This window comes from Ictidomys tridecemlineatus, chromosome 11, assembly GCF_052094955.1.
Source record: "Ictidomys tridecemlineatus isolate mIctTri1 chromosome 11, mIctTri1.hap1, whole genome shotgun sequence".
Taxonomy (NCBI): domain Eukaryota; kingdom Metazoa; phylum Chordata; class Mammalia; order Rodentia; family Sciuridae; genus Ictidomys; species Ictidomys tridecemlineatus.
This window is the reverse complement of record NC_135487.1, coordinates 66,659,781-66,803,959: the sequence shown is the minus strand read 5'-3', so window position 1 is coordinate 66,803,959 and position 144,179 is coordinate 66,659,781. Positions and strand designations below refer to the sequence as shown.

Genomic DNA, 144,179 nt, shown 5'->3' with positions numbered 1-144,179 from the left:
TGAAAGGGACTCTCTTCAAATGAGTCAGTTGATTTCACATCTCTTGAAAAGAGTCATTTTAATTGTTTACTTGTACACTCAAATGATAAGCTGGGGCCTTCTAAGCATCTCTTTCTAAATCTCTCCTTTTGCCCTTCTTTTCCTTTGCCTTGTGTCTCACATGTCACTTTTCCTCTTCTGCTAGGCCTCTGCTTTTGCCTTTGACCTGTCCTGTTGTAATGTGAGCCTTCTCTGTTATGACCTTTAATTCATCAGTTTCCATCTTGGGTGTTATGAAGGTTAAATGGGTGATGACCTCCATTTTGAAACCCAGTTGGATCCACTCAAAACCTAGATGGGGGAGACTCTTGTCAGTCATCAGGCTTGGAAATAAGTATACACTGGTGAATAAACAGCTATGTGCCTTGACGGGCAGTTTGCTTTACGTTGAAGGGAATGTAACATTGTCGGGGAGCTTGGAATGATTGTTCTGTAGTTTTGGAAGTTATAAGCCACTGTGCGCATATATTTTGATATTCATGTGACAAGAAAAAAAATTCAGTAAGAAATATTTTACAACTGTCTTTTTTATCTGTTTCATCTGATACCAACATTTGTTTAATTATTTGACATGCATAATAATATATAAGTGGATGTAAGTTTTATGCAAGTGGCAGTTGGTGACCATAAAAATGCAGAATTGATACTCAATTATAATCCTTCAGTAAACTCATCTTTTCAATCACCATATCGCCCATTTTCTGAAATATGATTGAAGATACTCACAGTACATCTAAATAAATATACTTAGAAAACACTCTTCTGTTTTTTGAACCTTTTACATCATTACCCAATTTTGACAAAAATAATTCTGTGTGTTTTTCAGGGATGGTTTGGTGATCTTTTCTTTTTTCCTTCTTTGATTCTTTCCATGTTAGTAATTAGGTCTGAGGAGTAAGAGAGGAGATTGATGCCTGTCACAATTGCAACATACCATCTGACATTTCACAATTCAGCCACCTTTTGCTAAAAAAGCATAAATTCACAGATGGTTTCAGGTGAGCAAAAAAGAACTTTTATCCCAAATAAGCTCTCATGGACTTCCAAGTTGCTTCAGGTTTATTCTAGATGATACTTTTTCCTGTTATACTTTAAGGTATTCACTTAGTATTTTTTTTTCTTAGTTCCTTCTGCCTGTAAAGGAACTATGCTAAAGGTTAAGACATAATTCTTGCCATTGATGAACAACAGTCTGAGACATGAAATGAAATAAGTGTGAACATTATCATAGCACAAAGTTGACTATGATGCAGCATGCCTTCAGAAAAGAGTGAATGAACCAATATTTGAAGTGGCTAGAATAGTATTCAGCAGAGGGCATGCAGTAGGTGCTGACTCTTTTTTCAAAACCACCTCTGTAGGACATGCCACACTTTGTTGGAAGAATAAATAAAGATCTTATGGAAAAGGTGGCATTTTTGTCTGTATAACATAAGGAACATGTCTGTGGAATGTAAAACAACTGGGCTTGAAAGTAGTTTAAGGAAGTAAGCTGAAATAAATTTATAAAAGTGAGCAAAAATAGTAGCCTGATATGCAGGTCCTTGCATGTTAGAGGGAGAAATTTTAACATAAAATGATGTCAGAAAGCCTCTGAGGGTATTTAATATAAAGAGAATCATATGAGAAAGCTAGGACATCTGTCACCCCATTGGTCACCAAGATTGATTCAGCTGACCTAGCTGGCTGAGTGGGTGTCCTCTTCCTCCTCTTTGCTCCCTGTGCATCCTCTTAAAGCTGGGCACTCCATGGAAGATAACATTCTTTTCTGATAAAAGTGGACCCACCTTCAGTTAAGAGGATGTGAGTAGCTTTGGTTCTCTGAATAAGCTCTGAAGGTCCAGCTGTGGGAGAATGTACAGTAGTCAAGCCTCCAAGATTGCAGACACATCCAAGTGAGGTGCTTCACGCATCCATTTGCCTTTTTTTGTGGCGGGGGGAAGCAAGACATGGGAGTGTTGCCTAGTAGCCTAGCATGTGCAAAATCTGTGGTGTCTATCCCCAGCACAATAACAAAGACAATTCTGTAAGATTTATCATGATGAATCAGAAAGGGTAGTGCTATGATTGGAATGTGTCCACTTCAAAGTTTGTGTTGGACACTTAATCCTTAATCCACACTATTGGGAGGTGGAGCTTAATGAGACGTAGTTAGACTGTGAGGGCTGCTCCACCCTCCTGGAAGTACTATAGCTGCTATTTTGTTCAGTATCACAGGAGTGGGTTTGGTTTATCACAAAGGGTACATTCTATCCTCTTTGTATTTTGCCTTCTTCCCCTCTCTCATCTTCTTCCATAAAATGATACAGCAAGAAGTCTATTGCCAGATGCCAGCACCAGGATCTTGGACTTCCCAGCCTCCAGAGTGAAAAATAAATTTCTTTTTAAATTATCTAGTCTCTGGCAGTCCATTAGGGCAGCACTGACTAAAAGCAGCTGGAATATTGTTTTAGTTTGCATAAAAATACTAATAATTATAATCTTTGCCATCACTGAATGCCTATTTTGGGCCAGATAAATTTGTATCTATGTATTTGTTCATCTTCTTAGCCATCTTAGAAATGGATATCTCCATTTTACTGGTTAATACTATGAAGCTCAGTGACTTAGCCATGGCATAGCTAGGTAGTAGGTATATTGATTTACACAAGGAATAGTTACTAAGTAGTTTATCTAGTTTGTAAAGTCACATTTCTCTGACCTCACAGTCAATAATATAAAGTAGGACCCACATTGCCTTTAATGAAATGTGTGACCTTGGATGGGTCCCTTACTTCTCCCGGGACTCAGTTTCTTCAATGAGGAGACAAATCAAACTTAAGTTCTACAATAAATCTGTGCCATACATGTGATTTTCACAGTGACCAGTGCCATGCATCTGTATGCTAAATGGCCAGAGAATCAAATTGAGGCCAGTAGGAAATTTCATCAAGACTTATTTTCTAACTGAACTAACTGCTTAGGCTGAAGTCAAATGAGTTTGAGGAATTTTTAATGATACCATTTTTATAACTAAAATGCTATTATAGAGAATTTACATTTACAAGTCATACAAATTCTGTAGGAGTAAGATAATATTTAACCATAATTTTATAAGAGGTACATTTAAAAAGATCCAATCAATGATATTTTACTTGCAGATATTCTAAGTTAAAAAGAAAAAGTTTGAGGAAGAATATAAAGGCCCTAAACCCCTTATTACTTCAGTTCAACAAGGAATCAAGAGTAGAATTCGTCAAAGAAATAATTGAAGACACCCTGGGAAGAGGGGACGGAGGTTTTCAAGTTTATCATAAATCATTCAATGCCTTTGGCAAAGCCTTGCTGGAACTTATGATATTATAATGAATATTATAATGTAATTTAAGTTTTCACTAAGGACTTAATTCTGATTGTGATGGGAATTTTACCCAAGAAAGAACTGCAGGACTGAATCCCAAGAGACCGATTCTGTTGATCATGATAATGTTTCGCCTGTAGCAGAAAGGTAAGCTCCTGTTTTTGGACCCAAATGAGAAGCATTTTTAGAAGCACCCTGTCTCTCTCTTTTATACTGGGCAGAGGTAAACCAAGAGAGGACATGAAATCTATGCCTCTTCTGGAAAAAGGATAAGTGATAGTACCTGTATTTGTATAGGACTGAACTCAGAAACCGCCTCTGAAATCTATGCAGTGTTTTTTAAATGGTATAGGCGTGAACATCAGGGATGGCTCAGTAGATCTAAACCTGTCTGAAAATCAGAGCAATTGGAAAATGTTTGTGCTCACTCACCTCCTGACAAAGGAAACAATAACTAACACAGTAGGAAGCTGCAGCTATCTTCTGACACATTACGTTTCCAGCCCCAAAATGTCACCTGAAACTCACAGAATGGAGATGAATGAAAACCAGCGGTGGGCCTGAAACATGCCAAAGGAGAAAGAGCCCAGCTGCAAAAGGAGCCAAGGTTCTTCAAAGCCCAACAAGCTGTTGACTCAGACCTTTGCAAAGTCAAGAGCTTGTATTCTTTGGTAAGGCCGAGGGTCTTATAATTGACCAGGCAGGGAAACTTAAATCTCTAATTTGAGATTTGTAACTGCAATATGCGAATTCTTTGCGAGAAGCCCTTAGAGAGAGAAGCTATGGTAAACCTTAAAATGCTTTTCTTTCTCTCTGTCATTTGAAAATGTAAAGACTCCAGAGTGTATAATGTTTGAAGCAAAGGAGACCTAGGAGCTGCCAGAATTCAAACTTATTCTGCTAAGGCTGATTCTACAAATTTTACATTGAGTACCCTGTGGCACTAACGAAAGAATTCTTTTGAAGGCGTGCAAGTTGAAGACAGCTGATGAGTGAAAGTGCATTATTAACTTTATAGTGATATCCTTCTGGGGGCTTTACATATTACTATTTTTGGAGTGAACATGCCCTTTTTAAAACACAAACATTTCTTAATGAGTTATGTTAGATATGCATGCTCATTAGAAACTAAAGAAGGAAATGAGAAAATGATAGTCATCTCTCATAACTTAAAAAACAAAAAATCTTGGGTTATTTGAACCAGTAGCATATCTGGGACTTCTCTGAGCAAGTTACTACAATCTTGTAAAAAAATGTAACCTAGTTGAACATATGTGCTGGATATTAAAACCTTCCATTTTTCCTAGTCTCTTTCCTGTTTCCTTTGTTTGCTTTGGATTGGCCTGGGTTGAAAACTTGGTTAACTTCCAGTCTGATGCTCTGAATAACAATAGTGTTTTGCATGATCTGAGAGAGATTGATCCTTGCCATTTTCATGAGATTAGCGTGGCACTGAGCTAACATAAAGCACCAACTTTTTTTTTTAACTGTTTTACTGTTTCAGGAAGGGGATGTTAATGCTTTAAATTATTTCTTAAATATTTTTATTACTATTGTTTCAAACTATTATTGTCTTTTCAATAATATTATCAACAAACCCATGATTAAATTGAAGTCACCTTTTGAAAATGTTGTGGATAACTTCAGTAATTTGGGCCAGCACTACTTGAGGCTAGATAAAGGTGAGAGGTCTACATGACAGAAGCAAACTGGCTTCAATCTCCGGCTAGCTAGATTGTCCATGTTGCTCATTTGAATAGGAACATTGCATTTCAAACATAGAGAAAATTGAAAAAACAATGAAACAAGTTTTAGGAATTTCTTATTTTTGTGATAAGACAGGCCATTTTTTTTTACATTTATGCATGAATTTTTAGATCTTTCTCTTCCAAGGAGCTAACATTTTATTTTAAAACATTTTAACCCCATAGTGGAATTTAGATGCTGGTGAAATATGTTCATAGACCAATATGTTGACATTTTAGCAGAAATGAGGCACCAACATTAGGTTAGGTAAATAGAGTCCATTACTCTTCATTGCCAATGTACAGTTCATAATTAGACCATAAATGCATTTTTCTCAGCATTTTAAAACTGTCAGAGCTCAATAATTATTCCATGATTAATAATAAAGTGACTCCTCTTAAAGATGAAGTTACACTGACTTTATTTTCCCAAGCACATGAAATCCCTCTGGCAGGAAACCCAACTGATATATCAAGCTCTCAATTGAAATGTGTATAAAACATTACACATTCACATTTTCTCCCTTAATTCTGCAAAACTTCATTTTTGTCCTGTAGGCATTATTTTCTTATATTTTAGTAGTAGTAGGCAAAATAAATTATGGGAGAAATATGCTAAAAAATGAAAAAAGAGCAAGGTTTTGGACTATTAACATATTAACATCATTCTCTAGCTTTATTTAAAAAAATTGATGCAATAAATGCCATTTTAAATATTTTATCATACATTTAATCTGGTAGAATAGTCTTTGACAATTTATTATTGAACATAATGCTTCTTAATAAGGTTTTATTACATGAAATTCATTAGTGTTTAGGACAAAGAGAATTAAGTGCATTTGTACCCCTCCCCATGCCAGGTTAGGTTTAGGATTTGTTGGTTTACTAAGGTAAATAAATATGGTTTATACATGTGAATTTTAATTCTACATACATTTTGAAACTGTGAATTGTTCAATTTTCATAAGCTTATTTTTTCCTAGTATGTGCCAATTATATGTATATCTAAGAAATTATCTCTCAAATTTTAATCCTGTGAGGTACTAGTTTATAGTGCATTTCATTCTTTGTGTTTTGGGATTTTAAAATGATTTAAGATAACATAAAATGATTGATTGATGATTGATTCATTCATTCATTCATTTATAGATATGCATTGAATACCTAACAGGTACTAATCTATGTCCCCTGGAAACAATGGTAAAAGTCATAGTTCTTACCCTTCAGGGATGGAGCTACCTCAAACATGATTGAAAAACAAACTAGAGGCCTGGCTAAGGTGCAAAGGTAGGACCTGGTAGGGTTGGAATGCTCTTATGGATGTGTGTATAAAACAAAGTAATGGCCCGTATGTGGTGCTGTGATGGCCCCGCTCCATGCCAGGAAACAGAGTCAGGAGTCAAAAGTAGAAGGTTTGGTTCCATTGCTGTCACTTTTACTGACTCATTTTGGAGCTTGTCCTTCTTATCCCTTCAGTTGGGCTCTAACAAATTAGGAGTTTTGGTTTCTATTGGGGCAAGTATGCACTTACAGAAAATACTGTAATTTTTTTTAATACCCTTTCAGCTTGGACTACAGCTTGGTTATTTCCAAAGAAGGAAGTCATTTAGCTAGTGGGCATACCTGAATCTGATTATCCTGAGGAGCCAGTTTCTGCATCATAGTGTTGCCTTTGAATACCACGTTTAGAGCCAAAGAGTTTCCCTGGGGCTCTCCTAGGGATACCAGAAAATGGAATACTGTAAAGTCGATGGTAGGAACTGACATAGTAATTATGCTCTGAGTCATCTCACCAAACAAGTGAATTTAGACCTACTGGTGTGGTGAATAAGAGGATGGCAGAGGCTGAGTGAGTGTGGGTGGAGGAAAAGATACTGCCAGTCATGGCCTGGAGAACAGTTACAACAGTAAAGACTCTATCTAGCTTTTTCCATTAAAAAAAAAAAAAGTCTATTGTAGAAACCACTGCTGGCCTCAATCTTGAATGTTCTTTGAAAGGTCTTAATGATGCAAAAGGTGGCTGAATCAGAAACCTCTTGTGTCCCACCCCATGTCCTCTTCACTGATGTTTTTGTTCCAGCCATTGCTACCCCTACTATCTGATTTCAGGAATAACTGGCTAGGACCTTGCCCCCAACTTTATTCACAGGACTACTCTGTGTGGAACACTGTGGGAACCTACTCAGCTAATCTGAACCTGGACTGACCACACCGTGGAGCTGGAGTGGGAGACAGAGCCTGTGACTTGGGTGGAGAATTCTGAAGTGTATTATACAAGGTTCCACATAGATGCCTTATCATATGAGCCCCAATTACCCACATGGCCCATGAATTTGACAGTGCATGGCAAAGCAGCTTCATTTCTTTCCCTTTTCATTCTTCTCATCTTATTTCTTGGCATATATCTAAAAATAAATTACTCACATGGAAGTTCATTTATCAGGCTCTTCTTTGGCAGAGGCCATGGAATGAGATTGAGAGATGTGAGAAATGATGGTGAGAGATGTTTTAAAGAAAGGTCAAGGAATGGAGTATAAGACCGATGGGGTAGAGAGAGAAGATGTGAGGGAAGGGGAGGGGGGATAGTAGGGGATAGGAAAGGTAGCAGAATACAATTACTAATAGGGCATTATGTAAAATTGTGGATGTGTCACCGACGTGATTCTGCAATCTGCATTTGGGGTAAAATTGGGAGTTCATAACCCACTTCAATCTAATGTATGAAATATGATATGTCAAGAGCTTTGTAATGATGTGAACAACCAATAAAAAAAATAAAAAATTAAATTTAAAAAAAAGACTATCAGGAAGGAGGGAGGAATTGGTGACATTTGAGTGGAGACCTAAGGAAAAAGAGCGAAGCATGTAGATATTCAATGGGAAAACATTGCAGGCAGATGGAACTATAAGTGTAAAGACCTTGTGAAAGTTTGCCTGACACAATTGAGAAACAGCAGGGTGGCCAGTATGGCTGGAGCTGAATGAATGAGGAAGAGAGTAATAGGAAGTAAGTTTACAGAGGCAATTGGGCCAGATGGAATAGAGGCTTTTAGTGTCTATGTCAAGACATTTAGCATCCCTGGGCTCTCGTTTGTAAATGAGGCTAATAATGCTAATCTCACATGGTTTTGGAAAGTAGTCAAGAGAATGCAGTGCCTGGGAAGAATATATATATATATCCATCTACATCTATGAAATCTTTCTATCTGCTATGTATCATTCATCTATCCATCATCAATACCTATTCACACCTTTCTTATTTTCCTCCATCTCCTTCTCTGGTTGCAGCACAGTCTACCATGGACTTTGGCCATACTATGGACATTGGCAGTAATGGAAAGGAACTGGAGGACTATAAGCCTTCAAGGAGTGGGACCTTACAGCACTGTATATGCCATATCATGCTATTTGCCCTCTTTTTCCCTTCCTGTGACTCTCTGTAGTCTGTGGAGCTCTGTCACCATTTGCCTAAAATCATTCTGCTGCCTGGAAAACTCACATCCTGGTTACTTAAAGGGGTGCAGCTTTAATGATGCCTTTCCTCTAAAGGAGCCTATAAAACTTGTGGGGACTTTGACCTGATTGTGTGGTATTAGTAGCAGGAAAGTCCTGAGTTTATTATATCTTTTTTCTATGTTATTCTTTTCATTTAGTCTGTGAAAATGAGTGTGAATTACCACTATTAAAAGAAAAGCAGGTAACAGGATAAGTTGGCTCTCATCAGACTGTGACACTTTCTGGAGTACTGACTTTATAATCTATTATGTTGCTACTTTTATGGCACACTTAGGCCAATCAAACATCAGCTCATTTTGTATCTGATGACATTATTCTGTTCAGTACTATGGATTCTACTGCTAACATACTATGTAAAATCCACTCGTGAACTTATTTGCTAGGTAATCTTTAATTTTGTAGAGTTACAATTATAACTTGGAAGGTTTTCAAGCCTTGTCATCCCTCTCCATGAATTCTTGATGATGTTTTAAATTCTTTTTTTTTTTTTTTTTTTTTTACTAACTAGCCTCTCATTTTTCATTTCAACACGTATCTGAGAATGCCAGGTATGGTGTCCCATACCCTTACAGAATAGCATATCATACTTGAGTTTTTATGGAACTTAGAGTCATAGGGTAAAGGTACTGAGAGGTAGGTATGAATGTGTTTTTCCAGCAAAGGCAAAGTATGAGGACAGAGGTTCCAATATTGGAGGGACTAGCTGGGCATGAGCTGTTCTATGGACTTCTGTGTGTGCTAGTTCTCTACCTACCTGTCTTGATGCTTAAAGTCTACTACAAATAATCAGAAGGAGTCAGAATCTCAAACTGGGAGAAGACATCTCCTTTCTGACACAAGGCAACATGGTCACAGGGCAGCTGGGGAGGAAGTACATTAGAGGGCTTCTCTATGGAAAAACCCAGAGCCTCTTTAAGATGGGCTGTCCAAAAGTTCAACTTGGGTTCTAAGTATGTAGTTAGCCTTACTCAGAAAATAAAATAATGGGATAGTTGTCAAATTATTATTTTTTTACTTAAGTTTTCTGATCTCTCTATATTCCCACCTAAATCCAAACCTGATAAAAATAGAAACACCTTCTCATATAAAACTGGCCTCCTATTTGGTGATACTACTGACAAAACTCCAAAATTGATGCATAAAATAACAGGTAGTAAATGAAGCCCAACTCATAATAAAATGGTTCTTGTGGTCTAAGTTTGGATTTTCAAAAACCATACCAAGAATAGGAATTCCAAAGGTGAAACTTTCAGCATCAGAAAATCTAAAAAACAAAAGCAGATATTGAGCAGGAATTCTCAATTTGGAGAGTTTTAGAGTATCAAGACTTAAAAGCTGGATGGTACCCCAAAGTAAGCACATGTACATGTTCTTAATATTTGATTGATGTTACATATGTATGACCTTGTAAAAGATGAAAAGAATTTGACAATGACTTGTGAAATCTCAGCAAAATTGGCTCCAACTGCTTGAATAATCCTGACAATATAAAAGACAATGAAATATAGATTTGACTACCATTTCTTGAGTGCTTTACATAATGATTATACTACTGTCTTATAACAATAGACTAAGTTATAAAGAAATGAGGTTTATTTTGGCTGGCAGTTCTGGTCCAAGGTTGAGAGGCCACACCTGGTGGTGGTCCTCTTGCTGAGGGAGTAGAAGAGGTGCAGGCCACCTCATGGGTAGACTCAGTGCTCACGTGTTCATAGCTATTCTGGTCTCTCTCTCTCTCATATTATTGAATCACCAGTGTTCAATCATGAAGCCCTACCCTAATGACTCCATCTAATCTTAATCACTTCCAAAGTTTCCCACTTTTAAATGGCATAGTTGAATTAAATTTCCACCCTCTTAACTCTTAATTACTCACTGTGGAGATTAAGCCCCAACATGAGTTTTAAAGGGACAAACCAAATTTAAATCATATCAACCATTGACATAGTTTAGATTCCAGAGTCGAATTTTTGTTTAAATATATTTAAGTATATTCCATGATATATTAAATGCTATGGTGTTTTTGAATGAATAATTGATTTTTATTTCAAAAATGTCTTTTACCATCTCCATTTTTAAAATTCCTTTCTTCATTTGGCTTCTAGGGCATAGCACTTACCTGGTTTGTCTCTTCCCTCATTGATTAGTTCTTCCCAGTCTCCTTTCTGAGATCTCCTCATTTCCCTGTACTCTAAATATTTAATGCCAAAACAACTTGGTTTTAGGGTTTTTTTCCCTCTCCTCTTCTCTGTTAGTGCTCATGTCCTCAAAAATCCCCAAGCTACAGATATCTCTAATGAGGATATCCCAAACTGAAACAGTTCTATGTGCAATTATTTACTCAACCCTTCCTTTTAGGGGACTGAGGTCCAAACTCCTGATTCATCTTCCTCTACCAATCTCGCTTCTTGCAATCTTCTCTCTGTTTAGAAAATGACAACTCTGTCCTTCTGTGTGCTCAGATTTAAAGTTTGAAATCATCCTTGACTTTCTATAACACATATAAATCCAGTTTGTTGGTAGATATTGTCTTCTCTAACCACTTACTACATCAGAATCTCACTGCTTCATTCTACTTCTGTCAATGATACAAGCCCCCATCTTCTCTCATCTGGATTATTTCAGTCATTCCTTTAAGAGTCTGTTTGCTTCCATTAGTCTCTTTACTTTCAAAAGTTTATGCTCCAGTTAGCTTGGGTGCTATCTTCTAAGACACAAGGCTCATCCTGTCACTTTTCTGCTTAGCATACTTTGGCAGTGGCACATCTGACACAGGATGAAAGCCATCCCAGGGACCCCGACCTCCCTCCACACTCTACTACCATAATCTCTGACCTCCTCCATTACAGTTCTCTCTTCCTTGCTTCCTCTGTCTCAGGTACCTGGACTCTCTGGTGTTCTTCAAACTATGCAGAGAGGCTCCTGTCTGGGGGGCCTTTTGCAATTGCTCTCTTCTTTGCCTGAAAAACTCTTTTTAGCCTCCAGATGCATGACTTGCTTCCTCCCTTCTTTCCCTGCCTTTGTCCATCTGTTACCTTTTCAAAGAGGCTTCCCCTAATCCCTCTTTTTCTGCTTCATTTTTCTCTATAACACTTACCATCAGCCAACAGACTATATGTACATGTACTGTGTCTTCCCATTATAATGTCAATATCACTGGTACACAGATTTTTGGCAGATTTTTTCTTCAATGTGACACTGTAATTTTAAAGGAAAAAAAAATAACCACATGCACATACTAAGAAGCACGAAAGTATAAAATCACTAACTGTGTAGGCATGTGGCCTAGTGAGGACCCCCTGTGAATTTAGCTTTGAACACACCAGAGACAGTTAAAGTTCGTAAGATGATCGAAAGATCCTGGCTTTTGCTTAGATACAGTTATTAAAGAGTTTATAGGCATAATATGTAAATAGTCATGAAAAAAAGCTGCATAAATTATTCCTCTTGAAAATATAATTTAAGTTTAAAATATAAGTTACCTATGTTAACATGATTGTCAACAGATTTTAATGTGTTCACAAACCATCAAAAATCTCAAGCAAATGGCAAAAGAAGTTTTGTTTCAGATAGAGTGGATACTGATGATTACAGAAGACGATTCTATAACTCACAGTCCAAGGCGATTTCTCACAAGCGTTAAAAATCTCTATAGAACCCAAGGGACCCAGATGGAAGCAGCCAGACATCTTGGCATCCATGCAAAATTAGGTATGACAATTCATTAGAAGTGTCTTTTTGAGAGAACTGATGTTTCCATTAAATTTGGGGTAACAAAACAAAATAAAAAGCTGAATCCTAATATCAGGTTTAACTGACTGATATTTCTTTTATTTTAAATAAAGGAAGGATTTCAAGTGTCACAACACAATATTCATTGTCAAACACAAGAACAGTCTGTATGAATAGGAAATAAGTAGAGATGAACACAGTGTCCAGATCTATCTCATGAAGTTGTATGCATTAGCAAATTCTTCTGGCCCTGCACTTTGTCTTCCTGGTAATAATAATCTCTGGAATTTAGGACTGTTTGTTTATAATTTAGGAATATAGTGTTTCATTTTTCCTGAAACGAATGGGACTTATTAGTAATGGCATCATCTTATTGTGAACACACGCGTTTCTCAATAAATTCACAGCTTGGTGCTTTGGATAAAAGAAAATACCACTTAAAGGACAGAGCTGGCAAACCGAAATATGAGGCAGAGAAACAGCAGTGAGGAAATTATTGAAAATGAAACTCATCCCACCCCGAGTCGAGTGGAGCAGTATTATTGAGCCAATCAAGATGGCAATTTGGGGACTAATTTCACCTGCTAATGAGGCTCCTTCTCACAGGCACCAAGGTTTTGAACTCAGATTTCCTCTGTTTTATAAAGTTACAAGATAAAGTGAAGAGTTTTCTGCTCTTACCCACTCCTTTCTGCATCCTTAATTTATGCAAAACCTTTGTTAGGCAGACCAGGCGGCAGTCTTTAAGTATTTTAGCTCTCCACTGCTTAGATACAGTCAAATTGCCATGAAGTGATAATTGCTCAGAAATTGAACTATAGGCAGCTCTGTCTATACTGTGTATCATCAGACAAATATTTCAAAGAGAATATTGAAACTTAGAGAAGCAAAAATGATCTTGGCTGTGGAAGTCTTAGGATTTCAACTTCAATCAAAGGGAAGAGGACTTGCTTTAAAAATAGTCATCTCCACACACATACAGCGTGAAGTTAGAGCGGCATAATCATAGACAGTCCCTATCAAGTCCATGGGAGGCTCCCCTTAAAGCAGGAATGCACACATGGCCGGCGAGGCAGCACGTTTGGATGATTTGTGGCAAGGATCAGAAATCGCTTCAACTTGTTTGGAAGGAAAGAGCAACATACTTTAGAAAAGAACACAAAATCCCATGTGATCTTGATTCTTGGAAACACCTATTTTCTTAGTAAATGTAAAGTATGGAGGAATGCTTCTTGTGTTACTTACTCCTGACCAGGAGTGGATGTCAGAGTGGAAGGGCTGTTTTGTGCTGGCATACAGGACTGGAATGAGACAAACGGAGCAACACAAATATTCCATTGTCTGCCTCTGTAGATGGAGGGGCCCGGAAACAAAGGCTCTAGAATGCTGGAAAAGCATTTTTGTAGAAATAGTGGTGAGAATCACCAAATAATCCCCTCCCATCTCCCCAGCTTGATTTCGTTTCTCTGGAGCTGAGACAAAGTAATACAAATTACAAAAAAAAAACAAAAAACAAAACAACAACAACAAAAAAAAACAAAAAACAAAATACGGTTTTGTATTACAAAGTAATACAAAAGTGATATGCTCAGTTACAGATATAAACCAAAAGACCATTGTTATAACAGTTGCAAAAATGAGAACCTACTTGGGTCCCCCCTCATCACCATGCATACATACACCCTCAATTAAAACAATGCCCCTGATAGCAGGCAGTATAATCTGCATTTTATTTCACTCATGAGCAAAATAACAAGTTACTCAGGCCTGCGGCACTCATGAGTGATATGGGGCGTGTAATATCCTTTCCATTGAGTTTCCTATTATTAAGCTTGAAATAAGGAGTTCAGAATTAACTGTGACAATGATTTTATCTAGCGTTGGCATCACCATTAGCTTTTGCAGTTTACTGCTAATAAAACTTTAAATTTGCTATTACTTCTAATAACCTTCTTGCCACCTTAGCTGTAGAAATTAGACAAAGAACCCTGCTGACATGTGGCTAGTGACATTTTCTGGAAGTGTGGAAAACTCTGATGACAACAGTGACTGTTATTTACCAAAGTATAATAAAGCCAGGCCCTGCTGGCCTTGGGCAGCCTAATCTAAAGCACCTGTTCCTGGGGGTTTGAAGAGACCCATAAAAGAACAAAGCATAAAATGTTGCTTTCTGTTACCGTTGTTCCAAGCATCGGAATTTCATTTCATAGCAGTCCAGTAGATTCTAAAGTAGAAGACATAATTTGTGACAAGGCCTAGAAAGACTGAATGAAATCTCTAAGTCAGTCATTATCTGGTTAGCATAGAAACTCATACTCACTTAAGGCATTAAAAAAAAAATGCCTTGATTGACACAACTGTGGACTTTGTCACTCACTTTCTATCGTATTGCTTGTGCTGTTCACCCCTTCCTCTGTGCATGTCCCTAGTTATGAGGATATGAGTGCTCTCAGTTTCCCATACCATGAGCAGAATTAATAGACAAAATTTCCCTAAATAATAAATGTAAATGAGACAATAAGCTTCAGAAAACAAAGAAATACAGAAGTGAGTCATAAAGTATTTTTAAAGTATTTGCTTTTAATTCACAGAGGAAAAGAATTAGTCAGTCCCCAGACTTTGATTTGGGGAACTGTGTCACATCTTGTCAAGATTATGTCTGGCTTGTCAAATCCTCACCGCACATGTTTTCATCTCAGTACAGGCTGTGGCACTAAAAGTTTCACTGTTTCCTCCCTCTCATTGGGCAGGGTGGTTGTTTGCTGAGAAAGCTTGAATGTGGGGATCCAGGTGAAATTTGTCAGCCAGTTACCCACACATTTTGCAATGATTTACTCAACTCTCTTCTCGTTTTGCATATTTCACTTTTATTAAGAAATTTGCAGCAAAGACAGAAAGAAGTCCCTTTACCCCTATCTGCTAGCCATTTCAACCAGGATGTTCTCTTTGCCAGCAAGTAAGATGTCAGCACTTCTAACAATGCTCTGAACAAGACTGACTTCATGTGGCCATAGAGAATCTTAACAAACTCTTGAGGATTTCAGATCTGTGAATGAGTTGTTTTTAGTTGGAGGAACAAGCTTGAACCTTTTGAGCTCTTCCAGCATTGATAATGGCTGCTGCATAGTGTTGCATTTTCTTATGTAAGTGCAGGGTTATTCTCTGTTCCTGGAGTACTATAATCCTGGGGCAGATACCCATTTTCCCTTCCTCTTCATTGTTCATTCTTCTGAATTCAACAGGCACTAAAAACTAGAGATTCTGCTACTACTTTAACTGGACCAGATATTGGGACCAGATAAAGGGCACTTGGGTGCCAACACTGGGTATATCTAGGCGTCTAGAAAGGGGGGGCTGGTGGAGATGGCTAGGAGGGTGAGTGTTAAGGAAGCACATGGAACTGGGCAGGAATCAAATGGTAATTTCTTGTTATGACTTTCTTGGTGACCCAGGAAGTATTCCTTATGGCTTTTGTTAAATCTTTCAACTTCCTCTCAACCCTAGGAAATGCTCTCTCGGCATTCTGAGCCAGAAAAGAATGATATCTTTCCTTTAATGAACCAGGACTTCATTCTCTGTGAATGTAAACTATTCTTCTCACATCTGGGATTCATCTGTTCAACCACAAAATGTCAGTTAAGAAAGAAGGAATTCAATAGAGAAAGTGATATTCAAGACCAGCCCATCTGGGTTGGCTGGGAAATTGGTTAGAAGAGATAGAAAATGACTGAAGATCAGATTAAAGCTACTGAGGGCTATATAATGAAAAAGGAAGCACGTAACTCCTGACCCTCATTGCTCACTGTCTTAGTGAGTTCTTTCACTGTTGTGACCAAACGACCTGAGGAGAACAATTAGAGGAGGAAGAGTTTATTTTGGTGGCTCACAGTTTCAGAGGTCTCAGCTCACAGATGGTGGACTCCATTCCTTGGGGCCTGAGATGAGGCAGAACATCATGACAGAAGAGTGTGGGGGAGAAAAGTGGCTCAGGACATGATGATCACGAAGCAGAGAGAGACAGAGCTTTCCTCGCCAGGACAAAGCCATGGCCCTAGGGACCCATCTCCTCCAGTCATACCCTACCAGCCTACAGTTACCACCAAGTTAATTCCTATCAGGTGATTAATTCACTGATTAGGTTAAAGCTCTCATAACCCAATCATTTTACTTATAAACTTTCTTACATTGTCTCACACATGAGCTTTTGGGGAACATCTAATCTAAACTATAACACTTACCCTCACTTGCATTTGATTCTTCCTCCTTCTACAGCCCCATTCCAAGTTCCTGCTTTGGTCTAAGTACCATATCTCAGGAAACTTCATTTCAGTCCTGTATTTATTTATTTATTTATTATTATTATTATTATTATTATTATTATTATTATTATTATTTTGTGTGTGTGTGCGTGTGTGTGGTCCTGGGGATTGAACCTAGGTCCTTGTACATGCTATGCCCATTTCAATACTTTAAGATTTAGGCATGAGGTATGGGTAAGAAAGAGGTAAGAGGATTGTTTGCTCCTGCTGGATGCTTGCTCCTGACATCCACCCACTGAGAAGTGTTAAGGGATGATTATAATTTCCCAAAGGATCCTTGTTTGAAAGTTGTGCTAATTTCTAGTCAGAAGTATTAAAAGTTAAGTTGTCTTTAGATATAGTATTGTTGATATAAAATATTCCATTTTGTGTTTTGAAAGTGCCTGCTTTCCACAGAGCTTTGGAAAATCAGTTGATTCATAAATTGTTTTTGTAAAAATCCTGGTTGTGCTAATTTTCATAGAAAGACTTGGATTTTATTACTTTTGGATTACTATGAATATTCTGTGTTTGTTGAAATTCTTCTTTCTTTTTATTACATTTTTAAAAAGTTTTTCAAAGTCATTATTTGCTACATAAAACAGTACTAAAATTGTTTGAACTTGTTCTCCAAAATGTTTTCTGTTTCAGTATTTACCGTCTACTTAAACTATTCATCTCAACTGCTGAACCTAAACAACAAAACAAAAGGTATTTTTTTTGTTATATACAATCAGCCTTCAATCCGCTAATTGGGGCTAATGAGAGGGCAATTGAACTTGACTCTTCCTGTGTTGTTCTGTCTTTGAACTGTAGTCTGATGGTATTTTGCAGACTAATGGAATAAGCAGCCTTCCTGAGCCTCATGCTCTTTCCACTGTGTTACTAGCATTGCACATTTCTTGTCAGTGTTGGTGTATAGAAACTCTAGGAGTGCTTCCTACACCTTGGAGGGAAGACTAATTTAAGGTGACCTGCTGGATAGGAGATGACTGGTTCTAAAGAAAAATCTTCAGTGTAGGGCGGGAAAACCGATGGTATAAGGTGATTCCTTAGGATTCACTTGTTCTCTGTTAGTTAGAGATTTTCCTTTTCTCCTAAAAATAAAGATACTAGACTTTTCTATTACTGTGTCCTATAACTAACATGGTTTCTCTTGCTCCTTTTATCAGCCCTGTGGGATAGACAATTTTCTAGATCCATTTCTCTGAGAAACAGTGGCCTAGAGAATTACATAAAGAAGGAACACAGGAAAGAAAGGAAAGCAGGGTTGGAACAGGATTGGACATTGGACAGCCATAATTAAATGGACTAAATGGTGGTGGTAGAAACCTTAGTAGACAGGGCCTGGTGGGAGGAAGTAGGTCACTGGGGGCATGCCCTGGAGGGTTTGTGTTATTCCCACCTCCTTTCTTGCTCTCTATGCTTAATGGTCAGTGTGAGATGTATGGCTCTCCTTTTCCATGCCCTCTCTGCCATGATACTCTGCTTCATCATTGACCCATAGCAATGGAGCCAGTTGACCATGGACTGAAACTTCTGAAACTGTGAGTCAAAATAAATCATTCATTCTATAAGCCCCACCCCCAGGTATTTTGGTTACAGCAATGAAAATCTCCCTAACATTGTAACAGAAAATCACAAGACCATGGAATAGCACTGTTCTAGAGGTGATCTGTATGGAGACGATAGGAGGACAGGAGTTGCCAGACTCAGGTCTGAGGAAGCAATCCTGGAGAAAGTGACAATGTCTCTGAGATTTGAAAGAAGGGACCAGTTAATAAAATCAAATGATTAGTGAAGTCAGGGCCACAATGCTCAGGAAGCAAACTGAGTAGGGGCAGATGTCTGTAAAGAGAATTCAGGGAATTTTATAAGTTTGGGATGAGAACATAGGATTCCTAGTAGCAGCTAGAGAAGTGATTGATAGTATAAAGGTTAGGGTATATTTAAGATCATAATTAAGAAAGAGTGGAGGGGCTGGGGTGGTGGCTTAGTGGTCGAGTGTTTGCCTAGCCTGTGTGAGGCACTGGGTTTAAGTCTCAGCACTGCATATAAATAAATAAAATAAAGGTCCATTGACAAATATATTAAGAAAAGATTTAAATAGTGATTTCCTGACGTCAAATCTTATCCTTTGTCATTAGAATCTTATCCCAGCTTTGCACATGTGTACACGCGTGCATGTGTGTGTATGTGTGTGTCTGTATACTCACATGCTGAAATAAGTCCTTTACAAATATATTTGTCACTTTAAAGCTGGGTCTTTTCTTTACAACCAACATGTGTACATACATTATAAGATGGTTCTAATTGAATTGAAATGTCAACATATTTTGAGAGGTCTTCAGTCATATTTTACCTAGGATTATTGGTACTTTAATAAGAAAAAAAAGAAACAGAACACTTTAAGTCATTGGAAGCTGTTTGGGAAATACTCAAGCTTTGAAAAGTTATCTTTGGAAAAATAGAGTACAAGCAAAGAAGGAAGGCAAAGCACACTTGGGAAGCATATGGTTATCATTTTATTTGAAGTGAGAACAAACCATCCTAATGGACTTGAAGAACTGTAAATATTTCTCCAGTGACTGGCAATTTGTAGAGAGAATTCTGCATGTAAGCTATTTTATTTTCACTTGAGTTGTTGTAAATTCATCTTCAGGAATAAAATGATAATGCATAGATAGACAATTTAACTATTTACAGAAGAAGTTGCTAGTTTTTTTTTATCACAATCAATATGTGTAATGTAAGACCTGGATTATGTATAGAATGTAAATATTCTGGCCAAAGGCATTACTTTCTTAATGAAAACAGGGAAATTTGTATATTTTAAGTGAGATCTGGTGGTATTCTAATTCCTCAATACAAACCATTTGATTGCAGAAGCCACAATGAAACATTTATGAATAAAAAAATAAAAACACAAAATAAATATAATGTAACCCATACCTAATACCTAACAGATTTAAATGTTTACAATAAATGACCTTCTTACAAGGGTGCGATTTAGAAAAAAATAGCCCAGAGTCCATAAACTTTTTAATCTTGTTCTGGAAAACACATGACTCTGATATTTCTCTCTTTATGGATATAATGGTTTATTTTAAACTACAGTTTATGATCAAATGTCTTTAAAGCAAATCCTAGTTTCCCATTGTTTTTCTTATAAATTACAGGATGTATTTCCGCAGTCTGAATTAAAAGACATATTTTTTTTTTTTTTTTTTTTTGCGGAAGGGAAAGGAAATGGAGGAGGTAAGGAAGAGGTTAGTCATTCCCATATCTCTTGGGAATGTTATCACAGTATTTGCAGTTGCTGTAATGTTGTATTTGCTAAAAGTAGAAGACAGAGTTTAAAAGATTCCCATCTCTTTTGTAAGGCTTTGTTTAATCTTGCTTAACTTCTGTTCGTCAAGATCTTGACAATTTCTTTGACGTGTACAGATAGTCTTATTTTATATTCATACTTCTCTTAACTTGGTCAAGGTATGTCACATGTTGAGCAGAAATTTGTATTTTCTGTTTATCATTTTCTTGCTGTAGTTGGAAAACAGCAGTCTGGTAGGAAAGTGAAGGACATGAGGAAAGAAAAGTTGGGGTATTGATTACTGTGACCCTTCCAGTCCTCCTGGTTCATGAGTGGGTGGTGTCTGAGTTCTTTCAAGGGCCATAGCTCTTGTTGGGTGGCTCACCCTTCAGACTAGACCCCCTGGGCTCTCTAAAAATTCCCTCGCTTGTGGCCTCAGACTTGATGGGGAGCTCAGAAAATGCTTGCTTTACCCTGCTTGGTTGGTTTCCCTTAACCCTGCCTACCCTTCGTGCCTTGGCTAAAATGCTTTTTAATAATTTTTTTTGAATGTGCCATCTATTTCTTGCCAGAACACTAACATAACTTCCTAAAGCCAAAAATGAAGAAAACAGTGAAAACAAATACCAAATTTGGGCACAGAATAAGCTGAAATTTAATTTTCTGCATCTCAGCACACTGTATTAAACAAATGTGTGTGAATATAGAGCACAGGATCTCAGTAAAAAGAGTTCCAGTTAGGAATCATGAATTATTAGTATCATGCCATTGTTAGCACTTACTACATATTGATAATCCACAAATAAAGACACAAATAACACCAATTTGCACTGGAAAGTAAACTGCTTTTCTTTTGACCTGAAAACATCACTTTAAAAAAAAAAAAAGATCAATTCTTTTTTTCATGCAAAGAGATGTAGAAAAGATGGAATTTCAGAAGCCAAACAGGTGGAATCCAAATCATTGTATGGAGCATTTTATAGTTTCTTCAAATCTCCTCCTAGCGGTAAGACCCTGCCCATGAATGGGCCTGAGCTTAGGGAATGAGACAAACTTCGTCGTGTAATGACTAACCACTAACTCCATTAACGCAATTTGGGAGGTTTTGTTTTGTTTCATTTCGTGGCCCATTTCTTGCTCCACACTTCTTTGGTCTCCAGTGCTGCTTTCCACCATAAGTTAGAAATGAATTTTTTAAAATAAGCACTTGTACTTTGAACCATAAAACAAAATCTGAAGCTGAAATCAAAGGAAGAAGGTAAATTACTTTTAGTGTTCTGCAAAGAAACTTTCACTTGGCTATTTCCTGTTGTTTTGAAACTCTGAAAATCAATACAGAAACATATCATATTCTGAAGGCAGGTCATCTGTGCACTAGGTGTTTTTAACAGTTGGCTTTGAAGGGGATACTTATGCCCCCTTGACATGAATCTACAGTTCTTTGCACTAAGTGTCCCCATGAAACTACATTTTTGCTCGGGCTATCCATCTCGATGGTTATTACTTTTTACTGTTCCAGGCTCCCATCTTCTATTATAGATTCACTGATAGATCAATATGACAGAGGCAAGATAAAAGTCAGTTAGCTGTACATGTCTATTATGAGCCTGAAAATTCAGACACACATTTCTCCTGACAGAAGCCAGGCACGTAACTGAGCCGTTATGTGTCTGGGTGGTTTTCTAGTCCTTTCTGTACAAACTCACATATCTGGACATCTTTCTTAATTTTGAGGTCCTCATGGCCTGTCAGGGAGTTAGGAGTGAGTGTTTCCCTAGGGGAGAGAGTGATTTTCAAATACAATCTTCACTTTTGAAAGGAGAGAACAAAACACATTTGCTGCTACACTGAGGCAGTTAAAAGGAATGCTGACATGCTCAGTTTCTAAACCACAGGCAAGTGGACTGTAAAACCAAGTGATGGTTCAAAGTCAAGGGAAAAATCTCTGCAGTGCTCTAGTGGGTAATGGGAATGAGGAAACTGGCTTTGGGTTGGTTGGAAAAAACTCAGGTTCCCACTGGGGTTGATCACTTTAGCTATTAATCAGCAACCACTTTAAGAAAGAAGTAAAAATCTATCAAACGTTTAAGTTGTTGTCCACTAGATGGTCTACAATATCTAGAATCAGTAGAAAAAGAATTCTTGAGGGATGCTTTGGGGAAGGAAGAAATGCATAGTGAAAAAGTTGAGATTGAAATGTTCATGTTTTATAAGATTTTCACCGTTATTGCAAGTGCTCATCTTTAGAGTCAAGAGATATGACGCTTGAAAAGTTTACCAGAGGTCATGACAAAGTCAACTACAATTTAGCAGTTTTCCTTTGCCATTTTATTGCTTTATGCATGGATTTGATAAATATTTATTGAGTTAATACTATGTATCAGATGCTGTTCAAGGTGTTAAGGTTGGAAAAAAGGCTAGGTTCTTGCTGTGTTAGTCAGATGGCTGTTGCTGTGACAAAATACCTGATATAAATAGCTTGATAAGATAAATAACTTATTTTAGTTCATGGTTTCAAAGGTTTCAGTCCTTGATTGTTTGGCCCCAGCTCTTTGTCCTGTGACAAAGCGGAACATCATGATGGGAAACATGTAGTGGAGAAAAGCTGTTCACCCCAAGGTATCTGGGAGACAAACAGAGAGAGAGAAAGGGGCTAATGTCACAATATTTCCTTCAATGCTATGCCCCCAACAATTTAATTTCCTCCCATTATGCCCTAAAAGATTCTACCAATTCCCAATAGTTCAATCAGCTGAGGACCTAACCTTCAATACATGAGTCTTTGGGGGTCACTTAAGATCCAAACCATAACAGCTGCTGTCACATAACTTTATGATCCAGTGGCAGAAAAAGCCAGATGACCAGGCAATTATGTAGAAAATATGTACAGACATGACAATGAAATTTCATAAAGATTTATCACAAATCAAGAATGTATACATATTTAAGAGTAAACAAGTCTATAAATCTGATCAGGACTATAGGTTTAAAAAAATTTTACTGTATTTGAGATTTATACTAAATGAGTAGATTTTAGGTGATCTTGCCACAAAGCATAACAGAAAAATGGATAACTATGTAATATGATGGATAATTTATTTTACTATTGTAAACTTTTTACTATCTATAGAACCCAGATCATCATGTTGTATTTCTTAAATACACACAATAACATTATTTTTTAAAAAAATGTTATAGAGTGGATGCTATATATCAGAGGGAATAAGGATGAATGAATGAATGAATGAATGACAGGATGGGAATAAGGATGAATGAATGAATGAATGAATGACAGGAATGAACAAAAGGCATGCTGGGGACTGATCATAATCTGTTATAAGTTAAGGTTAGAAAGTAGAAAACAAAACCTAGAAATTAAAATACTGTGTGATTGTGTGCATACCGTGTTGCAGGCAACACAGAGGAGTGGGTTTTGGAGTTAAGGAAATGTAGCTTATGATGTAGTATTTTCTGATCTCATATATTACAATATGAGACCATTTAAATCTCAGGTATTAAAAAGGCCTCCTTCCAGCAAAGTAGGCACACAATTTTCAGAGGACAAAAGGGGCATGCCAAGTGAAGTCTGTGAAGGTGAATCCATATCTATATGAATATTCATGTATAATTTATTCCTTTTTCATTGTGGTAAGAGATCTACCCTCCTAACAAATTTTTAAGTGGAAACTACAGAATTTGAACTCTAAGCACATTGTTGTACAGGAGGTCTGTGGAACTTTTTCACCACAAATGACTGATACATTTTATGCATTGAGTAGCAGCTCTCCATTTCACCCTCTGGTGTGTTTAATGTATTTTTAATTTTAATCTCTCCCCCTCCACCACCTACAAAGACAAGGGAGCATTTACTGAAGGCCCTTTGGAGAACATCAAATTGCATCAAAAGCGCAAGGGGTTGTGAGATTCATGTGGTCATCTGATCACAAAATTCCAATAACACTGAGGAATTTTGATGTTATCTGGAGTGATGAGAAGTCAATGGAAGTTCTGTGCATAAGGGTATGAAATAATCAACATGTCTATTTCACCATGGGGCAATTAAGAGTGGTGACATCAGAAACAAGTGACCTAGCCTGGAAAAAGCAGTAATTTAGACACACAAAAAAAAATCATGAGACTCTGAACAGAAAGTATGGTGAGAGATAGAGGTGGGATGGACAAAGGGGAGGGACACCAGAAGAGGCAGGGCAGGTGACAATTGGAGATTGTCCCTTTACTCAGTTTCATGTGACAAGGCAAGTTCAACTTCAAACCTGCAGCTTGAGAAGAGGCAGTGAAAGTTAAATCACGGGCTGCTCCAAGTGCCCCTCATGCAGCTGTCAACACACTGAAGCTGGCATCCATGTGCGTACTGAAGAAATGGTAAGTGCTGCCCTTTCCTTTAAACAGATCAATTTCAAGAGCAAGCAGAGCATGAGTGAGTATCACAGAAAGCAAGATAAGGAAAGACAGCTGGAGCCCTGTGAAAAATCAGTGCCTGGGACTGGATGCCAAAAATTCTCCATCGTTTCACTTTTTAATGTGTCAAATACTGTAAATAAGCATGTGGTTCCAAAGAAATAATAGCAAGAGTTTAGTTTTCTCTATAAAGCTCTCCAAATCAATACTCACATTTCTGTGAGCTAAATAAAGAAAAACCAAGGTCCAGAAATTTGAAAGAGAAGAATAAAAAGGAGACTAAAATAAAGACCAAGATGTAATTTGGTTAGAAGATGAAGCAAAAGTGTCTATGTATTTTTAACAGATTATTGAGATATAATTCATATATATATATATATATATATATATATGTGTGTGTGTGTGTGTGTGTGTGTATATATTTATATATATATATATATATTCCTAATGGAAAAATTAACACAAAAATTAACCATTTGATGTTGACAGTCAAATGAGTTTTAGTATATTCAGGAAGTTGTGCTGCCTACCTCATGATCTAATTTTATTTTTTTTAATTATCAACAAAGAAACCCTTTGACTCATTGACAGTTATTTGCCATACCCTCCTCCTTCCTCTCCCCAGCTCTAGGCAATGATCAGTCTATTTCTTTTCTGTATTAGTGTGTCTATTCTGATCATCTTATATAAACATAATCATGCAGCATAGGGTCTTTCGTGACTGATTTACTTTGCTTACTACAATGTTTTCAAGATTCAAATGTTGTCATGCACATTTTTTTCTACTGTTGAATATTTCATTGTTTGGATGTGCCAGGTTTTGTTTATTCACTCATCATTTAATTGATAATGGAACTGTTTCTTTTTATTGGCTGTTTGGGTAACAGTCATTTGAACAGTCTCGTACAAGTTTTTGCATGGACTTTGGTTTTCACTTCTTTTGGGCACATGCCCAGGAGTAGAATTGCTGTGTTTAACATTTTGAGGGTCTGTTAAACTGTTTTCCAAAGTGGTTGCATCATTTTCCATTCCCATCAGCAATGCACAAGCGCTCTAGTTTCTCCACAGCCTTGCTAACATCTGCCATCGTCTGTGTTTGATTATAGTCATTCTAGTGGTTATGAAGTATTATCTCATCGTGGTTTGTTTTGTGCATTCTGATATGTTCATATTTTAAGTCTGGTGAATTAATGAATAAACATTTTTTCGTTATCATGGAGTATATTTCCTTTGCATATTTTAATCTCATAATAAAACTTTGTAAAAACTCTTCAGTCATCTGTTAACAGGCATTGCAAAACTCAGGGAGTTAAAACACGCAGCGCCTATTAACTCTTGAATCTGTGAGACGGTGATCTGGGCTGGGCTCAACTAGGTGGTTCTAACCTGAGGTCACTCAGCTGTCTGGGGGTTGGCTGTTTGTGGACTGACCTATCTTCGCCTTGATAAAACAACTCAGGTCTCTTCCACGTGACTCCTGCCATCAGTGTGCAAAGCCAGACATATTTTACCCAGACAGTGTTTGAGTAGCATACTCAGGTGTGGCTGAATGTTCTTCAGGCACAATACCTTATGTCCCATCTGCTAAAAAGCAAATCAAGTGACCAAACTCAGACTAAGGGGCAAGGAACATATTCCATGGTGTGAAGAACAGCAAAGTCTCATGACAAAGGACGTGGATACCATGGGGTGTGAAGCATCAGGATCATACATAGTATCAACTCACCACATAGGATATACTGTCATTCATAGGAGAGATGGATTAGACTGGTGGGTTTGCAGCCATTAATTCATTGACTTCCTTCACTAAGGACACATTTGCTCTCAGGTTTGCCTGTGTGAAAAACAGGTCTATTAGGTACTATCTAGGATGGAATATTCTCCTAGAAATACTCTTCTATTTTTTTTTAAAGAGGAAAGGTACTTGGGTGGCAAATGAGCATTCTATTGTTTGAAAATCTCTCCAGCACCATAATGAGAACGCAGGACAAATCTGATCAAACAGCAGCAGGTGTTCTGAAATTTTCTGGAAAGTGTTTAAATCTGGGATATGCGACATTATTTAAGTATTTATAAATGTCATCTCATCTGTTTTAGGAAAAGCTAATAGAAAGTCTTGCAGACATTTCAGGTCCAAAAAAATTGCTTCTGTAATCTCTTTCTGTACAATCGGCAAATGTGGAAGCAGACGTATTATGGGTCAATACCAGTGAAAGGACGCTCTGCACAGACATAGGATTCACAGTCCATTAAGCTTCAGGTCTGCCCTGATGTGGATTCCTCTGATGTATTACTATTATATCCTATTTTTGTTGACTCAGTTACTATGTCAGCAAAACCAAACATTTTGGCTTGTGGCCCAGCCTCGAGCTGTCTGTGGAGGATATGTTTTTGCCTTTACCACCATGACAGTAATGAGCAACTGGCATTAGTTTGATTTGCATAATTGTGTGCTTCCAACTTAGACTCTGTGTCAGTAGGAGACAACTTATTGTGATGATACCCACAGCATATTATCTGTTTTGTGCTATCAGCATTTATTTATGTAAATTCCATCATTACAAGGGGTCATTTTCCAACCTTCTACCATGAAATCACATTCTCTGCCAATAAGAAGGGAGGAAAAACATGATAGGAGAAGAGCTGGGCACATTTTGTCATTCACAGCTATTGGTCAAGGAGTTGGAAAGGGTGTTCGTGGCGGGTGCTTGCTTGTTTGCTTTTTGAGGTGAGTTTGCTTTAAGAACTGACAGGCAAGATGACAGTCTGGTAGTCTGTCTCTCTGATTTAAAACTAATGCCATCAAGCAGACACACTCCCTTTGTCTCTCACAAACACATATGCATATACCACAAAGGGTGCCCGACTCATCTAAGATTTTCTTTAAGAATAATTTATGGTGTAAAAAAATATTTTGTGTTCCCTAGATGATGAGTGAATGTTTTCTTTGATAAGAAGCAGAGCTCTGTAATTTATTCATACAGGAGATAAAAAGATAGAATACCTAACTAGGATATTCCACTTGTAAAATACCTGAAAAAGCAGGCAAGAACCATGTGGAAACTGAGATTTCACAGACCAAACTTCACAACTGTTCAGAAAAATATAGCCCAGGTCGATTGTACCTCTATCTTGTCATTAAAGGCAGATGAGCCTGTTGAGCTTGGTGTAACTGGAGCTGTAATTTATGCATTTCTTTGATAGTTATCTCTAGTTAAGCACAAAGGGATGTCAGCATTTAACCCTACTTCAAGACATGACAATGTGGAAAAAAGCAAAAAGAAAGAAAAAAAAAAAACCCAGCAGCCAACCACTTAAATCTAGTTGACACCTGTCAAGAAGAACCCTTAGTAAGAGGCAAATAATTAGGATATTATTCTGCGGCCAGCTTGCAGCTTTCAGTCTGGTCTATATTACTCTTCTGGCTGGTGGGAGAAGAGAAAGACACGAGAAAAAGAAAAATGAATAAAGAAAGAAGCCATAAGGAATCACATTTCTTGTTGTGATCAAACTTGAGCAAAGGCATGCTTGTGAGTTGTCTTTCCAGAGGATCTTTGCAGAAACCTCCACTGGTCATTCAGCTCAAAAGGAACCTAGAAATGCTCGTCTTAGGGCTAAACTCCCCTTGGAGAAAGTTTGTATAGAAGAATAGACATGGACTTTCCCTAGACACCTTTTCAAGCCTGAGTGCTAAATCAGAATACAGCAGAAAAGTATTCCTCGAACCCAAAACTCTTTAGTGCAATAATCCTTTGAAAGAACACCTTGTTAGGTGTGCAGATTTTGTGCTTGTTCCTTTTTAAAAATCCCATTGAGTTTTTGACACTTTGGCATGTGGGGTGGCACGGATTCACAGGTATACAATACATAACAAAAGCATGGACATGCTTTCCTTTGAGAGTTTCAACTCAGAACTGAATTATGTTTCTCATGATTTTTTCCATTATCTCTTTTTCAAATGTCTTTATCAATAATATTATCATTGGGTTTGTGTTTTATGAATGAAACATCTCTCTATAAAACATATGCAATTCGCTGCCACTTTTACTTCTGTTTAGAACACTTAATGGCAAATGAAACTGGGTCAGGAAGCAGTGTTCAAATGAGAGACACTGTGGTGTGCTGTACAAAGCATGTGATTTAGGAGTTAGTGGACAAATTGAATTCCCAGCTGTTTTTCTCGTACATATGTAACACAGGCCAGCCTTTTAACATGTTGAGTCCTCAGTTTCCTCACTCATCAAATGCAATCAAGAGCTATGATGGCCTTGCTAAGGCAATCTTTGAAACAGCACTGTGTTCTGTTACCATTCACTCACCTGTTTGCATTTGGAATAGAAGTAGAAATGGTAAAGTTAGGTCTACTGATGTTATTCCTCATCCAGGACAAGTTCTCAAAGGGAGAGAAGGAAGTGCTCAAAGAAACACAAAGCCAGGCAATCAGAGCGCACGTTCCCTTAGGATACCCACTAACAAAGAGTTCAAATGAGTGACAGAGGAAAAAGGAAGCGCTGGCCATGGAAGAAAGGCGAGGAGAAGCAAAGGTCTGGCCACTGCTTCATCGACAGTGGGGGAGTTACACCACACACATATGTCAAAGGGAAAAAGCAGCATTTCTGAAGAGCCCACTGTGTATTTAGAGAAGTACAAGGTTGAAAGCCAATGTGAAATGTTACCTAAAAAGACAGAGGGGCAGAACCGTAATGCTGGGAAAAAGAATACCCATCCCCCAACGGGGGCAAGACAACTGAAGGCTGTAGTTTAAGGAACTGAGGGAGACCCATGTGAGGCAGCCGAGGAAGAAGGACTGAAGGAATTGACAGTAGCAGTCAGAAGAAAGTGAATACGTTTGGCCACAGGGACTGACAAAGGCATCTGGAAACAATGAAAGGCAGAATTTATTTTTTTTCTTGAGAAGTTTTCTTTGAAAATAACTCTCCAGTGAAACAAAAACCATAATAACAATATCCTGAACATTTCACTTTTTTATGTATTTTAAAAATTGATCTAAGAAACAAACACAAAACTCTGGCTTTGTTCATTAAGGGAAATTATGAGTTACAAAACAATCCTTTGTAGTCCTTCTGATTTCATGAGGTCTGACTTCTCTTAGAAGAAGGCGGAGGCTTAAGAGGGTAACTTAATGAAGGCTTTTCCTATGTTCCCTGTAGCCACCCTTGACTCTGATCACACCCTCTTTTGGACATATGGAAACATAAGGCAAGAAGGGAACAAAAGACTCAAGGATGCCTTTTCTTGGCTAATGACAAAGAAAAAACGCATGCTGATCATTGATAATATGTAATGTACTCATATCAAAGATAACATAATCAGAGGAGAGCGGGTTACAAACTACCCAATTGACTCAGCAGGTATCACCAAAATATTTGCAGGTTGCTTGGTAACCCAATTAAAAGTCTCTATTTAAATCCCAGATCATTAGTGACTGAAAATCACTATCATTTGATGGCTCATCTCAGTCCAGTTCTTAGGGGAGATTTTCCTACATCAAAAAACCACCAACATATTTGGCACTAATTGGCTCCCTTGGTGGCAATCTCAGCCTATAGGCCAGGAATTGAGTGGACCTGGGAGGATAGACTATTCCCCAGCCTGAGAGTTGGTGCTTCTCAGCACAGGCTGAAGGACACTGGTGGGTTAAGATGAGATTTTTACACAGATATTACCTGTCTTTGGATAAATTGAGATGTTCTATTTTTAAGAATATTACATTGGTGGCAAGTACTTTTTTAAAAAGTATTATGTTCTTTCTACGTAGGACTTTCTTATTAAAGCATCTCTCTTTTCCCTCTCTTTTCTCCTTCTGGAGATCCTCCCCACACTTCCAATGTTTAACAGGAATAATATTACATTCTGTCATCTTAAAATTAGGAATCTTAATTAAAGACATGTGATGTGACCCAAAAGATAAACCTAGAGTAAAAAATAAATTGTTTTCCACTTAAATTAGCTGATTGATAGACTTGCTGCTTTATTGGATATGAGAACTTCTGTAGAGATGTAGATTTATATAGCATTCATGTAAATTTATAGGAGCCTTAGTATTATTTGAGCACTTTTCTGTTAAAAATTGATCTGAGGTTGATCTTGGAGTGTTACCTATATATATGGCACTGAAAATAATAGTCAAATTCAAAGTTATCAGTGAGAAGATACAAACATGGAAAATATGTGATTAGAGAACTCTAAGTTTGCATCTAGAAATGATATTTGAACAAAATGATTTTGGACATTTGACCACTTGATATTTGAATGTAGCGTGTTAGTATTATTATAAAAAAATCATCGTATTTATAGTACAGTATTTCACATGCACACAGAAGATAATGAGGACTGAAGATAATAAAAAAGTTATGAACAATGAAATCTAAAACAAGAGAACTGGAATAAGAGAAAGAATGGGCTCCAGTCACATCACTGTTACCATTTTGATTTTTTCCCCCTGTAAAGCTGGAAATGAGGATATAGAAGTTCTCTTTCTAGCTCAGTAATTGTGAGATTCCTTTGGAAGAGATTTCTGTATAATATTTTTTCTACTGATGTCTACTTTGGGTGTACTAGGGATATGAAGAGTCAATTATATTTTATCTTCAAGCTTTTTAATAAAAATTCTAAATGACAAAAACCTGCTGAATTTATTGGACTGCAGCATTTTCTAAAATGAACCTCAGGATCTATATGAGAAAAATTTTAATCATATAAAGATAGTTTTAGTTTCACTTGGCTACAGGGTCATATAAGAAGACAGACCTATTGATTTGCATTCAAAGAAACAATAAGGAAAGCCTCTGATACTGTTATGAAAATTAACTTCTCAACACAGAAGTCAAGATAACACTACAGATGCAGAGTCTGAGTTGATAGATTTTACTAGGTTCCAATCACATAAGAATCAGAAAGATGGAGATTATTTCCTAAATTATTAACTAAGACTAAAGATTACAATATATACATATATATTTAATTTTCTTCTTCTATTGCTAACAGTTTTTGTTGGATTTGGGACTAGTATTTTGCAATGTATTTAATAATGACAATCTTTTATTCAATTATTTGTACTTCAAGGAGGCAAGGTCCTGAGCACTCTTCTCTCACTTGTTTCTATGTGAATGAATATGATCCACTTAAGTCTCATAAGCCTTCAAATAGACAATGCTCATTTTCTAAGGCTTTTGTGTACATGCTCAGCTCATATTGGCCAAGATAATCCAGTTCTAGGAAAGCACCCGAATGTGTCCTGAAATCATGAAAGAGACTGTATTGGTTATATCAACCACTCTCTGATGTATGAATTCCCCATAAAACACAGCGGTTTACCCAGTAAAACTGGTAAAACACCAGTCACAAGGGTGTCTAAATGAAAAAAAGTTTAGCGTTCAATTAATTTAGAAAATTTTGCGTGCGGTAACCCTGCATTAGAAAGCACAGAATCATAATAAAATCTCCAAGAAATCTTGCCATGGGAGGAAAGCACTGTAAAATTGCTTAACCTAGTGTTTCTTACACAAATTAAATCATAAATTAATTTTATATTTAATACTTATTTCCTTGTATTCTAAAGAATAAAGTCTCTAATAAAGTGGTTAGGTACCCATGGTATGAAAACCCAGAGATTTTACAGAATTTTATTTTAGGGACTTCTTCCATGTATTTTAATTGCGTCTTCACCTATTCATTGTTACCATGAGTCCTAAAACCACACAGTGAATATTGACTTTGCGGAGAAAATATTGACCAAGTGGAGAAAATAACTAATTTCTTTCCAACGACTCCTCTACTGCACATTAAATGACCACAGGTTTTTTTTTCAGACATTCCTTCTATGCCCCAGTTTCAAGAACATTCTGTCTCTGAATATGCTCCAATTTGTTGCTGCCTCTCTTAACAGCACCTGGAGAGTGACACTGTACTCCCAGGAGCTAGGACAGCGCAGATCACAGAGACTCACTTCCCTGTGGACCCATCTGTGGTTTATCACTTCATGGGGAATCACTTTCTCTGCATAGGTCAAAAACAACTGTGACAATGTCCACTGTAGTAGGCAGCATTCTAAGATGGCCCCTGATTTTTCCCACCCCACTGTGTTTATTATAGGTACAGTCCCTGGGGTATGAATATGGCAAATTTTACTACCACAACTAGGTTATGGCACAGTTTATCTTAAGACAGGGTGGGCCTTATATAATCACAAAGGCATCTTAAAAGTAGAATTTTCTCTGCCTGCTCACAGACAAGTAAATCAAAGATTCAAAGCAAGAAATAGAATCAAAGTGCAGTTGCTAGGTTGAAGATGGAGGAGGACACGTGACTTGAAATGCAGATGACTTTTAGGAGCTGGGAGTAGCCACTGGCTGATAGCAGGGAAACAGGGACCTCAGACCTCAGGCCTAAGATCACAGACTTTGAGTTCGGCCAAAATTTTGAATGATTTTGGGAGATTCTTTCTCTGTGTGTTCAGATGAATATCCAGTTTAAGAACTTGATTTTGACATTGTGAGATCTTGAGCAATTAACCGAGCAACATGTGTGAGATTTCTAAGCTCTAGAACTCTAAACAAGCAAATAGGTGGTGTGTGTGTGTGTGTGTGTGTGTGTGTGTGTGTGTGTGTGTGTGTGTATTTGGAGGTGGATAATTCATTGTTGGTGGTAATTCATTACACAGCAATAGAAAACTAATAAATCTAGATAACCAAAGCTTACCATCTTACCATATTTTGTTTTTATATGTGTTTTGTGATATATGTCAGTAATGCATTTTCCATTTTCTCTGGCTGAACAGTTTTAAGTGTCTCACATAAATAAATATTACTTGCATCCCTTCTTTTCTTTGCTTCCAATAAGATGCTGCCAGTTTGCAGCCATTCTCTGAATCATGGATTTCCCTACAAATTTATATTTCATGGACGTACAAATCTATCTCACTTTATATACTTGCTGTGGACTTTTTTTTTTTTTTTTAAATCTATACCCTTTCACTTCTGGATTCTAAACTTGAGTTGCTCTACACAACTGATTAATATTAATAATAAATATTTACCTTTTTCTACTAAGATTGTAAGTTTGCTCTGTTGATTTCCCAAACACTAGAATTATTGTGTTGATTGACCTCAAGGATTGATTGTGATACCTTTCCTTTTCGCTTTGCTTTATAAATTACCAGGCATAGTCTTTATGACTCGTATTCTTTGCACTTTATAGTAACTGGTATTAGAAATGTCTTACATTTATTCTCTTGCTTTTTAATCTGCAGCTTAAATATTTTTTGAAGTACTCATTATTTGGCGAACTATCTTAGTCCATCATTGCAATATCTTGAGCCAAGTGCCAAGACACCTCTGGGATATAGATAGCTATTCACAGCATATAACCTCATTTCTCTTCCAGAATCCCAGCCTTAAAATCAAAACTCAAAAATAAGGTGAAGTTTTTTAATTGCCTGGGGGTCCAAATCCTTCTGTATTGTACCTGTGAAGATGTTTGCTAGTCCCTTTCTGTCATTTACCTTAAACTGCTGCAGGATTCATAAAACTTGGAAGAGTGAAGAATTTGTCTGATTCTCTAGATAATGAACTTCAGAGTAAATTTTTTCTTTGCTCTTGCTATCCCAGAGTTCAAGAGAATCCAATAGTATCTACCTCTTTTCACTACTATTATTTTAATTGTTCGTTTACTTCTGAAAACATGATTAATTGGTGGGTGGATGTGGTGCATGCAAATGTGTACCAGGTGGTTCATTTTGATAATCATGTTTTCTCAAGTATTTGTCTAAGCTTTCTAATTTAAGCATTTATTCTGAAACTTATAATAATGATTTTGCTTTCCCCTCCAATACAAAATAGTAAATGCACTTGATTTTGTCTCAGAAATTTCCGAATTAATCACAATCTCCCTAATTAGTTTAGCATTTACTAATGCTTACTCTTATTGTCTGTCCTTTAATTTCAATTCCAAAACACAAGATTTGAAAATATTTCTTTAAACAACAAAAATTTGATAATCCATTAGCAAAAATTTCTTTTCAATAACAATAAGCTAAAATTATCTGGATGTATATACACATATACGTAGTGTATATATACTGTTTTACTTTCCTGTATGCTCCTTAACAATAACATAATAGAATAATAATATAAATTCTATTATATACTGAAATTTTAATGCAATATAGTGTCAAATTAAATATGAATTAAACCCTAAAATCAGAGAAGAAAATTATATTTACATTTTATGTATATTGTGTTCATATAAGATATGAGTATATATGTGTGAGTATATATATATATATATATATATATATATGTGTGTGTGTGTGTGTGTGTGTGTGTGTATATTATTTTTCAGACAACAATCTCTCAGAGAAAGATCATGTTGAAGACTTGAAAACCAATCCTTTCCTTCAGCATTGGAACAGATTGTTGTTTCCTTATTAGTGTGTCAAATGAAATAGTTGACAAGAATTTAAGTATAATATTGTTTTGAAAAGAAATATCATTAGATAATAGAATCGTGCTCTACTTGGTGATAAGCAATGGCTGAATGGAGAGCCAAGTCATGTGCTCCACCTCTTGCCTGGTGAGGTTTACATGCTCTCCACTAGTGGAATGGGGGGAAGAATCTTCTGGAATTACCGAATTGTCCTATCTCATTTTCTTTAGCTTGCTCAACTCTTCTTTTTTTTTTTTATTTTCAAAGACAGTTGAATTTACTAAGTTCTATGTGTAAGTCAAGTGGACAAATAATTCTATCTGATGTATTATTATGTTAACTCTTTGGTTTTTAGCTGACTAACTTTAGATTGACGAGACAAACTAAAATATCCTCTATTTTATTTTTATAGTATAGTCTAAATTTTTTCAGTTTGGTTTTACTATGTTTGGAAATGAATGAACAAAGGTAATAGGAAGAAGAAAGAGTAGCAAATTGAAATTTATTGAACAGATGTTATATGTCCACAAAAATTCTGCATGTATCATGTCATCAAATTCTTAATTTCATGTAAATGCATTATTTTACCCATTTCATGGATAAGAAAATAGGTCCATGGATAAGAAACTAGGTCCAATATTCTCTCATGGATAAGAGAATAGGTCCAGACAGAATTGTTTACCAGACTATACATCTATTATGCACAGATGCTGCTCTGATAGGAGATTTAGTAGTAAGAGTCAAGGCCATATCTCGCTCTAGAAAGCCACTCATCCACCTGTCATCTGTTTTTATTACCACAATAAGACAAAGGGATTTTGGGAGCAGGTTGAGGTTGCTTGGGCCTTGCTAACTGACCCCATGGTTTAAATACAGCAGTTTTTATCCCATTTGCAACAAACAGGAAATTTACTCCTTAGGATTCTGATTAATTTATACTCTGCTCACAGAGAGGTCTAGTGTTTTAGTGAGAGTTATTTGATCTGCAAGCCAAAGGACTTTTTAAAAAAAAGTTGCTGGAAGTAAAATGTGGTTGATATAAACAAAATGGAAGCACCTCAAATGGGAGGATTACAAACAAAAACTTAAATCCCTAAGTTTATGCCCACAATGATGTGCTGTAAACTTAGCAAAACATATTTTATTGTTTATACTTTTGATTGTCTAAACTTGTCATCATAAACACAAACTGTGTTTTTTCCCCCTTAGTGCTTATCAGATGTGAGTGTTTATGCATGTCTGGACCTCCTATTTCCTCTTGAACATTGGTAGAGTGTCTCCTGTTAAAGACTACCAACCTTTCTATGTGTGTTTCCTATGCAAATCTGTGTTGTACAAAAGCCTAGAATTGAAGCTGTACTGGAATAAATAAAGCCAATGATTGCATGCAAATTTAGAGATGCTAGTTTTTTAAATCATAAGAAGTATGGTAGTTCAAAAAACATTAAAAGTGAACTTCTTAATCTCCTTAAAAATAGTTGAGATTGTGGAGAAACAAAAATGAGTTGGAACTTAGTGAACTGAGGAAATAAATCCCACTCTGTAGATTGACTTCCTAATGTCACAAGTCAATTTAAAAATTATGCACAAGATAAATCTCTTTCCTCTCATTGCACCAATGTATTTAGCTTAATCATGGGCATCGCTGGAGACAGATTGAAAAATAAATTGTTCACTGTCTCCAAGACAAACCCCAAATAGGAAACTTGATATTCTGCATAAACTCCCTCTCTGAAATATGCTTTTGAAATGGCATGGTATAATTATGTGTAGCATTATAGAGATTCTTGTGTTTATAAATATTTTCAAAAGGCTTTGAGATTGTTTGTAAATCCAAAGTTTATAAATGACTTATGAAATCCACAAATTTGCTAAATATGTTTCTGCATTTTTGTATTATGCTCTGTGATTTTTCTTTCTATGTTGTGTAAGTCAAAGAAAATGATATACAATAGGGCTAGATGGGACTAAAATTTCTAAACAAAAGAAGCATCTGTTTTTCTAATTTAGTTGTTGAATCTATGTTGTTTCACAATTGGTTACACTGCAAACAATGTGGTTCAAATGACAAAGACATTGATTACAATTCCGCTTTGCACTAAGAGTGCTTTTTATCCAAGATTGTCAACTCCCTTAACTAACAATAACTAAGCCTTTCAGCACCTCCGTACCTTGGGTATTGTTTTACCCAATGTGAGGCATATTGAACAGTAACTGCAGAAGGCTGATATGGTTTTCATGAAGCCAGAGATGCCTAGAATGTTAAAGTCACTGGGATGGAACATCTTATATTTTCATGTTCATTTTAAAATTTTGGAGCAAGTTAGCTTATGAGTATGATTCCTGCACTATGTTCTTTTTCCACTACTTTGAAATGACTAGAACAACAGGGACCATGGGGGAAGGTGAGCTTCGATTCACAATAATTTTTATTTTCTTTCTATTTTTATGTAGTGTCTCTACTTCCTCTCTTTGCCAATCTCATCCTGCCCTATGGAACTTTGATTCCTGAAAAAATTCCATCAATTTTTCTAGTTCAAAATTTCACATTGAAGATCATTTAAGTATTCATGTCTGCACATTGATTTCTTAAAAGTCTGTTTAGACTATACTGTGTCCAAAAAGACTTTCTTTTTTCATCTCCTGTCTCTTCATTCATTCATTTGCTTCTTCAGGAAACATTTATTGAGCACCTGCCATTTGAAAGACAATATGCCAGATATGCAGGGACAACTGCATGTTTTCCTTAAGACAGTGATTGTTTCCATGAGACCGGAACCCTATTAGAGATTGTGTTGACCGATATGTTCTTCTGACATCTTTTCATTATATGGTTATTGCCTATAATGTTATACCCAAAGTATAATATTGGAAGATCCACACATTAATTTTTATAGTTTCAATGTCCCTTCTGAAGACTATGATTTCTTGTTTTCTCTGTCAAGTGGGAATCTTATTCTCCTGTGAACTGGAAATGGAAAATTCTGAATCATCTTCCAAATATTTCACTTTTGCTACGGTACCTCCAGTGATTTCAGTGATGGCTAGTTGAGCATTAAATACCAATTTTTGTCTTATAAGTAAGATAAATTTAATTTTAAGGGATATGAATAAGATATTTTAATAAGGCTTTAAATGGAGATTATTTCTCAATAGTGAAACCAAAGTAGGTTTAATATCTGCTTTATCAAAGGGTATCATGAAGAGGAATTTTCTGCTGAAATATTTAACTATGACTTCACTGAGAGAACCAAAAATATCTTATTACCTGATTCCTTATCATACCATTTTTTTCACATTAACCAGCCATGTAAACTTAGCTTGAACATCCTTATAATGTTGTAAATAAGTAACCTGTTTCCAGAATCAGGCAAACATAAATATAAAACTTGCTTTTAGTTCTAAAAACTGTGTAGTCATGGGGAAATAATATTGGTACATGTAAAACTCAGTGTTTCCATCTGTTAAATGAAATAATATAAGTAATTTCATATCAAACTTATGCTAAAAAGTAAAGTTATTGGAACAGATGAATCAAATCACCCAAGATCATTGATAAATTAAAAAGTTACTATTAATTGGTTAGGAAGCAATTGATCATTTTGGTGATTCTTTGCTTATTCTTATTAGCCAAACTTTGACACATTTTTTTAAGTGATTACAGGATTAGTCACTAACTTTAACAGATGTTTTGTTATCACAACATCACTATAGCACTAAAAGGTAGGTAATGTACCCAATTTACAAGTTTGAAAACTAGGATCAGTAAGCGAAAACCATTTTTCAGGGTTAGTTGCAAAGAGGGCAGGACTTCACTACAGCTACCTTAACTGCCATGTGTTGTGCTTTCCAATAAGCTGTGTCATTCTAATTATCATTGCTTAAATGTAAGTAGCAATTATTTCTGTCAAGATATTCAAATCATCAGTGATGATTTAATAATATTGAATGTCTACTATATGCCAAACATTATGCAACACGCTTTAATAAACATTTTTTATGGCCTAGTCCTTTAGTTATTAGTTGAATGTACTTACTGGGCAGAAACTCTGCCACTGTGCTAGCTACTAGGACTGTATAAAAGAAGACACATTAAAGAACTCAAAAGTTTTCTATTTTACTTTTCATAGAAGACTCTATTTTTTTAGACTACTATTAGGTGCACAGCAAAAATAAGAGGGTGGTTCAGATTTCCACGTATCCCATTCCTTTATATATGTATAGCCTTATTATACATTACACATTATTGATTACACCCATCACATTGGTACTCTTGTTATACTGTAGTCAGAATCCACAGTTTACTCCAGGGTTTACCCTTGGTGTTGTACATTTGGACAAATGTATAATTATATGTCTCTACCATTACAGAACCCTGCAGAGTACTTTTACTGTCCTAAAAATCCTCTGTTCTCCTATTTTTCAACCCTCTGCCATCCCTTACCCCAAACTCTGACAACCACTGAAAGATTTAGTGTTTTTATAATGTTGCTTTTTCCAGAATGTCATGAAGTTGGAGTCATATAGCATGTATCCTTTACAAACTGGCTTCTTTCACTTAGCAACATGCCTTTAAGGATTTCCCACATCTTCAGGATTGGGTAGGTCCTTTCTTTTTCGCACTGAATAATATTCCATTATCTGGGTGTACTACAGTTTATCCATACACCTATGGAAGGTCAGCTTGATTGCTTCCAAGTTTGGTCAATTATAAAAAAAAGATCAGACATCCGAATACAGAGGAGTTTTGGGAGTCATAAACCTTCAGCTCCTTTGATTAAATACAAAGGAGATATATTACTGAATCATCTGGCAAGGGTTTGTTCAGTTTACTGAGAAATTGCAAAATTGTCTTCCAGAGTGGCTGTATCACTTTTCATTCCTAATAGCCATGAATGGGAGTTCCAGTTGCTCCATGTGGTGTTGTTAGTGTTCTGAATTCGGTCATTTTAATAGACTTGTAGTGGCTTCCTGTGTTATTTCAACTTGAACTTTCCTGGTGACATATGTTGTGGAGCATCTTTCCAAATGCTTATTCTTCACCTTTATATTTTCTTTGATGAAATCTCTGCTAAAGTCTCTCTTTGTCATATTTATAAACGGAGTCATTTTATTTCTTACTGCTGAACTCTGAGTTATTCTTTGCATAGAAATCCTTTATTAGAATCCTATTTTGCCCATTTTTTTTTCTGTCAGCCTGTGGCTCATCTTTTAGTTCCCTTGATGTTATCTTTTGCAGAGAAGAAGTTTTTCACTTAAATAAAGTCAGTTTATCAATTTCTTTTTTGGATTAGTTTGTATCTAAGAAGTTGTTACCAAATCCACAGTCATCTTGATTTTCTTCTCTCAACTTGTATCAGTTTAATAGTTTTGTATTTTATGTTTAGATCTGTGATTCATTTTGAATTAATTACATGAGGGTATATAGGGTCGATGACTATATTTGTTTTTTGTTTTGTTTTGTTGCAAACGGTTGTCCAATTTTTGTAGCACCATTTATTGAAAAGACAATATTTTCTCCATTGCATTGCCTTTGATCCTTTATCAATGATCAATTTATATATATATATATATATATATATATATATATATATATATATATATATATCCATTTCTGGTCTCTTCATTCTGTTCCACTGATCTATTTGTCTGTTCTTTTGTACATCTCATTCTATTTTAGTTACTGCCCCTTAATAGTAAATTGTAAAGTTGAGTACTGTCAGTGCTCCAACTTTGTCCTTCACCTTCAATATTGTGTTGGCTCTTCAGGGGTTTTTTGCTCCTTTATATATAAACTTTGGAAATGGTTTGTTGACATCCAAAAAACAACTTGCAGGGATTTGGATTGATATTACATTAAATCTATAGATCAAGGTGAAAGAACTGTCTTCTTAACAATATTGAATCTTCCTATCTATGAATATGAAACATATCTTCATTTATTAGCTCATTGATTTATTTCATCAAAATTTCATGGCTACTTTATATAGATCTTGTACCTTTATTTATTTTAATTGTATACCTATACATTTTGTTTTAGGGGAATGCTAATGTATATGTGTTATAATTTTAATTTCAATTTCAAATTCCACTGTTTATTGCTGGCATATAGGAAATAAGTTGACTTTTATGTATTAATTTTGCATACTGTAACATTGATATAGTGGCTTATTAGTTTAAAGAAATAAAATATTTTGATGGTTCTGGGGATTTAACCCAGGACCTTCCACTCTACTGCTGACCTACACCCCAACCCTTGTAAAATGTTTTAATTGACTTTGGATTTTCTTTATATATAATCCTATTATCTGCAAAGAAAGAGTTTTATTTCTTACAATTCGATCTGTACATTCTTTATTTCTAATTCTTATCATATTGCATTAGCTAGAATTTTCAATGTGAAAAGGAGTGGTAAGAGTGGGTGTCTTTATTTTGTCCCTGATTTTAGAGAGACTATTTCTCACCATAAAGTATGGTTTCACACTATAAAGTGTAGGATACTTTTTTCTAAATATTATTCATAAAGTTAAGGAAGTTTCCTTCTTAATTCCTGGTTTACTGAGAGTTTTTATCATGACTGGTGTTAATCATATTGGAGTTTGTCAAATTCTTTTCCTGTAACTTTATGTGATTTTTCTTAAAATCCTGTTGATGGGATGGATTACATTAATTGATTTTCAAATGTTGAGCCAGTCTTTCACACATGGGGTAGGAACTACTTGTTCATGGTGTATACTTCTTTTTATGTGTGTGTGTGTGTGTGTGTGTGTGTGTGTGTGTATGTGTGTGTGAGAGATAGAGATATCTAAAGAAGAGTATATATGTATGTGTATATAAATATACATACATATATATGTATATATATATATGTGTATATCTATATATATCCCACCTTTATAAACCTCTATTTATATATTATTTGATTCAATTTGCTAATATATTGTTTTTGCATCTATGTTTATGAGAGAACTTGATCTGTACTTTTCTTTTAATACAACATCTTTGGTTTTTGTATTAGAGTAATATTGGTCCCATAGGAATGAGTTAGCAAGTATTTCTTTAGCAATTCTCTGGAGATTGTAGAGAATTGGTATAATTTCTTCCTTAAGTGTTTTGTTGAAGTCTTCATTGAATCCATCTGGCCCTGATTCTTCCTGTTTTGAAAGATTATTAATTATTGAATCAATTTATTGTATAAATATAGGCCTATTTGAATGGTCTTCTTTTCCCATAAGTTTGGTTAATGTGTGTTTGAAGGAAGTATTTCTTTTCTTTCTAGGAAATATGTGGGCATAGAAAAAAAATTGTTCATAGTATTTCTTTATTATCCTTCAAATATCCATTGTATCATTGTATCTGAGGTAATGTCCCCTCTTTCAGTTTTGATATTAGTAAATTGCGTTCTGTCACTGTGTGATGACACACTTTGTTTCTGGTAACTTTCTGTGGTCTGAACTGAGTTCTTTGTGAAATGAATTAAAATTAAAGCTTAGTGGTGTTAGCTGGTATAGCTTTCTCCATGCATTTTCTTTTAATCTTTATCTATATTAATATTTATAGTGGGTTTCTTGAGAAAACATATAGTTGAGCCTCTTTTGTTGTTGTTGAGGCTATTAGTGCTCAAAGTGATTATTGATATTGGATTAATAGCTACATAATTGTTATTGTTTTTTATTTGTTAAAATTTGTGATTATGCTTCATTTTCATTTTTACCTTCCACACTCTGCTTTTTTTTGAGGGAGGGGGCAGTTAATTGAGCTTTTTATATGGTTGTATTTTTTCTTCTGATAATTCCATAATTATTCTTTTTTTTTTTTACTTTTTAAATGTTTTCCCTAGAGTTTGCAATGTACATTTACAGATAATTCCAGTCTACTTTCAAATAACACTTTGCATTTTGCAGGCAATGTGTGTTCTTTATTATAACAAAGTGTTCCTAGTTCCTTCTTCCCTTTCTTTGAGTCATTGATGTCTTTCATTTTACTTACAGGAGCCCCTCTTGTCCACTGGGGATATGTCCTAAACCCCTCTCAGTGGACGCCTGAAACTTCAGATAGTACCAAACCCTACATAGGCTACTGTGGATTTTTCTATTTATGTATCTATTATAAATTTATAAACTAGGCCCAGGATGAAATTAAAAACAATGACCGATAATAAGATGGAGCAAGTTTAACAATTTACTGGGATAAAAGTTACGTAAATGTGGTTTTTCCTTGAAATATTTAATTTTACTGTAGATCTAGTAATCTCAGCATACAATTATTTTTCTTTCCTTATTCAGTCAAGAACTTCTACCTTTTCACTTAAAGGAAGCACCTTACAACTTCTCTTTGGCTTACCCAAATTGCCAGGATCACTACTCTTGAATTTGGGGGTCATTATTAAATAAAATGAAGATTACTTGAACACAAGTGCTATTATACTGTGACAGACCATCTGATAACTTAGACCGCTATTATGTGACTAAGGGGTGGGAGGTATATATACATAGATGGATGCACCAGACAAAGGGGCAATTCATGTCCAGGGCATGATGAATCAAATACCATCAAAGCAGGATGGTGAAAGATTTCATTACTCTACTCAAGTGGTACACAATTTAAAATTTGTAATGTTTACTTCTGGAATTTTCCAGTCAATATTTTTGGATCAGCATTGACTATGGGTAATTGAAACCACAGAATGTGTACCTGAGTATAAAGGGGGACAACTATATGCATAAGCATGCATAAACACATATGTAGTCAACGATACAGACATAAGCAAGTGTAATTGAATATATTTTTGGCATTATGATTTTGAACAAACTGTTACTTTAGATTAATTGATTTTAAAAAGTGTGTTTTTAAAACTTTACTTATTTCTTCGTTGTATTCCTTCTTTCTTTATGTATATCCCCATTTCTAGTCAAAATCATTTTTTTTCTCTCTCTAAAGAACTTCTTTTAACATTCTTTGCAAAATTTGTCTACTGGCAACAAATTTCCTTAATTTTTATTTGAGAAAGTCTTCAGTGCACCTTTATTTTTGGAAGGTAATATCTTAGGAAATAAAATTCTAGATTGTTTTTTATTTCCTTTCACATTTTAAATATTTCCTTCCACTCTTTCTTTCTTCCAAAAAACACATATATGTTTTTTATCTTTATTCCTTTATAAGTAAGGTGGTTTTATCCTTTCTCATCCTACAGGGCACTTTTCTTTATCTTTGGTTTTACAAACTTTGAAATGATATTTCTAGATACAGATTTTTTTTCTGTTTTGATTTGCATTTATCCTGCTTTAGAGTTCTCTGAGACTCCTTAATCCGACATTAATAGAGGAAAAATTATGTCACTATATTCAAATGTATCTTTTCTTCTTTTTCTCTTTCTCCTCCTTCCAGAATTCCTGTTATATATATGTAGTTGTACTTTTTGTAGTTGTCTCACAATCCTGGATTTTTTGAAGGTTTTATTCCCTTTGCTTTTCAATTTTGGTGGTTTCTACTGAGGTGTCCTCAAAATAAGAGATCCTTCCTTTAGCTACTCTAGCCTACAAATAAGTCTGTTAAAGTCATTCTTCATTTCTGTTGCAATGGTTTAGTAGTTTTTATTTTTTCTTAGAATTTCCATTTCTTGTCCACATCACCCATTTTCTCTTTCTTTCTCACTCCTTTATCCATCATAGCCCTTAGTGTGTTAATCACTGTTTCAAATTCCCTGCCTGATAATTCTAACCTCCTTCCCATGTCTGGTTCTAATGTCTGCTCTGTTTTCTCAAGTAGTACTTTTACCCTTTTAACATGCCCTGTAAAAGTTTTCTTGACAGACAGACATGATATATTGGGAAGAAGAACTGCTGTAAATAAGCCCATAATCATATGGTGTTGAGTGTGGGAGGAGGAGAAGTGTTCTGTAGTCCTGGGGCTGAGTCTTTTAGTGCACTTCCGTATCTCGATGGAACTTCACATGTGCTTCTCAGCTTCTTTCTCATCTTCTACATGGGACGAGATGGTTAGAGTGGGTTGGACTTTGTTATTTCCCTTCTCCCATATGGAAGGTTAGAGGTGACCAGCGTTGAATATTTACCTTCCTTCAGTCTAGTCTCTGATAACATACCATTAAATTAAGCTCTGTAACTAGTTTCTCCTCAGGGAAGGTCTTCTAAGAATAGAGTATTCTTATATTTGCAAAAGGATTCATTTTTTTTCCTTACCCCTGCTGGAGGCATGAGGGAATTTTTCTTCAATATTTACTGCAAGAACCTTGTCAAGCTCCTAGAGGCAAATATGACAAAAGTGTTGGAGGATTATAACTGGGTTCTCCTGGAGTTTTGAATTCTCAGACTATTCACGCTGAGCCTCCAGCAATTCATCAATTATATCTCAGGTTTTTCTACCCCAGAACTGGTTCCTGTAATATTTTACACTGACAAATCTCTGCTGAGTTAAGTGGTGACTCCTTGTGTTTTCCTGTCTCTCCAATCTTGGGGCTATGGTTTGCTTTGTATCTTCATCTCTCTTGCAAATCCAAGAAGAGCTGTTGATATTTCCAATCTCTGATGTTTTACTTATGGTTAGAATACAGTAGTAACTTTTAACTTTCTAATATGTAGAATCAAGCCATGGAAGTCCAAAGATCTTAACATTGTCATAAAGGAAAAGCAAAAATAACTATCAGACGATTGCAGAAAAACATTGTGTTGCCACAAAGGATTTTTATCTCATTATTTTCATCTTCTAGGTGAAGAAAGTGAAGCTTAGTGAGAAATATAAGTGATCATAACAAATAAGAAGACTTGCCTGAATTCAAACTCAAATCAACCTATTACTTTTCCTTTTGAAGTTTTTTTTTAATATGCTATATATATATTGTCAGTGATGGATACAAGATGTTTAGAGACACAATTTTTTGCATCTTGAATGTGTGTAGTCCTAGACTCGATTGGTTCTGACCTGAGGGAGTGCTTAATGATGTAGAATAAAGACATAATATAATAAATGGTGTTTTTTCTTATTACTAATATTTCCTTCTTTCTTCTGCATTAACAAAAGCACCATTTCTTTCAGATATATCATATACATGAATTTCTGGATCTTCTCTAACTCTAAGAAATAAATTGTGGTGGGACAATAGAACCAGGAAAAGCCAATTCTCCTTAGCAATCTGGCTTGCCATGCAATTCTGGCAAATATACTAAGAAGAGACATTTGTGAAGAGCCAGTGTTGTGCTAAGAGCTTTATCTGAACAAAGTCCAATAAAGAAACACACAGAATGAGAGACTTCATTCTATGATTTTCTACATTTGTAACCAACTTGGGTCCATAAAAGAAAAAAAAACTTTCATTGAGAATGATAGATTATAAAGATAGAAAAAAAACTCAGGTCACTGGTGATGTCATTTTGCCACTGAAATATTCCACTCTTAAATCATCTCTACCTCCAAACCTCTAAATTTGTGAAATAATAAATTTTATTTTTTGGCTGTTCTGATCCCTTTAGGAGAAAGGTATCATTTGTTCTTGGGAGAATTTCTCACACAAGAACTTAAAAGATGCTTAATTTTTCTTCTTTGATTTTTCTCATGTTTTATTCCCTCTTAATCCCACAATATATCAGTGGCATATATCTCGTTTAGTCATATTGTATGCTAGTCAGCTTTCCATTACTGTACCAAACACCTGAGACGATCAACTTAAAAAGCAAATTTATTTATTTTGGTACATAATTGTGATGAATATAGCCAATAATTGGTTGGCCCCATTGTTTTTGGTTTTGTGGTAAAGGCAGCACATAAAGACCAAAAGTGAACAGTGGAGCAAAATCATTCACCTCATGGTCAGGATGTGAAAAGACAAAACGTGAAAACATTTGAGGTCTTACTATCCTCTCTAAGGGTATGCGATGGTGACCACATGACTTCACACCAGACCTTACCTCTTAATGTTTTCACCACCTACCAAGCTCCAAATTGGGAGCTTTTTGATGCATGGGCATTGGAAGGACATTGAAGATCCAAACTATAGCATATTGGAAGGCCTATAGTGGAGTTTAAATTTTCTTTTGTGTCCAACAGTAAGTATATGGCATTAACTTGTGAAAAAAATTAGAGTTACTAGGCACAGGCAAAGTGTTCAGAGACAGATTATTTAGCTCCAAAGACAACTTATCCAGAAATATATCTGATAATCAAAGCACAGAAGAGGAACAGAGGAGGATTCAATGATAATAAAATCATTTGCCATATACATAATTCTTTTACTCAATTGTTTTGTAGGCAAAGAATGAAAATGGAAATAAACTAGGAAGAAATAAACAGCAAAGGGAATGAATAGTTGGCTATGCAGATGTGCTAAGCTGCATTGTTATAATATTTAGTCAGCATTTATCAGTACAGTAGAAGAGGTTATTAAAAAAAACCAGATATTTTGTTATTATTCCTTGCATAGCACTATGATGCATGCTTAATATATAAGAAAAGGATTGCAATATAATCTTGTCCATTGTGGCTACCACATGGAGATGACAATTGGCAGACAAGTAGCTGAATAGCGATAATACACAGTCATAAGTGCTATCTAGAGATGTGCCAGGCCATACGTCAAGGGATGCCTTAACTGTCTGAAAACTGATGGTAGTGGATTTTGAGTGGGTTAAAGCACAGAAGTTCCACAGAGGAGACACTTGATCTGAATCGTAAAGAAGGTACTCAAGTCACTGCAAATAGCTTAGAGTAGCTGGAATTCACTCTCCTTGTGGAAGTGTGGCGGTATAGTTGCTTTCTGACTCATGGAATGTACTAATCCAAACTGGGATAATTGTTTAAGTCAAAGAGACGATTATGGGTAAACTAGGATTCAGAGTCACTCTAATCAAGTTAGAATAATTCAGGAACTCTGTATTTGATAAAATTAACAGCAGTTAGGAGGTGGTTAATATCTTATGTACTGGTAAGTGAGGATAAAGAGCCTAGGAACATTCTCAGTCTGGATGCAAGCAAGATTGACAGTTATCACTTTCACTGTAATAGTAAACATGGGGAAAAGAACAAAATTACATGGAGATAAAATGAGTTATATTTTAAATATAGTGAGTCTGAGATGCTTGTAGGAAATCCAAGTTGTGGATGTCTATAGATAGCTGAAATGTAGGTTAGGAAATTAAGGATAAGGTGCTCAGTACTAAAACAAAAATTTGGAGATCATTAAAGTAAATGGGAGTTGCAGCTAGAGGGAGGGTTATATTCTTTTTTATCTCACTATACACGGAGAAGAGAATAACCAAAAAAAAAAAAAATAACAACAACAACTACATGTCATATTAAAATAAGAGAAATACATAGAGGAATTTGGGAAAAAGTCATTAAAGATAGAAAACAAAAGTAGATTTTAATGAAAGAAAGATGAGAATTAAAAGATGAATGCTAGTTGGTTTTGTTTGTCTACTGGAGGCCCCCTTCCTGTAAAAAACTTAGCCCCGCCACGAACACATACATACAGCCCATGCAAAGTTTAAAGGCTGCCAAGAATATGGTTAAAAGAAACCTTGGCCTAGAGGCACTCTTCATCTCAATTCACTAAGACTATTCTTAGCTTATGACCATGTTGTGGGTAAAATGTTATTATCCCTTTTTTTCAAGGTTATTTTGGTTGGAATGATAAATTATATTGTCACCTAACTTAAGTGTTGTTCATGTGTTGACTTCTTGGCTATATACATGTATAAAGCCACAATTCTCACAGTTCCCCCACCCACCTAGTACCTTTCATTTTAGCCAAAATCAGTTTTCTTCCACTTCATCAAATGTATTACAGTTTCTCTCATATTCGTGGCTTTCTAGATTATATTCTTTCTGTAGCTATTTTTTTTATTTTCCTTTCCAAGACAATTCTGTGCATTTTTTTTAAATCTCCAGCATATGAGTGATCTTTCCAGAGCCTAACCCTGTTATTCCCACCTCCTACCAGACCATGTCTGTCTCTGTGCTCCTGCTGCAGCCAGTATATTTGTGTATTTCCATAGCTTTAGGTTTATTGGTTTGTTATGGAATCCTGCTCCCTATTATGAAACTCTGCATTTAAGTTTCATTTCTCTTTGTTTTCCTAGGACTGAGACCATCTGCCTTCAAAATTTTAAATATCACAGTGTTCAATAAATGCTTTCTGAATAAATGAAAAATTCAGTTAGTATAGAATCTTTACCCAAGAAAATCTGATGTGAAAGGAATGCATGGACATTGAGAATATAATAATTTCTGTTAGCATTAATTAAGCTCCTACTATGCAGTACTTTTTAATGAAGATTCATTGAATCTTCAAGACAATCATTTGATGTGATTACAGTGATTTTTCCCAAGTGACCGATGAGGAAGCTAAAGAAAAGGAAAGTTAAGTAACTTACCCTGACACTACAATTAATAAGTGCCAGAGCAGAATTTAGTTCCAGGTAAAGTGTCATCTAACCCATTATTTTGTACTTGCTTTCTTGAACATGAGAGGTGTAAAGTTCATTTAAAAAATTATTCAAATGTCTATTGCTATTTAAAAAATGGTTGTTTGAACTTTTTTCCAGTTAGTTGTTCTTTTTCCTTTCTTTTTTTTTTGTATGTGTGCTATCTAAATATCTTATTTGTACTTCAGTAAGCTTAGATTTTAAGCTGTCAATTATATTTTTAAGACCAAAAGCACCTTTTGTACTATGTCTGACATATAAGAAAATGCCAAAATAAATCAGCTTAAAAGTCAGGCAAATATTGCCATAAATACCGGTATAAATATAGTGATTTTTAAAAATAGGTCATATAAACATTTTTGACAGTGATTACATAGATATTTTGGGGGGATTGTAGCACTAGTGTTTCCTCAGACATGAGTCACCTTAGCTACATTAACTGGTTAATGGTTCCTTTGGCTGAACTTTTGATTAGATAGCAACAATAACAAGCTGAAAGTTTTATTCTGATTAGGATGTTCATGTCCCCCAGTGAATGTACTGACTGGATTAAAATGACGAGTTAGTTGCTGTCCTGTGGAAAACCTTAATTTACTTTCTAAATTTTTGCTTTCAGATTATAAACATTAGATAGGATGGTATCACATGCAAGGCTGCTCAAAGGGTAAGATGATACAGAATGTTGGGAGGGCAATTTCAGTACTCAAAAAGTGTTTGTAAAGATACTGACCTGCAGTTTTACCCTAGACATTTGTTGTGTGCTAGTAATGCTTATATGTGTACACAAAAGGCCTGAGCTAAGATATTTGTTATGACATTGTAATATCATAAAATTTTGAAGTACTAAGAGTACATCAATGGAAATGGTTAATAAAATTATGGTTATATAAAAAAATAAAAAATAAATAAAATATGAACTTAAAAAATAAATTTTAAATCCTTCAAAAATCTATCTAATTTTAACATTGCTTTTAACAACATTTTGAACTATTCTTTTTGTAATAAAACATCCTTCAAATTGCAAAAGAAATATATATTTATTGTCTAGAGCTATTGAAATAAGTAAAAATTGACATTTTGAAATATTTTACTCCAACTTTTAACTTTGTAAACTTTAAGATTACAGATACATTGATAGATGAACATACTTAGTATAGACCAGACATAGATGGAGTGAATGAATATATTTTTAGATGTGTTCATTTTTTACTTAAAACAAAATTTTTTTCATTTTATTAAACACTTAAAAACTAGAACATTTCATGGGTACATCTCAATTAATTAAACTCTTCCTCTCTTGCTGTACATTTAGATCATTTTCAGGATTTATAGTTAGAACCAGAAAAATGATAAAATCACTGTGCATAAATCTTTGTCTATATTTCTGATTATTTACTGGAGATTATTCTTCATAAATAGAACTGTGGGGTCAGAAGAGGTATAGGGTTTTAAGCTTTATTGATACATATTTTAAAATTGATTTTCAGAATTACTTTTTCACCAGAAGTTTGAAGAATGTTCTTTTTATACTGCTGCCCATGATGAGAAATACAAGAATAAATAACTTGCTAATTTGGAGAATAAAAGTTTTTACTACACTTGGAATTTAATTTTAATTTCTTCATTTGTGAGTTTAATTTTTCATCCATTTATTGCATATATTTTATTCTATAATTGTGTAAATGCTTATGTCACTTGTATTTGTTTTATTGATGTATTATTTATTACTATTAACACTTTGTTCACTATTTTTGACTACTTTTTATGAAGTTACTTTAATTCCATGTATGTATTTTGTGTGTTTTTTTAAATTCACTGATGCCAAAATTTTAACTATCACAATATTCGATAAAATTACATGCCTGAGTCATATTACTAAAATTGTGCTGATAATATGCCAAATAATCTTGAAACATTGGCAAATAACTTGATAAGTGACTGGATAATATTTAATTTCTTATTTGCAACATCAGTGTGTAAGCCCTCACTTTAATGTCTAATATTGCATAGCATGTGTGAGGCACTGGGTTTCATCCTCAGCACCACATAAAAATTAACAAATAAAATAAAGGCCTTCTGTCCATCTACAACTACAATATATATATATATTAAAATGTATGTATTTTTAAACTTAAATAATGAGAAAATATTATATGAAGTTAAGGAATTGAACAAGGGCCTCTTTTATTCATTATGTATTGAAAACAGTCTATAGAGTATTCCAGAAAGGCCAGAAGAGAAAACAGCATCTGGTCTTCAGTTTTCTGTTCTTATTATTCATTTTCTCAAAGAAACTTCTAAGCAGTTAAGATGTTATCAGTTGCAGGAAGCATCTCAGCAAAGCTTATGGCCAATTTATTTTGATTTCTTTTATTGGTTTTATTTTTAAATACATGACGTGGAATGCACCACAATTCTTATTACACATATAGAACAATGTTTCATATCTGTGTTCGTATATAAAGTATGTTCAGACCAATTCATGTCTTCATACATGTACTTTGGATAGTGATCTCTATCATATTCCACTGTCCTTGCTAATCCCTTATCCCTTCCCTTTCCCTCTCACCCCTCTTCTTTAAGAACATAGTCTGTTTTCAAAGAGACTCACACTTGCTGGAATATTGGTAAATTTCTTTCTTTTTTTTATTGGTTGTTCAAAACCTTACAAAGCTCTTGACACATCATATTTCAAACATTAGTTTCAAGTGAGTTATGAACTCCCATTTTTACCCAAGTACAGATTACAGAATCACATAGGTTACACATTCACATTTTTACATAATGGTATACTAGTGACTGTTGTATTCTGCTACCTTTCCTATCCTCTACTATCCCCCTCTCCCCATCTTCTCTTTCTATCCCATCTACTGTAATTCATTTCTCTCCTTATTTTTTCTTCCAATTCCCCTCACAACCTCTTTTATGTAGTTTTTTTATAACAATGAGGGTCTCTTTCCATTTCCATGCAATTCCCTTTTTCTCTCTCTTTCCCTCCCATTTTGTGCTTCTGTTTAATGTCAATCTTTTCTTCCTACTCTTCCTCCCTGCTCTATTCTTAGTTGCTCTCATTATATCAAAGAAGACATTTGGTATTTGTTTTTTAGGGATTGGCTAGCTTCACTAAGCATAATCTACTCTAGTGCCATCCATTTCCCTGCAAATTCCATGATTTTGTCATTTTTTAGTGCTGCGTAATATTCCATAGTGTATAAATGCCACATTTTTTTAAATCCATTCATTCATTGAAGGGCATCTGGGTTGGTTCCACAGTCTAGCTATTGTGAATTGTGCTGCTGTGAACATCGATGTGGCAGTATCCCTGTAGTACGCTTTTTTAAGGTCTTCAGGGAATAGACCAAGAAGAGCAATAACTGGGTCAAATGGTGGTTCCATTCCTAGCTTTCCCAGGAATCTCCATACTGCTTTCCAAATTGGCCGAACCAATTTGCAGTCCCACCAGCAATGTACAAGAGTACCCTTTTCCCCACATCCTCTCCAGCACTTGTTATTGTTTGACTTCATAATGGCTGCCAATCTTACTGGAGTGAGATGGTATCTTAGGGTAGTTTTGATTTGCATTTCTCTGACTGCTAGAGATGGTGAGCATTTTTTCATGTATTTGTTGATTGATTGTATGTCCTCCTCTGAGAAGTGTCTGTTCAGGTCCTTGGCCCATTTGTTGATTGGGTTATTTGTTGTCTTATTGTCTAATTTTTTGAGTTCTTTGTAAACTCTGGATATTAAGGCTCTATCTGAAGTGTGAGGGGTAAAAATTTGTTCCCATGATGTAGGCTCCCGATTTACTTCTCTTATTGTTTCTCTTGCTGAGAAAAAACTTTTTAGTTTAAGTAAGTCCCATTTGTTGATTCTTGCTATTAACTCTTGTGCAATGGGTGTCCTGTTAAGGAATTTGGAGCCTGATCCCACAATATGTAGATCGTAGCCAACTTTTTCTTCTATCATACGCAGAGTCTCTGATTTGATATCAAGGTCCTTGATCCATTTTGAGCTAATTTTTGTGCATGGTGAGAGGAGGGGATTCAGTTTCATTTGGTTGCATATGGATTTCCAGTTTTCCCAACACCATTTGTTGAAAATGCTATCCTTCCTCCATTGCATGCTTTTAGCCCCTTTATCGAATATAAGATAGTTGTAACTTTGTGGATTAGTCTCTGTATCCTCTATTCTGTACCATTGGTCCACCCGCCTGTTTTGGTACCAGTACCATGCTGTTTTTGTTACTATTGCTCTGTAGTATAGTTTGAAATCTGGTATTGCTATACCACCTGATTCACACTTCCTGCTTAGAATTGCTTTTGCTATTCTGGGTCTTTTATTTTTCCATATGAATTTCATGATTGCTTTATCTATTTCTACAAGCAATGCCATTGGAATTTTGATTGGCATCGCATTAAACCTATAGAGGACTTTTGGTAATATCGCCATTTTGATGATGTTAGTTCTGCCTATCCATGAACAGGGTATATCTTTCCATCTTCTAAGATCTTCTTCTACTTCTCTTTTTAGGGATCTGTAGTTTTCATTGTATAAATCTTTCACCTCTTTTGTTAGGTTGATTCCCAAGTATTTTATTTTTTTTGAGGATATTGTGAATGGAGTGGTTTTCCTTATTTCCATTTCAGAGGTTTTGTTGCTGATATACAGAAATGCCTTTGATTTGTGCGTGTTGATTTTATATCCTGCCACTTTGCTGAATTCATTTATTAGTTCTAGTAGTTTTTTTGTAGACCCTTTTGGGTCTTCTAGGTATAGAATCATGTCATCTGCAAATAGTGATAATTTAAGTTCTTCCTTTCCAATTTTTATGCCTTTAATTTCTTTCGTTTGTCTAATTGCTCTGGCCAGTGTTTCGAGAACTATATTGAATAGAAGTGGTGATAGAGGGCATCCCTGTCTTGTTCCTGATTTTAAGGGGAATGCCTTCAATTTTTCTCCGTTCAGAATGATGCTAGCCTGGGGCTTAGCTTAGATAGCTTTTACAATATCAAGGTAAGTTCCTGTTATCCCTAGTTTTTCTAATGTTTTGAACATAAAAGGATGCTGTACTTTGTCGAATGCTTTTTCTGCATCTATCAAGATGATCATATGGTTCTTATCTTTAACTCTATTGATATGGTCAATAACATTTATTGATTTCCGTATATTGAACCATCCCTGGATCCCAGGGATGAATCCTACTTGATCATGGTGCACAATTTTTTTGATGTGTCTTTGTATTTGATTCGCCAGGATTTTATTGAGGATTTTTGCATCTAGGTTCATCAGAGATATTGGTCTGTAGTTTTCTTTCTTTGATGTGTCTTTGTCTGGTTTCGGAATCAATGTGATGTTGGCCTCATAGAATGAATTTGGAAGGACTCCCTCTTTTTCTATTTCCTGGAATAACTTGAAAAGTATTGGTATTAATTCTTCTTTAAAGGTTTTGTAAAACTCCACTGTATACCCATCTGGTCCTGGGCTTTTCTTGGTTTGTAGTCTTTTGATTACCTCTTCAATTTCATCCATTGATATTGGTCTGTTCAAATCGTGTGTGTCCTCCTGACTACTGGCAAATCATATGTCTTAAGAAATTTATCGATGTCTTCACTATCTTCTATTTTATTGGAATATAGGTTTTCAAAATAATTTCTAATTGTCTTCTGTATTTCTGTGGCGTCTGTTGTGATATTGCCTTTTTCATCCCTTATGTTAGTAATTTGATTCTCTCTCTTCTTCTCTTCATTAACATGGCTAAAGGTTTGTCAATCTTGTTTATTTTTTCAAAGAACCAACTTTTAGTTTTGTGAATTTTTTCAATAGTTTCTTTTGTTTCAATTTCATTGATTTCCGCTCTGATTTTAATTATTTCTTGCCTTCTGCTGTATTTGCTATTGTTTTGCTCTTCCTTTTCTAGGGCTTTGAGATGAAGTGTGAGCTCATTTATTTGTTGGTTTTTTCTTTTTTTGAGGAATGACCTCCAGGCGATGAATTTCCCTCCTAAAACTGCTTTCATTGTGTCCCATAGATTCCAAAAGGTTGTGTCTGCATTTTCATTTATCTCTAAGAATTTTTTGATTTCCTCCTTTATGTCTTCTGTAACCCTTTGATCATTCAGTAACATATTGTTCATTTTCCATGTGATATTGGATTTTCTCTTCCTTCTTTTATCATTAATTTCCAGTTTCAATCCATTATGATCAGATAAAATGCATGGTATAATCTCCACCCCTTTATATTTATTGAGGGTTGCCCTATGGCATAATATATGGTCTATTTTTGAGAAGGATCCATGTGCTGCTGAGAAACAAGTATATCCATTCGATGATGGTTGGTATATTCTATATATGTCAGTTAAGTCTAGGTTATTGATTGTGGTATTGAAGTCTATAGTTTCTTTATTCAACTTTTGCTTGGAGGATCTGTCCAATGGTGAGAGAGGTGTGTTGAAGTCACCCATAATTATTGTGTTGTGGTCTATTTGATTCTTGAACTTGAGGAGAATTTGTTTTATAAACTTCGAAGCACCATTATTTGGTGCATAAATATTGATAATTGTTATGTCTTGTTGTTTAATGGTTCCTTTTAACAGTATATAATGTCCTTCCTTATCCCTTTGGATTAACTTAGTCTTGAAGTCGATTTTATTCGATATGAGCATGGCCACCCCTGCTTGCTTGGGAGGACCGTGTGCGTGGTATATTTTTTCCCAACCTTTCACCTCCAGCCTGTGTATGTCTTTTCCAGTCAGGTGAGTCTCCTGGAGGCAGCATATTGTTGGATTTGTTTTTTTGATCCATGTTACCAGCCTATGTCGCTTTATTGGAGTGTTTAAACCATTAATGTTTAGAGTTACTATTGATATATGGTTTGTACTTCCAGCCATGTTTGATTATTTATCTCGTTTTTTTTTTTTTTGTAATTGCGTTTGTTTCACCATGATTAGTTTTCCCCCCTCTGTCTGTCTTTACTGAGGTACTTCCCACTGTTGGCTTTGGTTATTGTTTTCCATTTCTTCCTCGTGAAGTGTTTTGCTCAAGATGCTTTGCAACACTGGTTTTCTGGCTGCAAATTCTTTTAGTTTTTGTTTATCGTGAAAGATTTTTATTTCGTTGTCATATCTGAAGCTTAATTTTGCTGGGTATAGAATTCTTGGTTGGCATCCATTGTCTTTCAGTGTTTGAAATACGTTGTTCCAGGATCTTCTCGCTTTCAGCGTCTGAGTTGCGAAGTCCGTTGTTAACCTTATTGGTTTACCACTGAATGTAATCTTTCTCTTTTCTCTTGTAGCTTTTAATATTTTCTCTTTGTTCTGTATATTGGATATCTTCATAACAATGTGTCTTGGCGGTGGTCTACTGTGATTTTGTATGCTCGGTGTCCTGTATGCATCTACAATTTGTATATCTGTTTCCTTTTTTATTCCTGGAAAGTTTTCTGTAATTATTTCATCTAGTAGATTACTCATTCCCCTTGTTTGAATCTCTATCCCTTCCTCTATCCCAATGACTCTTAAATTTGGTTTTTTTATATTATCACATATCTCTTGTATGTTTCTCTCATGATTTTTAACCAGCCTATCTGAGTTGGCTATACTCTTTTCCAGATGATATATTTTGTCTTCATTATCTGATGTTCTGGCTTCTACTTGCTCCACTCTATTAATGATACTCTCATTTGAGTTTTTAATTTGGTTTATAGTTTCCTTCATTTCTAAGATTATGGTTTGAGTCTTTTTTATAATCTCTATCTCCTGATAAAGGTGCTTAACTTCTTCTTTTATCTGTTTGTGTAATTCATTCTCAATGTGTTCTTTCGCTGCTTGAATTTGCTGTCTTGTATCCTCTTTAAGGTTCCGTTCCATCTGTCTCAGGTGTTCCATGAGTTCTTTATATGACCATTTTTCTGGTGACTCTATATCCTCCTGAATATTTAGGCTGCCCTGCATTGTTTGCACTCCTTTTCTTCCTTGCTTTTTCATGCTGTTCATATTGTTTCTTGTTCTGTTTGACTGCTGAGTTACTGTTTACTCCTATAAATATATTTGATGCTTGGGAGGAAAGGTATTAAAAGGGATGGGAAGAAGTCACTAAAGAGAATGAGAGTAAGCAGGTAGAATTCAAGGAAGGGGGAATAAGAAAATTAAAAAGAAATGTAAAGACAGGAGAAAAGAAGGATAGAAAAAAATAGAAGATTAAAAGGAATTTAAAGAAAAATAATAATAGTAGAAATGGAAAATGAAATTAAAATTAGAATAAAATAAAATAAGATGGATTAAAAAAACATTTAAAAAGACAGCAAAAAAAAAATTATAAATGCAGTCCTAGAATTCGATTAACTGCTCTTCCAGTAGATGGAGCTATGCCCACCGGGCCAAGTTTCTCCTCTCAGTAGGCGGGAGTCAATCACTGTGCAGCAGTTCTTCCTCCCAGATTGGGCGAGTCTCCTTTCTTGCTGTTCGCCCTGTGGGCGGGGCCTTTTGCAGACCTGGTCAGGGGTCATTTGCAGCACCGGGTTGGCAGGTGGAGGGTGGTCGTCTGCAGCTCCAAACCGCCAGAGGAGGTTCACAGAGTCGGGCCGGTGGGGCCAGGCAGGCAGCGCCTGCTCCCCCACTCACTGCAAGGGTGTAGGCAGCGGCCGCTTGGTGGAAGCCAGCGGCGGTTCACAGAGCCGGGCTGCGGGGGCCCAGGCAGGCAGCGCTGGCTCCCAAGTTCACTGCACTGTGTGAGTGGCGGCCGGCTGCGGTTCACAGAGCCAGCCCGGGGGGGCCCAGGCAGGCAGCAACTGCTCCCAAGTTCACTGCTACGTGTGGGCGGTAGCCAGCGGCGGTTCACAGAGCCAGGCTGCGGAGGCCCAGGCAGACAGCGCCTGCTCCTTAGCTCGCTGCAAAGTGTGGGCAGTGGCCGGTGGCGGATCACGGAGCCAGGCGGTGTGGGCCCAGGCAGGCAGCGCCCACTCCTAAACTCGCTGCAACGTGTGGGCATCGGCCGGCTGCGGTTGGTTCACAGAGCCAGCCAGGGGGGGGGGCGGTGTCCAGGCAGGCAGCTGCAACGTGTGGGCGGTAGCCAGAGGCGGTTCACAGAGCCAGGCTGCCGGGGCCCAGGCAGGCAGCGTCCGCTCCTTAGCTCGCTGCAAAGTGTGGGCAGTGACCGGTGGCAGATCACGGAGCCAGGCGGTGTGGGCCCAGGCAGGCAGCGCCTGCTCCTAAACTCACTGCACCGTGTGGCCTGCGGCCGGCTGCGGTTCACAGAGCCAGCTCGCGGGGGCCCAGTCAGGCAGCAACCGCTCCCAAGAACGCTGCAGCATGTGGGCGGCGGTCGCCTGCGGTTCACAGAGCCCGCCCGCGGGGGTCTAGGCGGTCAGTGTCTGCTCCTATGTTCACTGCAACGTGTAGGCAGCGGCCATTTGGCGGCCCCATCGGGACTGTGCCCCTGCTCTGGGTTGCCGAGATTCAGTATTCTGTGACAAGCTGACACCTCCAATTAAACTTACTAGTTCCCGGAAGGTCTCCTTTCAGTGGAATTTTGCTTGAAGTTTCTCAGCAGGACGCATGTGGGTGTATTAATGAGTCTCTCTGATCCCCTTACCACGGAGGCATTGTATGTGCTGCCTCTTCGCTGGCAGCCATGTTGGCTCTCCCGCAAATTTCTTATCTTGAGCCTATAGAGATAATTTTCAAATGTGAGAAATATAGATTTTTCAAAAAATTTCGGAGGGAATTAATTTTGGTTGTATAAGCTATTAAAATTGCATTCTAAACTGGGCAATAATTTAATTAGTCTATTAAGAAAGATAATTTAATAAAATAAATGACAAAAGTTGACTGACAGCTAGGTATTATAAAATTTCTTCCATTGAATTTCTTTGAGGATGAACCTGGAGAGGTGCTTGAAAAGATATTGTATAGAGCAATTTTTTTCTTCCTATTATGATGTAAAAAAGAACATTTCATTATTACAGGATCTACTGGCACAAAATTGCCACCAATAATTACATGATCAAGTAGGGTAATTGTAACATTTATTTCTCAAACAGAGGCACTTTTGATAGAAAAGATAGATGATTGCATAATTTAAATGGTAGAATTTAAAAGTAGTAGTAGTTGGTAGCACATCCCTGGAATCCCAACTGCTTGGGAGGCTGAGGCAGGAGAATGACAGGTTAGAACCCAGCCTCAGCAATTAACAAGACTCTAAGCAACTTAGAAAGCCCTGCCTCAAAATAAAAAAAAATAAAAAAGGACTGGCGATGCGGCTCAGTGGTTAAGTACCCTTGGGTTCAATCCCTGGTACCAAAAAATAAAATTAAAATTAAAAAATTAATAGTAGTATAACCTAGAGTTATGTTGCTGAGCTTATTAAATTAGTTCACATAAAATTATTATTTTACTATTACTAACATTATGCACAGCTCATTGTTATTATATCACAGAATTCATTTTATTTTTTGTAATATAAATAATTTAAAAATATAAAATAAGTTAAAAATCTCAAAATTCTTACTGAATGTTTAGATATTTCAATGTTTTTACAGATATTCAAATTGTTTTCCATACCACTTCCTTTCATCATCCGATCAATTTCTTCTTTGCTTATTAAGTGATTTTAATATCTTGATGCATTTAGGCTTATGTTCAGTAAATGTAATTTGCATAAAGTTTCAATAGCTGAGATTTGGCTGAGGATTGTAAACATTGTAATTACAAACTTCCAACAATGTTAAAAAACATGGTCAGAATTGTGAGGCTTATTTACAAAATATTTAGTACTTTGGCAGGATAAGTAAATTTACAAAGAATTTTTTCAAAGGTTTAAATATTTCTAAGATCTAATTGATCATGGGCAGCTAAAAGACCAAGTATATATTGCCATGCTAAATTAATTTTAATAATTAATTTAACTTTACGAATTTTCTAATTTAGCTACAAATGCACATAGAAATATGTGTATGTTTGTGTATACTTTCATAAATGTGCAAAAAGTCTTTAAAATTCTGATAGCTAAAACTTTTATTTCTTTTGGAAAAATTCATGGAGTATTGAGATCCTCTTTTCACCAAATGCACCTTGATGTGCACCTCACATTTCAAATATATGTGTTCCATCGTAGCTTCTTGGGAAGTTAAGGAAAGGTAATCACAAGTTCTAGTTCATCCTAAATAAATTAGAGAGACTCTGTGTTAAAATTCAAAAATATAAAAAAGGCTGGGGAGGTAATCTTAAAAAAGAGAGATTGCCCAGAATGTTTGAGGCCCTTGTTTCAGTTCCTTCTACCAACAACAGACAAACAAAACCCAAGATAATTGTGTTCCACAGATTATTTTAATAACAAACACAAATTAGGGCTGGGGCTAATAGCTCAGTTGGCAGAGAATTTGCCTTACATGCACAAGGCCATGGGTTCAATCCCCAGCACCACAATAAATAAATAAATAAATAGGTTTTACATTGTTGCTATGCTGTCAAACTATGTATTCATGTTATAACAAAAATAATGAATAATTTTATCTTCAATTCATTAATCCCAATTTGTAACCTCCCACACTTTCCACTAGCCCAGTTACCACCCCCAAGACTGTAATGAATTGACTTTTAAAAGCTCACTTCATTTTTTAAGTAAATTCCATGTGAGTTATCCTTCAAAGAGAAGTATTGGTTGCATTGAATTTGAAGTGGAAAGAAGCAGGTAACTACTTAAGATTAATGATATTTAAAGTAAGAATTTTATTCCCTTCACTTGTCTCACATACTACTAGAAAAGATCATGCAAGAACAGAGTATGAACTATAGGATTATCAAATCCATCCTTACTATTTTCATTAATAACAACAATAACATCAACATTGCTTTGTTAAAAGGTAAGGCAGTCAAGAACAGAAAGGGTCGTTAGGACATTTATTAAAGTGCATTATTCCAGAAAACCATACTGTGAGGTCACCCTACTTAATATGTGTTGGTTTATTTTGGTGAATTATTTTGTTCATTTATTTTTGACTATAAAATTCTACTCATATTTTTCCTTCTCATTCACAAAAAGTCAAATAATTGGAAGTTATATAATTTTTAGAAAATTTGAGATTATTTAAGATTGCTATTAGTGGCAGTTGTAGCAGTTAGGAGGGATGTTTTGAAATATCTGTAATTTGTAAGTTGATAGAAGTATTTCAAAGATCAGAGAACTCATTTGATTATTCATTATAATATGTGAATTTAGATTAGTAGTACAAATAATTTGTTTATTATTCCAAGGCCAAACATATAATCCAATTAAATACAGCCTAACTTCTTCTAATATCCCATATTTGTTGTTCTCACGTGTTTTCTTAGTGACATACTTTATGAATCATGTCATTGTACAATGTCAGAATTATTTTTTTTACTTAGTCTTAAGTAGCAGATATTTTTTGCTAAACTGCTCATTTTCCATTTCAAAAGATATTTTGAACCCAAGCACATATTGTCCTTATCATCTCATCTTCATTTTGATTCATATTACAAAAATCTTTTGTGTCTATTTGGAAGAAAACATTGGAAATGTCTGTTGGTAAGGCTTAAGGATACTGTCAAATTTTTTACTGAAATAATAATTTACTATATTCTAACATAATAATAATAGGCTATGAATATGAGATTCAGGTCACATAATATAATTCTGCATGTGCTCAAAACACAAGCAATACAACCTTAACAGGCAGAGTTTATAAACACTATATTTATGTACTTATAATAGCACAATAATATTCTTACAATTATTTTTAGAACCAAATATACATAATCTCTAAAATAGGAAGAATGGCAATAGCACATATAGTACTGCACTCACCATGCACTTGGTTAGCCAGTATAAAATAGCACAGTGATTGTGTGAGTGTTGTTGGAAAGTGTAGTATATATTTATGCTCATAGCAGATGCATTTGTTAAGACTGGACATTTCAGAAGTAAAAATGACAAGTGTGCATCCCCAAAACCTGTTTTTCTTAGGTAATTTGGCTGACTGAGAAGGTAGTCCCTGTACCTTCAAACCTCTGTGAGTCAAAGCTACTTGCCTGATGGATACAAATGACCTTTCCTCATTCAGAACTTTGTTCTGCCTCTAAGATGCATTTTCTCCTCTTCAGTCCCTACCACTTGTCTAGTTTGAAATCTTAGTAACTCTCACCTTGATTACTGCAACAACTTTCTAAGTGGTCTTGTTATTACATCTCATATCCAATAGTTACCAGACTCATTTATTTAAATCTCAAATCTAGCCATATGATACCTCTAACTGAAACTCTTCACGAAAAAGTAGAACCCTAAGACATCTTTGGTGGGAAATGGTGTAGCTACTTTGGAAAATGATATGGCAGTTTTGTAACACTTAAGCATAAATTTACTATATGACACAAGAATTCTATCCCCAAGTATATACACAATACAAATGAAACATATGTCTATATAAAAGCTTTTATATTTATGCTCATAGCAACATTATTCATTATAAAAGTGGAATCAACCAAAATTTCCACTATGAATATATACTTCAGCTATATACTCAGAAACCTTGTGCTGAATGGAAGAAGTCAGATGCAAATGACCATATAACATGATCCATTTATGTGCAATGTCCAGATAAGGCAGAGCTATGTATACCAAAAGTGGACTCTATACTTTTGCTCATTCTACTCCCACTATCTACCTGCCCCATTTTTTTTTTTACCAAGCATACTTCTTATTCATCCTTAAAGCCTTAGCTCATGCCCCATCTCTAAGAAATGTTCCTTGTTCTTCCCTCTCACTTATAAGCTCAGAATGAAGCACTCTCCCTAATGCTGCATAATACCTCCAAATAAAACTATCCACATTTTAGATCTTTCTATTTGAGCATGATTCTTTCTTGATTCACAATTCATCAATAATATTAATTTTTGTATCTCTAAAACCAGGTACAGCGCTTGGCATGATTATATGTTCAAAATATTTGTGGAATAATAAATTAATATGCTGGGAGTGGTGGCACAATCCTGTTATTAATTAATGAATCCTGTGATCCTAGTGACTTGGGAGGGTCAGCAATTTAGCGAGGCCCTAAGCAACTCGGCAAGACCCTGTTTCAAAATATATTTTAAGAAAGGGGAGGGGGGCTGAGGATGTGGCTCAATAGTAAAACACCCCTGAATCCACTCTCTGGTTAATAATAATAATAATAATAATAATAATAATAATAATAATAAATTAAGATCTGGATTGACTTCAGGAGATTCAGAAACATTATATATGAGGTGTTTTCATTTAACCTGACATGAACTCTCTCTTCAACATTTTTTTTCGGCAATAGAATTTCAGGAGTGATGACATAATGACATCTGCATGAGATCACAGGTTAAAATCTTTCACTTGTGAATTCATATCAGTTCATGTTTCTCAGAATGTGAAATGGCAATCTTTTGACCAAATCTATCATTTACAAGTAGATGGATCAAGTGTGTGGGTGTTGTGACTGGTGGCTCTGCCAATGATGATAGATCACACTGACTAACAGGCTGTCATTTCTTGACATGATTTACAGTTCACAAAAGAGACCACAAGGGAAGATGGACGGCCACGTGGGGACCACCTGTTACAGGTGAGGAATGTAGCTATTCTGAAATCACCTCATCAGGAGGATTTGGAAGCTAGTCAATAGGCAGTAGGTAAATAAATATTCCAGGCAAACTAAACACCAACAAATGATGGGTTTCAGGCATGAGAGTTCAGATAAAACTAGGAGCTTCACGCTGTTTCATTTAGTATTACTAGAACTGTGTAGGGGATTGTGGTATTACTAAATTCTGCTGTACATTGAAATGAAGCCACAAAAATGAACACTATTTCCTAGGGCAGTAATACCAAGCAGATATCATTCCATCCAGTATAAGTGATTTGTTTGTTTCAGGGCTCTAAGAATTATGATTGAAAACAAAATACATAGCAAATGTTCTAAATGCAAACTGAACAGAAACATGTTATTTATTCATAACTATAGGAGGAAACAGTAGAGAAATCATTTAGAAAACAGTGAAGGAACAATATGTAGCCTTAAGAATTTTTAGAATAAACTTGAATGTTGTTCAACAGATTCTATGTACCCTTGTAGCATTATCTATCTCAGGTTTGTGGAGAGGGCAATAATATCCTCCTAAAAGTTCACAGAACTTCGTAAAAATGCAGAATGTGTCTAACTAAACAAAAAATTGGAACTACTTTCAGGTGTAGCATGGATATTTCATTTTTCTTTCTCTGGCTGCAAATTAAACGTTTATTAAAGAGTATAGGAACCAATTAAAAATGGCAGAGTGAAGTCATACCATCCTGGGCCAAATTTAAAACAAAAACAAAAAGGCAGAAGTGAAAACCTGGAAGACTGCTAATGGGTTGTAAAATTTATATTTAGTTCAAATGAGGAAAACAACAGGAGGTTGGTGCCTCCATGTGCACAGGGAACATGCAGAATTATCCAAAGGTAAGCTGCACTTTCTTCAGTGTCAAGTCAGTGATCTCTTCTTGGAAACAGCAAGAGCTCAGTTATATTGTGGGATTTTGGACTACTGGCCAGAGTGGAATGATCCGGAAGATGGAACCAAATGAAGTGCCTCCTTACCACCTGGTTATGAATCTTCATTAACTAAATAGGACATCATCGAAGTTCAAAATTTTCATCAAATTTAAGTAATAGGCAGAAATACCATAGCAGTTCTTGTGAGCTATATTAGACAAATATATTTAGTAATATCTAGAGGAAAATAACTGTTAAAATAATTCTCTTTTTTTTTTTTGATACAGGGATGGAACCCAGGGTTGGTAAACTACTGAGCCACATCCCCAGACTTTTATTTATATTTTATTTAAAGAGAGGCTATCACTAAATTGCTTAGGGTCCCACTAATTTGCTGAGGCTGGCTTTGAAGTCATGATTCTCCTGTCTCAGCCTCCCAAGCCACAGGGATTACAGACATGCACCACCAAACCCAGCAAAGTAATTATTCTTGATGAAAATCAAAATTTATACTTACCATTAAAATTTGTAAATTGACCATGTTTCATTCCACAAAGAAAACCCTCAATAAAGTTCACCAAGTAAATATTATACATACCACATTCTCAAGCCACAAACAAATAGAATCAGAAAACAATACCAATTAAAAGAAACCAATCCTAAATTACATGGAAATTAAAATACATATAAAACATCACTTGGAAGACAAATAAAATTTTATTTTATAAGTAGAAATAATAATTATAAAACTGTAATTATCATAGATTATAAAGGTATGCAATAATTCTAGTGCTCAACATAAATGTATTGCTTTAAACATGTTACTGAAGCAGTAAATAAAGATTAAAAGTATAGTGTAATGACTGAGGTAATATCCAATAAAAGCACAAAATAAATCAGAAAAACATAAAGTAAGTCTAAGACAATAAACTAGAAATACAACAAACTAATATTTACAATAGAAATATAATAAAATAATACATAAGACAGTGAACTGTTTCTTTGAGATGAAAAACTGAATTACAAAAAAAAATAGTTATCCGTTAGTAAGTTGATTATAAACAAAAAGAAGAAAGTGAGGTGACTCAAAATTCATATTGAAAAGAGGTAAGTAACCACATTTGCAGAGTTACACGGTAATAAGTTTCTAAACACCATATAAATAATTTTGAAAACCCAAATGAAATGAATGCTCCTCTGGGATAAGGCAAATTAACACACCTGATGACAGAAGATTTAGAAACTCTAAAAATACTGCTTCCAATGAGAGAGAGACAGTTGTCGTGGCACTATGCCTAAAAAGAACACCAAACTAGACAACTTCCCAGATAAATTCTGTACAAGCATCAAGGCAGAGGCAAAGCTGTTAGGAGAGAAGGGGAAGTGGGAAGAACACACAGGAGCAAGAGGGAAAGTGAGAGGAAGAGGAATATCCACTGTCCTTCCACCAAACCCTTTCACCTTGATCTCAGACCTGACAAACACAGCACTCACACATGAACACACACAGCCTACTAACAAACAGCAAAGAGGAATGGCACTGCAAAAACATTAAAAGTCATATCACAAATCTTTAAGCTCATGTAACACCATGCATGCAAGAATGGCTCAATAATGAGAAATTTTAAATCTCATTTTGGATAAAAAAGAAAAAAAATGGTTACATCTATAGATTCTGAAAACAAATGCAATAAAACTCACTTTGTACTTTAAAAGTCTAATTTACAAAAGATGTAATAAAACTTGTGTAGTTGAATAGAAATTTCTTGAACAACCACACATGTACACACAAACACAAATCAGCATCATCTTAACAAATGAAACATTAAATTTGAGACAAACACAAAACCCAGAACCGAAACAACAGGTTATTATATTCAACTATTCAAAACCATATGATCATAACAACTTATGCAGCAAAAACTTTTGAAAAACAAATCTCACATCCATTCATTCTCAAAACTCTCAAAAACTTAATAGAGTTGGACTACTTCAACTTGATAAAGAACATTTATATATAAAAAAAACCTTACATCTGATAATGGTAAATAATGATGAGAAACTGAATGGGTTCCCTGAAAAGACTGGGAATAAAAGAATGTATTCACTCCCATTTCACCATTCTTATTTAATATAGTACTAGAAGTTCCAACTAGTGCAATGTCAGAATGAAAATAAGAGGGATACAGAGAAGAAAGAAAGAAAGAAAACTGTTTTTCTTTGCTGATTATCTATGAGGAAGATTATAAGAAATAATATTTAAAAAAAAAAACCATAGAACTTACAAGTGAGTTTAGCAAAGTACCTTGTTGATACAAGATCAATATGCAAAAATTAATTTATTTTTTGTTCAACATCTCTAGCAATTAAAAAAATGCAAATTTAAACTACACTGAGATTTCATCTTACTCTTGTCAGAATGGCAATTATCAAGAATACAAGTAACAATAAACAATAGAGAGGGCACAAGGAAAATGGTATGCTCATACATTGCTGGTGGGACTGCAAATTGGTGCAACCACTCTGGAAAGCAGTATGGAGATTCCTCAGAAAACTTGGAATGGAACCACCATTTGAAACAGTCATCCCATTCCTAGGCTTATACCCAAAGGACTTAAATTCAGCATAGTACAATGACGCAGCCACATCAATGTTTATAGCACCTCCATTCACAACAGCTAAACTATGGAACCAGCCTAGATTCCTCATGTGTTTTTTTATATAAACACCTTATCAGATGTATGGTTTGCAATATTTTATCCCATTCCTTAGATCATGTCTATATTCCATTGATCATTTCCTTTACTATGCAGAAGATTTTTAGTTTGATATAGCTTCCAATATCTCAAGGAGATATCATCTGTGCCATGTTCATCACAGCAGTTTTCATAATAACCAAGATATGGAATCAACATGTGCCAATCAAATGACCAATAAAATGAGGCATGAATGTACATCTATATCTACATACCTATAAATCTCTATCTAGATATGCATATATAATGAGATAATATCCAGTCTTTAAAAAAGAAAACCTTGTAATTTGTGATAATCTTGACAACTTTAAAGACAATTAAACAGTGAAATACACCAGGCATATAAAGACAAACTGCATGCTCTCATATGTGTATAGAATCTAAAAATGTTAAACTCATGAAATCAGAGAATAGAGTGATAGTTTCCAGAAGCTGGTGAAGGGGAAAATGGGGAGACATGGGGGAAATGATACAAATTTTTAGATATGCATGTGAATAAGTTCTGGAAATATTGTGTATGATAGTGACTATAGTTAAAAATAGTACTGTTTTACATACTTGAAATTTTCAAAGAGAATAGATTTTAATTTTTACAACAAAAAAAGCAACTATGTGAGGTGATGGATATGTTAGCATAATAGCAATCATATATCAAAATCCATACATATATCAAAACTTCATATTGCACATCTTCAATATATATAATTTTTATTTGTCAACCATATTTCAATAAATCTGAAAGCAGTACTTGTTAACAAGATGTCCAACAAAGGATAAGTATATAGAATACATAAAGAACTCCGAAAACATAATAGTAAATAAAACAAATTAGAAACAATTACAAAATGATAAAAAGGTATGAAGAGAATGTCATTGAAAAGGATATAGAGATGTCCAGTATGTTCATGAAAGGATGCTTAACATCATCCGTCTTTTAGGAAATTGAAACCACAATGAAATATCACTTTAAACATATCAGCATGACTTACATAAAAATCGTAATGACACCAAAACTGGTGAGTATGTCTTGAAGCTCAATCACTCACACTATAAAATTATATAGTCACTCTGGAAAAGAATATGGTTGTTTCTTATGAAGTTTTCTAAGTGCTTAACATTTTACTAAGTCATTTTCACTTTTGAGCATTTACCATAGAGAAACGGAGATTTATGCACATGAAAAATTTGGACACAATTAATTACTCATATCAACTTTCTTTGTTATCACTTCAAATTGGAAATAACCCAAATGTCCTATGTCCTTCTGTGGGTGAGTGGATAAACATACTGTCACATATCCATGCCTTGGATTATTACTCAGCAATATGAAGAAACACACTATTGATATAAGTGGTAACTTGAAAGGATCCCAAGAGAATCATTCTGGGAAATAAAAATGTCATAGTGTGTGGTTTCATTTAGATAACATTTTGAAACGACAAAGTTATAAAGATGAAATATAGATTTGTGGTTTTCAAGGGAAAGAAGAAGGAAGGAGGGATTTTTGATAGAAAAGAGCAGCATATGAGTATCCTTATGATGAAACAGTTCTATATCTTGACTGCACCGATGCTCACAAGAACCACACATGTGACAGACATACACACAAATGAGTGAACAGAAAACCAGTGACATCTAAATGAAGTGGATAAATTATATCAATGTCAAATTCCTAGTTGTGATATTTTGTAGTTATGTAAAATGTGACCAGTGAGGGAAACCAGGTGAAAGCATATGATCTATCTGTATTGTTTCTTTCATTTGTGTGTAAATGTGAAAAAATTCTAAAAATGTTAACATAATCTTTACAAATAAATAAAGTCAAAAGAAAATAATAAATGAAAATAAAAGAAGAAAAATAATAAAAATGTCAAGGTATATGAAAATGGGATGATTGCTTCTAGCTTACTATTTTTTTTTATAAAAATAGGCAAACTGGACAGATAATTCACAGAAACAGAAACAAAAATTTTTTGAATACATGAAAATATACTCAATTAGCTCACAATAAGACCAGTGTAATTCAAATTACAATGAGATAGCTTTTTTAGCTTTTTTATTTGCAAGGATCAAAAGATTTGATAGTAAATAGTATTGACAGGAAGTGTGCAGACAAAAACATTTGTGTGGTGTGGGAATACAAGCAGAAGTGTCATATTAAAGGTTATTTGGCCATATCTATCAAAGTTAAAAATTCTCATGTTGTTCATCAGAAATTATACTTCTAGTAATTGCCCATGCACAAAACACGTTATATATAAGCATTGTATATAATAAGGAAGTAATGGGGACTGCATAAATGTTCATTGAAGAACAGTGATTCAATACATTATGGTATAATTTTGTAATGCAACATGATATAAAAAATAAAATAATCTCTCTATATTCTAATATAGGGTAATCTTTAAATTTCTATGTTAAGAGAAAATCACAAAGTCATAAGCAGAGTACATGACATATTCTAAATTATATAGAATTACACACACACACACACACACACACACCCCCCTACACTTCAATGTATACATGTTTCAGGAAAGTTCATTAGATACATAATAATGGAAGCAATGTTAAAAATTTGGAGAACTTTATCTATTCTATTTAAAACCCATTATCCTGCTTGAAATAGTGAATGTATATATCTGTGCTCATTACTGATGATGTGTCTCCCTAGAATCTAACATTTGCTTAGTATATTTTAATGTTTAAATGGAGATTTGCTGAGTCAAATTAAACATATGTCTGTAATTCACCCTTAAGGAGCAACTCTTAACATTGTAACCACTCATTTTATTTGTAGAAAGTTATATACTTTTAAGAAACCTTTTCTAATACATAATCTTATTTATTCTTTAAATGTTTTTCAGGTTCCCCAAAGTATTTTGTAAGATACATTCATATATAAATTATATCCTCCAAGTTATTGGTACCTCTCTAACAATTGCACTCTGTATAAACTCTATGTTCATCTATTGGGTTGCTTTTCCCATTTAGCTTCCAATCCTGTAATTCTATAATATCTTTTGCCTTTCTGACCAGTTCTTCCTTTGACTCCTATACATAGATGACCAACCACATTATTATTCCATTTGTGATTTAATCTTTCTTTCTGCCTCTTTTTTATTATTAATAAGGCACTCTTTTTTTAAAAAAGATACTTATGGTAGTTCTTTTTGTGTTCTTCCAGTGTGCACTGGAATCTCTTAAGAAACTAGATGCTGCAGTTTTTCTTTTCCATCCCCACCCACCTTTCTTATAGGGCAATGATTCCTTCCCCAGCCCAAGAATTATTGGCTCAGGTCAGCAGTTTGTCATAAAAAATTCTACATGACATCCATGCTTTGTCCTAGCTCTTCTATTTCCTGCAGACTCTTAAAGATCTTTTTTAATATCCTTATTCTCAAATCCATCAATTTCCGTGTTAGGAGAGAAGGCCTTTGCAATTATTCTATGTAATGCTTTCCTGACTTCTTTTTTAAGGACCTCATCCTGTATTCTTCATTTAATGTATTCTTTTGAAAAGTTAGTCTTTTTTTTTTTTGCACAGCCTATTTAATAGAAATGGTGAGGGCCTGCTGTCCTAGCTGTAGAGTCATAGTTGATCCCCCTGGCAGTCCCAGATCCTGCTCTTCAGTAAGGAGTCCACTTCCCTTAGTGTTCCTTGCTTTTGCCCTTGGGAAGGATTTTCCTTTCCTCTTATTCTCTGGCCACATCCAGGGTGGGTGAGCTCTGAGGTGCATGTCTTTCCTAAAATTCACACAATATGTTGCAAACCACTTCCTGGGAGTATGGGTTCATGATTCAGTGGATTAGTTTTGAACAGTATGTTACCTCCAAAATGTGGTTGCTTTTCATCATAACTGCTTTTTGGTCATTTCCAAATGTGAGTAAACAGAGCCAAAAATCTTGAATAAATGAAATTTTAAGCTTGAGGACTCTGCTCTTTTATTTATAGACCTATGTGCTCTGCCCATCCAAATAAATTTCAGCTTGCCGTCTGCTGCGTGGAAGACATCTGAAATAAGGTACTATCTTTGCCAACAGGCTAACAACTTTTGTATGGTATGGCACCAGTCATATTTATTGCTAAGACTAGAATTTTTGGATATTTCTTTTAACTGTTTCAATATAAGGAATAAGCAGTTGTCCTTTCAACCCTGAAAGTTTTCAAATTACTAGACTCTTAGTTGAGTGAGATTGCAGGTTAAAGGCAAAAAGTGCCTCTAAGACACATGTCTTTTCATTTCAATGCAGACTAGCCCACTAGTTCTATCTCGAATTAATCTTTTTTTTTCCTTTAAGGATTGTCCTGACAACCGAATCTATCATACTGCATATTTACCATTTGTCCCAATACTCATATATAATTATATAAGTTTTATCAGCATGAGATTGGCCTTCCAACATATAGCAGGTGAAGATTTAACTAAACATTTTGTGGATATAAAAAAGGTTCATGATATTTTCACCTTTTATTGGTTGAATCATTGTTATATACATGCCTAGCTCTAATTCCACATTTACTTCTTATTACTTGAATCACTTCACTTCCCAGAACAAAATCATTTGGATTAGGCTTTGAACATAACCCAAATAAGAAACAAAAATGGAAATGACATTGGTTTAATCAAGACAGAAGTTTATTCCTCTTTCATATGAAAGAAAAATTTGAATATTAATCATTCATGGTGGTACCAGGATGTTAGCAGGAATACAGGCTATTTTCTTTCTGCTAACACATTTTCACAATGAAGCTTCCTTCTTTGAGTTAATCCATGGGCTAAAATAGCTGCTATGGCTCTAGCCATCACTTCCATGGTGGTAGGAATAGGGAGGGATAGATAAAAAAAAAAAAGTTTTCATCTTGAATTAGTTGTCTTCCTTTGAGCATCCTTCCAAAAGGATTGTCACAAAGTAGTAGATTTACATCTCTTTGTTCAGGATTTAGCCATATCATTTTGCCCCAATGGATGATGGGAAGTGTAACATTTTATTTGCTAACTGTATGCAGTTGGGATTTGGTTAATCAAGAAGGAGATTATAGTTCAGGTGCAATAGCATATGCCTGTAATTCCAGCAGCCCTGGAGGCTGAGGCAAGAGGATCTTGAGTTCAGAGCCAGCTTCAGCAATTTATCGAGGCCCTAAGCAACTCTGTGAGACCCTATCTCTAAATTAAATACAAAATAGAGCTGGGGATGTGGCTTAGTAGTCCAGTATCCCTGAGTTCAATCCCAGTCCCCAAAGGGAAAAAAATGAAGGAAATGATAGGTATTGGATTGTGCAATTAATAATTTCTATCAGAGAGGTGAATTGATTCTTTGACTTGCAAGTTTATTTCATTTTTTAAAACATTCAGATAAGCTTTGACATCTCAAAAAGACAAAAAATATTCTCTCCTTTTTATCATCCTTATGCTATAATCTATATCATCTCTATTATAACAGCAATTTACTTGCCTTTTCCATACACATATGCCACGTTTTCAACATTTGTGAAAATTAATTTCAGTCATTACTCCAGTCTTATTTTAAAAATCAGGATCTTTTTCTTTATATAGAACAATAATAAGTCTTTTTTTTTTTTTACTGATGTTAACTATGTTAATAAGTCTTTCATATAAACTTTGTTCTCCTGATGGGTCCAATTCTTTTTCATTTAAGTACATTGTAGACTTCTATTCTGTTTATTTAAAGTGAAAGTAACCTCAGAGGTCATCTGATTTGATCCTCTAGTTTTTTTCAGATGAGGATGCTGAGGCCTAGAGAGAGTCTGTCTACTAAGTCACTCGTATCATACAGCCTAAGTTCTTGAATTTGGCTCAATCAACTATATCTACATATTATTTTTCACCCTTACCCTTCCCCAAGAAAAACAAACAAAATTCTCTTCTACCTTTTGTAGTTATACCATCAAATACTCCTTCCAACCATTTTTATTATATGTAGGAGATAAGTCATAACCCAAGATTATATTTCTTTTTCAAATTTCTCTTATAAAGGGGACAGAGTGCAGTAAGTTCATAAATCTGATATTTCCTCTCACTGAGGAAATCACACATGCAATCATATATCTTCCACCTCAAATCTCACATATCTTTAAATATTTACATTTGTGGAATTGATAATCCTCCCTTGGTGAGTTTGTTTTCCATTTTGGCCAGTGGAAAGAGCCCTGAGTCACCTTCCCACCTATGTAAAAGTAAATTCCTTTCTTGTTCCTTTTTCTAAAATGAATCTTGGTCTTCCTCCATTCATTTTGTTTGCGGATTAACAGAATTTATGCCATATCTGTGACATTCTGGGCACCAAGAAATCTGTCTATGACTTAAAGCAGGAACATGAAAGACAAATAACATGAATATAAATATATATATATATATATATATATATATATATATACACTTTTTTTTTTTTTTGCTCGATCCCAGGAAGCTCCTTTTCAACTCCCAGGTCCTTTTTCCTACTGTGATTTTCCTCCTACTGCTTCTCTTTATCACCAGAATCCAGCAAGTAGTAAAAAGCCATAAAATACTTGTTGCATTTCTTGAACTGCAGACTCTGTGCTGCTTTCTTCTCTATCCTTTGGCATCTCACGCACCTTGTGGTGGTTGCTTGGTTGGAGAAGGGAAATTTGGGTTTGGAATTCATGGGTCAAATTCCTGATTTGGCACTTTCAAGCATATAGGCTATGCCTCTGGTACTTTTGCTATTGACATTTCACTATTTTTGAAATAGTTAATTCTACAGGGAATTCCATACCTTTATCTTTTCATCCATGTACTTACACCTTGAATTTGTGTGCTCACTTTTCTAATTCTCTTTTCCAAGTTCTACCTCTTTTCTCCTTTCCCCCAGATAGCCGGGCTGAATTCTTTTTAAAATGCATTATTGCTTTCTTTAAGAAATAATCATGAATATAAAACCTGATGTGACAGTTATTATTCAGTAAATGAAAATTGTTCTAACCTCTTAATAAAGATGAGCCCAAATTAACTTTTCCTGCTCTATGTTGTTCACGTCAGGTCTTTTGGCCACATAAACAATAAAACTGACTAAAACAAGTGATATTTGCCAGACCTCTGCATGCTGGATATGACTGGCATAAAATGAGTTAACCAAACTTTAAGATATTGATAAGGTTAGTAAAATATTATCCAGAAAAGTATTGTTATAACAAGACAAAATCTCCCTCATTGACTTAGACTAAATAAAGGACATGATTTCATACTCGCAAATTACTCCTCAATCACAGAATTCTACTTCACTTTAGTTTTAACTGTTAACATGAGACAGAAAAAGAGAGAAAAAATTGCAATAGAATACACTTGAGTTTAAGACTCAATTATCCATTATCAGTATCCATTATATGAAATTAGGCAAGTTCCTTAGAACTTTCATTGCTCAGTTTCTTTTAAGTAAGAATTGGGAAATATCACACCTAGCTCACTGGGATGGTGTGAGTATTATGTTGGAATACCCATATCCACCTTGTCTGGTGCATGTGAAAACTGGTAAGAAAGCGAGTCTGCTTCTCCATTTCTATGTCACTTTTTGGATACAACTCTGTAAGTAGTCTCTTTATATGTCTTGCTTGCATTTATTCATAAAAACTTCACTAATTATTTTTAATTATATACTTGAGTCTGTAAATGTGAGAATATTCTTTCCCACATTTCTCTTCAAAAGAAATAAAGAAGGAGAAGATAAATTAGGAGTCTGGATAAAGAAACTATAGCTTTATGTCTAGATCAAGCCTACCGCTGAACATACCGATTTTCTTGAAAGTCTGTGGTAAAATATGTTGCTTCCTGATGGCAAAATTTGATGTGATTTTATATTGAATAAGCTTTGGAAGGGAAACCATATTTCTTCCCCATTTTTCATTTTATCTGTACAAAGTAGCAACTGATTTAGGTAAAGACTCTTCAGAAACTGGTCTTGTAAACTTAGCTCTAGTAAACTAAATATCAATGTGGTAAAAAAAAAAATCTTTACTAAAGGGAAAAAAAGAAACTTCATGCCAATTCTAAAAACTGTGCTTTACTGCAGCTCTGAGAGAGTTTTTTGGTATCCTCTTAGGGTCCCTTCACTTAGTTTTTGCATAGCACTGACTCCCAGGGAGAGTTTGTTTGAAATAACCACAGTATCTCTCTCAGTAGATGTTGGCAATGAAACATGAGACAGCCTTGTGATCATTTTGCTCCATGATGAGTCCTTTCCTTCAGAAGATTCAGCCTGCACAGATCTGAGGAAGAAGGGCTCCTGCTCATCATGTTCACAGGTGATAAGGATCCAGGACTTTGTAACATAATGATATTTTACAGCAAATACCATAACATCCTTTACTTAAAGGTAAAAAAAAAAAAATGGACTCTACAGGTATATGGATCTTAATAGTGGCAAACAATGGGAAAACACCCTTTTATTTGTGTTACTACTCAGGATCCTTCCCAAGCTGTGGAATTCTGTCCAACAAGGACCTGCCCTTTGCCCTCCATTTTTCTCTCATGCTCTCTGCTCATATCACACTCAACTTCTTTGTGCTGATGTGACCCTGGGGTTTCACATGTTATTTCCTCTTTCTGGAATTTTTTTCTCCTTCCTTTTTTTTTTTTTTTCATGGGTAATTCTTATCTATCCTTAGTCACATACTCAGATTAAATGCCTAGGGAACCTACCAGGCTGCCACACCGTCAGTGGGTGTAATTACATAGCATCCACAATTTCAGCTATTTTATAACCAGGACCTGCCAAATCAATTCCAGATACAAGTGTAAAATAAAAAATGCATGACCCCGGCTGTAGTGGGGTAAACCAATCTCCTCATTGGCTGCTACTTGAACACAGTCTAGATAGGCAAACCTCAAGGAATTGTAACCTCCATTCTGATATATGTTTGAAAATGTGTATGTGAGCAACCACCACGTTTCCTTCTAAATCTGCCATGTGGAGGCAGGGATTCTCGGTGCTTTCACTTCTAACCCAAGGTGTACAGCAAGGTATCATCAAGGGTGCATCCACCCTACTTGCCCTGTGCTCTTGCACAGGTGCCCCTTGGGGGCCATGGTGGAGCAAAGGCCTCCATTCAGTGAGATCTTATTGCTACTAGTTAGAAGATGACAGCATTTGAGACAGCAATGGGAAACCAAGGCCCTAGGGCACAGAAAGCAGGCAGATGGGAACCCTCCGGTGGAGGCAGGGGGCCAGTGAAAGTTGAATTGCATGTAAATTAAGATTCTAAGCCCTTGACATAAATTCCATTGTCCCATTGGACTTTAATTATGAAACAGATTTAAGATAAAATTATTAAACATTTTAAAATGATCTCCCCAGGATATTGAACTCAAAACCCCTTACTGTTCTGAGCATACGTCCCTGTGTGACTGTACAGGCCAAGTACTTGTGAAGCTGGCCCTGATGATAATTTATGCTGTTTTATTTTTATTCTGTTTTTAAATTGTGTTGTTTCCCCACTACCCCACAAGCCAAATAAGGACTGGAACTGTAGTAATAGACATTAAACGAATATCTGTCAGATGAATACATGAATGGACTGATGAAGTCCCTCTATTTTTTGTCCAAGTTCTGAATCTTCTCAGAAGACTCATCCGGCACCCTAGATGTGCTTATCCCCCTCTTTGTTATTTCAGTTGCTTTCACCTCAGCTCCCCACTTTAGAACACCAATGTTGTTGTTCAGGAACTCACCATCTTTCTTCAGCAAAACTGGAGAATACTTATTATGGGTTTCCTCGCTTCCAGGATCTTCTTCTAAACTGTTGACGTTTATCTGCTTAGAAAACTTTGCTGGCCATCATTATCTAGGGGCTAGTATACTAACCTCTTCCTGTGATATCCCAAATCTTTCATACTACAATCCCAAAGTATTTTGTAGGAATTTCTTACTGCTTCTGTTTTATATGTAAGCAGAATTGTCCTTCTAGTTCCAGTTTAAATAACTGGTCACCTGTCTCCTCTCATATAAAGTCTCTAACAAAAAAGAGAACAAAATCATGGCATTTGCAGGTAAATGGATGGCATTAGAGAAGATAATGCTAAGTGAAGTTAGCCAGTTCCCAAATAATAAATGCCAAATGTTTTCTCTGATATAAGGAGGCTGATTCATGGTGGTGTAGGGAGGGGGAGCATGGGAGGAATAGATGAATTCTAGATAGAGCAAAGGGTGGGAGGGAAAAGGAGGGGTAAGGGGGTTAGCAAGGATGGTGGAATGTGATAGACATCACTATTCAAAGTACATGTATGAAGACACAAATTGGTGTCAACATACTTCATATACAGCCAGAGATATGGAAAATTGTGCTGTATACATGTAATAAGAATTGTAATGCATTCTGTTGTCATTTATTTTTTAAAAAAATCAATAAAAAAGAATTTCCAGAAAACAGATGAGACTATAGAGAAACTGAAAAGTATCCCATTGAACCAGATTTTCACTGACTTTGTACATTCTTAAAGGACAGAAATACTAAAATAAAAAAGGGGAGTTATGAAGGGTAGATTTTAAGTAAAGACCTTTCTAAAAACAAAAGTATTGAAATATAGTATGCCTTCCTCAAAAAGAGGTGTTCATAATGCTGGATTTTCTCACGTAGATGTGTAATGACTAGCATCCCTGTTGACTCTTTAAAGCAGAATGAAACCAAAATTTTTATGAGAAAATTATTTGGCATAGCAGATAGTAATGTGGATTATACAAAAATTAGAATTTTAGTCTCAATAGTTCCTTTTTCTTATTACGTGAATGTTGATTTTATTTTCTCATCTGAAAAATGGACATAATAAAATCTGTTATGAAAGTTAAGTGGGATAAAGTAGTTGAAAGTACTTTGTAAACTGTAAAGCACTATTCTATATGAGTCATTTTAATTGATATTGATAATACCCAAGACAAAATAATTATCTTTTCTTCCTACAGATTAGAAAAGTATCAGATTACAAGTGACTGTCTCACAGTTATATAGTTGGCCAGTGAGTGGCTAAACTGAGTCATCATGACTATGCTCTAGATTTAAGAGTAATTTTCCCTGTAATACACTGCCTTTATGATGAAGGACTCTGTGACCTTCTACGTTTCCCAAAGTCACTCAAGAAATAAGAGCCTGTCTAGACAATAATTCAATCAATAATTCTCTTATTGATAGATACGCTTATGTGATTTTTCACTCAGGATACTATGATGAAAATAACAATGGTGATCAGATCTATGCCTTTTAGTAAACAAGGCCTTTCTTTAATAAATCTTGATGAATTTTTTTTTCAGTTAGAGCTTTAAAAAAGGAATCAATCAAAACGGACTGAATACCCACTATAGAACACCACAGATAGACATGAAATAATAAAAGATATGCAGAGAAACTACTGTTCCTTCTAGTGTTAATTACTGTGTTAGTCAGCTTTCTGTATAAGTGTAATAAATATCTGAAATAAATTTACTTAAAAGAAGAAAAGATTTATTATGACTTACAGTTTCAGAGGTTGCAGTCATGGTTGCTTGGCCCAGATGTTTTGAGCCTGTTGTGGCATTGTATATCATGGTAGGAGCATATGACTGAGAAGTCTGCTCACCTCATGTCAGACAGGAAGTGAAAGGAAGAGAGAAAAGAAGGGTCCAGGGTCCGAATATCCTCTTCAAAAAGCACACCCTCAAGGATCTAACTTGCTTCCACAAGGCTCAACCTCCTTAATGGCTGCATCACCTCTTAATAGAGCCTCAAGCTGTCAAGCAGGTCTTCAAAACATGGGCTTTGGGGATGCTCCAGTTATAAGCAATAGCAATTACCACCCTCCATAATTACCCTAACCAACTGGATCACAGCTTTGCTCTTCAGTTACTATTCTTGATTTGCCCAATCTCTTACTTAAATCTTCTAGTTCTTACTCCCATTGTGGCACATCATGAACCAATGATTTCTTTGTGACAAAGAGGATATATTCCCTACAGGATGCTCTCAGTAATGATTTAGTGCTCAGTAATATAAATGCAGATGCTTTGTTCGTAAACTACTAACAACTTAGAAAGTATTTTGAAACCTATTCCCAATTGCCGTACGTAAATGTTTCCAAGAAGGAAATTTAGGAGATGTGACTCTCTTTGTTCTCTATAAAAACCTAATGTTCTTTGTGAAAATTTTCTGGGGCTTCAATAGCAGGTGTTGTTATGGTTTTCCTTGCATTGAAGGGTACAAAATGAATACCTTCTAGGCTGAATGCTACTTTGTCTACACTCTGCTATCACTCAAATGTTCTTTCTTCTGTCTTATCCCATTTTCTTACCATCAAAAGCTCCCTCCACCCATTTATAGAATTTGGAATTAAAAGCTCTTTTGCTGCAACAAAATGTTTTCTCAACAGGAGCTTGTTATTTAACTGTTTGAAGACCACCACACATGGGTTACTCTTTTATCTATTTAATCTTATAAATATGCACCAGAAAAACTGAGAAAGTGGTTGTATACAACTAACCCTTGAAAAACATGCTTTGATTTTCTTTTCATTTTTTTTAAAAGCTCACCATTCGCTAGCTAAGTAGTTTGTGAATATTTTTTGTGTTCTTTTTATCTGTCAAAATGCATAATTTTAAAAGACTTATGAATTTTTTAATCACATGGAGTTTTAATGCCAATTCTCTGGGCTGGTGTGCAGTAGCATAAGAAGTAGGTCAGTAATGAAGCTTTAGCCCCACCTGCAATTCAGAAATCCCAGTAAACTGGAAAAATGGTCCTCCCCGGGAAGTCACAGCAGGTATTCTTGTCCCTCCTATCTATTACCCATAAATTATATATTCTATATATTTTAATGGAATTTGGAATTCCAATGAAAGAGGATATAACATATGCATCCCAGCAGTGTATCTAAGCCATTGCCTTTGACTTTAGAGTTGAAAAGAGAAACAAGGTTCTTTTATTTCAATTAACTTGGTAGGAATGAGATACAAATGGCACCCGTCACAGGGACCATGTCTGCTCTTTTATGAAAGCATCGGGACATGCAGGAAAAGGCCGACTTTCCCCTCTGGGCGGCAGTGCGGCACGCTTGCCATAGTTTTCATTTTCATGCACAGGGACATTACAAGCACTATCCACTTAGATTCCATTACAATTGATTGAATATTATACATCAAAAAGTAGAAAGAAAATGTTTAAGATTTTATGAATGCCAGCAAAATGATTAGAGCTCACAAAAGCTTTGAATTCTGAAGCTTGGCTTCTATCTTGTCCTTACATACGCATCTTTGATCTCCCCTTCACCCAGCTTTTTGGATGACTTTTATGTGGTCCTTATGATTGTTTTATTATTTTAGGAGAATTAGTCATGTAGACTTTTTTTTAATAGAAGTTATTTTTAAAAGAAAGTTTCTCTTCCCTTTGCAAGTCAGGGGATTTTTCAAACTGGATGGAATCCATATTTTCTCTTTTCTGTGTGTTGTAACAAAAGGCAGAAGACTTAGGTTCTAATCCTGGCTCTTCCATAAGGTCATTCTGTAACTTGGACACATCATTCTGATCAGGTTTATTTGTTTCCCTTTCTACAATAAGATATTTTGTCATCTTTTACAGAATTATAATATTTTATTTAGAAGACCTGAAAACTGTCTTACCAATATTAGGTATTATTAATATAAAGATGACAATTTCAGGGTTAGCATATAATAAACATTCTTTCATAAGCAAGAAGAAGAAACTGTACAAAGGACAGTCAACCTGCTTTCAAATCTTATTGTCTTCCCATTAATAACCACCCTGGACTGTGTGCTATGGCAGGTCGCCAAGCTGTGCAGTTTTCCTGTGGAAAACCCCTTAGGTGTAATCTTTCAGAATAGAGTCAGAACTCGGAAACACCTGGAAGTCTTTGTATCCATGTGTGCGTCATCCACTGAAGTCTCCAAATGATGTAATTTTAGTTATTGTGATTCTACTTTGATTTATTTACTATTTGTCCTATTTAATAAATGATTTTTGAGTACTTTCCTTTTAACAGATACTGTTCCAGGCACTGGATTTACAGTACCAAACAAGAGCCACATCCTTCTTTGAGGGAGAAGGGGATGCCAGCCAAACATTTTGGTAAAGCAAAATAACAGTTTCCCAGAAAGTCAGGAATAGGCTCCATTCATAATGCAGTAAAACTGACTTTTCACCTTCTTTCTTTCCTTGCAGCTATGTGCTCTGGCCAGGATTCTTATACATTCCTCTTTTCATCTCTCCTAACTTGAGTGATGCAGTAAGTCTCCAACCACGTCACTCTCTGTCATACTCATATCTCTGCCATGTTTTGCCTTTGTCCTTTCCAGTCCTTGGAGCAGGGCATTTGAGCCTATTTTTCCTAAAGTATATGAACTCATTGAAGATGGAGAAGTCCTACAGTAAAGAACCCTCTTACACTTAAAAAGAATTTTCCAAACCTATTTTTGACCAGAAACTGTGCTACCCCCACCAACATCATCTCTTGGTATTTATTATCTCAGTATCAGATGCTGGGAATTGCTGCATTAAGTAATCTTCAAAACAACCTGATAATTTAGGTCCTATCATTCTCTTTCAAAGTCTGGGTCTTGGTAAATAGGTTGAAACAGGAACATTTTTTCCCCCTTAGGAATAACAAACCATATGACAAAAATGTTACTAATAGATTGTTTTAATTACTGAAAGATAACAACACAAAGCATTGCTTTTCTTTTCAGATTAGCACATTTAGTCAAAATAAATTAAGAATAGAATTAAATAAATCAGTAATCATCATAGTATCACAATATGCTGATGGTTTGAATTTAAAAAGAAGGTTAATTATGTGAGTAAGGTGCTAAAATGATAAGAACTTTGGCAATATTGCTAGGTAAATCTAATAATATTTCTAAAGACTTTGAAGGTCCCAACTTGAGATAAAATGTCAATATTTGGGACATTAAGACATGAGTTGAGGTCTTGTACCTCTTTTCTTATTTTCTATTTATCTGTTTTTTTTTAATTTATCTTATTTGCTTTAATAAAAACTCTAAAAATTTCTTGTTTTGAATTACCATCTTAGTGACTCTCTGTCTTAGTATTGAATAGATGTTATTAATGAAATTCCCCAGAATGTGGCTTTTTTATAAATCTGGCTGCAGATATGTATGTGGCCCCCATGTCTCACTGTAGATAAGGATGTCCTCCATAAGAACTGGGCCTATATTTTGCTCTCCTTCTCTCAGATTCTGCCTTCCTTAGGACCTTTCTCTTTTCACTCCATACTTTCTCTCTGAGTGATACACCTCTCCAAATGATAGCTATTAAACTTGACTCCCCCAAATGTAATCTCTAAGCAAGATCCTTCCCCTGAGTTTGAGGTCCAAATATTCAAGTGGACATGACCTTTTCTTGTGCCAGGATAAACTAAATCATAACATATTGAAACCTAACACTTTGCTGTTTAACTTAACACACCCTGACACTGAGCAGATAACATCGACCTGGCTCTTTGAGTATTTGTTTCATTTCATCTTTTACAGACCTTGATCTCAGCATCCGTCATACCTCATTCTTCTTATCTGTTCTATGACCATCTTTTTAAGATTACAGTACAACCTTGTCCAGAGCAGCAGATTTTAGAATATTGTTATCTGTGCACACACGTGCGTGTTTATTAATCTCAGAGCCATAACAATATACATATTGTTAGGCAAGTCCAGTGAAAAAGATGAAGCCACATGAAGCATTATCAGTAAGATGCAACACTGGGAAGATACATGGTCCTGAGGAGATGTGTCTCCAAGGAGGGAGTGGATCCCAGTGGAAAAAAAGCACTATTGCAGTTACACTATAAGAGTACATGAGAGTGAAGGAGAAAGACCATTATTCAACCTGAATCAGGCTGGTGTAGTGAAAATGGCCAGAGGGCTTTGCTTCTCCTAGCCTCTGCTTCTAATAGCATAGCAAAATTGTCCACTGCTTCTCTCTTTACCAGACTAGGGACTTCACAGAAAGCAAAAGCTCCACAGCACTCTTCATTCCTTATGTCTGTGGCTTCGTGACAAGGACATACTAAACTCTGAAAAAAATACAGTTAAATAAATAAGTCGTCTAAGATAGTTGAACTTTCCGAGCCTTAATTTTCTTAAAGGTAACATGGGGATACTAGTAGTTATTTTAGTGGTTATTTTAGTTATTAAATGGGTGTGTGTATATATATAAGATAATAATGCTTGAATGGAAATTATTATAAAAACATGTGACTTTGTCCCTATGTTCTCCACTCTAAAACCAAGATCAAATTTCCAAATTTGGGCAGAAAAAAAGAGGGGAAGGGAAGAAAAAATAATAACAAGGTGTTTTGAGGTCCTAAAATATATCCATGTGCTTTCATATATTCATTTTAGGAACTCTTTTCCTCAGCACTGTGAAAGAGGTAGGTATTTTGTAGGTAAGAACACCAATAGCTCACGGAATTCAACTTGCCCCAAATCAAAGGAGCAGAGATGTGATTGAAAACTGTAGTCTGAGTCTGATACATGAGTTCTTTTCACTGCAGCAGGTAGGAATAAAACATCTTCAGTTGGTTAGTAGGCCAGGGAGTTAGGAGACACATTCCACTTCATGTGTGTCATGCTAAACTGATTACGTTAAGTGTGCAGAGGGTCGGTCTATTGCATCCTCAACCAAGGCTTTCCAAATAAATATCCATGAATATTTAACAAATATCTTCTCCACAAATCACAACTCTCCTTCAATGTTTCTACACTTCTAAGAAATTCTTTGAGCTTCCAGAAAAAAAAAAAAGTCTTATATCAATCACTGGAAGGAAGAGGTGGTGTCATTAAGAAGAAGCATCAATATGCATATTCCCTTCTCTTGGAGAATCTATGCAAAATGGTTAACATATTTTTCTTCAACTAAGGAGGACTTTGGTTCTTCATGTTTGTGAAAGATGCCATTTGTGTATGTGTGTGTGTGCATGGATGATAGTAAAGCTGTTCTATAATCATTCCCGTCCTCACCACTGTACTCTCCTATGCTAATTTACTTTCAGGTATTTTCAGATTTTCTTCTTGATTTCATTCTTCTATGAACAGATTTGGTAAAGCAGTTTGAAATGCCTCTGGGAGAAGAATACCAGCATATTTAAATGTTTACTGCAGCTGAGGAAATACAGTTATATCCACTCTCAAAGGCGACAGCAACACCACATTTCAGGTGTCTGAAGGGAGTTGAAGGGAAGGCTTCATACATCGCCTTTCTTCACTTAGGTCTGAAAGCCTTAAACCGGTCTAATGTCCTGGGTTAAATTTCACAATGAACTATCCTATTAGCATGTGAAATACAGTAATTTCTGATATTTTAGTCGGCATGCCCATACTATCACATACTTAGGTCTTCCTAACTGATTTGGGGGATAATAATTTAACCACTCATTAGGTAGATCCCAGAAACAATCTCTTCCTCACTGATTCCTAAAGGAGACTTGAGGCCCATGTGGTAAAAACTGCTTCATATGTCTCTGAAAAAAATGAAGAATGAGGACTTTTCTTTTGTAATTAAAACCTTAAACAAAACATACATCATTTTCTCATGGGATAAAATTAGTGATGAAAGCATCTAATCCTTAGACATGCTTGTTGTGTATGTTCTTTATCATTTTAATGTAGTTTGAAAATAAGAAGTGATTTTGGGTAGCATAAATGTAAAACTATGTTGACTGTGCAATCAATAAGAGATCACCAGCAGTCACAAAAATACCGTGGAATGCGTGACATGATATAGACATAGTTTCTATTGTATTTAAAAATGGAAGCAAATATTTTTATTGCTGGCTGAGCTTAAAGAGAGCACAACAAATTGTGAGCTCCTTGAATGCAAAATCAATTTTTCATCATCTCCTTCCATTTACAGCCCCACAATACTTGGCATTTTAGGTTAGTGTTTATAGAAGCCTAGCATTTTTAGGGTTCTGTCATTGTTCAAATAGGCTTTTCCCTTTTATGACAGTGTGACCTGGCACAAGTCACTTAACCTTCTTGGGCCTTGATTTTCTTATCAGTAATATTAGAAGATTAATATTACCTATTTCATATTAGATTGAAGGAATCATTTCACAGAATATTTCCATTATATAGTAAGACCTATATAAATGTTCATTATTATTATTATTGATGTTTCTATTGTTGCTACTATAATTATCACTCATTACTGATACAATGTCTTGCAATTAAGTGATGGCAAATAATATGTACACCTGTATAAACAATGAATTAATGAACACAGCTCAACTTATATTTATTTGCATTTTTCTGTCTTCACTAAAAAACAAAAAACAAAAACCCTCCCACTACATGGTTGGATATAAAGTGTTCTTGTTATGAACTCCTAATTTTTACCCCAAATGCAGATTGCAGAATCACGTCTGTTACACATCCACAATTTTACATAATGCCCTATTAGTAACTGTTGTATTCTGCTACCTTTCCTATCCCCTACTATAACCCACTTCAATCTAATGTATGAAATATGATATGTCAAGAGCTTTGTAATGTTGTGAACAACCAATAAAAATAAAAAATAAAAATAAAAAATAAAAATAAAGTGTTCTTGTTCAGCAAATCTTAGAGAAATACTGTCACTGTGTGTCTGATCCTAGCTCTAGTTCAGCTACAACTGGTGATGAGAGAGGTGGTTGACAGAAACACGCAGCCCTCTCCCCATGTCATTTGAATGCTGCCCTGTGGGCAAGGTAACAGATCATCCTGCTGTGTTCCAAAAATTGCCTTAGAAAAGCCTGCCTGTTTTTCTCCTCCTCACACCCATGTATCTTGGACATTGCATCATTTAAGGTGACTTCTACAACAAATGAAAGTCAAATTTAAATTGACTAAGTCCAAACAAATATTTATTGTCCTTCTACCTGGAAATCTACAAAGGGCATGATGCAGAATGGACTTCTCCTGGTAATGACTCCTCTTTCTTCTGAAAGGCAGGCATTGGCTCTGCCTTCCTCCGAATGCTGGTTTTGTCCTGGGATGGTGACTAGTTTCTGATCTTACAAGTTCACGTAGCAAGATCAAGGAGGTATTATTCTGTGTTCCTTACTTAGTAGTAAGGAAACATTTTTGAGAATCTCTCCCCTCCTAAAATTTGTACTTGTATTTGGCCTGAACAAGGCCACATACTTATTTCTTTACATAGTTCCTTATATTTGGTAGAAGATCTAAAGAAATGACCTTCACTGGTTCAGGCTACAAAGGGTTTCATCTGAGCTAGATTCACCCCCGCCCCCCAGATGGCTTGGCTATTTGGACTGGGAATCAGCAGGTCTTCCCAATATGCCCTAAAAACACCTAGAACTCCTCCCTCACCCTGGCACCTCAGTAACCTAAAGCAGATCCCCATCTGGAGAGAGGAAACTTTTCAACTTGTGGTATTTCCTCCAAAGCAATCCCAGGGACTTTCCTTAATGCAGATCTACCTTGATCTAAATTGAATGTACATCTTGGATTTAACAGCCTGATTAAATTGATTTTGAGCTGTATTGTTGGCATTATTTCAGAGTGATGTTTTACATCCATCCTGAAACACTTGGTTAGATGATCTGATATATTAAAATATGCCTGAAACTAGTTTTCTGATTCCTTTGGTTTGATTTTCTGTAGATTGCTGCATCTCCTTTATTTTCACTTGGGTCCCCAGGGTTGCCTGAATACCATAGTTCTCCCCTTTCTTTTTTACTTTTTCTCTCTGTTTTGCCTTCTCTTTATTCTCAAAATACCCTATAATTGATACCAGATATTCAAACTTCTCCTGGGACTACCACTGACATAACATCCATACTGTGTATAGTATCAGTGTTAATACAACATTAGGCTTATACTTCTTTAAAGATTAAGAAGGTAAGAACTTCAAGGTTTTTGTTGCCAGGAAAACCATTAACCCATTAACCAGGAGTATAATGATTATTTTATGATTATTTGTTATCTAAATGTGTGATTGTTAAAGCACACACACACAACACACACACACACACACACACACACACACACACACTAGTTGTGATAAATTCTTCAAAGGAAAATAATGGTAGAGACTAGAAGGACGTGGGTGAGAAATTAATTTTGATTGGATTCTCAGGAGAGGGCATTTTGGGACGGTGACATTTAAGGTGACACTTGATGGATGAGAAGGAGTCCAGACATGAAGAACTGAGGAGCCAAGAAACAACACACACAAAGAAACACCTAAGAAGTCTTCTGGGGAAGAAGGAGGGTGGGTCACAAGAAAGAAGGGGCCAGCAGGGCCAGATCTGGGAGGGTCATGGAAGCAAGTTAACAAGAGTGATTGATTGATTTATTTATTTATTTATTTATTTATTTATTTATTTATTTATTGCAATTTCAGTAGAAAGGTCTTAGACAATTATAGGCCAGATATTGACATTCCCAGGGTGTAAAATGTCAAAGCTTATTATAGATGCTTCCGAAATACCAAATTGGAGAGGACAAGAAATAGAAGAGACAACTTAAGTAACTTCCAAAATATTCCAGCTAGAGATTACACCATGACTGAAATGACCATAATTGAAACACAGGAGGTGGGCAGAGGATTCCTGATGCACTTGGGGGTGAACGCAACTTCTTACTGAAGTGCTTTATTTAGGAACTAAAAAAAATAAATAAATCAATAACTAGTCCTGTGTTTCTGATGTGAACAATGAGAAGTTTTTCCAAAATGAGGACTGAGAAAATTCTTCTCCTTCTCCTTCTCCTTCTCCTTCTCCTGTTACCAGGGATTGAACTCAAGGGCACTTGACAACTGAGCCACATCCCCAGTCCTATTTTGTATTGTTTTTATTTTTATTTTTATTATTAATATTTTTTGTTTAGAGACAGGTTCTCACTGAGTTGCTTAGCACCTTGCTGTTGCTGAGTCTAGCTTTGAAATTAAAATCTTCCTGCCTCAGCCCCCCCAAACTGCTGGGATTACAGGTGTGACCAACTGTGCCCAGTGAGAAAAGTATTCTTGAAGAATTTGGTTGTATTCAAGGTAAATTCAAATACAACTGTCAAGAAAGCAGTTAGACAAAAGTTTTCACATACAAAAAGAGAAATGGTCGCTAGAGAGAGAACTTAGGGAATGATAAACAAATGGATGGTATTTAAAGGCATAAGGGACACTTAGAGATAAGAGTAAATAGAGAAGAGAGGAGAAGTTGAGAGCTGGAAAAGGCTCTGGAAGACTCCCACAAGTTCTCAGGTCGGGTAGAGACATGAAAGGGCATGAGGAGGTGAGTAGTCTTGAGAATTCTGGTAAGCTCAGAATTGAACAATGCTCTATTATTGATTGCTATGTGAAAATTATTTGTGACTTTGGGAAAAAAAATTTGTATCAAAGTAGTAAGGAAAGATGCCAGATTGAATTGTTCAATGTTGACAGGTAAGAATCTCATAGCCATTGGTTGTTGATGACATTTGTGTTTGTGAATATCATTCTTCCTCATTTGTACAAAAAAAAAAAAAAGTTTTAAGTCATGTGATTTAAGTCATGCGGAAGAAAGTGGTATTTATTAAACCACCACTCCTGTGATAAATATTCTAAATATTTTTTCCATCAGGGACACTCTCCCCTCTCCTTCTGTCTTACATCCCACCACTCCCCAACAAAAAAAAGATACATATCAGAATCACCATATGGTGAGGCAAAGGAGGCAGATAGAAAGATGTTTATAGAAAACAAAATAACCCCCTAGAGACACAATGTAAGCCAAAAGAAACGGGGCAGATGGATCAGCTTACACAAAAGAATGAGCCCTTAGCCTCTGCACAATCAATAAATGTTGAGTGGCTATTGACAAGGAAGGGGACAGGAGAGCACGAGGAGCGCATTGGAGGGAAAGGCGTTCTTCACAACAGCTGCTGTGACACCACCAACCAGCTGTTCAGGCCCACCACACAGAACTCGGATTCCCCTCACGGCTCCCCAGCTCACACCCCAATACTGCTGTTGTAGAAGAGATGTCATGTGTGATTTATATTGTATTGAGCCAGCACTTGTTAAATCACTGAATGCAAGAGGAGAAAACTGTCTCTGCATGGAACAAGCGAAGTTCACACTCTCCTCTCTACATGCCCAGGGCCTTGGTGATCCTCAAAGCCTCGATGATAGACAAAGAGAAACACAGACTTTCCAGATCCAAAGAAGAAAGTGTGTTTTAGAGATTTCAAGGGGGAACAAACATAACATACTCTCATCTCTTCAGTGGGGTTAGATTTAGAACGGTCAAGAGGAGGATAAATCTAGCTCATTGTACCCTCTATTCAAACATTCATGTCTATTAGAAATAGCATTTTTAAAAAATAAACAAATAATACAAATTGATTATAAAAGAAAAATGTTATTGATTTTCTTGTAAATGGACACTCTAAGAGTGTCTTGCTAGTGCTTTTCCATGTCCTATATGAAAAAGTTCCTTTACTATCCATTTGCATATGTCATGTGATAATAGCTTTCTCTGTCACCCACAAGGAACTGACATATCAAACAAATTCCTTTTATTTAAAAAGTGACATTAATTTATTCATTATTTAAGGGTATTCTGGATAGGGACAAGGATATTTCTATTGCTATAAGGGCATAGAATTCAAGCCAACTGTGCCAGTCACCAGACACCTGGTACATATGGATGAGGAGGCTGCTTTTTCCTGTCTATGGGAAAGAATGAGCAGCTACCTATTCCTACAATAGGTTATCACTCTGTAAGTAAAGCAATGTTTACCATTTAGGTAGGATTGTTTATTTTAATATTAGAGAAAAATAACAATAAGTATTTTTTTCATGCCATATGAAGCACCACTAGCAATACTGGTATTTTTTGACAAATGGATTCAGAAATGATGAAAATTCCAGAAAACCAGTAAAAATCAGTTTGTAATGCAGCTCAACCCCCATATTTCTCCACTTCAATCTGGTGTTATTAGGTGGATAAGGACAGAAGGAGCTGGGAAGAGGTCAATGACCTGTAGGAGGAGAGTTTTAGAGAGACTGGGAGAACTTGCGCTGAGGATATCAGAGTTGGGAGGGAATAATTAGAGCTAGAGAAAGATAAGGAGAGGAAGATATGAAAAGAAAAATTAGAAAAGATGAGCAAAATTCTGAAGATGAAGTAAATGTCTGAAACAAAAAAAAAATACTACAAGTTTGATTCTTAAAGCAGCATAGGGTATCAGAATGCCAGTATTATATTGACTTAAGCATCCAGAGAAACACTGGCAATCGTTTGCCTTTTTATTCCCTTTCCTTCAAGACTTATGGAAGACCACCCAGAAACCTTCTTTTTATTCTGAGTCTATAATTACTAGGTTTCGTCTTTACTTATTGCTTCTGACAAATAAAAACATATGTTAACGTGCTCTAGTCTCAGTACTGGTGTTCAACACTAATGATTTAATTCCCATGGCATGCAATTTATGTACACATTTATTTTATTCATTTCCTGCATTAAGTAAATCTTCCATGACCCAGTCTTATTTGGAAAGTGACAGTGAAATGCAAAAAAGAAAAAAATGAATCCACAATATGGAATGTTTCATCTGGAAGAATCGGACCATACAGAGAACAAAAAGCTGAGAGAGATGAGATTAATTCACTCCATGGATATTTGTTGAGCTCTCTTCTATATGGGAGGAAAGCAAATGTAAACATGGCACAGGCTTTGCAATGAAGGAACTCCTTCATTCTCCTTCAGTAGGGGTTGGGGAAGACTGACTGTCATAACAATCAAATCACAATGTGGCAGGTGTGAAGAGTGAAAACAAAGTGCCATGGTGCATTAGGAAAAGATCTCATTCCAGACTGGAGTGTGGAACTAAAGGAGCAATGCTGGAAAGGGTATAAGGAATGAGCCCTGGCTTGGAGCAAAGCAAGAGAAATGCATTCATGTTCCCAGCAGAGAGCCAAGAGCAATGCCCTGAAGTTGAAGAGAACAAGACAGTTCAGGGAAGTAAGATGAGTTGTTTGGGTGGTGAGGTCAGGCTCAGAATCTGCATCACAAGAAAGCAGCGAGGGGTGGATGGAAGCAAACCTCAAGAAAAATGATTCCAGGCTTCTCTTTTAGGCTGTTCAAACTTTAACTGAAGTCATTCAGGATCACTGGGGAAAAAAAAAAAAAAGAAGGGAGGGACATAAATAGACCTGAATTCTAGAAAGATGATTACAGCAACATGAAGAAAAATGAACTCAGGAAGTACAAAGGGAGCTAGAAAGCTAGTATAATATAATAGAACAAGTAACATTAAGACTTTAGAAGTAAAATGACTCAGGGGATGTGGGGAAGGAAGGGGATCCAGGTTCCTGGTTTGTCAAATGCTTGGTGATAGTTATTCTTTGAGCTAAGACACACTGATGCTTTCATGTAGTCAAAATGTATTGGGGGCCTACAAAATAACAGGCATTATTTCAGGTTTTAGGGACTGAGAAATAAAAAATATGGACAAGATCCTTGTGGTAGGAGAGATTTCAAGTTTCCAGGAAGGAAGCCAATGGACTTCATTTTGCACACAAAGAGTCCAAATTGCCGGGGAGAACATACAGAAGGAGTTTAGGAGGAAGTTGAGATTGCAGCTAGAGATAGTGACATAGAGCTTATAAGGGTTCTTGAAACCAGGAGAGCAAATATGAACATTCAGGAGACTGTGTGGAGCAGGAGTCGTAGATGGATATTAGAAAACCGGTGAGGAAACCTGGGCTATAAAATCAGAGACGTGAATATGGGGAAAGGGAAGCCTTTATGGGAAATTCACTAACAGCAATGGAAAAATTATTTTAAAAAATAAAATTATTGCATTGAGTGGCCCCTTGAGCAGAGTTTCAAGGAGGAAAAAAATGATAATTTCCAATGTTGCAGACATCAAGAGAGAAAAGGAATTAAATAACTGGATTTAACAGTAGGGACCACTGATGGCCTTGGTGGATTTGCAGTTTAGGGGGAAGGATGGACAAAAGCTGTACCAGTGAGTTGAAGAGAGAGATAAGAAGGTGGAGACAAGCTGGGTGCAGGGGTGCACACTTATGACCCTGGGGCCAGGGGGCCGGGAGGCACGGAGGCAGTAGGATCACAGTTCAAGACCAGCCTTAGCAACTTAGCAAGGCCCTAAGCAATTTAATGAGACTCTGTCTCAAAATTTAAAATAATAATAATAATAATTAATAATAATAATAATAATAAAGAGCTGGGAATATGGCTCAGTAGTTAAGCGCCTCTGGGTTCAATCCTCCATGTGGGGAGGGGTGGGTACAGACAACATCTCAATGGAATTAGGGTGTAGGTAACAAGAAGAGAAGGGGTAGTAGAAGTATTTGGAATTAGAAGACATTTATTGTTTTTTTTCTAATATAGGATACACTTAAATATGTTTAAGCAATAACAGAAAAGACCATGGTACAATTATATGCTGGAAGTTCTAGGGAAAGTAACTACGGATCCCAGTCCACAAGGGTTCAGGACCCAAGGTACGACATTGAGGAAGAATGTGGGCAGCAGCAATTCTGTGATGGAGAGATGTCTGCAGGTGCAGGTGTCTGTGGCAGCAGGGCTAGCGCATGGATCTGATTTAGGTTTTATAGCTTACGTTAACTCTTAAAGCACAGGAAAGGATGACAGGATTCAGAACTTGAATCATCATGATGTGACAGAAACACTGTGGAGAAGGGGATATCTTCACTGAACAGATTAACACTCATTTATTGTTGGAAGCCTTGAAGTTTTAGTGGCATTGATTTGTGCAGATGTGATTTCCTTATTCGGTTTTCAGAAGTAGAAAGAAAGCAGTAGATTTATTGTAAGATGGCCTGTTCCAGGGTTGCTCAATGAAAAAAAGGGGCTGTGTACAAAATATTAGTCTTAGTTGCATATTGATCAGAATAATGGACCGTGAGTTTTAAGCTGAGAGGTCCTAGACGAAAACAGAATGAATGGGTGAATTCTGAAGACAGAACTAGGGAGTCAATCAAGGATCTATGAACTCAAATCATGGAATCCGGGAGAAGATATAAGCATGGTGGGACAGGTGGAATTGCCAGGGCAGATGTGGAGGTGGGCTGAGGTAAAGAGTTGGAGGGAGAGGATGATGAAAATAGAAAAGGGGAGAATTTGTTTTAGAATAGATATCTCAAAGGAAAAAAGGTACTGTATATATTTTTTGTTTGAAGAGGAGAAACTCAGAGCAAAACAAAAGTTATGCTTAGGGGTAAAGACAGTTGTCTAAAGGAGTTTAATCCCGGCAATTACAAAAGGAGACAGAGAGGAGAAACATCTAATTACACTTATGTGGCCCCGTAGGTGATGAGCAAGAGAACTGGGCATTATCCCTGCTTTTTAAATTGTTGAACCTTGTCTATTTTCAGGCCTGTATTCATGTAGTGATTCCTAAATATAATTTTTAATTTCAGCATTTATCATAATAAACACACACACACAAAATTTCCTTAGGAAATGATACATTTAAAAGCTGAAAAATGTTTTTACTCTAGTTTTCTGAATTGAAGGTATTAATTTTTAATTAAATGAAGTTTCATCATCCCAATATATAAACACCTTATAGAAAACTAATTATACTCTAAAAAAACTAAACAGGGAAGAAGTTCCTCCAAAATATATGTATCAAAGTAGCTGACAGGTTTCTAAAGGTTCTTATGTTTAACACTTTAATTGGTTTTAATAATTAAACTGATTTAAAAAAACATTATGAGAATACGTTTTATAGATTTCCACATAAGGGTGACTATATGGAACCAAAATCCAATTTATAATGACAGGTGGTATCAAAATAGGAAAAACCTGGTGCTTGCACTAGAAATTGGAGAAAGTTTTCTTCCTCAAGAAAAATTCCTAACATGTATGTAGAAGGGGCCAATTGAATGCTGGAGCTCAGAACTGACACACAACACTTTCAACTGCAAAGCAAATACATCACCATTGAGGCAAAATCTTGTCTGAACACCCTGCATCCTCATATTTTGTATTTACTTAACTAGCCATTATATCCAGTACTTTCTGAGTGGATTCAGAACCTCTGATTTTTTTCTCCAGTGAACTCCTTGTGTCCATAGTTAGTTCATGTGATGGGATGGAGCTGACAACACTTATATTTAAAAGGATTAAACTTACTTGAGAATGACAGAAAAATCCCAGATAGTAGCTGAACCAAGTTAAAATTTATTTTTCATTTAAACTAAGACTGAAGAAAGACAGGTTTCTCCCTTGGTGTTAGAGATCTTAGACCCACAACTTTTGTTGTTTTACCATTTTCTCCTTTTAAATTCTCTTCCTTAAAATGGCACACATCACTTTTTCTGAGATACGGTTGATAGAACACTGCTACAAGCATCCAGGTATCAAAGAGGCAGCATGAAGGCCAACTAAAATCCAAGGGTAGCATTTATACAGGAAGAAAGGGAGAACGGAATCTCGGTGAAATCAACAATCCAGCCACACCACTCCTGGTTATAGAATAGGCAATCAGAGCATCACTTGCCTTTGGCAGCCATGAATGGTTCAGAGATGTGTTCATGTCCAAGTGTATACTACAATGTGCTTTATCATCCCCTCGCCACAGAGGTTGCAACAGGAATGGAAAAAACATTGAGCCAGGCAGATATCACTGAATTCTGCAAACTCTCTTCTTTCAGACTTTATCCTAGGTGCATGTATGTCTAGAGTTGCTGAAGATCATCATTAAAGTCAACAGAGAAAAACACAGACCCAAGTGATAGAGAGGTCCAGTGACTGACAACTTAACCTAGGACAGAGCTATTTCTAAAGATTTATCTAGTTGTGGGTATTTCAATCAAGAATCTATCTATATCTATATCTATCTATATCTATATCTAGACCTATATCTATATCTAGATGTATATCTAGATCTCTCTCTCTATATATATATATATAGATAGATAGATAGATACTTAATAAGCTTTCATTCTATTTAGCAATAGAATGAAAGCTTATTAAGTATAAGAGAGGGATTATTAACTTATTAACTATAAGAGGTGAGGGAAATACTAAAGGAACAAAAAAAATGGCTTCTATTTTACTGCCATGCATCAGCTTCTTTTAAAAATTGAATTCAGGACAAAATGATGTGGTTGCATTCACAAAAATAAAAGAATAAGATAGTAAAAAAGAAAATAAACATATAATAGAGAAGAAAATTGGTTACATGGGAAATCTCAATGGAGGAGAATTTTCAACACCTTCTCGAAGGACAGGAAGTGGGTAGTTTAATTGTACAAACATGGCTGCAGAGAAAAGAGGACCAAGGAACCCAGTGGAGCCCTAGAGAGACTCTGACCTCAGCATTAACTAGTAGGGTAGGAGGTAACAACAATGAAAATCTGAACTGAACATGGGAGTTCATCACAGGTCTCCGTACAGAATAACCACTCCTGTTGACTCACCTTTCTCTCTCCCACATTCCTGCTTATAGAGGCAAAACAGTCTGATATATTTCATGATGCAAAATTCTGAAACTCTCTTCTATAGAACAACTAAATAGCCATTCAGGAAAAATTCATGACCTTAAGTGTGAGTGTTGGTCTCTCTTTCGTTCTGTAATTTAGGGGCCTAACATTTGACCGCCTTTCACCACTCACATTTCCCATTCTTTGTTTGGAATGAATGCTAAGGGAAATGCACAGGAGAGATGGCGAGGAAATCAGCTTCTTATAGCATTAGAAAATACTTACATGGTTAGCTAGTCCTCATTTGTGTAAACTAATAAAGATTATAATATTCATATCAAAGGATCAGGAGATATAAACAACATAATAAGCCAATCAAAACAGAATTTTAAAAAAGATTTCCCCAAGTAAACTAGGAGTGGAAAATACCTTACATCAATAAAAAATAAAAAGTACCTTCAGTTAAAATATTCACTCACATATTTGAGATTGTTGTACATGAAGTACATTCAAATGATATGAAACAAAGCTATTATAATACAAGGAAGACCTAGAAGACATTAAAAATATAACTGCTACAATTTCAAGGAGTCTTACATGTTTTAAAATATATGAAAACTTCCAGAACCTAGAGAAAGAAAAGCAGAGTTTAAAAATATGCGGAAAATATGTAACTCAAAGAATGAATCCTGAGAGCCTATATTTGACAACTACAAATATGAAATAAGAAAAAAGTAGGGAGAACATTGCCCAGGAAATGATGACAGACACACATTCCCTGAGCTGCGGAACAATACAAATCTTGTTATAGGCCACTGAGTGTGGGGTACAATGAAAGGAAGCAAACCAACAGGAAAGCTCCCACCTCTAGATATATTCTTTGTAAAGTTTAGAACATCAAGAAAAACTAAAGTACTGTAAAATTTTTCAGAAAGAAAAAAAAATATTTCTCATCAAATACTAGAAATCAGACTTGTACCAGATTCTTAGTGACCCCTCTGAATCTGGAAAAGAACAGAGAAATTCTTAGAGCATTGAGGACATTTCATTTTCAACCTCGAATTCCATAAACACCAAAAGTAGTGTCCATGTTTCAGAGCAGAATTGAGATATTTTTATATGTTTAAAAGCCCATAAAGTTCACTACCATTTTCAATCTGTAATTTCACTCAGTAGCTAATAATGGAGGGGTGGCCAGGGGTGGAGGGATGTGACTCAGTGGTAGCTTGCTTGTCTGGCATGGATGAGGTCCTGGGATCAATCCTTTTCTAAAATTCAAGTAGCCAATAGTAATACTTGTAGATACCATACATTTAAGCAAGGTTAGGAAAGTAGTTCTAAGATATGAACAGGGAGCAGGCTTCCAGGTCTTTTATTGTTTTATTAGTTTTAGTGATTGGTTTGCATTCTCAAGATTCTCTCATGTTTCAAATGGCTGGTGGAGTTCTTCCCATCACATCTGCATTACACTTAGAAGCAAGTACAAGTGTGTCTAAAAAGAGTGCTTTCTAGTTAGTTTACTCATCTAAGCAGTGCTCTTTGTACATACCTAGGTAAGAAGTAGGGCCTTTTATTTGGTCATGGGGCAGACTGCAAAGGAGAAAGGAGGAAAGAAAAGAGAGAGGAAAAGAATTTTTTTTTCTTTTAAGCAGAGATTGAACCCAGGAGTGCTTAAGCACTGATCCACATCCCCAGCCCTTATAAAATTTATTTTTATTTTGAGACAAGGCCTCGACAAGTTGCTTAGGGCCTTGCTAAATTGCTGAGGCTGACTTTGAACTTGCAATCCTCCTGCCTCAGCCTCTGGAGTCGCTGTGATTACACGCCTGCAGCACACCTGACACTGGATTCTGTTCTTAATGAAGAAAAAGAGAACGGGTATCAAAGAGGAGATAATTAGATCCTACTACATGCAGTGAACAACTGCACCTCCCAAATTGCATTGTTGTAAAGTTCTGTGAGTTCTACTCTGACAAAAACAAAAGAGCAGAACAAGAAATAAAAGACACAGAAAAGGAAAAGAGAGCACTGAAGGCAAAGGGCAGGATTGACAGGGGCCATTAGTCTTAGAAGGCAACTGAATAGCTTGAATACAGCAGAACAGCGAGCTCTGGGAAAGAAGGTTCCCAGGGCCAAAAAAAAGACTGTGCAAGAGATTCTAGGATTGGTGATGGCCCCAGCTTGAGGCATGAAAAAACATGCTGTTCAAAATAAAAGGAAAGGCAATGTGGAATCCCAGGGAAAAATAAATCATATATAAGCAAACTGGTATTTCAAATAATGTTGAGATATAAGAGGATCTGCCCTTGCTTTGATGATTCCAACATCTCTTTTAAGTGGTTCAGAAATGACAGTGGTGTTCACATAGGGGACACTGTTAAATCCTAGTGCTGATTTATAATAACTTAATGTTTAGAAGGCTTTCAGCTTTAGTTAACCCAGGAACCAATTGTGTAAGGCAGTTATGGATCCAAAACAGAGGGTGATATTAGCACAAGTATAATGTAAGGGAATAAATGTAAAAGAATAGCACACAGACAGCAGGAAGTGAAAGACAGGAGAATTGCTAAAGCACATATAAAGGCACTAATATTTGAAATACTAAATATAATCTAAACACAGAAGAATCACAAAAGTTGCTTCTATCCAGCATTGAGAAATGGACTAGTCAAAAGGTTTACTTAATAAAACTTTTTTTTTTAATCTTAAGGAATTAAGCAATATTTAGATGGAATGTTTATATAAAAAAATCAGTGACACACATGAATTATCTAGGATTTTGAAAGTAATAGAAGCATGTTGAACAGGTTGTTCCTGGTGAGTGGCACCAAGTTTGTGTATATGAGGTGGTGAGGTATGGAAATTTTGATAGGCTAATCTTATTATCAGTCAGGATAGGAAAAACCTTGCTACAGTAATAAAAAATCCAAAATCTCAGAGGCTTTAAACAGGAATATTTTATTTCTTGTTTATGCTACATAACCATAATATCTAATGTAGACAATATCTAACATTGGCGGACTATAGATTCTTTTGTGGGTGTTTTCACTTTTGGACCCAGCATGGTGAAGCAATTATATGAAGGGACAGAAATTATGAATAAGAGTATGAGATATATATATATATATATATATATATATATATATATATATATATATATTTATTTATTTATTTATTTCCTGGCTCCTAAATACTCTGTTCTTAAGACCCACATTTTTGGTACCAGCATGGTAGTATACTCCTGTAATCCCAGTGGCTTGGGAGGCTAAGACTGGAGAATCCTGAGTTCAAAACCAGCCTCAGTCATGGTGAGGTACTGAGCAATTCAGCGAGACCCATCTCTAAATAAAATACAAAATAGGGCTGGTGATGTGGCTTAGTGGTCGAGTGTCCCTGAGTTCAATTCCTGGTACCACCAAAAAAAAAAAAAATCCATATTTGTCTATCACATCTCATCAGTCAAATCAACTCACATGGTCATGACTGATTTCAAGGTGGGAGTGTATAATTTCTATGGCTTGAAAATAAATGGAAAAGAAAAAGAAAACTAAACGTGTGAAGAACCATAGTGACTACCACATCAGGAAAGAGAAAGCAATTTCAGAATGAAAATCACAGGTAACACAGACTGAGAAGTGAATGGATCATTCTGAAAACCAGGTGCATAATTTGAGGAACTAATGACAATTACTCCTAAAGTCCAACAAAAACATTTAAAGACATAAAAATAGTAAAAATGAACATGGCAGAAGGGGCTAGGCATGGTGCTTAGTGGTGGAGCACTTGCTCAGCATGAATAAGGTTCTCCATTGAATCTCCAGCACTGGAAGAATGAATGGATATGGCAGATATGGAAAATAGAAGTAGGCAAGCCAGAGAAGCAGGGGATATATAAGAGAAGAAAAATGCTGATGAAACCTTTCTGGTCAGAGAAAGGCCCAAGCATACAGATCAAAGCACTCATTCAGCAGCAGGAAAAAGTAATGAAAGAACAAAAATGTATGAATATATCCTGGTTTGGTTTTTTAAAATCCAGGAATAATGAAAGGTTCTTGGATATCTAGAAATGAAAATTTAGATCCCTCTTTAAGAAGTAAAATAAAATATGACATGTAGAAAAGTGCATAAATCATAATGGCAAAGTCTAATGAATTATTTTATGAGAAAACCATCGTGGGACCACTACTCAGGCCAACACGTAGAACATCTTCTATTCCCTAAGGGCATCCTAAGGCACAGCCCATTTATTATTCTCTCTCTTCCTTAAAGATAACCATTATCTTGAGTTCTAAACCTATTTTTAATTTTGCCTACTTTTAAACTTGATCTAAATGGAAGTGCAAAGTGAAAAGTCTGTTATATGACTTTTCTCTTATTATTTTGTTGAGATTTCACTGTATTACTTTGTTGTGATGGTAGTACATTCAGGTTTATTGTTCCATATGATTCCATTGCGTGATTTACCAAAGTGGGTGTTCATTTTCATGTTGATAAACTTGAGACATAAAATGGTCCTGAAGCATTTACTGTTACAGATAACAGTTTGTGTTATGTCTTTTTCTGTGAAAACACACACATACACACAATTCTCTAGTGATTGTGAAAATATGGAATGTACAACCCTGTTGTTACCTTCAGTGACAATGTCCCTTGTTGCCTTGTTTTAAATTGCAGTCCTCCTTGCCCCCCACTCCTAGATTTTCCATTCTCTTTTCTCTGCTTTATTTTCTTGATTGCATTCAATCTTCAACTGATAAACTGTGTGGTTCTCATTCATTTTTTTTATTGTGTATCATCTGTTCACTAGAAGGTAAGCTCCACTAGCTTTGAATTTTGTGTTTAGATTATTAATGGCTGTCTTCCCAACATACAGAAGACTCGATTTTTGTCAAATGAAATATTTTATACAGTTGTGTCAGTCAGTGGGGCTCTGTATCTTTCATACATTTATTGCACTTTTACATTTAATTTTCTATTCACTGACAGTTTGAAGTTCTTCATGATGTTTCTTCAGGATTTTACATGTGTATTTGGAAATTTTGGTAAATTTGCTTTTAGTATGTGTCTACTGCATATTTTACAGAATTGTTATCCAGTTTGTTGTGTACCTTTTGATTTTATATGTACTTTTTTTTTCTATTTTTGTTGCTTATGTTACCCAACGTTTTCTTTTTTCTTTAAGACTTCTAGGTTTCATGTCCAATTTAGAAATGGCTTTCTCATTTTCATATTATATATACACACGTAGTATTTTTCCTCAAAAATTGTGCTACTTTAAAACTTAACTCCATTAAAAATGTGCTTTACTTTAAGAAATGAGACTCATCTCTATAGATCTTTTATCTAATATGATTTATAGAATTATCCTTTTCTTCCCTGCTAATGTGAAATGCCATCATATGAACTAAAGTCAATCATGTTTGATTCTATTTCTTTTTCTTCTACTCTATTTCATTGATTGTTCCAAATTAAATATAGTACCATTAAAAACACTTATTTATTTTCAGTGCTAAATTTTTTTTAAAAATTTACATTTAGATTTTAAAATTGTAGGATTATTAACCTACTTACTAGATTTTCCTAATTTTCTTGTGTTTCTTAAAAATTCATAGCTATCTTTACATATTTATTTTTTAAGATGGAATTAATATAACTATTTCATTCCATACAGAAAAACAAAGCCAAAGCTAAAACTAAAATCTAAAAAGAGGTGTGCAAACAGCAACAAAATCCTCTTACACGTCAATTACAATTGTATTAAACAGAGATTAGTGAGAAATGACGTAAGTATGCAATTATATTTTGCTATCCAAAGTATAGGATTTCTCTTCAGTTATTCAAGTCCTTTGTTTCTTCTCTCTAGATTTTTAAATTATGTCTCATTCAATATTTGTGTTTAGTTTGTTAATGGCTGTCTTCCCAACATACAGAAGACTCAATTTTTGTCAAGTGAAATATTTTATATAATTGTGTCAGTGGGGCTCTGTATCTTTACAAAAAATTTATATCTAAATACTTTATCATTTTCATCACACTTTTTCTACCATTCTGTTTTCTGACCAGGTGTTGTTTTAACACTGGAAATTATATGACCTTTTATATATTAGCTTTCTGTTCCCTAACTTATAAAATTCTAATATTTTTTAACAGATTTATATAATAACTAGTTTATTTCTTTCTATTTTTTTATAAATCTAATTTGATCTAGGATAATTGAAGTTGATAAAAGCAGAATTTTATTAATTGCAAGAAAGAAAAGTTGTAGAATTAATTTATAAATCCAATATTTAAGAATATTGGAAAGTCTGATATAAAAATATATAGTAGCTGGGTATATGTTATGAAGGCTACCAAAAGGAAAATATAGAGAAAAAATAAATCACATATCCTTACTAAAATATTTCAAATATTATTCAAATATTAAATACAACTCTTTAATTTCTGGCATAGATGCCAATGTGTATCAATAGGAAAAAAATAGCATTTTTAATAATTGGTGCTGAAACAAATGGATATTCCTCTGGGGTAAAATGAACCTTAACCCTTACCTCAGGCCATTCACAAAAATTAACTCAGAATGGATCACAGATGTCAATGTGAAAGCTAAAAATACAAAACAGATTGGAGAGGGGGAGGAAATATCTTCAGGATTTTAGCACAGGCAAAACACTTACAGGAAAAAGGCTTAAAAAATTGGATTATATCAAATGTATAAGTTTCTGCTACAGAAAGACATTCACTTAAAAGTAAAGTGAACATACTTAGAGACAATATTTAAAATACATCTATCTGAAAAAAGACTTCACACACATTCTTATAATTCAATAAGACAACAAAATGTAATTCAAATAGGCAAAACATTGAACATATAATTCACACGAAAAGATATATCTGCCAGATGCAGTGGCACATGTTTATAATCCCAGCAGCTCTGGAGACTATGCCAGAAATTAGGAGGATCACAAGTTCAAAAGACAACCTTAGCAACTTAGTCAGGCCTTAAACAATTTAGTGAAACTCTGTCTCAATATAAAAAATAAAAAGGGCCAGAGATGTGGCTCAGGGATTAAGCACCCCTGGCTTCAATCCCTGATTCCACCCCTCCAAAACAGAGAGATATGTGTGATCAATTAACATTAAAAAAGTCTAATATACTACTCATAAGAGAAATGCAAATTAAAACTATGATTGTGATACTATTACATATCCTAATATAGAGAAAATTTGAAAGTTTGACAATGCTAAGTGTTAACAAAGATATTCAGTAATCAGAATCTCACATAATATTAACAAATTTATACTATGGTATAACCACATAGAAAACTATTTGAGAGTTTCTCATAAAGCTAAATATACCTTTACCATCTAATTTGGTAATTCTACTGCTAAATGAAAATTTAAAATGTATAATCGCAAAAAAAAAAAAAAACCCTTGGTCAAAAATAGCCTCATTTATAACCTCCTTTACCTTGTATGATGGATAGAAAAATGGTCCCACAAAAATTTCCACATCCTAATCCCTGAAAACTGACTCTTCTTTATTTGACAAGAGGAACTTGGCAGATATGGTGAAGTTTAGAGATTACTGGATATGGTTGGGGTGAGCCAAATTTGATCACAAGCAAGCATTTTTATAAGTGAAAGAGGTAGACAGGAAAGTCAGAGACTAAAAGATGTGAGCATGACTTCTACATATTTGAAGGTGAAAGGAGTCCAGGAACCAAGCAATGTGGACACTCTCTAGGATCTGAACTAAACCAGACCAATTTGCCTCCAAATATCTACAAAGAGTTCAGTAGTGTCTGCATCTCATTTTAGCCCTCAGAGACCTATTTTAAACTTTCAACCTGTAGAATTTGAAAACAATAAATCAGTGTCATTTTAAGCCTTAATAGGTGCTTATTTGTTTCAACAGCAGTCGTAAAATAAAACATCTGATGATATATTCATCAGAATATCAAATATTCATCAGCTAATGGCCTGTTTTTGAAAAGATACTATTCAGAATCAACTATTCACATGTGCAACTATATGGTAAATTATTCTAACACCATGTTCTGTTGAATATGTGCCACAAGATTCCATAAAATTCAATTTGCCTTATATTTTAATTTAAAGGGACCAAGGTAGTCAGTGCTTGCCTTGGGTATAGGTCGAGGTGATAGTCTACACAGGTTCAAGAGGTATTTTTCTGAGTAATAGAAATGTTCTCTATTTTATGGTGGTGAATATATGGACCAATATATTTGCAAAGACTCATCAAATGGTACAACTTAATAAATACATTTTATCATATTTCAATAAAATTTTCCTTAAATGTAAAAAAAATCCACTGAAGTTAGAAATAAGAAATGTGAAATAGTTTAACATAGATCTAAAATCAGAATCCTATATACAACTGGAATTGGAAACTTGAATAAATCAATTACCATGAATGAATTCTTAAGAAAATTAGAAAACTCCTTGCAAGAAAAGGCCAGGGTAAAAATAGTTTTCAAAAGTTTTATGGCAGAATTAAATCCTAAAGTGGTTTAAATGATTCCAGACAGTATAAATTATAGCAGGAAAAGCAGTTATAAATTATGATAAACCTATACATAAAATAAAATTCAGTCATTAAAATATTTTTGCCATATAAAGATACTAATGACATCCCATTTAATGGTTCTTGATTTTACTTCTTGTGTTTTAGTAGTCTTATTGAGGAAGTCTGTTCCTGAGCAGAGTTGGGCCTACTTTATCTTTTAGTAGGCTCAGGGTCCAATGCCAAGGACCTTGATTTACTTTGAGTTGACTTTTGTGCAGAGTGAGATATAGGGGTTCAATTTCGATCTACTACATATGGATTTCCAGTTTTCCCAGAACCATTTGTTCAAGAAGCTATCTCTCCTCCATTGTATGTTTATGGTGCCTTTGTCTAGTATGAGGTAACTGTATTTATGTGGGTATGTCTCCATGTCTTCTGTTCCGTTGGTGTTCAATTCTATTTTTGTGCCAATACCATGTCATTTTGGTTACTATAGCTCAGTAGTATAATTTAAAGTCTGGTATTATGTGCCTCCTGCATTACTTCTTTCACTAAGGATTGCTTTGACTATTCTAGGCCTCTTATTTTTCCAAACAAATTTCATGATTGCTTTTTGTATTTCTATGAAGAACATAATTGGAATTTTAATTTCAATAGCCAAGCTATGGAACCAACCTTGGTGCCCTTCAACAGATGAATGGATAAAGAAAATGGGGGTATATATACACAATGCAATATTAACCATCCATAAAGTAGAACAAAATTATGATACTTGCCAGTAAATGGATGGAACTGGATATTCATCATGCTAAGTGAAATAAACTAGTCCAAAGGAAAAACACCAAAACAAAACAAAGGATAAATGTTCTGTGATATATGGATGCTAACCCATAACAAGGGGGGGTAGGGGGGAAGTATAGAAATTCATTGATTAGACAAAGGGGAATGACAGGAAGGGAGGAGTGATGGGAACGTGAAAGACAGTAGAATGAATTGGACATAACTTTCCTATGCTCATATATGAATACGTGACTAGTGTAACTACACATCACATACATCCATAAGACCAAAATTAAAATGAGTTGCAGTGCAAGTGTATATAATACGTTAAAATGCACCCTATTGTCATGTGTATTTAAAAACAAAAAATAAAAAAAAAATTATACTAATATTTTTGAGTGAGTTTTAATTTTCTTCAATACTTATTGTCTACCATGTTCTAGTCATAGATAATGGAAAAGACCAAAGTTGGTTCCTGTTCCTATAGTGTGAGGAAGAAAATTAAATAAGTAAGTACTAGTTACTATGATACATGCTATAGTAAGAAAATCGTCAGGTACTGCATATGTAGGAACAGTGGATAACTTAAACTTGGACTGGGAAGTAGAGGAAAATAATGTGACAAAACTTTCCACAACAAAAGAGATTCAGATTGAAAAGGGTAAATAAGCATTCAGTTATGAAGTCCTTTACCCATCATACCACACTTACTTAAGCCACATTATCATTTTTATTAATGAAATATCAGATTTTCCATAAGAATCCTACTCTTTAGCCTTCAACTCACAGCAATCATCCTGTATTAGTTCATTAAAAATAGTATTGCCAAAATTAACAATGACTTCTGATTTCTGATCCAACAGACACATTCTCAGTTTACCTTCCCTTTCTGCAGCACTTCTCACAATTGATAACTTTCTCCTTTTTGAAACTCTATTCCTTTGGTTCCATCATTGGGCTGCTAAAGTTACCAAAACAAAATATCATAGAGTGGGTGGCTGAAGCAACAAACATTTATTTCTTACAGTTCTGGAAGTTGAGAGGCCAAGATCAAGGCATCACACTTTGATTTCTCCTGAGTCTCTCTTTGGCTTGCAGATAGCTCTTTGGTTGTATCCTCACATAGCTTGTTTTTGGTATCCATGGTGTCTTTTTTTTTTTTCTTCTTACACAGTGATTTAAAGCTTTCTGTTTAGGTCTTCACCATTATGATCTTATTTAACTTTACTTATTTAAAGTCCCTCTTTCCAAATACAGTCGCATTGAAGAATGGAGCATAAATATGCAAATTTGCAGGAGGGAGAAGCTTCCATCTATAACAGTTGCCAATTCAGTACACTTTTTCTTCCTATCTTCTCTAACCATCCACCTTTCCTTTTTTCTACCTCTCTACTGTAGCAATAGTTTACATTTTTACCACAATTCCCTCTCAGTCTCTCTATCACTTTCATTCTGCTTCTAGCTCTTACCTCACACTCTAATGACTCCAAATTCTATCTATAAGAAATTGATTATCAAAGTAGAGTATCATAGCTCATTGAAGAAGTGGTTGGATATGAAGCACTGTTCAAGGCGACCAAACCTCACATATCAAAAATACTCATCTCAAATTATGTTATTATCTTCTTTTATATCTCATTACACAACAATGGTTAACCCATATTGAGGATTTACTCATGTCAGGCACTCTTCCATGAGCTTTAAACATGCTGATTTATCTTTGTAATCTCATGATAATTTTATCCTCATATTTTCTCAATTTTATAGATTGAAAAACTTAGTTATGGAAAGATTAAACAAATTGCTTAAGGTCATGTAGCTTGTAGGTGTCTGTAATTACCTTGTAGGCTGACTCCAGGCTCACAGTTTCAACCATGTGATAAGACTATCATCATGTACCTAACACTTAAGGTGACAATGGCATTTTCAAATCAGGATAAGGAAGTTTTGGGCCAAAATGATATTAGGATAATTGAAATATTACTTGAGAAAATTTAAGGTATTTTAACTTTTTTTTTTCCTTCACGGTTCATGTCAAATGAACTAATGACTTTAGTGTAAAATTTACATCCTTAAATGTGAAGAAAAACAAGCAAATTACTTTCACAATTACTTTTGTGGTTGAGAGCCATTTCTATATATGCTATTACATGCTGAAAAAAAAAACAAGATTAACATGTATCAGATTTGATTATAATCACTTATTAAAAAAATTTATGCCACAAAACTACAACCAAATGAAAATATGGACATAAAACTTGGGAAAACTTATCATGGATTAGCAAGAAAAACAAATGCTACTGCAGAAAAATGAAAAATAACATAAATATTTCACAGATATACATATACATATCTCAAGAATACATGAAGTCACTATAGAAATAAAAAATTTAAAAAATATTTTTTCCACTCAAGTTGGTGAACTTTTAAATGAGAATTCTCTGTGTGGGTATAGGTAATTTGATACCCCTACATTGCTGGGTTGGTGGTTAATTGGTAAAACCTACTTGGAAAACACTTGGGTAATACTTTCCTTAAAAGTCATTAATTTGTCTTGCAAAGATTTTTATCTTTTATCCCAGCATTTCAATGCTGTGTAGAAAAATATACTAAAATATAATATTTGCATACACACATATTTAGTTTTTAAGAATATGTACTCAAGAGTTAATTATAGCAGTTAAACTTTGGTAAAGTTCTACATATTCCATATGAAAAGATTGCCATAATAAACTGTAAAATTAGTTTTATTACTTTATCCTCAGACTCAAAGTCCTGCATTATAAAACTCAGGTTTGCTTCAAGAATGGTCTGGCCACACGACTATGTTAAGGCTTCAGTTGCGAGCAGATGGTAGTACATTCAGAGACCTACGAAAATTCTCTAGATGGATTCCAGGGCTGCACATAGGAGTCTTACAACTTTTAGCATAATGTGGATCTAATTCTGTGACATAGTAATTTAGTTGAATACGTTCTGGATAGTGGAAAACCTCTTGCTATGTCTCCCAGAACTGCTCAGAAGAGGTAGTTTTCCTTGAGAAAACATCTCTATCATCGTTGTAATCATCATCATTACCATCATCATCATGGTCATCATCATAATCACCATCACCATCATCACCATCACCATCAAGGTGATTTATTCTGTGTCAGTTTGGTTAAGTTAGGATCTAACATTCCAAGTTCATCATGCTTATATAGTTCTGGGCTATCGTTGCCTAAAAGAGATATTTGTTTGAGAGTTGAATGGTGGAAATGAGGCAGCAGCCAATATCCTTTGAAAGTTGCTAAAGTCAGATGTATTGATGAATAGATGCAAGAAAATGTCACGACCCCTTGCCCGCAAGGAAGACACAACTCGGGAATCTTCTTTCAGCGGTTTATTCAGGCCCTTGATATTTCTTCTACTCATCCCTCGGATGCCCCTCACAGCCTTAATATAGCATCTCAAGCTCCAATGTGAAGCTGCCACGTGGAACTTTCTCATAGGGTGCTGAAAAACCATGCGCCAACTCTCCCAAATAAGGAGTTGTTTGTCACATACCACAGTGGAGTCAGCGCCATCTTGTAATGGCGACCATAATCTGCATAAGCGACAGAGGCGGCTCACCACAGTTCCCCCTTTCTGTTTTCTTAAAACAATACAGGCGAGAGTAGAGATCCTATCCCACTGTGCAGAAGTGGCTGCATAGTATGGCTCAGTCCTAAGGAGGGCCCTTCCCCAGATCTGACTCCATATCAGCCGATGCCTTTTTTCGTGGGGCGGGGCGTGGACACGTCAAACCCGCATGCAATAGGACATGCTCTCCTTGAGGTCCCGGTCTACTGCGGGATCACTCAAGTGCAGTGCCTTGCCTCGCATCCTGTATCGTGACGATGGTGAACAAAAGGGGGTAGCTGGGACTACCTCTTTAGGACAACCACAATTAAGTTGGCGACACCCTGAGAGAAAGGCACGGGCTTTAAAGCCATAGCTAAAGACCAGTGTGGAAACCCTTCTGCGTGCAATGGCAACAAGACCTGCAGAGTGCAAGGGCTTTCCAGCACTAGAAGAAAGACAAAAGAAGGACATGTTGAACCAAGTGCAATGTTAGAATAACTTGGGGTGCAACGACCATGTCAAAGGCACTAGTGTGGAAACCCATCTGCGTGCAATGGTAGCAAGACCTGCAGAGTGCAAGGGCTTTCCAACACTAAGAGAATAACGAAGAAAGACATGTCAATCCCAGTGCAATGTTATAATAACTTGGGGTGCAATGACCATGTCAAAGATTTACTGTTTAAGATGCACAAGCCAGACTTGAGGTGAGTTGCCATTTTCTAAAGCTGCAAGAGCTTATATGATCATAGCCTTATCGTGAGCACTGCGGGCCTTGAGGGTACAGAGAAACCACAAACAGAGGAACATACCGAAGCAACACATTGCACCAAAAATGCCTACTCCCACCCACTCTTTAAAAAAGGAAAAGCAGAAGATATCCAATTAGTGAATTGACCCAAAGTCACGGGATCAACACGGGTGTTATTCAAGACAGCTATCTGAATCAGTTGAGACTGGATCATGTCTTCCGCCGCCATGGACCAATTCCCGGCCAAATAGTCACCGATGATGCGGGAAGCATTCCTGGAATCATTAAATCTGACAGAGGTTATACACAAATGCGCACGTTGGTCAACGCAACCCAAAAGTACCAGGTCAGCAAATTCTTCTACCTGAGCTTGGAGTAAATCTATTTTTTGGTTAGCAGCTAAAATTCCTGACAAAATATGTTGGTTAACTTTGAGATTCGAGTATGGTGGAAGTTTGTTGAACAACTTCATTAACAGTGTCAGCAGTTTGCACCTGGCTGGCCATGGCTACTTCGGCCGTAACTGCTGCAGCAGCAGCAAGGCCTGCATTAGTTAATGGCCCACCTATCTCTCTACAGACTTTCATCCAAGCCTCTATGCCTTTGTTTTTATAAAGAGTAATAGCTGCCTTACATTCTTTAGTACACTGTTCAAAGACCAATTGTTTAATCAAGGGCATGGCTCTATCGGGATCGCCAAAAATTTTTCCTGCAGCATCCACCATCCTAGCAACAAAGTCTGAGATCTGTATTGACTGTTCTCCAAACTTGAGAATGAAAAGTCCTCCCGGAGCCTTGGACTCCACCCACATACGGGGGGCGGAACTACTGGAGGCGCGGGGAAGGGTGGAGCAGCATCAAGTACTGGCTCCTCCTCTAGATTCTCAACTTCCTCCCCAGAACTGGATTTATTACCCTTCTCACAGCAGGCTTTTACATCTATTGTTTCCCGTTTTTTCTTTTTTATCTTAGTCTTACGTAATTGTTGTAATAACTTGTCCAATTCCTCAGAACTGTCCGAGCTACTTGTGTCCTTGGGAGTTTTTAACTCAGTCAAGTCCGGATAGAGCCTTCTCCTCTGTTTAACTTCAGACTCCCTTGTCTGTTCACCACTCTTACTCCTAATACTTTCTGCTACCTCGCTATGTGACCCCTCCGATTTTTCTTCATGCAATTGCTCAAGAACGGCCTGACCCTCGCTCACAGCTTTCTGGCATTTACCATCCATTATACACCCCCTCACTAATTTCCAAAGCGGAATGGTACCGCCCTTTAAAGTTCCTTGTTTGTAAGCGAAATCCAGATCTTTCCCTAATTTGTCCCAACTGGGAATCGTGAGACTCCCTGAAAAAGCAAACCAAGGAGCTACAGAGTCAGTCTCTTCTAAAAACCTCTGTAATGTGCTCCGCTTCACTTTAAGTCCCTTAGAACGCAGTAACCCGTCCAAGGCCAGCAAAATTGGGCTTGAGGAAGTAGCGCCCATACTGTTCCAAGCAGTGTAAAGAAAGTGAAAGTACAAACCCCGCTCTCTCCTTATTTACAGAGGAGCGTCTTATTTTATTATTTTTCCCCGCTCTCTCTTTATCTACAGAGGAGCTGCCCCGCTTTGATCGCGGATCCCACTTACCTGGGACTAACTGGTGCACCACCCCTGACCGCTGAAAGTTCTGGTTCCCAGGTCTCCGCACCACTTGTCGCGACCCCTTGCCCGCAAGGAAGACGCAACTCGGGAATCTTCTTTCAGCGGTTTATTCAGGCCCTTGATATTTCTTCTACTCATCCCTCGGATGCCCCTCACAGCCTTAATATAGCATCTCAAGCCCCAATGTGAAGCTGCCACGTGGAACTTTCTCATAGGGTGCTGAAAAACCATGCGCCAACTCTCCCAAATAAGGAGTTGTTTGTCACATACCACAGTGGAGCCAGCGCCATCTTGTAATGGCGCTGGCTCCACTCCATAATCTGCATAAGCGACAGAGACGGCTCACCACAAGAAAAGATTCCTGTTTCTTCTCTCTCTTCTTTGTTCCCCATTCAGCTTTTATTCAAAACTTCTGACCTTTTTGAACAAGAGCAGCCCTAGGCTTACCATTAAACTCTGGGTTGTGGACCTACAGGTGAGACCACCACAAAGAAGACACTTTCCCTTAAACCTCCCTAAAAACTTCCCCTTCATCAGTCAGGGTGGACAGATAAAAGTATGGGCCATGCTTTAAATTAGGATTTCAACAAATACTTGTTCTGTGTGAGTATGCTCCAAATTCAACAAAAAATATGACAGTGAAATATTTAATATTTCATACTAAAGATAGTCCTGGATGGATTAGAGACTTAGTCTAGACATTTTATTTTTTTTTAATTAGAGCATTATAGCTACACATAGGAGTCGGGTTCATTTTGACAAAATCATATATGCCTGGAATTTGATTTATTCCATTTGGATCCTTGTTGCCTCCCCTTCCCCTCCTCTCCTCTTGTCCTCTATTTGCCTTCCTCTTTTCTGCTGATCTTCCTTTCATTCACTTGTTTATTTATTTTGGATTGGTGCTTTCTACATATACATAATGATGAAATTCCCTGTGATGTATTTATATATGCACATAACATGGTTTTGTGAAATTCATTCCACATTTCCTCACCTTTCTTGTTCCTCCTCTTTTTCTCTCCATTTCCATCTTCTACTCCACAGATCTTCCCTGTACTTTATAATATCTTGTTTCCATATATGAGAGAAAATATTCCATCCCTGATTTTCTGAATCTGGCCTGTTTCACTTATCATGACGTTCTCCATTTACATCCATTTACCAGCAAATGCCATGATTTCATTCTTCTTAATGGCTGAGTAAAACCCCTTTGTGTATACACAAGTATATATACCACATTTTCTTAGTCCATTCACCTATTGACACGTATCAGTTCTGATTCTGTAACTTGGCTATTGCGAGTTGTGCTGCTATAAACATTAAAGTGGTTGTATCTCTATAGTATGTTGATTTTGGTTCTTTTGTGTAAACACTAAGGACTGAGGTAGCTCCATCACTTGGGGATTCCATTCCTAGTTTTATGAGGGATCTCCATATTGTTTTCCAGAGTGATTTGTACCAATTAATCTGCAGCCCCACCAACAATGTATGAATTTGCCTCTTTCCTCATATTCTTGCCAGCATTCATTATTCTTTGTATTCTTAATAATTCCTATTCTAACAGGAGTGAGATAAAATCTTAGCACAGTTTTGATTTCTATTTCCCTGGTTGCTAGAAAATATTAAACATATTTTCATATATTTATTGGCCATTTTTCTTTTTTTTGAGAAATGTCTTTTTAGTTCTTTTTCCCATTTACTTAAAGGGTTATTTGTTTTTTCATATTAAGTTTTTTTGAGTTTTTTATATATCCCCTGGAGTAGTTGACAAAGATTTTCTACCATTCTATAGGCTCTCTTTTTACATTCTTAACTGTTTCCTTTTCTGTGTAGAAACTATTTTTAATTTTATGGCATCCTAATGATTGATTATCGCTTTTAATGAGTTTTAGAAGACTTTTTAAGGAAGTTGATGACTGCATCAATATGATGGAGTTTTGACCCTATATTTTCTTCTAGCAGTTGCAAAGTTTCTGGTCTCATTCCAGAGGGAAAAGAGGATAAGAGGGATTGAAATAGAGTAAATCAAATTGCATGCATTTACAACTTTGTCAAAATGAACCCAAACTTCTATGTATAATTACAATATTCTAAATAATAATAATAATAATAATAATAATAATAATAATGTCTAGACTAAATCTCTCCAAAATGGCTTTGATTCATTTTGATTTGACTTTTGTGCAGGGTGGGAGATAGAGATCTAGTTTCATTCAACTACATATGATTACCCAGTATTCCCAACACCATTATTAAAAAGATTATCTTTTCTCCAACACATATTCTTGGCACCTTTGTCAAGTATGAGATGACTGTAAGTATGCGGGTTTATCTCTGCCTTCTGCTGTATCATATTGCTCTTCATGCCTATTTTGATGCCAATACCTTGCTCTTTTTATTACTGTAGCTCTTTGGTATGAGTTTAGGTATTGTAATGCCTCTAGCATCACTCTTCTTGCTCAGTATAGATGTGTCTATTTTGGGTCTATTATTCTTACAAATGAATTTTAGAATGTTTTGTGTAGTTGTGTGAAGAATGTCTTTGGTATTTTGATAGGAATTGTGCTGAATCTCTATATTGCTTTTGGTCATGTGGCCATTTGACAATATGAATTCTGCCTATCCATGGACATGACAGGTCTTTCCATCTTCTAAGGTCTTCTTCACTTTCTTTATTTAGTGTTCTACAATTTTCAGTGTAAAGTTTTTTCACCTCCTTGGTAAGATTAATTCTCAAGTTTTTTTAAAAAAGTTATTGCAAATGACATGATTTTTTCCTGATTTATTTTTCAGCAGAATCACTGTTGGAGTATAGCTATTGATGTATGAGTGTAGATCTTGTATCTTGCTAATTTTCTATAGTGCAGACATTTCATCCTCAGACATGTAATGCTCCATTATTGGAATATGTTCATCCTAAAAACTAAATGCTACCTGAAATTCTAATTTAACTGGATATCCTGTACTTAGTATTTTCTGGGTCTGGCAATTTTAGCAGTGGCAGATTAATTTGCTGGATTCTTGGATTGACTGATTGCTATTTCTCTAATCTTCCAGATTCATTTACAAATTTTAATTTCTCCATTTCCTTCTTCAGGAATGCAAGGTATACTTCCAGAGTGATCCCCTTCTCTACAACACTCAAAGTGACTCTGCATTCTGACTCCTGATTTTATAATAGTAATGATGATAATAAAAACAGTAAATGCTAAGGTTTACTGAGACATGCTATGTGCCAAACCCAGTGTTAGGCACTTTGCAGTAATTTTATATTAGTTTTTTGTTATTTCACCCATTTAAGTTGAATATAACTTAAAATTCAATTAATTCATGGCACTTATATGCCAATTTTTATTGATCTCAGATATTCTACACTCCATTCTTTTCCTTGTTTTTTCTTAAGGAAAGTATGAATTGAATTAGTTATTTCAGATATGTGTGCCTGCTAAAAAAGGAGACTGAGGCACTAAGGGATTTAAAGAAGAGTTTAAGGTCATATATTGAGTTAATGAAGCCCTTGGGAGTTGAATTTATTGTCTCAGATTCCAAACTGCTGTTTTGACTGTTGTGCTAAGAAAAGCTATATATCTTTAGAAGAGAAAGAAAAATAAATCTCAATAATTCAAAGAATCAGTCTCCAGTAAGTTTCCATATTCTGCATAGAGATATTTCTTCTTAGTTCAAAATTTCCAAATGTAATTTACATCTTATGTTGTAATATTAATCTTTACTCTGAGAAACTTACATTCTCCTTTGTTCTCCTTACTAAATAAGATTTTTTATATTCCTTATCAAATATGTGTTTGTGAGTTCAGTTTCTGACTAAAACTGATTTTTATGTAAGTGCTACATATGACTGGAACAATGGGTTTCATATGTAATCCAGAGAAGATATTTACAATAATCTCTTGGAATTTCTTTCTTTACCAGAAAGTAAGAAATTTCTTCCTTTGAGATGGGATTTAGATGGAAAAAATGCAAATAAAAATTTTCCAAGAGAAAAAGAACGGCAAATATTTTATGTAAATAAAATGAGCCTGATTAATATGAAAGATTTAAATGAAGAGAGAAAATCAATCATTTATCTTGAGTAAATAAATCACACTTAGAAACTATTTGGGTGAAATTTCAATGTCATTCCAAGCATTGCTGGAAAATCTTAGACATGATAAAGATGTTTCTCATTTTCTCTGAAACTTATTAGGTATAGGATTTTTAACAATATATGCCCATTTTCCCTTCTTTACTATTTGGGGAATATTTGCTATTTTGACCAAATGCATTATTTACTTCTAGATATCAAACTTTTATGTGTTTGCTCCATACTTTTTACAAATTTGTTTTATAAGAAAAATCTCTTTTGTTGGTATCCTGTCTAAATTCTAGATGTGGAAAAAGTAAAGAAAGAGGAGAAGTTTGGCAAGACTAGGAGTGATTTCAAGTACCTTATTTTAGTTTCAAACATTTAATTGTTTCACAGCATGCATAACTATATTCCTTAGTTTAAATTAGGAAAAGTAATTTATAAGGCCTCTCTTCTAATTCATTTAGCAAATCTGCCTTACAAATTGGCCCACAATATTCCAACAACAAAATCACATAATGTAGTGATTTAGAACAGTGACAACAAAATCACATAATGTAGTGATTTAGAACAGTGTTTCTTGAAGTATCTGAGCTGAAAGACAAGTTTTTTCTTTTTAGTCCATTGTAGACTATTAGTTTATAAAATATAATATATACAAATTAATATTTAAATTATCAAGCACTTGGATTATCCAAAAGCTATAGAGGTTTTCAAATACTTGTGCTAGGTTTCTGTATTTATCTGTAATGGACAGGCAACAGTTGATGGACCACTCGGAGAACCTTTTGTTTTAGAGAATAGTCTTTTTTTTTATATCTTTGAGTTCAAATTCCTCCTTTGCCCTGATCCATTTGCCTTATAACCTTGTTCAAATTACTTAAATGTACTTAAATGTAAAATGAAAGTAATATTACTACTTTCTTCAAAGTTTGCCATGAGAATTTAAGGAGCTACTGCATGTTAAGTATTGAGAAGAATGTCCATCGTACCCTACAGACTTGATCAAAGTAAGCCATTATGATTACAGCATTACAATGTACAAAATGTATTGCCATACATCATTTAATTTATTCCCCAAGAAATCTCTGTAGGATTAGGTAAAAGAAGTCATGATTATCCTCCACCATGCAGTTGAGGAAATCATGGGTCAAGTGTCTAAATGGTTACTCAAGTGTATAAATAATTTCACAGCTGGTAAATGGTAAAGTAGGAGTTAAATGGCATTCTAGTTCTCCTTTATTTCAATCCTCCCTCCCAGAGCATGTCAAAGGCTACATGAAATAGTTCTCTCCATCCAGAACAAAATCTTCCTGCTCATTTCCTGAGTCTCTTGGTCCTGATTGCTTGACAAGAAACAGGACCATTCCAGCAAATCCAGGATCCCTGATCCTCTCTCAATTAGTAGACTTCTTTCATAAGAGGAGTTTTTTTGTTGACCCTGCACCTACGTTTCCTTTTCACAGCTACTGAAGAGCAAGATGTGTACAATTTATGCTTTCAGCTCAGAGTGCTGTATATCTGGTTAATGTGATGGCAACTATATTTCAGATGTTGAAAATGTCAATTGGAAAAGTAATTTTCAACCCTAAGATGAGATAAATGACCATCTCTTTTCATGTGTTGGTAGATGATGGGGCTTACATTTTCTTCCAGATGATATGAAGTCTTCTTTTGTTGGGGTTTTGAATATTTTGCTTTTTGTAAAGCTAAAGAAAAGTTTATTTATTTCTTCTGTAGTTAAATCATGCATATGAATTCTCACAGAGTAAAACACATAAGAAATTCATATGGGGCATTAAGTGTTCTAGTAATTATAATCTCTATTTGATTCAAAGACAAAAAAAAGAAAGAACAAAATCCAAGATATGTTCAGAGAATAAAATTTCCTCATGTTCATAAATTTCAAAAGGAGTCACAAGAAGCAAATGCTGCAGATGCATTTTCTTCAATAATGCCTTTAGGGAAACTTACAATTCTTCAATTATAAGGCAGCACAAAATGGGCTTAGTGTAAACAATCCATTGTCCAGTACTCTAAATAAGGTAGTGAATATCCCATTGGCTTTCTTTAAAAAAAAACTATGTAATAAATGAGTTAAAATTTGTGTAGAAAAAAGAAACATTGGGTGAAGTAAAACCCGAAGCATTCAAAATTATGTCTGAGGGCTGCACTATATATATCAAACCTCTACAGGATCTAGTCCTTCAGGACGAAAAGACTCTGTCTTCTATCAAAAGTGTCAAGTAAACAAAATAACTCAACCACAGTTTTTTTGGGAGCAGCCCTATGCTCTCAAAATTCAGGGCTAAGGTCAGAAGTGCTATAGCAACCATGATGAAATGTTGAGATTCCATTGAGCCCTGGACTTTTGTTTACTGCACATGAAGAACTAGATAAATATAGAGTTCCAGGCATTGCATTGTTAGTGGCCAAAAAAACAAATAACCTTTGGTAGAAAAGCAAAGCTATCCAAGACCTAATAGATAGGGATTGAGAGCTGACTGCCCTGAGCGTGGTGGAATTCAATTTCATTAAAGGTGAAGGGAGATTACCATGGTGGATACAATATTGCTTGCAATCTGCTTAAATATTCTCTTTGCTGTATACTCTCAATAGGTGATCCACAATTTTGAAGCCAGAATAAAAGCATGGATGTACATGAGAAAGAAGAAACCCATGATTAATTTGAGTTTCCTCAGAAGTAGACCCTGAGGCTAGTGTTTAAGAAGTAGAGTTGATTTGGCAGGTAATCCCAGAAAACATGGTTAGACAAGGGAAGAAGTGAGGTGGGGAAGGGAAGGCACAAAGCAGAATGCACAATTTCTTTTAGCCAGTTTTCACTGGGGCAAAACAGAGAGTCATCTCAAGTGGAAACTCTGAGGTCCATCTAGGCAAGTGCTTCAGAATACCTCTGTCTGGAGCCAAAGAGTGGGATGTGTATACCTAATTTGTCATTAAAGAGATACTTGAGTGTTAGATATTAACTCTTCTGATATTAACTCCTCTGTATTATCATCTTCAGGCAGTTGAATGTACAGAGAGCTGGGGCATCTGCTATAATTACTGATATCAGATTTCCTTTACATTTTATAGGAATTCATCCTGTATCCTAAGAGAGTCTCTCTCTTTTCTCTCTCTCTCTCTCTCTCTCTCTCTCTCTCTCTCTCTCTCTCTCTCTCTCTCTCTCTCTCTCTCACACACACACACACACACATACACACACACACACACACACACAACCCACAGTGCCAACCCCCACATTTTACTTAAGAAAATTATCTCAGTTTGCTTTTAAGCATACACAGGACTAACTTAAAGGTAAAGAATTCTAGAAGACTAATACACAAGATGCACAAGTGTAAAGAATAAATGCTTTGAGGTTAATAAAACCAAGAATTTAATCCTTGCCTTGTCAGCTAAGTGAATTTGAAAAATAAATGTTTCAACGTTTTTTTTAATCTAGAAAATGAATAAATACTTTGTGTTTTGCAGAATTGGAATAATACAATTCAAGCTGTTAGCTAAGTGCTAGGAATGTTGTGACATCTCAATGAAGAACATTTATCATCACCAACATCCTTACCAGAACAACCATCTGGGCATTAGCAATACCACCACCATCACCACCATTTCTTTGAACAAACTGCTTAAAGTTCTCTGCAAAAAAAATGATAAATACTTCCTCCAATATAATAGAAAGCTAATCGGAACAATTTTCAATCATCAAAAATAGGTGAGAAGGACTTAAGACTTCTTAGAAATGAAATGTGTCATATTTTTATTGCATTTAGTGTTGGGTGTATAGCTGCTTACATTAGAACATTTAGACAGGTACTAATTAATGGAAGTAACAGCTTCAAGGAAAAGGAGTCATGTAAATACTTATTTAGAAAATATTTAAAGTAGTCATTACAGAGGTTCTCTAAATTGCCACATATTTTATGGCAATCTATTCCCTAAAATGAATCAACAGTATGAAGTCATTCCATTAAAAAGCCATTTAGTGACACCTCCATACAACCACCGTGCTATTACATGGTTCCAGATATAAATTTAACACAGTTATTTCTTTTTTCTTTCTTCTGAAAATTATATCACTAAAGAAAATACTAGTCACTGACAAAAAAAAATTACACTAACTGGGTATCACTGACTGAGTATACACACACAAAATTTAGGTATTGAGATTCTGAAAGATGCAGTAACCTAAATGTGTTGTTAACTGAGGAGGTTTTCATTTTGATACCTCAGGAATTTAGCTACAAAAACCTCGGGAATTATTCTACTTTAACTGAAAAATCCAGTCATTCTCATAATAATAACAACTAAACTCTCCCCTCTATGGATTTCATCAAGTTTCATAATTGTGAACACCACTGAAGTGCTGATAATTCCCAAAGTTTTTTCATCAGTCTTGAATTCTTTATCTAAGTACCTCCCATTAACCCACTTCCTCATGACTAGTAAATATCCCATCATTACATAAACAACAACATTATGTCCCTTCTTCCACTACCAACTTGCTCTTTCTTGAGGCAAATCTTATAATTGTCTTTTGTTTCTTCCCTTTCTCTCTCCCCTTATTTCTAATCTATCATCCAGTTCTAAAAATTTTCTACCAAAACGATTTCATCCTATCTACATATCATTGTACCACTGCTTCCATTTATCTGAAAACACCATTTTTTCTTGCTTAATCTACCACAATGGTTACTGGACTCCTTGCTTCACACTCTACGATCCATTATCAACCAAGATAGAATGCTTTTTAAAACTTAAATCACATCCTAGAACTTAAATTTTCTTGTGGCTTAAATAAAATTTAAAATTATTATGAAAATATATAAGGCCCTACCTGACTCTTTTCCTCTTGGAACTCTTTTCATTGCATGTTTCTCTCTTACTTTCAAGGCATAGTAGTTTCCTGTTTCAGGCTCATACCACACCATTCTTTCTTACTGTGGACTTGCCTTCTTGCCATCTGGAATATTCTTCTCCAAAGAGGCTTTTTCCCCCTTATGACTAGCTTCTTGTAATTACTTTCTGAGCTCAAATATTATCCTTTCTAGGGAACTGCTTTACAATCTTATTTAATATGTTCTTTCCATTTTCTCTAATAAGTCTCTGTCTGTAGTCCACTGCTTTCATAAGTCCTCAACAACTGTTTAAAATGGTTTGGGCTATTTATTAATTATAATCATTATCATACACTAGAATGTAAGATCTATGAGAATTTCCAGTGACTAGGACCCCAAGACCATAAATGGCCCTCTCTAGATGGAACAGTGCACCCCTTCTAGGTTGTTCTTCCTGTGTAAGTAAATGACATTTCCATATCTGCCTCAGGAGACTCTGACATGCTGCCTGGAAGAGCCACTCTGAGTTTTCCTGGACTTGTTTTCTGCTCCCCATGATTAAAATAATCTTATCTTTCTGAAGGTGGGGGTGGTGAGAGTAGAAGTCAAAATACTCAGTGTTATGATTTGGATCTGAAATGTCCCCTAGAATCTTATATGCTCAGAGGTGGAGCTTTGGGGAAGTGATTGGATCATGAAGGGTCTGACCTCATCAGTAGATTAATCTATTGAGGGTCAAATGTATCACTGGGTGGTCAGACTTAGTTGGAGGAAGTAGGTCACTTGGGAAATTATCCAGAAGGGTTTATTTCCTTTCTAATCCCTTCCTCTCTGTTTCCTAGGTGCCATGAGCTGAAAAGCATTCCTCCTCTGCCACAATCTGACTGGGAGAAATAACTGAGGCAGGGGAGGGGGGACAAGCAACTTGTGAAGGTTGATACAGCAGGAGCCGCTTTACTGTAGGACAGCAGAGGTATATATACATAACTGATTACACACAGCTTATCTTAATTAACATAAACTAGATACAGCAGTCAACCAATAAGGAATCCTCATCATCTTAATGATTACACACAGCTTAACTTAATTGACATAATCTAGACACAGCAGTCAGTCATTAAGGAATCTCTATCATCTTAATGGCTTGCTGGCGTTACTTCACAAACCACTCCCTCTGGCAAAGTGCCAGGCGCCATCTTGACTTGTCTGTGGCTCTCAACACTCCTCCAAGTTCTTCCACAATGATGCTCAGCTTTCTCCTTTGGGCACCAGAGAAAAAGAATGGAACTAAATTGCTCACAGTAACAAAAAAGCTACTAAAAAACTACAAACTCTGATGCATTTTATCTACATGTAGTGGTGATTGATCTGATTAGAGTATAAAATTTGTAATTCATGCTAAGTCATAGGCTCTGTTAGATTGGAACCTGTAGGAACAGAAAACTAGATAAGATTCTTTGGCAAAATAGTTTTCTACAAGAGAATGAGAGTTCACTGTTGGCCATCCATGAGGTGGATGAAAAACACCATGAAACCTTGAAAAACACCATGTTTTATATGAATTGTTATAAACTAGAATTTGTAGAGCACTTATTGTTCCACATGTAATTAATGAGCAAGATGATTATCTAAGACATCTCAGTAAAAATTCTGAAACATCTTGTCTTGGCCAGCTCAAGGATCCAGCATTCTGATATAGAGGAGGCTTTTAGCATTGTTCTTTGAATTTTTTCTTCACTTATTTACTGTTCTATTAGCTTTTTATAATCTACTAAAGTCATATCAGTAACTATTATCACAATCATAATGACCTGAAATAGTACAAGTTTTTTAATATACTAGTATATGATCTATAAAGACCCACTCAGAGAAAATATATAAACAGAAAATTAAAGATTAGTTTGTATAAGACTTCTTCACAAATTCTCCTTCTACAAATTTCTAGGAAAAGTGATGATATCTGAATGTTAAAGCAATTAAATGTGGTATTTGAGGGGGCAAATTAGGTTACAGATTCACCTTTCCATAGAACTACAACTATAAGACTTGGACTCCTCAGTTCTGTGATCACAAGAAGTGTGTGTATTAGTTAGCTATCACTGAATAAGAATTTACGGTAGAATTTCACTAAAAAAAAATACTAAACCTCATGCTGGGCACCATGGAACACACTAGTAATCCCAGGGGCTCAAGAGGCCAAGGCAGGAGGTTCATGAGTTCAAAGTTTTTCTACCATCTTATTGTTTTTTCTATGTGCCATCTGCCATCTGAGCTTTGTTTCTCCATTTTAAACATTCTTTTGAGTAAGCACTAATTTTATTGCCCTATTCTATTTTTAGCTGCTCTTATTTTACATTCTTTCATTAGTACATTGCTCTAGGTATTACTGTAGACATATTTAATAGATTCCTGTGAAATAATATTGTGCTACTTCTTGTTCAAGATAAGGGCCCTTCAACATTAAAATGATATTTATATCCCCTTCTGTCTCTTGTGCTATTGTTATTGTAAATTTTACTTTGGATTAATTATAAACCCAACAAAAAATGTTACTATTTTTGTTTAAGACAAGTTTAACTTTCTAAGAAGAAAAGAAAAATATATTCATGTTTATTATTATCTGTGTATTTATCATCAAATCTCTTCTCAGAAATCTGTGATTTTGTTATAATTTCCTTTCAACTTAAAAATCTTCTAGAATTTTGTGTAGTGAAATTTTTCAAGCAAGAAATTCTTCAGGTTTTCACTCTTATGCTTTCATTTCTTTAAGACAATTTTTCTGAACATAATCTTTCAGGTTAACTCCACCTGCCCCACAATACTTTTAAAGACCATTGTTTCCATGTATCTGCCATGCAATGCTACCATTTCCTCCAGTGATTATTATTGATGTTTCCCTGTAAATAACAATTTCTCGACTCAAACCAATTTTAATTTTTTCTTTTTTTCTTTTTGGCTTACAAAAGCCTGATTACAATTTGCCTATATTATTTGTTCATCTGTTTTTGTTGATTATTTTTTCATTTTTTTATGTTTGTGTCTGTGTGTATACACACACACACACACACACACACACACACACACACATATATATAGGTCATTTGTTGGTTGATTGGTTTATGTTTTGTATTTATGTTTTTTGTTTGTTTGTTTGTTTTGCTTGGGGTTCTTTGAAATTCCTGGATCAATAAAATTGAAAAAAAAGTCTTTTTCCTGCCCCACTTTTTTCTCTTTTGTCTTTCTGAGACTCCAATTACTTGCATTTCAGATGACTCATTGTTCCATAAGTCATTAAGAAATAGTTAATTTATTTACTTTTATTGCTATGGTTTAAATGTGAGGTGCCCACCAAAAGCTCATGTGTAAGACAATGCAAGAAGGTTTAGAGGAGAAATGATTGGGTTGTGAGAGTCTTAATGTAATCAGTCAATAAGTCCTGGATGGGATTAACTGAATGGTAACTGGAGGCAGGTGGATGTGGCTGGAGGAAGTGGTTCATTGTGAGTTTGGCTTTGGTGTATATATTTTTATCTGGCAAGTAGAGTCTCTCTCTCTGCTTCTTTACCACCATGATGTGAGTTGCTTAGCTCTGCCACACACTCTGTCATGATATTAAACCTCATCAAAAGCCCAGAGGAATGGAGCCAGCCTTCTATGAACTAAGACCTCTGAAACCTTGAGCCCTCAAATAAACCTTTTCTCCTCTACAATTGAGCTGGTCAGGTGCTTTAGTCACAGCAGCAAAAAAGCTGACTAAAACAGAAATTGGTACCAGGAGGGAGGCTGTTACTGTGACTAACCTGACCATGTGGTTCAGAAGCTTTTGATCTTTTTGGAATTGATGGGAGGAATTTTGAGATGCTTAGCAATGCAAGTTGGAAATGCTTTAGATTGTTATAAGCACAGCAATGGCTGATTCTTATGGGAACTCTGTGGACAGTGAAGAAAGGACTCAAGAGGGTTCAGAAATGGAAACTCTATTGGAATTTGGAGTAGAGGCCATTTGTGTTATGTTCTGGCTGAGAAATTGTCTACATTTTGCCTGTGTCCAGAGACTTTCTGTGAGGCTGATTTTAGAAGCAATGGACTTCTTAATCTGATAGAAAAAAATGTCTAGGCAGTACAGCATTCAGGCAGTGGCATGAATATTGTTGGTAGTGTTTAGCCAAATTTATTGTGATAATCAGGAGCAGAAAGCAGATCAGAAAGATTCGGAAAAAATGAACTTGAAAGGACAGAGTAAAACTAGGGATAAGAAAGTTGCAGTTGTTAAAGACATTACTGCCACTAAAGAAATGCTAAAGACTTTGCCTAGAGACAATAAGAAAGATGGCTTGAGGGCATTTCAGGAGCTGGCAAGACCACACACCTCTCAAATTCAAGGGAGTAAAGGTGAAAATTCTCTTGAGACAACTGGGGCATTCTTCTTGCACAAGTGGGTCTAGGAAGTTTTTTCAATGTTCTCAGCCACCCAGACACTCAGAGGCTGCGGCAGCCAGGGTCCCTGGAGGCTGGGCTACTGCTCCAGATGGCAGAGACCTTGGCATCAACCACAGGGTGCTGGTTCTTCAGGAATGCAGGAAGCTAGAGTTAGAGGGTCATGGAGGTTTCCACTAAGATTTCAAAGAAAGGCTTGGGAGTTCATGTGCAGCAGGGTCAGAGTCTCTGCAGGCACCCCCTGAGAAGTCAAAGCATGGAGATGTGAGGAAGAAGCTGAAGCTGCAGTGGAGACCCCAAAGATTAAGCAATGCCAATAATGTGGTACATCATCCTAGGAAAGCTGCAGGAATTGAGCTGGAACAAACCCATAGAAAGGCCACTTGGGCTGCAACTAACAAGACCATGGGGTGGAGCTACACCAGTCCTTTGGATACAACTTTGTGATGTCATGTGCTCCAGATGCAGGACACACAACTATAGGTCCTGTTTGCCCAGCTGGATTTTGGTCTTGCTTTGGTCCCATTCCTTTTTCCTATGCCCCTATTTTTGTGAATGGAAATATTTATTCTGTACCTTTATATGTTGGATACTTATAAATTGCTTTTACTTTTACAGGATCTCACAGTATGAGATTCCTTAAACCTCAGAGAAGATTTTGGACTTAAACTTTTGGCAATCATGAAGACTCTTGGAAATGGAAAAACCGTATTATGCTTTGTGAGATGGTTGTGATATTTTGGGGGCCAGGGCAGAATGTTATGGTTTGGATGTGAGGTGTCCACTAAAAAGCTCATGTGCAAGACAATGCAAGAAGGTTCAGAGGAAAAATGATTGGGTTGTGAGAGTCTTAACCAAATCATTGAATTAATCCCAGATGAGGTTAACTGAGTGGTAACTGCAGGCAGGTGGATGTGTGCCTGGAAGAAGTGGTTCATTGTGGGCGTGGCTTTGGCATATATATTTGTATCAGGAGAGTGGAGTGTCTCTCTCTCTCCCTCTCTCTCCCTCTCCCTCTCTCCCCCTCTCCCTCTCCCTCTCTCCCCCTCTCCCTCTCCCTCTCTCCCCCTCTCCCTCTCTCTCCTCCTCTCCCTCTCCCTCTCCCTCTCTCCCCCTCTGCCTCTCCCTCTCCCTCTCTCTCTCCCTCTCTCCCCCTCTCCCTCTCCCTCTCTCCTCCTCTCCCTCTCTCTCCCCCTCTCCCTCTCCCTCTCTGCCCCTCTGCCTCTCCCTCTCCCTCTCCCTCTCCCTCTCTCCCCCTCTCCTTCTCTCTCCCCCTCTACCTCTCCCTCTCCCTCTCTCCCCCTCTCCCTCTCCCTCTCTCCCCCTCTCCCTCTCTCTCCCCCTCTCCCTCTCCCTCTCCCTCTCTCCCCCTCTCTCTCCCCCTCTCCCTCTCCCTCTCTCCCACTCTCCCTCTCCCTCTCTCTCCCTCTCTCTCCCTCCCTCCCTCTCCCCCCTCTCTCTCCTTCCTGATCACCAAGATGTGAGTTGCTTCCCTCTGCCACACACTCTGCCATGATGTTCAGCCTCATCTCGGGCCCAGAGGAATGAAGCCAGCCTTCTATGGACTAAGACCTCTGAAACTGTGAGCCCTTCAATCTTTTCTCTTCTACAATTGTGCTGGTTGGGTCCTTTCGTAACAACAGTGAAAAAGCTAACAAAAACACCACCCTACAGTGCAATTTTTTTTAGCCTTTTTCTTTTTAAGTTTATTCAATGAATTTCTTGTTTTATATACTTCTTTTTCAAGTTTAGAATATTTATTTAGCTTACTTGTGAATGTCTTTACTTTTTTCTGAAAATTTTTCATTTCATCATCCATTAGTATCATTTATTTTTTTAAAGTTTTATATGAAGGGTGATAAATTTTGTTTTAGCAAACAAGTTAATTACTGGATGAGGCTTGGTTAGGTCTACAGGCAAAGTCTATTTAAGTTTTGCTTTTCCCTTAGATATAGACTGCTTTTGTTTACTAAGCCCAAGGTGTTTACTAAGCTTCTCTAATTTGGCAAGACTTGAACTTCAAACTCTTACCTCTAGTAGTGGGAAGTTACTAGTAACTTTACTTTGTTCTTGAGCCATCTTCCAGATGATCTTTAATCCATTTCTTTAACCAATCTTCACCCAATGTGCTTTCTTTTGTTCAAGGATAATACCCTCTCTAGGTTCTGCTTTTTGACCATTCTCCAGTGACCTCCCTGATTGTTTTCTTACATTGTATATCAGCAGGGGGTTAGTCCAATGAAACTAAGTGTTAGTCAGAATCTTCAGAGAAAGGGAACTGATTGAATAATTTTTGTAAGGGATTAGTCACATGATTATAAATGCTAACAAGTTCCAAGATTAGGTAGCAGACCCAGGAGAGATGTTGCTGCAGTTCCAATCATAGTATAGGAAACAGGAGAGCTAATAATATAATTTCCAATCACAAAATGAAGGCTCTGACCCATAAAGAGCAGGTGCAGAAAATCCAGAAACTTCAGTGGCAACAGCCTGGTGGTCATGTAGCATGTCCATCTCTCAATGAGCTTTGTCCAGTGGCAGCCAGCTTCATGATCAATTCTCCTCTCCAAGTTCTATTTCACACCAGGCACCACAGGGAGAAAGGTTTTATGGGTTAGGATTTAGGAGCTGTGAAAGCATTAGCTTGCTTTGTCCCTTTGCATAACCAGCATTCCAAGGAACTTAGTACACATAAGAAAAAGCAGTTTGTACAAATAGTTTTAGTGGTCTTGTTCCCAGTGTATGTGTGTGAGAGCAAGCCAGTGTTCTTTAAGATAATACTTTATCTGGACATTTCAGTCTGGGCCCACTTTCACTGTTTCCTTGACTTGCTTTGGTTCTTGCAAATAGAAAAGAATGTGGTACTTTACTGCTCTCCTTTTTTTTCTCAAGGAGACCACTAACTATGCAGTTTTTTTTAAAGCATACAATTTGATATTTTAATATGCTTATATACTGTAAGGTGATTACCAGGCAAGTGTTAATCAAGGTAATTAACATTTTCATTATCAGAAAAAGTTACTATTCAGAATTTTTATGTTAATTTTTTTAATGCTGTATAGTTTAGTTGTCACCAAAATGCAAATCCTATATATATATATATATTTTAATATTAAAGAAGAATTAAAAGGGTATAGTAAACTTTAGTTGTGGCCCAGTTGGGGCTGTGACAATATATTTCCCTGAATCTTCTGGCTCTGCTTTGGTTGGTGTGTCTGCATTGTTCTCAGAGTAGCTTGTTTTATAGGCTCATGATGGCTAAAAATCCCAAGCTTCATATTCATTGTCACAAAAAAGACATTATGTCTCAGAATTCTTCTATAAAGTACTTTTTAAATATTCTGATTATTCTATCCTTTAGCAAATTCCTTAAATAAGATAATTCATGAAATAAATGTTAGTTAGAGCTTGGTACATATTAATACATGTTAGCAGTTAGCTGGTACCACAGCTACTTTCTCTTCTAACTCCTTCCATATCATAAGTCACACTTGTTACCCTATTATATTCCAAAGCAGGATAAATCATGGTGTTAAGTTTTCCTGTCCTGTACTTGTATTGGTGTGTGTGTGTATCTGAATAAGTTTTATCTATTATCTCTGCTATAAGTAATTTGTTGGGAATGACACCAATTAATGGCAACAATAATAGTAGTCATTCTCAATTGTTGAATCAATGATTGGCTTACAAGGTCCATTCACATCTGTGATTTTATGTAACCCTTATAACCAATCATGATAAAAATTAATCTCTCTTTGTAGACTACAAGATACTTTAGAACATAACTATTTATGGAAATATAAGGATTGCATACTACCTGCAGGCAATTAATTATTCTACATGTCTAAAGAACCTCTTGTTTGTTACTCCAATAAACATGAGACTCCTGAAACTGCCCCAACAGCTAATTATTTTTCTCAGAATCAGCACATTCTTTGAATGGATACTCTGGATTAAATTTTGTCCAAGACTATAATGGACTTTCATGCTCTTGATCTGATAATTCATTCTAAATTTAAGATGAATTACTATTTAGTCATTTGTTTGGGGGTAAAAAAAAAAAACTAGGGAAAACTCAAATTTTTGACACACCATTAAGATAAATAGTTTTATTTTGAATCATTTATTTAAGGAATATATATATATATATATATATATATATATATATATATATATATAAAATACACACACACACACACACACACACACACACACACATACACATACCACTGTATCTTCACACTTGTGTGGGACAGGAGGAAGGAATAAATATTGTTGTAACTGCATAATGTTTCAAACACTAACAAAAATAGATGTACATAACTCTGTAATTCTTAGATAGTCCTCATACTAAATTATGTCTTATGAATTATTGATTTAGGCTTTATGAAATAGGAAGTTATGGCCCAGAGACTGGCCCAATATCATGCAGCTAGGAACAGGTGGAGGCAGAACTCAATCTGAGTCTTCTGACTTATAAGTCCTGTGGATTTTGCATTATTACCCTTGCTTCCTCTGACACTAATGATGCATATTAGAAATAAATTTTCTCAGCTTCTTCTGTTGGTTGGCATTTTTAACATAGACCCAGATGATAATATATTGTCTCCTTCCATGCTTGTGTGCACGTGCACACACACAGTCTTTCTCCATTTACATATGCTTCTACTTGCAGATTCATAGCCTAGACAGCTACGGCAGTATTCACTGGTGGGCCATTATGATGATGTTTCCTTTTTCTCACTAATATCATAAATGGGTGTGAGTTTTGATAGCTCTAAGTGACAGAAAAATATTTTTATAGGTATAGCAAAGCCCATGTCCTTGTAATTAAGCTTGCCTGAAATAAGACCAAACATGTCAACATATTTAAACCTTGCATTGTACAGTTTCCTTTCATGTTATTTTATTAACATAAGTGGTGACTTTAATTATGCACAGCTACAAACTGCATTATTGATATTCTATAAACATTAACTATACCAGGCTCTAATGAAGCAAAAATTAAATGCTATCTCTTATTTTCCAAGATTCTTAGAAAGTCTGTGATATAAAATAAAAGGAGCTGGTGGCATTATCCTCCTTGAGTCATTATGAGATGTCGTCAGGATGCAGTAATTTTTGTTGGAATTTCTTAACCCCATACTTTTAGTTCGCATGTTTCTGAATTGTGGTAATCTTTTAAAAACTATACTAGATACTAGAGACTTGTCCTCTTATTCTATTTGGTCATTTTTATTTATTTTTAAGAAATCTATTTCATCTAGTCCACTAGTAGGTTTATGAGAATATCTCCAAAGTGTCTTTTACTTGTCACCTGACTTGGAACTCTGACACCTACCAGTCAGTCCTATTGAATTCTTAATGGATTTCAGAGAAATGGCTACTTTTCTGGATTGAGTACATTTAATGACTTCTCAGTCCATTTTACATTACTTTGTATGGTTTCACCTTTTGAATTCAGTTAAGAGAGAGAATAATTAGCCAGTTGCAGTTACACAGTCTTACCATTTATAGTGTATTATAGATGAGTTACATAGGAGCTATTGCTATTTGAGAATATTGTGGAAAAAAAGAAAATATTGTGGATAATTAGGAAAAAGGAATTATAATAACTGCTACCCTCCAGGTTTACAGAAATTTGTAAAAATCTAAATATCATGAGATTTCATCTTGCTTCACTCTGTTCCGTCTATGCCCTGACCAGCCAAAAACTGCTTCCATATTAAGATCAATTATGAAAAATTAAAATAGCTTGAATAAAATGACTTCCACAACTATAACTCTGGTAGTGAAAAATATATAAGCCATTGGAACCATTTTTATATTTTGGGCTTGGTTCAAAACTTTGCTATAAATGTACTTATGAGCACTTGGATGGTGTTGATCTTGTGAAGGTTGTGGTGCTTAGGTGGTCTGATATTTTATTCACTCCCTCACTCAGAAAATGCATAGCAGGTATTTTCTCTCTGTTTAAATCACAGAACCAACCAGTCATGACCCTGTGTTCTTAAGTTTCTGGTCTACGTGAATATAAAGACATAGAGATAATCACAGAAACAATTGCAGATGTTATGATTAACAAACAGAAACTTTAAATAACTATTCAATGTATTAAACTAAAGAAAAAGATATATATGATGAGTGAAGAGATAAGGAATTATGGAGAGAGATGAAACTTGAAAAAAGAACTCAATTGAAATTCTGGAACTGAAAAAATACAATGCATGAAGTAAAAACAATTCCTTCCCAGGGATTAAAAGCAGATAAGATACTACAGAGAAAAAATAATGTACTTAAAGATGTATCAGTAGGCGTTCAACTACAGCCTAGAGACCCAAATTATTATGAAGGAAATAATGAACACAGCCTGATTTGACCTATGAAGCTAAATCAAGCGATTATTTTCCATGTGTAATTTGAGTCTTCAAAGTAGAAGAGAGAGATGATGGGGCAGAAAATAAATAATGGAAAAAAATTCTAAATTTAATTAAAAATTCAAATCCAAGATATGTGAGACCCAAGGAACCATGATAAATATAAAGAAAAACACACCTAACCATCATAGAGTTCTGAAAGCCAATAATTAGGAAGCAAAGAGGAAGAGGAAAAAGGAAAATGTTACTGGAAATGTTCTTTGTCCAAAGCAGATAAAGCTGTAACAATCCCTTTCTACTCTTGCCAAAAATAGTGGATAACAATAACAATAATAACCAGTATATATGTAGATATTATATCTATATAGTTTCTATTCATACATTTTTTTACATTGAATGATATGAATTTAGAATTTTTTAAATCTTTTCATATGGTCAGTTTTTCAAAACTGTTGACAAAATATTTCTTCTTAATAATAGTGTATTAAGAAGCTAGTTTCTCCACAACTTCATTAGGTATGTGGCTCTTGTTAATTTTTTTAAACTTTAAATCTCCAAAATTTGTGTTACATTATTGATTTAATTAAAGTATGTAGTTACCACTGAAGCTGAACATTTTTCCTTAAGTTTAATGAAAATTTAAATGCTTTTTTTTCAGGAAGACTCTTTAAATCTTTGTAAATCCACTATTTACATTGAACCATAAAAGAGTCATTAGGGTTTGGTTTGTTTATTTTCTAAAAGATATTTGAACATTAAGAATTTTAGTCTATTATAGCACTTGTGCGATTCCTGAATTTTACTGGTGTGCTCTGTGTTTTGATTATTCCTGGTACCTATTTGCATTGTAACAATTGTTATTTTGTTTTGGTCAAACAGAAGTTTGTTTTGTGCTAAATTTTCTATCAATTAGGTATTCGCAGAATATCTTCAGCACCTAATAATCTAGTGCTTTGATTATTTCTTTTATCAGTATTTACGTTTTTTTAAATTTTGTTATTAGTTGCTCAAAAAATTACAATGATCTTGACATATCATACATTTGATTCAAGTGGGGTATAACATAAATTTGTTTTTAAACATACTTCGAGGTAGGACTTTAGCAACAACATTTGTTTAAAAATTTGATCATTTCCTCTTGATTTGCAATATAACTATTTTTTTGTTAATTTTTACATGCTGGGTATTGAACCTAGGGACTTTCATCTTTGCATTCATTTCTGTTTCCCTGATACCCATTTCTGTGCCTAGCTCCAATTACTTAAATTACTGTTTTTAAAAGAGGCCTCCCTTGTATCTCTTTTTTCCCTCTTCTCTATCTCTTCCCTTTTTATTAAGGATTAGCAAAAAAGAAGATTTATTTGAGTTATTTAAAGAAATCATTTCCCAAAGTGATATTTGAAGGCAGCATACTTCAACCGTACTTCTCATCATGTTGAGATAAGAATTTGGGAATAAAAGGAGAGTCCCAAAGGAAACACCCATGAACTAGTGAAATGACCAAAACACCTCAGAACAATTGCAACTCCCAAGCCACATACCTTTGGTTTGTACCCTTCATCCCATGCCCTCTTACCATGAGGACAATGCAAAACACTGGGAAAACTCGCATGAAATTCCTGGTTCCACCTCTAGGTCAGCCCCCAGTACTGGATTCTATAAATATTAATACTCCACACCAAGGGGCTGCTGCCTCTCCCTCTTGCTCCCTTAAAGAAGTATTCTTTGCTTTACTCAAAGCTCTCTCTCTTGAGGTTAACACTTGTTTTAACAATAAATCTCAGTTTTAATTATGTGTCCATGAAAAAACACACACATACATTTTGTTTAATTCTTAAATAGAAAAACAGAAATTATAGGTTAGACATTATAATTTAAAAATATGGGTTAGACATTCATAATTCTGTTTTTTTTTTTTTTGAAACTCCAGTCCTCAGTTCTCTTCTTTCTGAAATGAGAGATGAAACCAATTTTATAACATTTTGTGTAGATTAAAGGAAATAACTCACGAAAAGGCCTAGTCCATGATAAAGTCTTTAGCAAATATGTTCCCTTATATTATTTCCAGAAAATAAATATTTTAAAAAATCCGATCCACTCATTAAGTGAATATTTTTCCACATCGGGACTAAATGCAATTTATCATCCTTAAGTCATCTTTGGTTCTCACCAGGAACAAGAAACAAAACTTAAGGGAAAACAATTTCAAAGTCTCCCATGTGGAAGGAAGCAAGACTTTGAAGTTATCTCATGAGACTACAGAGATCTGAAATAAAAGTGAGGAAAACAAGGGAACTAGAAAAGAGAGAGAAACAGAAAGCTGTGGAGAAAGAACAATAGTGGCAGACATAGGAATGGGGGAAAAGAGACAGAATTTATGATTGAAGCACACTAAATAATTCTGGTTTTGTTTTTGTCCTAAGGCTACAAATAGTTCATCCTAAAGGAATAATGCATGATTTTCGTTGTTCAAATAGGAGCCATTTGGGTGACAGAGGAATGGATTACTGATGGCAGTAGATACTTCAGACCTTACCTCTGTGTGTGAAAACTTTAATCAGAAGTCATCTGACTATATGAATGATGGAATAATTCAATATGAAATTGTTTTATATTAAAGTGTCCATGTGTAATTTGAGTCTTCAAAGTAGAAGAGAGAGATGGAAAAACTCTTTTTTAAAAATCACTTACTTGAAGGCCGAAGCAATTTCAAATTACCAAAAAATATGTAATAAAAATGTTTATTTTACTGACATCAATGAAATGAAAATTAGAATGATATTTAATTGTTTTCTACATATCAGGATGACAAAAATTATAAGGAATTGTATTAGCCAATGCTGGTGGAGAAAAAAGGGAAAACACTTTTTAACATTTATACTGACTGTATAAATAGAACAAGAAGAAGAATCAAATTCAGGGTGGAGTGAAGTGGAATTTGGCAATAACTTTCTATGTATATTCTTTTCTTTTAATCAAGGAATTTATCTTAAAGAAACAAATTATAGCTGAACCCTTCAATGAAACAAGAATGCATGAGAATCATGTTGCACAAGAATACCTAAAGAATGGGGGGAAAACTTAATCCTGTTTAACAAAATGCTTTCTTTTTTGTGTGCATTTTGTGTACATGCATTATATGCCAATATCAGTCTAGACAAAGTCAGAAATAAACCCAAAGATGAATGGTTGCTTTGGAGTGGTTGGATTGTCCATGATTTTTATTTTCTTCATTTTACTTTGTCAGCCTGCACCCCATGTGCTACATGGGTCATAAAACTTTCTACTCTGAAAATGAGTAACTTTTGTAATCATGAAAAGATTTTTCATAAAGAGAGTGTCTCTATTTGGTCTTTTAAACTAATTTTTAGATCCTACTTAAGCCTCCTTGTATTTATTTTTATTCTAACATGTTTTATGTAGTTAATTTTTGCAAATTAGAATCCCTGCTTTACCTTTGGAACCAGAGAACTGTTAATGATTTGGATACGCTGAGAGAATCCCCAGAATTTTTTTTTTCCTGTAAAATAAGAACCAAAGACTTATTTTTCTAGTCATTTAAATAAGAAAGTGATTGTATACAGGAAAAAAAATAATGCTCTATCAATTCTTGAAGAATTGAGACCTTTAATGAGACCATGACAAGAAGCACAAAAAAGTGGAAAAAAGCCTGCAGTGTGTCGGTGAAATGCCAAGGGACATAAAGCGACAGCATAATGAAATGTGACGTGTCTCTGCAATGACACATCAAGCAGATACAATTCAAAGTCCCAGCTTTGCCCAAAACCTTGGCTAAAGCATGGTTCCAGTTAGTTCCATGTAAGGGACCTTCAACATTAAAAAATGTTTATTAACAAAATGCTTTCACTATGGTGAAGTCTTCCTGTGACAAATATTTCCAGTGGAGAAGAATGGTTTGAATTGCCCTTCTATAAATGAAGCAGATCCCCCAAGGACTGCATTCCAATTAGGAAGCTTCAAAGCAAAAGGAGACACCATAATTTCTGTTTTATGGTGCCTTTGTCCCCATATTCTACCAAACTGATAAGAATATCTGTTGCCTGTCCCATCTGTTTTACTTTGAGGGCAATGAATCCTGGGAGTTTGCTTTCCTGATTATCTTATTCTGCATTATTTTTTTTAAAAATCAAATGCTGTTATTCTAATGTTAGTATTCACCCTTCACATTTTGTTGGTTTTTTTTTTTTTAAAGTTTCAAAAACGATGTGAGAGATGGATATTATTCCTTTTTCACTTCCTGCATTCACATTAGGACTTCTTTTACAGTTACTTTATAAGAAAATGCCAGGATTCCATCAAGTGATAAATAGATACATATTTTTCCCATTCTCTCTACTATCTGTGTTCATGAGAGTTTCATTTCATTGTTTCCCAAAATATAACACTTTGTTGAAACTGTTAAAGTTAGTGACTTTTTCATTCACTTGAAGTTTCTTCCATTTTTACAATATGGTCTCCGGCTATTAAAGTGAATACTGCACATTTTCAAAACTCCAAATGAAAAATGTCCATGTTTCAGTTTTTGGAAACATCTTTTCCACTTCTGATTCTTTTAATGTGGTCTTTAAAATATATGTAACAGACCACAAGGAGCATGTTTCTTAAGAGTATGCACATTAAATACTCAGAAGTGAGTAGGTAATGCTATGCAGATGTTGTCATGGTAAATACTCAAGATAGCTTACGAGAAAATGGCCAGAACTCAAGTTTAAATCTAGCCCAGACTTAAATTACTGACTGTTATTTTTCAAAATGTTTTCCTTTATTTCAGTCTTAATGAATAAGTGTTCTCAGATCTGATACAATAATGTTTGAATTCTGTTGAAACCACAATTTTCTTCTCTTCTACACCCACCATGAGTGCTTATGAAGACAGAGTTAAGAGGCTGTGCTTCCCTAGAGACCTCCTTTTAGTACATTTACATAGTTTGGGTTATTTTCCTAGAAATTTCAAGTTTGTCTGCTAAGAGAAATCTCATGAAATGGTCTGGAACCATTTTCTGAAAAATAGAGCCTTTTCTCTTTAAATGATTTTTCATCCAGTTATTTAAAAAAATAGAATGGGATAATAACTAAATGCAGAGTTGTATTTAATTCATGACAGACCCTGTCTCAAAAAAAAAAAAAACTTATTTTAGAAATCACTATCCAAGAAAGTTGCTGAGGTTCTATCTTCCTGAATCTTTCCTTTGGCAGATTGTTGATTTACTACCATAATCACTTGCTATTTCTGTTGCTTACAGAATATGTAATATTACATAAAATAATATTTTTCATTTTAGCATCAGATATAGTTCCCAGCACATAGTAGGTAGTCAGCAAAGTTTGCTATTATGTAGGGTACACTGCAGCTCACTCTTAACCAGGATTTCAGAGAGCAGTGTTATGGTTGACATGCATTAGTCTGCCTTATCTAAAATGAATGCTTTTTCTTGCCTTTAGTGATAACATGCTGTTAACAGCATGCTCTGTTACCTAATATAATATGTGAAGTTTAATCACCAAAAGTAGCTACTTCAGAATATACCTAGAGGAATGACCTGATTAATGGGGCTTATTCCCAAAGCAGTAGCTTTGCCTTCAACAAATTCTAAAATGCAGAACACGAGTTTACATGAGCAACAAGCCTCAGAATATAATTCTCCATTCTGTTATTCATTTTGTTCAATCACCTGTGAAAAGAGCCTTATTCTGTGATTGTTTATGACAAAACATATTATGGTATGTTTATGTCCTTCAACTTCAGCACGTGCAAGCAGTCAGTCACTTTGTCCTGGGCAATCAGTGCTTGTAAAAAGCAGCTGAAATATTTCCCTTCACATGAATGCAAAAGTCCTTCCGAAGAATCCCCTCTGGGAATGTGCACAATAATATCAGAACACGGGCTAGCTTGAAGTCACAAATGCTGACAGTTCCTGCCTTTGGGGAGAAAAGAGACAGTGGAGACTTCATGACAAATGTGTGCTTGACTTACTTCCCCCTTATCTGTTCGAAAGAACAAGTGTCACACCAGGGATTACAAAGTCAATGGTGATTTCCCTATTAAAATACCCTATGTATTAGGCTGAGTTCCAAGATGGGAAGAACCAATCATCCCCTAATGCTTCATGACTTGTCAGGCCCAGAGCAGCTCAACCCTGGCAGTTAAAGCAGTATATATCATGGGGCATTGGTTTAATGCAAATAAAATGGATGTATTTAGAAAACAATAAGTAGACAAGATTACCGAATTGACCCAGGAAGAGGACTTTTCTGCAGACATAAGTTAATTAGAGACACTGTTAGAATGCATTCTGCAGAGGTGTTTTTTTGTTTGGTTGATTTTTTTTTCTGTAGAAAAATAAATTTAAAACAAAAACAACAACAACAAAAACCAAACAAACAAAGGGCAAAAACACAAAGACAAAGTAGAATGCCTGACTCAACAGGCTCTTCTATTTAACCAACCTGGTGGTGCAGACACCCAGAGTAGCCAATTCCTGGCCCAGTTGTGTTAAAAGTCCTTATTGGACTATAGAAATATATATATGGATAGGAAATTTTGTTGGTGACTGAAAGCCAGTAAGGAATACTCTAGTTTCTTTTTGCTGGCTTACAATTTCACAGGTATTTCAGCCTTGCAGACACAAAGATTCTCCTCTTTAATAAAATCCATCCATTCTGTAAAACTTATGTTGTACAAATTTCCCTGAGCAAAAAAAAAAAAAAAAAAAAAAAAATGGTTAGAAGTACAATGACTTACACTTCTTCCCCAAGTGTATTTGGAAATGCATCAGAGTTAGAAACCAAGGAAATACTTACCATTTGTGTTGGGGAGGTGCAAAATGAAATTGGATGTTTTTCATATGTGATATAGTTTTGCTTCAGTTCATGTGAAAAAGAAAAAGAAAAACATGGAGGAACCAGTATGTTTGTATATTTCATTTAGGATATCTTTTTGTTTAACAGAAACCTGCCCTTAAGCTTCTACTGAGCAGTCGTATAAATTTTCATACTTTATGCTATAAAAACAAAGTATATAAAAATTCCTCTTGGGAATGAACACCTGAAAAACATTGCAGATGGGCTTGGCCTTCCAATTCATGTTGCTCATTAGAATCAAATAAATAATGGTTTAAGAAATATTTTTTGAAAAGACAGGTGCAAAGCAGAACCAAAAGCACTCTGGGCACAAGATTGCTAGAGTCAGGAGATAGCTCTGTGACTTTGATTTCTGCCCATGTGGGCCCTCCTACGGGTTGAACCTCTGATGATATGAATACCCACGTAGCTAATTTACAGAACCTTGGTGTGGAACTCCCTAATTCAAGAACCCTAAAGAAATGCAGGCTTCCCTGGTGAAAAAAAAGCTATAAAATGACTGCTATTTAAATGAGCTAATCTGGAGCTCTTTAAAAGTATGGATGGGATTCTCATTGTGAAGCTTACACCTTCTTCAAGGTATTGGCTCCTTTTGGAAAACAAAAATCCTCTCATTTTTGAGTAGGTGCTTAATAGTTCCAGAGCATTACACTTTTAATTACCTTTATTTAAATAACAAGCAATTTTATTAAATAAAGTCACAGCTTCTCAAATGCTTTCCCATTTCTAAACCTTCTTTTGTTTCAAAGAATTGGCTTGTAACAAGTAACTTGTATGAAAATATTTCAGTCTGAAAACGCCTTACTAATGGTTAAACACACTGCCCATTTGATGCCTAGCCTGACACTCAGATAAGACATTATCTGACTTCATTACCGCAAAGCTCACCTATTTTATCAGATGAGTTGAGCTTCAGTAATTCAGACAATGATTAGATGAAGAGCAAAATAGCCCCCAGCAATTAAGAAGCATATTTAAAAGCACTTTAGACCAAATGTACCTCTTGCAGAATTTTTTTCTTCATTCTCTTTAGAGCATTTTCCAAACTCAGTCTTATAATTGAAAGAAAATTTAATCCTGCATTAACCATATAATCATTTTGCAAACTAGGTTCTGGAACTACTCTTTATTGAAGTGGGTTAGTCTGGAATTTGTGGATTAATGATATCAGACCCTATTTAAAATCCTGTAGATTTAGTGTACCTCGCAAAGTATAATTTCCTTCGTATTAAGTCATTTGAATACTAATTCTTGGCATTTAGCACTTTTCTTCTAAACGTCAAAATGCTATAAGAACTTGAACTAAAGAAAGTGAAAGTTATATGCTGAGGTAAAGGGAATAACATGTTCTGCTTCCTAATTAGCAACTGTATCATATAGAAAAAAATCCAGAGCTATCATGGCTTCTTGGCCATGAGATAAATCAAGCAAGCTTTCTTAAAGCATTAAGGATAAGACTGCACAAAAGTATTACATAATTGCTTTTGATAAAAGAGTGTTTTTTGGATAATACCAACGTAACCAAATGCAATGGGTTCGCTTCTTGGTGAGTTCACAACCAGTAAGCACAACTGGAGATGAAAGAGTCACGAAAGGTCTTTACTTGGAGCAAGGATGGAACACAGTGAAGTGAACTCTTGAAGCAGTGTTCTCCCCCAAGAAAGACATCAATAGGCCTTTACTGGGAAACTGACATGCATTCATGTAGGAAATATTCATTATCACATGTTTGAAAAATGACATGTAATATGTCATGAAAGAAAGAAAAAAGGAAAGGAAGGAAGAAAGGAAGGAAAGAAGGAAGGAAGGAAAGAAGGAAAGAAAGAAAGGAAACGAAATTTTGAGACACATCAATAGTCTCTTAAGGGATAGCAGTTTTCCCATGGCGGGTATAGTAACTTTCCCCTTCAATGCCTGCTTAGCAATTAACAACACGAACAGTGTTTTATTCTTAAATATAAATGCTTTTCTATATTTAATTATAGAAAAATAAATAAAAACAACCCTAGCAGTAACATTTGCATAGTTTTCTCCATTTTAAAAAGCTCTTTATATGCTTTATCTCCCTCAAAAATTCCAATAAATTTTGAAAGCAATATATGAGTTAATGTTTTGAGTATTAAGGGATGAAAAGCCAAGGAAAATTACTATCTTAAGGAAAAAAGAGAACAACATTGAATTATCAAACAATCAAACAAATAGGCTTTGGGCATTTGAGTTTAAAATGAATATTTTAAAAATAAATATTTTCTCTGTCTTAACTCTCAAATTATCTTCCCTTTCACTCTAAGTAGTAAGCAAGATGGTGAAACTTCTCTCATTACTCCCAATCTTAGAAAAAGGGAGTTTTCATTCTGGTTAATGGTAACAAAAGTTTTAGAAGGACATTAGTTGCTATAGCCTTAGTTAAATATGTTCTTTTTTGTAACAACTGCCACAGTTAATCATTGAGTGACGAATCCAGGTCATGTGTCTTCCGTGACCAAAAGAGATAAATTTTTCCTAAATACTGGAACTAATGTCTTCACTGTGGAAGGGATCTGTCAGGGTGGGGCAGAATTGAGGTCAGGGGGAGACACGGGTCTCCAAAAAGGAGCTCTAGAGCAAATATGGATGTACTTACCCATTATTGCTATTTTTCCAATTTTCTTTTACAGATGAGAAGCTTGAGAGTCAAAGACATTAGGTAGTTTGATATGTGTTTTCCAATTTAAAAAATCATATCTAACCATTTAAAACCCTGTGTTCCATAGCTACAAAAGCACCCAATTACCTGATTTCACCAATATGAAAACTAAGGCCTCCTAGAAAATATAAAATTTAAAACTAAACTAGGAAACGTATAATTTAAAACTAAAATGAAAAATATACCATTGGCTTCTTGGGACTCAACTGTTTCTTCTTTCTACCATTCTAGACCGCCGTTATGTATTTATTTGAGTATTAAGAATCTACAATTGTTTACACTTGGGCTCCATATTGGCAAAATATATGATTCTTTAACAACACTGCACTATTATTATGATAAGTAGTTCAGGGTTTTAGAAAAGATTACAAAATTGACCCCAAAATGTTTTATTAATCCTAAACTAAATATATGGTGATGTTGACCAGTAACAGAAGTGTAAGAGCCTTAAATGCTAAATACACTTGATCATGGTAACTGTTGTTTTGAGAACTTTCACATCTAGAACAAAGTTGAATTATATTGGAAGATAAAATTTGGAGTCTTTTTCCCTTTTCCTTTTTTTCAGCATAAATTATCTAATAACAAATATCTCTTAACATTATAAAGATTTTCCCAGAGTTATTTCTTCTTTGGGCCAGGTATCAACTTCAAAATCCTACCATCCAGGAGTACTCTGTCTATACCAAGTGGAAACTTAATGGAAGCTCCTAGGATCTATATTCCCTTATGGGATGTAGAGCCTCAAGTTCTTGTATGGACCTTTTCCTCCATTTTTGTTCCAAGATGTCTTCTCCTAAAACTGTTCACTTGTAAGGCTCTTGAATCCCAGGACATGTCCTTATTTATGGGAAAAGGTCTGCTCACTGCAAAGCATTACCTGGTTGGGAAGGAACTGGGGCAAACCTAAACTGCATTAAGAAATGAGACTAATATTCATTTAGAAGAAAGCTGTTTGTCATTTTTGAAAATTTATTTTGTAGACTCAGTGTCTTAAAAATATCTACTTTATAACTAAGCCAAATTCCACACAATTTTGAAAAGAGGAGGGCATTTTACTTTTTGCAGCTGGAATATGAGTCTTGGGGAAAAAGGAGTCCTTATTGGGAAAATTCTTCGGTGTTCTTTTTGGAAGAGAAACCAAGAACTTAAGTCTTGTGAGTGGCTGGAACTTGTTTGTGTAAAATTAGAAAAAAAAATTGTAGGTGACTCCAGATAGATAAATGGGAGTAGAAAAGGAAATCGAGTGTGTATACCGTGTTTATGCAGAAGTGTATGTCCTCTTTCTGGGATAACCAAATCGGTCAGAATATCACCGTCATGGAATATATGGTGATGTTGTATTTGTGTGTGTGCAGACATAAACGTAACCAGGGGGGTGTGGTTAGAAATAGCATGGCAAATTCAATAAGGAGGAGATCAAGGAAAAAAATATTAAGAAAGAAAACTAGAAAACTTCAGAAAATTTTGTGAGTGCATATGTTTTCCAAATGTGGTAGAGCTGGAAGTCTTACCAGATGTAACCAGCTTTGTGAGAAGAAGATTCCTTCTTTTTTTTATTTCATTATTCTCTGATTATCTAATGGGCATACTTCTACATGGCCAGAGTAAAACTTTTGCCCATCCACTTATTGCCTGACCATCTGCAAACTTCTAGCCTATGTTGCATTCAGTATTGTTCAATAATAAAGAATTTTTTATGGGGACTGTGAGGAATAGGACACTACTTAGCTATTATTGTTATCAGCTAACATGTTGGTCCCTCTGAGAGAGAGAGGTAGAGAAAGAAAGGGGTTCAGGCTGTGAGGCCCAGAAGGAAACTGATTCAGAGTATCAACAGCACAACTGAACTCAATGGCGGAAGTGAGAGCTCAGCTAAAACCAGGAAGGGATGCTTCTGTCTTCCTGGAATAGGCAGAGACTTCTTGGAACTCAGGTGCCCCTTCTCTTTCTTCCTTTTATGGTCTGATGTTTCTGGTCAGGATGGTGTCTGGGTGTGTCTTTTACCATGGAAATTAGACTGTAACAAAGTTAGAGGTCATCTGGCAGTTACTCTGCAGGTAGAGATCCAACCAGTTTTGGCTAGCCTACCTGAAGAGGAAATCTGGGACTCCAGATGCCCTATCTTCAAAGATAAATAAGATGAGGACAGGGCAGATATTCAGCTAGGTAATGTAGAAAGTACACTGGGCAATGACACAAGGGAAATGAGAGGTGGGTGGATTTGGTGTTTGATCCAGATGCTCAACAGCCTCTCACAGGCTCCCTCTCAATAGGCTTCATCCTAACATTCATTTCTTCACAGATTGAAGATAGATGTCAAAAGTAATGAGGTTACAACCTTGGAAACAGTAAAATAAAGGCATTTCTGAATTGCTCACCTGAAGAGTAATAGAGCTACAACTTGAAACATTTTTTGTTAATTTTTGTTTTTAAAAATTTTATTGGTGCATATTAGTTACATAGAATATCTGTATCATATTAATTACATGGAACAGCAAACAGACAACACCTGGAACATAGACTGTGAAACAGCTCCTTAAAAATCCCCTGTTCTTCCTGATGGGCAGAATCACAGCTTCTGGGACAGGAGAGTCCCCTGTGTTTCTCCTTTGCTAGCAAAGCAATGAAATTTCTTTTACATTTTTTCTCAATTGGGTCCTCCTCATTGGATGTTTTCAATGATAAGGACCAAGCTTTTGGTAACATATCCATATGTACGTAAAAACATAATTTGATAAAGTTCATTCTCCAATACCTACCCATCCTTACCTTCTCCCATCCCTTCTTCTACCTAAATTGTCACTCTTCTGCTTCCAAGGCACCCCCTTTTTCCTTTTTCCCCCTTCTAGCTTCCAAATATGAGAGAAAACATACACTTTTCTCTATGTCTGAATTATTTTACTGAAAATGATGATCCAGTTCCACCCATTTCCTCCTAATGCCATATCTCTATTTTTCTTCATGGCTGGATAAAACTTCATTACATATATCACATTTTCTTTATATATTCCTCTGTTGAGGGACATCTAGGCTGATTCCATAGTTTGGCTATTATGAATTGTACTGTGATGAGCATGAGCATGCACCTATCTTTAAATCTTTTAGATAAATGCCAAGGTGTGATATAGCTGGGTCATAGGATAGTTCCATTTTTAACTTTTTGAGGACCCTCCGTACTGATCTCTACTGTGACTGTACTAACCTACATTACCACCAACAGTGTATAAGACTCCCCTCCCACACACATTCTCACTAGCATTTATTATTTGTATTCTTGCTGATTGCCATTCTGACAAGAGTGAGATGGAATCTCAATGTAGTTTCGATTTGCATTTCCCTGACAGCTAACGATGGTGAACATATTTTTCACATAATTGTTGGTCATTTGTGCTTCTTTTGAGAAGTATCTGTTCAGATCATTTGCCTATTTGTTGATTGGGTTATTTGTCAAACTTGAAGCTTTGAATAAAAAAAAGAAATTAGGAATGTTCATATTTTTGTGCAGAAAAAAAATGGCCTTTAATGTAAAGGGAAATCAAAATGAATACTTTTGTCCTCATTCATTTA

General features: G+C 35.6%; 1 long non-coding RNA gene across 1 annotated transcript; it reads left to right on the top strand.

Annotated features, from left to right (window-relative positions):
• Positions 1-24,041: 24,041 nt before the first annotated feature.
• On the top strand, positions 24,042-86,082 carry LOC144368095 (uncharacterized). Its single transcript, XR_013427869.1, has 3 exons — positions 24,042-24,363; positions 63,828-63,884; positions 75,709-86,082. It is a non-coding gene; the product is annotated as an uncharacterized LOC144368095 (long non-coding RNA).
• Positions 86,083-144,179: the final 58,097 nt, after the last annotated feature.